At 39.4% G+C, this 144,179-nt stretch overlaps 2 protein-coding genes across 4 annotated transcripts; both read right to left on the bottom strand.

Annotated features, from left to right (window-relative positions):
- Positions 1–68,105: 68,105 nt before the first annotated feature.
- KBTBD7 (kelch repeat and BTB domain containing 7) lies at positions 68,106–71,763 on the bottom strand. Its single transcript, XM_044249827.1, has one exon. It carries the CDS (start codon positions 71,429–71,431, stop codon positions 69,392–69,394), a length of 2,040 nt encoding a protein of 679 aa, XP_044105762.1. The 5' UTR covers positions 71,432–71,763; the 3' UTR covers positions 68,106–69,391.
- Positions 71,764–83,113: 11,350 nt separating this feature from the next.
- Positions 83,114–133,096, bottom strand: MTRF1 (mitochondrial translation release factor 1). 3 transcript variants are annotated; one of them, XM_044249823.1, is made up of 10 exons: positions 132,732–133,094; positions 130,238–130,660; positions 125,355–125,446; positions 123,850–123,931; positions 123,541–123,648; positions 113,612–113,784; positions 107,070–107,187; positions 92,067–92,203; positions 88,693–88,791; positions 83,114–83,650 (listed from the first exon to the last, which is right to left on the bottom strand). In XM_044249823.1, exons 2-10 carry the CDS (start codon positions 130,650–130,652, stop codon positions 83,540–83,542), a joined length of 1,335 nt encoding a protein of 444 aa, XP_044105758.1. In that variant the 5' UTR covers positions 130,653–130,660; positions 132,732–133,094; the 3' UTR covers positions 83,114–83,539. The 3 variants fall into 3 exon arrangements, with proteins under 3 accessions (XP_044105758.1, XP_044105760.1, XP_044105761.1); XM_044249825.1 differs by lacking the exon at positions 132,732–133,094 and adding an exon at positions 131,156–131,199; XM_044249826.1 differs by lacking the exon at positions 88,693–88,791 and having other exon boundaries at positions 132,732–133,096.
- Between the last annotated feature and the right edge of the window lie 11,083 nt (positions 133,097–144,179).

The following is a 144,179-nucleotide window of genomic DNA, read 5'->3' as shown; positions in this document are numbered from 1 at the left end:
AATGATAGAAGTTCCAGCTCAAGATGGTGATATTAGAAGATTCTGAACTCACCTTCTCCCCTGGACAGACTGAATATAGAGCTATATATGGAACAATTTCTTCTGGGAAAAAAATAAAAAATGATGGACTGACCCCTCTATACTGGGCAAATGAGAGGGAAACCACATGGAACTGGTAAGAAAGGCTGAGAACAATCTTGCCATAAATCCCTAAAGGGAGAACTTCACACACAATCTCAAAGGAACTCAGGAACCCAGACCTTCTCCATAGGGAGTGAAGGGTTCATACCCTATAGTGGGCACCCCACTTTTTAAGACTACCAACTGTGGGGCGCCTGGGTGGTTCAGTGGGTTAAAGCCTCTGCCTTCAACTCAGGTCATGATCCCAGAGTCCTGGGATTGAGCCCCACATGGGGCTTTCTGCTCAGCGGGGAGTCTGCTCCCCTCTCCCCACTGCCTGTCTCTTTGCCTACTTGTGACCTCTGTCTGTCAAATAAATAAAATCTTAAAAGAAAGAAAAAAAAAAGACTACCAACTGAGAGATGGGCCCCCAAACATCTGGCTTTGAAGACCATCACGGCTGCCATCCACAAGACCCAAAGGGTTACAGGAACTGAGGAATACTATTTTATTTTTAGATGTATTTATTTATTTATTTATTTGAGAAAGAGCACAAGTACAAGCGGAGGAGAGGGAGGGGGAGAAGCAGACTCCCCGCTGAGCAGGAAGCCCTATCTGGAGTTCCATCCTAGGACCCTGAGATCACGACCTGAGCCAAAGGCAGACAATTAACCGACTGAGCCACCCAGGCACGCCCTGAGGAATGGTTCTTAAAGGGCTCACATGCCATTCACCCTTCCGGGGGCCCAGGGCAGAAGCAGCCCTTTGGAAAACACCGAGACTTTATTGGAAAGAGATTTAGTTGCTGATTTTAAAGCATTGGTCAGAGGGGCAGGAGCCTGATGGGGTACTCTCCAGGGAGGGAGGTTAGTGGGTGCCATCTTCCTGCTCTCCTTCTGCCTTGCTGGAGCCAGCACACACCATTTTTCCCCCTTTCCAGCAGGTGCCATCATTATGGTCCACTAGGTGGAACCTATGGAAATTAATAAAAGGAAAACTCGTTTAGAATGGTGTTAGGAGGCCTGAGGGAGAGGGCTCAGCCCTACCACTCCTAGTCAGTCCCAGGGGATACACTATTTTATTTACTCTCCCAGCAGGAGGAAGGAAGGTTTGGGGGGGCTGGGGGAGCGGGGAGGGTTTCAACAGTCCCGGCAATAAGAGACAATCACAACTTATCCAATGAAAATCCACTATACTTCCAGCTCTTGGTTTATGCCAATGGACTTTTTGTTTATAACAGCCCCTCCCTACTCCTCCCTTTCCTCTAAAGAAGAGTTTCCTCTCCCTTTGTTCTCCTGATTTGCTTATAGTTTTAACCTAGAGGGCTTGTCCTCGATTGCAGTTCTGTGCCATTCCTGGAAAAAACAAAACAAAACAAAAAACCCTGCTATCTTTTGCAGTTAACTTAACTGGCAGTTTTATTGTCAAGGTTAATAGCACCATCTTCTGCGTGCTCACTCCACCTTGCTAAAGCCAGCAGACGCCATCTCTTTTTCCCCTTTTCATTTTTTCCCTCTTCCTCTTTGTTGGTTTGCTTGCCTGATCACCTGGCTGTGGGGGCCAGAGGGGCTTGCATTCCTGGGTCCCAAGGGACTGTAACAACCAAAGAGATGGTTGTCGGCCGACTCCCTCTCCCAGGGCACTGCACAGAGAGCAGACTAAAACACACGCCCAGGCTTTCTGAGAAAGAGGCCTCTTTGCTTGGTCTGGGAGCTGTGACCTAAGGACGCAGCCGGCCGCTGGTCTGGCACACTTAGAGGGACCTATGGAGCTACCCCCAGGGAGCAGAGGCCCAGGGACGCAGTGTTTGTGCTCTCCTTCTGCCCCCGCCCTCTAGCTCACTGGTCTCTTTCAGAAAGATCCTTAAACACTTGTCTGGTGCCCTCATTTTTGCAGCTACAGCCAGGGAGTATCCCCACCCCCCACCCCGCCATTGCCTGGCTCCAGGGGCCAACAGGCCTTACCACTGTGGATCCCACAGGACTGTAACCAACCGAGAAAGAGTTCTTAAACAGCTATGATCCCCACCAAGAGGCAGCAGACTCAGGAGCTCAGTCTTTCAGTGACAGAGGCCTTGCCATAGTTGCAGCCTGAGGGCCAGGCCTCTAATTAAATGTACATCTGAGAGCTGACTGTAAACCTTTCCTGAGCCTACAGACAGCAGGCACTGTCTTTCCGCTCCCTCACCCGCCACCCCCCTTCCCACTCCAGAATGCCAGCACCTCAGAGGGGAGCTCTTACACGTTTCTGGTATCCAGCATTTACTTCAGGTACCTGGCTTTGGAGGCCAGTAGGGTTTGTGGTCCTGGTTTCCAAGGGACTGTAAAAATTGGACAGATGGCTTTTAGCAGCCTACTACCCTCAGGGCACTGCACAGACAGCAGTCTGAAACACTGAAAAAAAAATTAACTAGAAGTAAAATTGATGGGGCACCTGGCTGGCTCAGTTGGTAGAGCCTGTGACTCTTGATCTCAGGGTCATGATGAGTTCAAGCCCCATGTTGGGTGTAGCACTTACTTAAAAAAGAAGAAGAGGAAGAAGAAGAAGAAGAAGAAATAAAGTTGATATGCCAAGAGAAAAGAGTATATAAAATCATATGAAATTCATTTGAGTACCTATTAGTAATTGATAGGTCCAGCGGGCAGAAAATCAGTAAGGACATATAGTAGTACTCTCTTATGCATGGTTTTGTTTTTGATGGTTTCATTTTTTTTTTAAAGATTTTATTTATTTATTTGACAGAGAGAGAGAGATCACAAATAGGCAGAGAGGCAGGCAGAGGTGGAGGGGAAAGCAGACTCCCTGCTGGGCGGAGAGCCTGATGCGGGGCTCGATCCCAGGACCCTGAGATCATGACCTGAGCTGACGGCAGAAGCTCAACCCACTGAGCCACCCAGGCATCCCGATGGTTTAATTTTTTTAAAAAAAAGATTATTTATTTGCCAGAGAGAGAGAGTGCACAAGTAGGCAGAGCAACAGGCAGAGGCAGAGAGAAAACAGGCTCCCTGCTGAGTGGAGAGCAGGATTCGGGGCTCAGTTCTGGGACCCTGGGATCATGACCTGATCTGAAGGCAGAGGCTTAACTGGCGGAGCCACCCAGGCTCCCCTTTCCATGGGTTCAGTTACCTGAAGTTAACTGTGGTCTGGAAGCAGATGAGCTTCCTTCTGACTTACCGTCAGAGGCTCAGTAGGAGCCTTGCATGATACCACAATGCCTATGTTATTCATCTCACATGGTCTCCTCACGTACACATTTTATCATCTCACATCCTGGGAGGAAGGACCAGCACAGTACAGTAAGATCTTTTGAGAGAAAGATCACATTCATATAGCTGTCATTACAGTATATTGTTATAACATTCTAGCTTATTGTTATGAGTCTCTTACTGTGCCAAATATATGAGTTCAGCTTTATCATAGGCAGGGATGTATAGGAAAAACATAGTCTCCATAGGATCGGGAGTATCTACTTGTTCAGGCATCCACCAGGCAGCTCCGAACATACCCACCGTGAATAAGGGAGGACGATTTTAGTTGAACTGAACGGCACCATCCATAGGCTGGATCTAAACTGACATTTGACATTTGAAGAACGCTACATCGGCAACCGCAGAATATACATTCCTCTCAAATTCACAAGGAACATTCACCAAGATAGACCACATTCCGGGCTGTAAAACACACCTTAACACACAGCAAAAAGAATAGAAATCATGTAAAGCATGCTCTCAGACCACATGAAATTAAACTAGACATCAGTAACAAAAAAATAACTGGAGAACACCAAGATGTGTCAGTAAGGATTAAACAACTCACGTCTTTCCTACCACCCCTCAATTTTACTGGAGTATGATTCACAAATAAAAATGACATATATTAAGATTATACAACATGATTTTTTAAGGTGTATAACATGATGATTTCAGATCTTTTGTATAATGATTACCACAATTAAGTTAATTAATCCATTCATCACTTTACATTCTTACCTTTAAAAAAAAATCTTTTTTTGTCATGAGGACATTTAAGACCTACTCTTAGAAGATTTCAAGTACGCAATACAGTGTTATTAACTATAGTCACCATGCTGTATGTTAGACACCTGGGACTGACTCATTTTATAACTGAAATTTCATACCCTTTGACCAACCTCTCCCTGTTTCTTCATCCCTTGTCTCTGACAACCTCCATATATTCTCTGGTTTTATGAGTTTGAGATTTTTACATTCCACATGCAAGTGATCAGCATTTGGCTCTCTGTGCCTGGCTTATTTCACTTAGCCTAATATCCTCCAGGTCCATTCACGTTGTTGCAAAAGGTAGGATTTCCTTCTTTCAATGGCTGAAAAATATTCCATTATACACGTATACCACATTTCCTTTATTCACCCACCAATGGATACCTAGGCTGTAGCCATATCTTGGCTCTTGTGAATAATGCTGTAATGAACATGGGAGTGTGGTTATCTCTTCAAGATATTTATTTCATTTTCATTGGATATATATACCAGAAGTGGGATTATTGGACTATACAGTAGTTCTATTTTTAATTTCTTAAGGAATCTCCATATAGTTTTACATATGGCTATACCAACTTTAATTCCCACCAATAGTGCTGAAAGTTTCTCTTTTCTTCACATTCTTGTTATTTCCAACATTGCTATCTTGCAGAAACCCAGAGTCAGATGCTTAACTGACTGAGCCACCCAGGTTCCCCATCTCTTGTCTTTTTGATACTATCATCCTAATAGGTATGAGGTGATACCTCATTGTGGTTTTGATTCTTTTTTCCTGATGATTAAGTTAATTATGATGACTAGAAGTGGTAATGTAATATAATGTAATGTTAGCTGTGGACTTGTCATATATGGCTTTTATTATATGAGGAGCATTTCTTCTAAGCCAAATCTGTGGAAAGCTTTTATCATGAAATGATCTTCAGTTTTGTTAAATGTTTTTTAGCATCGAGATGATCATGTGATTTTAATCCTTCATTTTGTTAATGTGATGAATCACATTTATTGATTTGCTTATGTTAAGCCAAACTTGAATCACAGGGATAAATCCCTCCTGATTATGGGGTGTTTTTCTAGTCTCTTTTATTTATTTCTTCTACAATCTTCCTTCTTTTCTTCTCCTGTTACTGGATTTTGTTTCCTCTTTTTTTAGTTCCTCGACATGTAAAGTTTGGTTGTTTATTTGAGACTTTCTTTTTTCTTAATGTAGACATTTATTGCTCTAAACTTCCTTGTTAGAATGGCTTTTGCCATATCTCACAAGTTTTGACATGTTATTTCTCTTCTCATTTGTTTCAAAATATTTTGGCTTTTCCTTTGTTCTTCTTTGACCCACTAGTAGTTCAGAAGTATGCTGTTTAATTTTCACATATTTGTGAATTTTCCAGATTAACCTCCTGTTATTGATATCTAGTTTCATAATATTGTGGTAAGGATAGATACTTGATAGCATTTCAATATTTTTTATTTTATTTTATTTTTTAAAGATTTTATTTATTTATTTGACAGAGAGAGAGAGATCACAAATAGGCAGAGAGACAGATGGGATGGGGGGGTGTGGAGAAGCAGGCTCCCCGCTGAGCAGAGAGCCTGATGCAGGACTCAATCCTAGGATCCTGGGATCATGACCTGAGCCAAAGGCAGAGGCTTAAACCACTGAGCCACGCAAGCACCCAATATTTTTTATTTTTAAGAGTTACTTTGTGGCATAGCGTATGATCTGTCCTAGAGAATGTTCTATGTGCACATGAGAAGAATGTGTATTTTGCTGGTAATAGATGGAACATTTTTGTCTATTTAATCCATTTGGTATAATATTGTTTACACTTGCTATTTTACTTATTTTCTGTCTGGGTGGTCTATCCATTGTTGACAGTGGAGTATTAAAATCCTGTACAATTATTTCATTGCTGTTCTTTTCTTCTTTTATCTGTGTTAGTATTTGCTTTATATATTTAGGTGCTCCTATGTTGAGTGTATAAATATTGATAATTATCATATCCTCTTGATGAACTGATCCTTTTATCCATATAATGACCTTATTTGTCTCTTGTTACCTTCTTTCACAGCGAATCTATTTTGTCTGATGTAAGTGTAGGTATCCCTGCTCACTTTTGGTTGACATTTTCTTGGGATATCTTTCTCCATACCTTCAGTTTTCCCCTATGTGTGTCCTTTTTTTTTTTTAGGTTTTATTTATTTATTTGGTAGACAGGGATCACAAGTAGGCAGGGAAGCAGGCAGAGAGAGAGGAGGAAGCAGGGTCCCCGCTGAGCAGAGAGCCCGACTCAGTGCTCTATCCCAGGATTCTGGGATCATGACCTGAGCGGAAGGCAGAGGCTTTAACCCACTGAGCCACCCAGGCTCCCCTCCCCTATATGTGTCCTTGAAGCTAAAGTGAGTATCCTGCAGGTAGCATATCATTGGAATTTGTTTTATACTGATTCAATCTTTCTATAGTATTTGTTTGGAGCATTTATTTATGTTTAAGTAATTTTTAAAGAAGATTTATTTATATATTTGAGAGAGAGTCAGTGTGTATGAGCAGGGGGAGGGGCAGAGGAAGAGGGAGAAAGAGAATCTCAAGCAGGCTACCTGCTGAACGCAGAGTCCTTTGTGGGTTCAGTCGTGACCTGAACCAAATCAAGAGTCTGACACTTAACCAACTGAGCGCCCCCGGGCACCCCTGGTTAAGTAGTTTTTGGTATGTAAGGACTTAACTACTGCAGTCTTATTGTTTTCTGACTTTTGTATTTCCTTAATTCTTTACATCCACTCTTGCCGTTTTTCTTTGTGATGAATGACTTTTTTCTTAATCGTTTGTGCTATCTACTACATGTTTTTCCTTTGTGGCTACCTATGAGCTTACATAAAATATTTTATAGTTATGACATCCAATTTTAAGCTGATAAAAACTTCAGATGCTTACAAAACTCTGTGCTTTTCCCCATACACCCTCATTTTAGGTTATTGGTATTACAATATACATTTTTAAAATATTGTGTATCCATTATCAAATTATTATGTAGTTATTTTTAATACATTAATTTTTAAAGCTTTTAAACTAGAATTGAAAGTAATTTATGTACCACTACTACAACATTAGAAAATTCTGATTTGGACTACTTATCTTTATCATTGAGTTTTATATATTTAGGTGCTTTTCACTGTTTTTCATTGTTGATTTCATTTCCATTTCACTATAAAGAACTCTACCATTTCTTGTAAGGCAGGTCAGATGGTGACCTGCTTTTGCAGGTCAAGCTTTTGCTTGTTTGGGAGTTCTCTGTTTCTCAGGACAGTTTTCTGGGAATAGTATTCTTATTTAACAAGTTTTTTGCTTCAACATTTTGAATATGTCATCAGACACTCTCATGGGCTGCAAGATTTTTACTGAGAAATCTGCTCATATTTATGGGACTTCTTGTATATAATTAATCAGTTGTTGCTTTCAAAATTCTCTATTTTTGACTTTTAATAATTTAATTATAATGTGTCTTGGTGATCTTTTCAGGGTCATACGATTTGAAGGCATTTGGGACTCATAAGCCCAGATGTCCATTACTCACCCTGAATCTGGGAAGTTTTCAGCCAGTATTTTTCTTAAACTTTTTTTACTAATATATTTTTGTTAAATTTGTCATTTTTTTTTCCTGCAAAACTGGGTGTTGATACCACTGTTGTAGTTTAACTTCAGTCCCAAATTCCATGAAAAAGAAATCAGTAGTAAAGTTTTAGAGGGGAGGGAGGGAGGCAGGCCAAGGAGTAAACAGAGTTTAACTAGAAAAAAAGAAGAGGGTATGTATAGTGGGAATTCCCAGGCAAGGCCATTCCTTGGAAGATGGGGTTGGCAGACAGCTTGCCTCATGAAGGGGTGGGAAGAAAGATCCCCTGTTGGGTCCCCCTCTTCCTAGAGTTTCCTGTCCTTAGAGGAAAGTTATTAACAGGAATCAACCACAACCTCAAACAGGGTTCTCTACCCATCTCTCACCCTGGTTTGACTCTCACCTCTACTCTGCCTGGGAAGTGTGTGAGAGATTGGCTTCCTTTGATGCTTCTTTCTGTCGAAGATGCTGAAGTGATGGGGGAAGGGAGATAACCCACTTAGAGACAACTAAACTTGTCACAGTTTCTGCTCCTCTGTGAGTTCCTGTTATCTAGGTTGGTTGCATTTCCCAGAAATGCCTCCCCCCATCCCCATAACCCAACTACCAGAGTTTTGGAGAGTGGGGTCCTAGCTCAAGTGCCTCTAACCCTGTGCAGTAGGAAGGGCTTCCTTAGGCCCCTTAAATATCTAATCAAAGGCTATAAGTGAGTCCAAACCAACCAAATAAACTTTAGGGGGAGAGAGGAGGATGGGAGAGGTCAGTGGGTAGACATGACTGCATTGGACTTCTTCTTTCCTTCACACATTGCTGTTGAGACAGGCCATTGTTTTTTTTTTAAATAGACTTTCTGTCCTCTGTCTCTCTCTCCACTCTTTCCAGGACCCTTGTGATGAGGAATGCTGTGCTACAGCATGATCATTGCACTGGTTGCTGTGAGCTCTTCCCTTCGTCTTTGTTTCTAGTTGACCCCATTTTGTGTAACTCTGCCAATTCCCCCCAGTGTTCCTTGTGAGGTGGGATAGACGTAAGCATTCCTGATGGAATGCTGGACAAGCTGGGTATCAACCTCAGGCTCTCTTTTCTCCACTGGAGAAACCTTGGACCCAGGGGAACCCTGTCAGTGTGGCAGTGTGCCAGCCTGAAGGAAGGGCAAATTGGTCAGAGTGAATCCACCCCTCTTAGTCTTCTAATCTGGCTTCTCCCAGTTTTTGTTATTCAAGGGGTGCTTCATCCACACCCCTGGATTCTGATTTTTCACACTGATGTTATTTTCTGTGAATAGTTGCTTGTTAGTCTCTTAGTAATGAGGACCAAAATCCAGGACTTCCTTTTCTGCTGTCTTGTTTTCACAGTGGAAGTACTGGCATTGACTCAAATGTGATTTAATAATCTTTCAACTGAGGAAAAAAAAATGAGTAAAAGTAAGTGAATACTTTCTTTACAGAAGAATATCAACTAATAAGCATAGGAAGAAAGATGGAGTTAGAAAGTCACCATTTATCATGTCATTACAAGAGTTGAGTCAGGCAATGATTGTTCGCAGATGCTAAAATCATGAGATAAAAGTTTTGGAGTAATTCTTGATGGAGAATGAGTTACACTCAAATTCATCATCTTTAAGATAAGCAATGTTTATCATCCTGCAGTTGCTGCAGATCAGAAATCCAGGAGGGATTTAGCTGGTGGTTCTGGCTCAACTTCACTCATGACCTATTGACCAGGACTGCATTCATCTCAAAACTCCACTTGTGGTTTAAGATCTGCTTCATTATCAGTCTTCAGGTCCTTAAGAATTGTTGGAATGAGGGCCTCAGATGCTCCCCATGCCATACTACCCCAGCATGAGTGATGAGACCGAGAGATAAGGAGAGAGGTGGAAAATACTTAAGTTTTATTTCATAACCCAAGTTTGGAGGAGACATCCCACCTCCACTGCTTTATCTTGTTGTTAGCAGAGAGGCTGTAAGTTCAGTCCACACTCAAGGGGAGGAGCTTACACAAGTACATAGCATGAGCAGAGAGCATGCTCTGGGGTAACCTCAGAAGCTGCCTATCACATCAAGGAACCAAATATTTATATGATGCCACAGGTTGCATACTAATTATTAATGGAAAATGAATAATTACAATAAAGAGATAGGACTGTTATCTTAGTCTTCCATCCAAGTACTAACCAGGCCTGACCCTGCTTAGCTTCCGAGATCAGATGAGATCAGGCGCGTTCAGGGTGGTATGGCCATAGACATGACTGTTATCTTAGTGATGAAACTTAGCATCACTAATAGTGAGACTTCTTGGATGATGTCCTTACAGATGTGACACAATAGGACCTTCTCAACATTACCTGTGAAAATCTTGTCCAATGCTTTTAACTTGAATCTAATCATTAGACCTAATTTAATTTATAATACATCAAGGGGATGGATGAAATTTACTGGATTATTCAGGATATGGCATAGAAATAAAACCAATAGGATATACATATATATTAAGAGATTTATTAATAAGGAACTGGCTCATGCAAATTTGGGGGCTAGTAAGTCTCAGGATCTTCTCTGTACAAGTCTGAAACCCAGGGTAGCTGGTGGTGTATGTAGTTCCAGTTGGACTCAAGGTATTAGAGAAAAACAGGAGCAACCATTGGTGCAAGTCCTATTATGGGCGCAGAAGACCAATGTCCCAGTTCAGTCAGGGCAGAGTGAATTATTCCTTCCTCTGCCTTTTTACTCTATTCAGGTCCTTGATGGATTGGATAATTCCCACCAGCATGGGAACGGCCATCTGCTTTACTCAGCTACCAACTCAAATGCTAATCTCCTCTGGAAACACCCTCACAGACACACCCAGAAATAATGTTTAATCAAATATCCAGGCACCTTGTGATCCCCTCAAATTGACACGTAAAATTAAACATCACAATTACCAATACCTAAGAAAGGAGCCAGACAAATCCAGAATGTAGACCTACATAAACCATTTTTCTGGATTGTTAAAAAATCAATGCCACGTGGAAAGAAAGTTAGAGGAATTAATCTAGAAAATAAAACCATACAACCAAGTGCAATGCATGAGTCCTAATTAGATTCCAGACTGGACAAAATGAATATATATGTATATATATACAGTAGACCCTTGAACAATGCAGAGCTCAGGGGTGCTGACTTCCCATACAGTTGAAAATCCACATATAACTTTTGACTTCCCCCCAAAACATAAGTACTAATAGCCTACACTGTCCTGAAGCCTTATCAATAACATGGACAGTCAATTAACAAATATTTTGTATGTCATATGTATTATATGCTGTATTATTACAATAAAGTAATCTAGAGAAAATAAGATGTTATTTTTAAAAAGATTTTATCTATTTCTTTGACAGAGAGAGAGATCACAAGTAGGCAGAGAGAGGGGCGGAAGCAGGCTTCCTGCCAAGCAGAGAGCCTGATGCGGGTCTTGATCTGAGGACCCTGAGACCATGACCTGAGCTGAAGGCAGAGGCTTTAATCCACTGAGCCACCCAGGCACCCCAAAACGAAAATGTTATTAAGAAAATCATAAGGAAAATACATGTACAGTACTGTACTTTAAAAAATCCAGGCAAAAGTGGACCCATGCAGTTCAAATCTATGTTGCTTAAAGGTCAACTGTGTTTACACACACACATATGAAAAGGGAAGGAGAAGAGGAGGGAGTATAGGGAAAGAAGAAAAGCAAATGTGGAAAAAAATATTAATAGTAAATCTATGTGTGGCATATGTAATGTTCACTGAAGGATTCTTTAAACTTTTCTGTATGCTTGAAATTGTTCAAAATAAAAATTTGGTAAAAATATCTCTCATCCAAATAATTCCACTAGGCTTAAAATAGTTTCAGCTAGTCTTTTCTGGCATATATTTCCTCTCTGGGAAATGCCTAAAATAATGGTTTCTCTTACTTGCTCAAAATCATTCCTCAGGACAATTACTACATACATAATGCCACATTGTTGTGCAGTTATTTTTATAAGAACTGACTTGGAAGCTCCTGAAGGAAAGAACTGGGTTTTATTTTCACTGCCATTTCTATAAACCAACATAGTAGACTACTCTTATTAGACCATCTGCTGCTGCTCATTCAATTAAGGCAAAGAAAAACAAGAATTAGAAGCTAAGCACAGAAGTAGAGATAACCCAACACTGTAAATATGGTTTATTCATTGCAGAACTCATTCAACTCTCAAAGAATTTTATAGTTTGTTTCCTCCCTATTATTGAGTGGCTCAGATTCTTCATAATTTGTAAATATTCTTTTGAAATAAAAGCGGCCCTCTTCTTCCCAACTTGATCTACAGATTCAAGCAATTCCATCCAACTTAGCCAGCAAGTTGTTTCGTGAATGATTACAAACTGATTTTCCCGGGAGTGACATTCGCATCATGCCAGTGCGGACATCCCCCTTTCAAACAACTAAAAAGACATCCATCCATAAGCAAAAATGCCTCTGTAGGAGGCCCTGTGGGACCCAGCACTGCCTGCTGGGGGATCTTGGGGTACTCTCTCCCTCTGTGCATGCAATAATATCCAGACAGCCCTCAGAAGGAGCTGCAGAAAGAGGAAACACCAGCAAATCTGCCTCAGAGCCTCCAGGCTGCAACTGGGGAAAAACCTGGAGAGTGCTGACTTGGGCAGAAACCCATGGATAACAGAGACCTTGTAGAAGTCCTGCCTTCCGAGGGGAGATTTGAACACTCTGTTGCAGTAGGAATAAATAAATAAATAAAATTATCAGCTTGGACACACTGGAGAGAATAAGAACATTTCCAGTGCCACCAGTCCCCCAAGGTAACACTGCATGGGTGGCAATGACTATCCCCATGGGAAAAGAGAGAGCAGTGAATAAATGCCAGGCTTCTCTTGCTGTGAGGTACACTGCCAGAGAAACCCATTTCTCGCTAGGAGCACCCAGAGTACTAAGGCAGGGCCTCCGTGACTCCAGGGAGGAAGATTGGGAAAGATGCAGATAAGAATATCTAAGGGCATTAAAGGAATACATTTCTTGTTGACTGTACTCGGGATTTCAGCAGGAATTCCACCCTTAAGACTCTGGGAAAAAACCTCACCCTAGGATCCCCTACTGGGTCCACAGGAACCACCAGTGTCTTATGTGCTAAACCTACACTTGCCCCAGATCTGCAGCTGGCTCTTTAGATGTGCTCCTGAGTGTGAGGGTGAGAGTGCTTTCCAGTAAACGGAGTATCTCAGACAAAATAGATAAGTTCTGTGACCAAGGGGAAAAGCACAGTCTTGAGCTGTATGTCCACCCTCTGGAAAAAAAAAAAAAAGAAAGTTTCTAGAAACTAGCCTGGTGAGTTTTAAGAACCAGAGAAGACATAACAGCTTAAGAAATATATCATAAGAGGGAGTAAGAAGTGTGGAGTTGTTGTATCCATACAAGGTCAGAGAAAAACCCAGATAGAACAGGACCAACAAATAACATATCCATCCTAAAGGTAAGTTGCAAAGACTTGAGAATTTCCTGCTGCTTTGAATATGAAAGCAGCAATGCAAAACTACAAGGAATATAAAGAATCAAGGAAACACATCATCAAAATCAATCAAATGAACAAACAAAAAAACAGGCCTCCAATAACCGAACTCAAAGGCACAGAACTTCGTGATCTGATAAAGAATTAAATATAGATATTTTGAGGGATTGTGAATGAGCTACAAGAAAACACAGAAACACAATTCAATAAAAGGAGTAAAATGAAACATGAAAAAAATGAGATATTTAAAAGAGGTAAAAATACTTTTAGAAAGAACGAAACAGACATTTTGGAGCTGAAAAAAAAATCAGTGAATAAAATTTAAAAATGTGATAGAGAATATCTACAGCATAGTAGACCAAATGGAAGAGAAAATAAATGATGTAGAAGATAAGAACTTTGAAGTAAGCTCATCAATGGAAAACAAAGAATAAACAACAAAAGAAATGTAGAAAGCCTATGTGGTAAGCAGGACTCTATCAAATGTAGAAATATTAGAATAATCAAGAGTTCCAGAAGGAGAATAGTGGGGGAAGGTAGGGAAAGAGGACTTCAACTGCCTCCAGTTGTTCTCAGTCTGTACTTTCTAATCGATTAAGTTCTTCTTTCCAGCTTATCTTTTAACTCAGGCAAAAGACCTGGCAGCCACAGCATCCCGTGACAAGTAACAAAATTGCCCCCTCAAGGAATAAACACCCCACATGATTGATCCCAAGACAATGATCAACCTGACCTTTACTAACCAGATGCAAGTCCCCACCAAACTTTATCCCACATTTTTCTTATATAAACCCGGAGGTATTTCCAGCATTCTGGAGACAGCCTTTGAGTTGCTAGTCTGCTTTTTTCCCAGGGTTGGCCTCATCAAAATACATTCCTTTCTTGTTTCACCACCACTGGTCTCTCTGCCTTTGGATGTGTCAGGGGTAAATGGCTAAATGTCGTCTGTTGGGACCCCCAGAGCCAGGTGCTCATACACCCTTTGGCCCTGGTTACAGGGACAGAAAGTTGATTTAAGGAAATAACAGCTGAGTACTTTCCAATTATGGAAAGAGAAGTAGATGTCCAAATACATGATGATAATAGATCATCCCATTACCTCAATACAAAACAAACTGTCCAAGACACACTATACTAAAACTGTCAAAAGTGAAAGATTGGAGGAGCCTGGAAAGACAGAAGAATAGGAGAATCCTAAGCTCACCTTGTCCCACAGATGCACCTAGGTAATAGTCACTTCAGTGCAACACCCCAATGACTGGTAGAACAGACTCCCCATAGTCAATTGTGGAGAAGAGGCTGCATCTAAAAGAGTAGGAGAGGTGGCAGTAGAGATGAACCAAATTCTCCTGTGAGACTAACCACAAATAGGAGGGACACCAGAGGCACAGAGAAGGGAGAGAGATAGACCTTACATCTGCCCCCCCCAATAACAGGGGACCTGCATTGGGAAGTTGAGTCCCCATAATATTTGGCTTTGAAATCCAGTAGGGGTTAACTTTAAGAATTTGTATAATCAGTGAGGCTTAAGTTGGGGTACTTAAGAGATGAACAGGCTCAGCTTGGGTAGAGCCAGAAGATGATAAGAAACTGAGTCCCTGCCCTTAAAGAGGGAACATAAGAAACAACCCCTCCTAGATACAACATAGAAACAGCAGTTTGAAAGGATCTTGGGGTATACAGAAGGAAATTTATTTACTAATCTCAGAACATGTGCAGGATAGTCAGGGATCTTTAGGAGACTTCTCCAAGAACAAAAGAGCTGATGAGTGTCATTTCTTCCCCACTCCCACCACCTAGCCTAAATAGCCAGACACAGCAGGAATCATCTTGAACACTCTCCACCTAGCTTGCTAATACCACGTGCCCCCACTCCCTTATTCTTCTGTAGATCTTCCCACTCCAATGTGCCCACCCAGCAGGAGCTCCTCCAAAGTGCTCCTGATGTGTCTCATTATGCAAGCAGCACTGATAGCCAAGAGCAGGGCTCCAAAGTGACTCCTGCCCTGGGAAGAGGCAACCGCACACACCAGTTCTACCGCAGCTCCAGCAGCTGGCTGGAGCAGACTTCTGGGTAGACCCAACTGCAAACATGAGTTGGCCCCAGCCTGACCTCTGAACAGCACAGGGAATGGATCTTGCTCCCAACAGGCAAAATGGGCCACTGCAGCTTGCTGTACTGAAGACAACTGTAACTCAGCCACAATAGTAGGACACACCAAACACCCATAGGAGAAACCCCTGAAGTGCCTGGTTCTGCTGAGCAGGAGACATTGCACCGCAGGGCTCTACAGGACCTCTTCTTCATAAGGCTACTTCTTTCAAGAGCAGGAAAGGTAGCTAACATGCTGATACATAGAAATAAACACAGAGAATTAAATAAAATGAGACAGAGAAATATGCCCTAAATGAAAGAACAGGAGAAAATCACAGCAAAAGAGCTAAACAAACAGAGATAAACAATATGCCTGATAGATAATTTAAAGTAATGGTCATAAAGGCATTCATTGGACTTGAGAAAAGAGTGGAGGACCTTGGCAAGCCCTTTAATAGAGAAAATGTAAAAGAGAACCAATCAGAGACGAAGAACTCAATAGCTGAAATTAAAAATACACTGGAGGGAATCAGTAGTAAATTACCAGAAGAAGAAGATCAAATCGGCAAGATGGAAAACAGAGTAATAGAAAAGAAAAAAGAAAAAAAAAGAAGAGCAAAAATTAATTAATTAATTAATTAAGAGTAATAAAAATGAGAACAGGTTAAGGGAACTCAATAACATCATCAAGTGTAATAATATTCACATTGTAAGGATCCCAGAAGAAGAGTGAACAAAGGGAGCATACAGTTTTTCTGACAAAGTCATAGCTGGGATTTCCCTAATCTGGAGAAAGAAAGAGATGTCCAGAGGTACAGAGAGCCCCCAACAAAATCAACCCAAGGATGTCCACACCAAGACATATGATAACTAAAATAGCAAAAATTAGTGATAAAAAGAGAATTTTATTTATTTACCTTAAGGATTTTATTTATTTATTTGAGAGAAAGCAAGTGTAAGAGAGCATAGCTGGGGGTGGGGCAGTGAGAGAGGGAGAAGCAGGCTCCCCACTGAGCAAGGAGCCCAATGCGGGACTTGATCCCAGGACTCTGCGATCATGGCCTGAGTTGAAGGCAGACACTTAACCGTCTGAGCCACCCAGGTACCCCTAAAAAGAGAATTTTTTTTAAAGATTTTATTTATTTATTTGACAGAGAGAGATCACAAGTAGGCGGAGAGGCAAGCAGAGAGAGAGAGAGAGAGAGAGGAGGAAGCAGGCTCTCGACCCGATCCCAGGACCCTGAGATCATGACCTGAGCCGAAGGCAGCGGCTTAACCCACTGAGCCACCCAGGCGCCCTAAAAAGAGAATTTTAAAAGCAAGAGAAAAGAAAACAGTTACATACAAAGGAAATCCCATAAGGCTAGCAGCTGATTTTACAGCAGAAAATTTGTGGGCCAGAAGGAAGTGACATGATATATTCAAAGTGCTAAAAGGAAAAAACCTAAAACCAAGAATACTCTATCCATCAAGGCTATCATTCAAAATAGAGGAGAGATGAACAGTTTCCCAGACAAAGTTTAAAAGAGTTCATCACCATTAAACCAGTCTCAAAAGAAATGTTAAAGGGTATTCTTTGAGTGAAAAGAAAAGGCCATAATCAGGAGTAAGGGAATTAGGAAAGAAAAAAACGTCACAGGCAAATACAAACATAACAAAAGTAGTAGATTACTCACTTATAAAACCAGTGTGGAGGTTAAAGCACACAACAGTAAAATCTATTACATCAATAAAAAGCTCTCAAGGTGGAGGTGCCTGGGTAACTCAGTCAGTTAAGTGTGTGACTCTTTTTTTTTTTTTTTTTAAGATTTTATTTATTTATTTGAGATAGAGAGAGAAAGTATGACAGGGGAGAGGGCCAGAGGGAGAAGTAGACTCCCCACAGAGCAGGGAGCCCAATGCAGGACTCAATCCTGGGACTCCAGGATCATGACCTGAGCTGAAGGCAGTTACTTAACCAACTGAGCCACCCAGGCACCCTGCACCTGACTTTTGATTTCAGCTCAGGTCTTGATCTCTGTGTCATGATTTCAAGCCCCATATTGGGCTCCATACTGTCATGGAGCCCACTTAAGAAAAAAGTCTGTCAAGGTATTTACAGAGTAAAACAATGTAATATATGACATCACGTATATAAAATATAGGTGGAGGAATAGCAGTTTAGTGCTTTTAGAATGGATTCAAATTTACACAACCATTGGGGCGCCTGGGTGGCTCAGTGGGTTAAAGCCCCTGCCTTCGGCTCAGGTCATGATCCCAGAGTCCTGGAATCAAGCCCTGCATTGGGCTCTTGCTCAGTGGGGAACCTACTTCCCCCCGTCTCTCTGCCTACCTCTCTGCCTACTTGTGATCTCTGTCTGTCAAATAAACAAATAAAAAAAAAAAAACAAAAAACTTACACAACCATTAACTTAATATAGACTGTTATATACATAAGATGTATATATAGAAACCTAATGGTAATGACAAGTGCAAAACCTGTGATATATATGCAAAAAATAAAGAAAGAGGAATCTAAGCATATTACTAAAGAGAGCCCTCAAACAATAAGGGGGGAGAGCAAGAGATGAAAGGAACAGAAAAGACTTACCAAAAAACCCATAAAACAAGTAAAATGTAAGTACATAGTTATCAATAATTATTTTGAATGCAAATGGACTATATGCTCCAATCAAAAGACAAAGGGTGACTAAATGGATAAAAAGGCAAGACCCAGGACACATGGGTGGTTAAGCAGCTGCCTTCAGCTCAGGTCATGATCCCAGGTCCTGGGATCAAGGGTTCCAGGCTTGGTGGGAGCCGGCTTCTCCTTCTCCCTTTGCCCTTCCCGCCCCCATCCTGCCCCTGTTTGTGCTTGCTCTCTCTCATGCATCCTCTGTTCTCTTTCTTAAATAAACAAATAAAATCTTAAAAAAAAAAAAGCAAGACCCATCTATATGCTGCCTTCAAGAGACACATTTCAGGCCTAATGACACATCCAGTTGGAAAGTAAAAGGATGGAAAAATATTTATCATGCAAATGGAAGTGAAAAGAAAGCTGGGGTAGCACTTCTCTTAACTACAGGAAACAAACTGAGAGTTGCTGGAGAAGAGGTTGGGGGAGGGTTGGGATAACTGGGTGATGGGCATTAAGGAAGGCACTCGGTGTAATGAACACTGGGTGCTATATGAAACCGATGAATCACTAAATTCTATCTCTAAAACTAATAATATATGTTAATTAAATTGAATTTAAATAACATTTTTTAAAGTAATGGAAACAGAAAAAAAATAGGCTTTCATACAAAGACTGTAACAAGAGATAAAGAATGGACACGACCTAATGATAAAGGGAATGACTGAACCAGAAGATGTAACAACTATAAATATTTACCACCCAAAATGGGAGCACCCAAATACATAAAGCAACTAATAACAAACATAAACGTAGTAATTGATAGCAATACAATAATAGTAGAGGACTTCAACATCACACTTACATCAATGAATAGATGATCCAAACAGGAAATCAACCAAGAAGTAGTGGCTTTGAATGACACATTGGACTAGATAGTTCTAACAGATATATTCGGAACACTCCATCCTAAAACAGCAGAACACATATTCTTTTCAAGAGCATATGGAATATTCTCCAGAATAGATCACATGTTAGGCCACAAAACAAGTCTCAACAAATTTAAAAAGGTTGAAATCATATCATGCATTTTTCCAACCAAAATAGTATGAAACTTGAAATCAATCACAAGAAAAAGTCTGGAAAGAGCACAAGTAAATGCAGGTTAAATCACATGATACTGAACAATGAATGGATCAACCATGAAATCAGAAATAAAAAATACACATGGAGATGAATGAAAATGAAAACACAACAGTCCAAAGTCAATGGGATACAGCAAAAAACCTATAGCAATACAGGTTGACCTCAAGATGCAAGAAAAAAATAAATAAATAACCTAATCTTACACCTAAAAGAATGGAAAAGAAGAAGAAACAAAGTCCAAAGTCAGTAGAAAAAAGGAAATAATAAAGATTAGAGTAAAAATAAGTGAAATAGAGACTAGAAAGACAATAGAATAGATCAATGAAATCAGAACTGGTTCTTTGAAAAGATCAACAAAATAGTTAAATCTTTAGCTAGTTCATCAAAATATATAGGAGGTGGAGAAGAAGGGATAGAGAGAGACAGAGAGAGAGAAAGAATTTAAGTAAAATCAGAAATGCAGGAGGTCAGGGGCAACTGAGTGGCACAGTCTGTTAAGCATCTGACTCTCCGCTTCAGATCGTGATCTCAGGGTTGTGATCTCAGGGTCATGAGATCCAGCCCAGCATGGGGCTCTGCACTTGGGGTAGAGTTTGCTTCAGATTCTCTCTCCCTCTGCCCCTTTCTATTCATGCTCTTTCTCTTTCTCTCTTAAATAAATAAATAAGTCTTTAAAAAAAATGAAGGAGTAGAAGTAACAACCAAGACTACAGAACAAATACTACAGAAATACAGAGGATTTTAAGAGAATATTATGAAAAATTTTATGCCAACAAATTGGACAGCCTAGAAGAAATGGATAAATTCCTGGAAATATATAACCATCCAAAACCGAGTCAGGAAAAAGCAGAAAATTTTAACAGACTACTTACCAGCAATGAAATTGAACCACTATTCATAAAATTCCCAATAAACAAAAGTCCGGGATCAGATGACATCACAGGTGAATTCTACAAAACACTTAAAGAAGAGTTAGTATCTATTCCTATTCTTCTCAAACTATTCCCAAAAATAGAAGAGAAAGGAAAGATTCTAAATTCATTCCATGAGGCAAACATCCTGATACCAAAACCAGATAAAGACACAAAAGAAACAGGGGTGGTTGGGGGGTGCTCAGTTGTTTAAGCATCTGACTCCTGATTTTGGCTCAGGTCATGATTTGAGAGTCTGGGATCCAGTCTGGCATCAGGCTCTGTACTCAGCAGGGAGTCTGCTTGAGGCTCTTTCGCCATCTCTCCCTCTGCTCTTCATTGCACTTGTGCACTCTCTCTCTTTCTCTCAAATAAATAAATCTAAAAAAAAATCCCTACAAAAACAGAAAAAAAGAAAGCTACAGGTTAATATCTGTGATGAACATAGATGCACAACTCTTCATCAAAATATTAACAAAAAGAATCCAACAATCTGTTAAAAAATCATTCACCATGATCAAGTGAGATTTATTCCAGTGATACAGGTGTTTCAATATTCACAAATAATTGATGTGATACATCACATTAATAAGAGAAAGGATAAAAACAAGTGATCATTTCAGCAGTTGCAGAGTTGCAGAAAAGCATTTGACAAAGTCGAACATCTTCATGATGAAAACTCAACAAAGTAGATTTAGAGGGAACATACCTCAACATAATAAAGGACATATATGAAAAACCACAGCTAAAATTACAGTGAATAGTAAAAAACTGATAGCTGCTCTTCTAAGGTCAGAAATATGACAAGGATGTTCACTCCTATTACTTTAATTCAACATAGAACTGGAAGTCCTAGCCTCAGCAATCAGACAACAAAAAGTAATAAAAGGCATCCAAATTTATCAGGAAGAAGTAAAACTGCCACTATTTGCAGATGACATGATACTATATATAGAAATCCCTGAAGACTCCACCAAAACAACTTAGAACTGGTAAATAAACTCAGTAAAGTTTCAGGATACAAAATTAATATGCAGAAATGTGTTGCATTTCTATACCCTAAAAATAAAGTAGCAGAAAAAGAAATTAAGAGAATAATACCTTTACAATTATACCCAAAACAATAAAATACATAGAAAATTAACCAAGGATGTGAAAGACCTGTACTCCAAAAACTATAAAACACTGGTGAAAGAAATTGAAGATGACACAAACAATATGAAGATATTCCAATGCTCACGGATTGGGAGAACCAATATTGTTAAAATGTCCATACTACCCAAAGCAATCTACAGATTTGATGCAACCCCTATCAAAATACCAACAGCACTTTTTAAAGAACTAGAATAAATAACCTTTATATTTGTATGAAACCACAAAAGATCCTGCATAGCAAAGAAATTTGAAAAACGAAGAAGAAAACTGAAGGTATCACAGTCCCAGATTTTAAGATATACTACAAAGCTGTAGTAATCAAAACAGTATGGTACTTTCACAAAAATAGACACAGAGATCAATGGAAAACTGAGTAAAGGGTCCAGAAATAAACCCATACTTTTATGATCAATTATTCTGTGACAAAGGAAGCAAGAATACATAATGGGAAAAATATAGTCTCTTCAACAAATGTTGAGAATACTAAACAGCTACATTCAAAAAGATGAAATTGGACACCATACAGCATAATCTATTCTTAGATCATACAAAAAGAAAATTCAAAATAGATCAAAGACCTAAATGTGAGACCTGAAACGATGAAATTCCTATAAGAATTCATAGACAGTAATTTCTTTGACATTAGCTATAGAAACATTTTTCTAGTTGTGTCTCTACTGCCATGGAAACAGAAAGGAAAAATCAAACTATTGGGACTACATCAAAAAGGAAAAAAAGCAACTTTTGCACAGCAAAGGAAACCATCAACAAAACAAAAAGGCAAACTACCAAATGGGAGAAGATAATTGCAAATGATATATCTGTTAAGGGGTTAATATCCAAAATACACAAAGAACTTACACAGCTCAACACCAAGAAATCCAAATGATCCTATAAAAATTGGGGAAAAGACATGAACAGATATTTTCTCAAAGAAGACAAATGGATGACCGACAGACACATGAAAAGATGCTCTTTATCATTAATATCAGGAAAATGCAAATCAAAACAATAATGAGATATTACCTTACACCTGTCAGAATGGCTAAAACAAAAACACAAGAAACAAATGTTGCTGAGGATGTGGACAAAAAGGATCCCTCATGCATGGTTGGTGGGAACGTAAACTGGTTCAGCCATTCTGGAAAACAGTATGGAGGTTCCTCAAAAGTTAAAAATAGAAAACAAATGCACTAATTTAATCTCTATGTTTATTGCAGCATTATTTACAGTAGTCAAGATAGGGGAGCAACTCAAGTGTCCATCAACAGATGAATGTATGAAAAAGACGTACTGTGTATACAATGGAAGATTATTCACCCATCAAAAGAATGCAGTCTTGCCACATGCAACAACAAGAATGGATCTAGATGGCATAATGCTAAGTGAAATGAAAAATTGCTAATTAGTGACATGAGAACATATAAAAGTATCCAACACAGAGGTAAATGGAAATACACAATCAGCTTTAGAGAACTCTAATTTTGTAATAGGATGGTGTGCTAACCACTTAACTCAAGTACAAAGGTTGAAAGAATAAAGTAAAATAAAATAACTGTAGCTACTAGAATTTGTTAATAAGTACACATCTTAAAGAGAGGTAAATTATAATATTAAAAATATAAAGGAGGGGCGCCTGGGTGGCTCAGTGGGTTAAAGCCTCTGCCTTCGGCTCAGTTCATGATCTCAGGGTCCTGGGATCGAGCCCCGCATCAGGCTCTCTGCTCAGCAGGGAGCCTGCTTCCTCCTCTCTCTGTCTCTCTCTCTGCTTGCCTCTCTACCTACTTGTGATCTCTTTCTCTGTCAAATAAATAAATAAAATCTTTTTTAAAAATTAAAAATAAAAATATAAAGGAAAGACATGTGGGTAGAGTTTTTTATGTGATCAAAGTTAAGTTGCAATCAGCTTAAAATGGATTTATTTTACCTTTAAGAGGTTTTATGTAAGACTTGTGGTAACCAGAAAGCAAAACCTTAGAGCAGATGCACAGAAGATAAAGAGGAAACAAAGCATCCAACTATGGAAAACTATGAATTTACAAAGCTAGGCAAAACAGAGAGAGGGAAACAATGGAACAATAAAACCACCAGAAAGCAATTAATAAGATCATATTAGCAAGTCCCTTCTATACCAATAATTAAATATAAATGGACTGTTCACCAATCAAAAGACACAGAATGACTGGGTGGATTAAAAAACCCAAGGACATACCTGCCACCTATAAAAGACTCACTTCAGATTTAAGAATATCCATAAGCTCAAAGCACAGAGATGGAAAAAGATACTCCATACAAGAGAAATCCAAAAGAGATCAGGGATACTTACCTCTGACAAAATAGGCTTTAAGCCAAAAATGGTAACAAGAGATAGAGGAGATATTTATATAATAACGAAGGAGTCAATTCATCAAGAACATATAATAACTGTAAATATGCACACCCCAAATTGGAACATCGAAATATATTAAGCAAATACTAAAAGATCTAAGGGAAAAACTAAATACAATAAGAGTAGGGGACTTCAATCCTATGCTTTCAGCAATCAACAGATCATCCAGACAGAAAATCAACAAGGGAACATAAGATTTTAACCACTTTAGACCAAATGGATCTAACACATACTTATAGAACATTCCATCCAGGTAACAGAATACACATTCTTCTCAAGCTCACATGGAACATCCTCTGGGACAAATCACATTGATAGACCACAAAATAATATTAGCAAATTTAAGAAGATTGAAATCATGCCAAAAATCTTTTTTGACAACAATGGTATGAAACTATAAATTTGGTATTTTATTTCATAAAATGGTATGAAACTATAAAAAAACTATAAATAAATGAAACAGAAGGAAAGCTAGATTTTTCAAGCAATTTAGAAACTAAATAACTAAATAACACATTCCTGAACAACTAAGGGGTTAAAAAAAAAAAGGAAAAACAAATAAAAACATATCTCAAAACAAATGAAGATGGAAACACAACACACTATATGGGCTCTGCAAGAACAGTTCTGACAGGGATGTTTACAGCATTAAATACATATTTTAAGAAAATAGCAAGATCTCAAATACTACCTAACTTCTCAACTCTAGGAACTAGAGAAAGAGGAACAAGCTAAGCCTAAAATTAGCAGAAGGAAGGAAATAACAATGATCTTAGTGGAAATAAAGGAAATAGAGACCAGAAAAACAATAGAAAAAAAGATCAATGAAACTAAGGGCTGCTTTTTCGAAATGATAAATGGGATTCAAAATGATAAATAAATGATAAACATAACCTTAACTAGTTTAAGAAAAAAACAGAAGATTCAAATAAACTTAGAAATGGAAGAGGAGACATTACAAATGATACTAAGAAATTCATACGATTGTTAAGAGACCATTATATGCCAATAAATGGGATCATCTAGAAGAACTGGATAAATCCTAAAAACACAACCCACCAGACTGTATCAGGAAGAAGTACAAAATCTGAACAGATCAATATTGAGCAACAAGATCAAATTAGTAATCAAAAACATTCCGGGACAGAAAAGCCCAGGACCAGATGGCTTCACTGGTGAATTCTAGCAAACATTTAAAGAACAATGAATGCTAATCCATCTTAAAGTTCCAAAAAATTGAAGAGAAAGGAACACTTTCAAACTCATTTTATGAGACCAGTATTACCCTAATATGAAAGCCAGATAAGTACACTACAAAAAAAGAGAACTACAGACCAGTATTTCCAATGAGTAAAGATGCAAAAATGCTCAACGAAATATTAGCAAACTGAATTCAACAGCACATAAAAAGAATCGTACACCATGATCAAGTGGGATTCATCCCCAAATGCAAGGGATGGTTCAACATATGCAAGTCAGTAAATGTGATACACTACATTAATAGAATGAAGGACACAAATTGTATGATCATATCAATAGGTGCAGAAAATGTGTTTGACAAAATACGACACCCTTTCTTGATAAAAATGCTTAACAGATTGGGTATAGAAGGAACATTACCTGGCATGCCTGGGTGGCTCAGTATGTTAAGCCTCTGCTTTCAGCTCAGGTTTTGATCCCAGCGTCCTGGAATTGAGTCCTGCAACCTGCTCCTTACTTAGTGGTGAGCCTGCTTCTCCCTCTGCCTACTGTTTCCCCTGCTTGTGGTCTCTCTCTCTCTGATAAATAAATAAATAAAATCTTAAAAAAAAAAAAAAAGAAGAAGAAGGAACATACCTCAACATAATAAATGCCACATATGACAAACCCATAGTCAATATCAGACTCAGTAGTTGAAGATTAAAAGCTCTACCTCCAAGATCAGGAACAACACAAGAATGCCCACTCTGACACTCTTACCCCACACAGTAGATACTGGAAGTCACAGAGCGGTTAAAAAGACAAAGAAATAAAAGCACTCAATAATAAAAAGTGATAAAGGAATTGCATAGGTCTTTCATACCCCGCTGTCAACAATGGATAGATCGTCCAGACAGAAAGTAAAAAAGAAATCAGCAAATTTGAACAATACCATAAACCAAATAGATGTAACAGACATGTATGAGCATGCTATCCAACAGCAGCAGAATATACATTCTTCTCAAGTGCACAGGAAACATTTTCCAGGATAAGCAGAATGTTAGTGACCACAATAATTTAAAACAAGAAATCAGTAATAGAAGGATAATTTGAAAACTCACCAATATGTGTACATAAAACAGCACACTTCTGAAAAACTAATAGGTCAAAGAATACATCAAAAGGGAAATCCAAAAATATTTAGAAACAAACAAAAATGAAAACACACCAAAATTTGTGGGATGCAGCACAAGAACTTCTCACAGGAAATTTATACAAATAAATGCCTACATTAAAAAAATGAAAGGGGTGCCTGGGTGGCTCAGTGGGTTAAAGCCTCTGCCTTCGGCTCAGGTCATAATCCCGGGGTCCTGGGATCGAGCCCTGCATTAGGCTCTCTGCTTAGCGGGGAGCCTGCTTCCTCCTCTCTCTCTGCCTGCCTCTCTGCCTACTTGTGATCTTTTTTTTTTTTTTTTTTTTAAAGATTTTATTTATTTATTTGACAGAGAGAGATTACAAGTAGGCAGAGAGGCAGGTAGAGAGAGAAGCAGGAGGAAGCAGGCTCCCCGCTGAGCAGAGAGCCCGATGCGGGACTCGATCCCAGGACCCCGAGATCATGACCTGAGCCGAAGGCAGCGGCTTAACCCACTGAGCCACCCAGGCGCCCCCCTACTTGTGATCTTTGTCTGTCAAATAAATAAATAACATCTTCAAAAAAAAAGGAAATATCGCAAATAAACAACGTGACTTTACATCTCCGGAACTAGAAAAAACCAAACTCACCCCCAGGGTAACAAAGTAAGGAACAACAATTATCAGAGAAGAAATAAATGAAATGAAGATGAGAAAAACAATAGAAAAGATCAGTAAAAATAATACTTCAGCTTTAAAAAAGTCTTCAGTAAAAATAAGACTTCAGAATTGATGAACTTTCAGCTAGACTAAGTAGGGAAAAAAAGAAAGATTCAGGTAAATAAAATCAGAAATTAGGGGCACCTGGGTGGCTCAATCAGTTAAGCATCTGCCTTCAGCTCAGGTCATGATCCCAGGGTCCTAAGATTGAGTCCCATATCAGCTCCTTGTCTGCTTTTCCCTCTGCCTGCTGCTCCCCCTGCTTGTGCTCTCTCTCTCCCTCTGTCAAATAAATAAATAAAATCTTAAAAAAAATAAAATCAGGAATTAAAAAGGAGACGATACAGTTAATAATATAGAAAAAAAGGATCATCAGAAACTACGATGAACAATTACAAGTCAGCAAATTAGAGAACCTAGAAGAAATGTACAGATTCCTAGAACATAGGACCTGTGACTGAACCTATGACATAGAACCCATGACTAATCAGGAAGAAAAAGAAAAATTAAACAGAATCAAAACAGGTAAGGAGGCTGAAGCAGTAATCAAAAACCTCCCAACAATAACAAAACAGCCGACATCCAGATGGCTTCACTGGTAAATTCTACAAAACATTTAAAGAATTGATGCTAATCCCTCTTAAACCCTTCCAAGAATTGAAGAGGACAGAACATTTCCAAACTCATTTTATGAGATCAGCTTTACTCTCACACCAAAGCCAGATAAGGATACTATAAGAAAGGAAAATTACAGACCAATATCCCTGATAAACATAGATTCAAAAATCCTCAACGAAATGCTAGCACAGTATAGCATAACATACTGAATTGTGAAATCACTGTGCTGTATGCCTGAAATGAATGTAACATTATGTCAACTATACTTTAAAAAATACTAGCACATTGTATTCAAAGCACATTAAATCGTTGATACAATGTAGTTAGCTGGGAAATATGCTTTGTATATATGCCAATTAAGGTTAGCTTATATACAAATTGATAAATGTGATAGAGCACATTAACAACATGAAGGATTAGAATGATATAATCATTTCAATTGACACAAAAAAATTTGACAAAATCCAATATCCTTTCATGATAAAAATTTTCAACAAATTTGGATAGAGGGAATGCTCCTGAACATAATAAAAGCCATATATTGCAAGCACACAGCTAATATCATATTCAATTGTGAAAAGCTGAATGCTTTTTATTTAAGATCTGGAACAAGACAAGAGTGCCTACATTTATCACTTTTGTTCAACAGTACTGGAAGTCCTAGCCAGAGCAATTAGGCATCCACATCGGATAAGTAAAAGGCATCCATGTCAGAAAGAAAGATATAAAACTGTCTTTGTCTTCAGATGACATGATCTTACATATAGAAAACCCTACAGATTCCACCAAAAACTGTTAAAACTAACCAACAAATTCAATAAAGTTTCAAGACACAAAATCAACATAAAAAATCAGTTGTGAAAAAAATGGTTGTATTTCCATATACTAACAGCAAGCCATTTTAAAATGCAATTAAGAACACAATCTCATTTAAACTAGCATCAAATAGGACACCTGGGTGGCTCAGTTGGTTAAGCATTTGCTTTTGGTTCAGGTCATGACCTTAGCATCCTGGAATGGAGTCCCACATTGGACGCCCTGCTCAGGGGGAGACTCCTTCTCCCTCCCCCTCAGTCTATCTCCCCTTCTTTGTATACTCTCTCTCTGAAATAAATAAAATCTTTAAAAATAAAATAAAATGAAATAAAGTAGTGTCAAAAACAATGAAATACCTAGGAATAGACTTAAACAAGGCGGCAAAAGATTTGTACACTGAAAGTGTGAAAGGTGAAAGGGATAATACACAGATGAAAGAAGTTCAAGTAGGCATAAATAGATGGAAAGATATTCTAATTTCAGGGATTAGAAGCATTAATATTGTTAAAATGTCTACACCACCCAAAGCAATCTATACATTCAAAGCAATCTATATAAAAATTCCAATGGCATTTTTCACAGAAATAGAAAAACAATCATAAAACTTGTATGGGACTACAAAAGATCCCAAATAGCCAAAGCAATCTTGAAAAAGAAAAACAAAGTCACAGGTGTCAAATTTCCAGACTTAAACTACAGTTGGCTCTTGTACAACACTGAGGTTAGGAGTACCCATGCCCTGTGCAGTCAAAATCCAAGTATAAATTTTGGCTCCCCAAAAACTTGACTACTAATAGTCTACTGTTCACTGGAAGCCTTACCAATAACATATAGTCAATTAACACATATTTTATATGTTATGTATATTATATATTGTATTCTTACCATAAGGTAAGCTAGAGTAAGGAAAATGTTATTAAAAATTATAAGGATGAGAAAATATATTTACAGTACTATATTTAAAAATTCTGTGTATAAGTGGAACTGTGAAGCTCAGACCTATGTTGTCCAAGCGTCAACTGTATATTACAAATGGTATGGTACTGGCATAAAGACAGATAAATCAAGGGAACAGAACAGAGATCCCAGAAATGAACCCTTGTATATATGGCCAACTAATCTTTGACAAGTGCAGAATACATAATGGGTAAAGAATAGTTTCCTCAATAATTTGTGTTGTAAAATGGATAACAACAGTCCACAATAGCCAGACTATGGAAAGAGCCCAGATGCCCATCAACAGATGAATGGATGAAGAAGATGTGAGATAGATATATATATATAATGCAGCCATCAAAAAACCCCCAAATCTTGCCATTTGCAACAACATGGATGGAGCTAGAGGGCATAATGCTAAGCAAAATAAATCAATCAAAGACAGACAATTATCCTATGATCTCACTGATATGAGGAATTTGGGAAACAAGACAGAAGCTCATAGGGGAATGGAGGGAAAAATGAAACAAGACAAAACCAGAGAGGGAGACAAACCATAAGAGACTCTTAATCTCAGGAAACAAACTGAGGGTTGCTGGAGGGGAGAGCAGTGGGAGGGATGGGGTGGCTGGATGATGGACATTGGGGAGGGTATGTGCCTTCAAATACCATCAAATCACCATAGCTACATAGTAAGCCTTAAAATCAGAGTAATTTCTCCCATTTTCTTCTTTGTCACAGCTTTTTCTAAGGCCATGTGACTTTCCAAATAAAATTTATTTTATTTTTCCATATAAATTTTAGAATAAGATTGTCTGCATCTACAAAAAACCCTTGCCAAGACTTTGATAGGAATTACATTAAAATGATAGACTGATTAGAGAGAACTGACACCTGTACTACTTTGAATCTTCCAGTCCATGAATACAGTGTGGCTTTCTATTCATATCAGCCTCAATTCTCTTCATCACCACTTTGTAATTTTCAACATACTTTACAGGCTTTGTGTAGTTTATACCTAAGCATTTCACTTTCTTTGGGGTAAAGGTAAATGGCATTATTCTCTCCCTCAGCTTTATAAATGTATAAGTGATAAACTTGTAAATATTTAAGGTGTACAATGTGATGATTGAATATATGTATATATTGTGAGATGTCACCACAATCAAGTTAATTAACACATCCATCACCTCACATATTGACCATGTAAAAAAACAATACTGTGTTTTTAAATTTTGGATCTGCATGTTCATTTTGGTAGGCAGAAATGTCATTGACTTTTGTGTGCAACATTGTTGAACTCATTTGTTCTAGAAAATATTTTTAGATTCCTTGGGATTTTCAATCATTGTTTACAAATATACAGTTTTATTTTTTCCAATCCAAATTGTATACCTTTTCTTTCTTTTTCTAGAATTATTGCAGTGGCTAGAAATTACATTACTATATTGTATAGATGGTGAAGAAAATATTCCTGAATATTTCTTGATATTAGGGGAAGAGCATTTGATCTTTCATCATTATGATGTTAGCTGTAGGGTTTTTTGGATGAGCCTTTTTATCAAGTTTAAGTTGAGTGAATTCCCTTCTATTCCTAGTTTGCTGCGTGTTTTCATTTTTCTTAAACTGAGGCAAATGTCACATAACATAAAATTGAACAATTTTGTGGCATTAAAAATTCATCCATGGTCCCTGCTCCACAAGAAGCCATCTTCCCTCTGCCTGTTGCTCCTCCTGCTTCAGTGTGCTCTCTCTGAGAAATAAATAAAATCTTTAAGGAAAAAAACAAATAGACAAACTTTTTTTGGTTTGTAAAATGGTATTGTAATAAAGTTGTTTATGTATTAAAAAAAATTCATCCATGTTGTGATATATATCAGTGCTTCATTCTCTTTTTTAGCTGCATAATACTCTGTGGTATGTGTATGTGACATTTTGTTTATCTGTTTTTTGTCCATTGATGGACATTCTGGTTATTTCCAATTTTTGGCTATTGCAAATTAGGGTGCTATAAACATTTGTGTACAAATATTTCTTGGAACTTCTGTTGTCAGTTCTTTGGGTTATATACTTAGGGGTGAAGTTGCTGGGTCATGTGGAAATTCTACATGTAACTTACTGAGGAACTTCCAAATTCTTTTCCTCAAGGGCTGAACCATTTTACATTCCTACTAGTAATGCATTAGGATCTCAAGTACTGTACATCTTAACCAACAATTGCTAATTTCCTTTTCTTAAAAAATGTCACTTATGAGTGTAAAGTAGTATCTCATTATAGTTTTGATTTTTCATTTTCCCACTGCCTGTTGATGTGTATCTTTTCATATCCTTTTGGTCCATTTGTTTATCTTTTTTGGAGAAATTTGTATTCAAGTCCCTTTGCCTTTTTTTTAAAAAAAGAGATTTTATTTGTTTATTTGACAGAGAGAGGTAGCAGAAGAGGGAACACAAGCATGGGGGAGCTGGAGAGGGAGAAGCAGGTTTCCCAATGAGCAGGGAGCCTGGTGCCAATGCAGGGCTCAATCCCAGGACACTGGGATCATGACCTGAGTCGAAGGCAGATGCCCAACAACTGAGCCACCCAGGCGCCCCTCCTTTGCCTATTTTCAAAGTGGTTGTCTTTTTGTTATGAAGTTTAGTTATTTATATATTCTAAATACTAGACTTTTATGGTATGAATAATTACAAATATTTTCTCCCATTCTGTAGGTTGTCTTTTCACATTCTTGGTAATGTCCTTTGATGCACAAATGTTCTCCATCATTTTTTTTTAAATATTGCCTTGCCTATTCAGGCTGCTTGTAATTTCATATGAATTAAAAGACTTAACTTTTCATTTCTGTGAAAATGGCAACTGAACTTTTTTTTTTTGCAACTGAACTTTTGATAGGCATTACACTGAATGTGTAGGTCATATTGAGATAATTACCACCTTAACACTATCTTCTAATGCATGAACATAAAATTTATCCATTTATTTAGGTCTTTTTATATTCCTTCAGTAATATCTTACAGGTTTTCAGTGTATAGGTGTTTTATTTCATTGATTAAATTTCATTTTTTATGCTATTGTAAATGAAATTGTTTTCTTAATTTCCTTTTTGGATTTTTATTCCTGGTATATAGAAGTACAACTGATTTTTGTATGTTGATTTCCTATCCTGCAACTTTACTAAGTTTATTTATTTGTGCTAGTAGTTTTTAGATTCTTTGGTTTTTTTTTTTAATATTTTATTTATTTATTTGACAGAGATCACAAGTAGGCAGAGAGGCAGGCAGAGAGGGGGTGGGGGAAGCAGGCTCCCTGCTGAGCAGAGAGCCTGATGTGGGGCTCTATCCCAGGACCCTGGAATCATGACCTGAGAGGAAACAGAGGCTTTTTTTTTTTTTTAAAGATTTTATTTATTTATTTGACAGAGAGAGATCACAAGTAGGCAGAGAGGCAAGCAGAGAGAGAGAGGAGGAAGCAGGCTCCCTGCTGAGCAGAGAGCCCGATGCGGGACTCGATCCCAGGACCCTGAGATCATGACCTGAGCCGAAGGCAGCGGCTTAACCCACTGAGCCACCCAGGCACCCCTGGGGTTTTTAAATATACAATCATTTAATATGCAAAGAGTTAATTTACTTATCCTTTCTAATTTGGATTCTTTCCCCCTCTGCCTAACAGTTCTAACTACAACTTCTAGTAGGGTGTTGAAGTATAGTGATAAAAGACAACATCTTTGTCTTGTTCCTGATTTTTAAAGGGGAAGCTTTTGGGTTTTCACCAAAGACTATGATAATAGCTGTATTAGTCTATTTGACTGCTGTAACAAAACACCATAGACTGGGTGATTTGAAGGGCAGACATTTATTTCTCACAATTTTAGAGGCTTGTAAGTCCAAAATCAAGGAGTCAGCTCATTCAGAGAGCCCTCTTGCTTGTGAGGGCCATAGCTGTGTCCAAACAACGCTCACTCAGTCTCTCTCTTTTCCTCTTATAAAGCTACTAATTCTATTAAGAGAACCACACTCAAGACCTCACTTAGCCTCAGTTACTTCTCCAAAGCCCCATATCCAAATACCATCACATTAAGAGTTAGTTCTTGATCTTACAAACTTTGGGTGACACAATTCTGTCCATAGTACAAACTGCAGAATATTCATAAATGCTTTTTATCACATTGAGAAAATTCTTCTTCTGTGACTAATGTGCTGAGTGTTTATAACATAAAAGGGTGTTGAATTTTCTCAAGTTTTTTTTTTTCTTCTGTTTCTATTAGTATGATAGTGTGGGTTTTTCTCTCTCCTTTGTTCTAGTAATGTGATGCATTGCACTGACTTTCCTAAAATGCATCACCTTGCATTCCTGAGATAAATCCCAGCTGGTCGTGGTGTATAATCCTTTTAACATGCTGTTTGATTTGATTTATTAGTATGTTTTCTGAGGCTTTTCCTACCTATATTCATAAGGTAATTGATCTACAGTTTTCTCTTGTGGTGTCTTTGGCTATAGTATTGGGTAATGCCTGCCTTACAGAATGAGTTAGGAAGTGTTTCTATCTCTTCTGTTATTTGGAAGAATTTGAAAAGGATTGGTGATGATTCTTTAAACATTTGATAGAATTCATCAGTGAAGCCATCTAGTTCTAGATTTTTCTTTTTGGAGATTTTTAAAAATTACATTCAACCCCTTTAGTTGTTACAAGTCTGTTCAGGTTTTCAGTTTCTTCTTGGATCAGTTTGTCCATTTCACCCAGATTATCTAATATGTTGCTGTGCAATTGTTCATAGTATTCCCTTATAATCCTTTTAAATTCTGTAAGGTCAGAAGTGATGTTCTTATTTTTATTGCTTGTTTTAGTTATTTGTGTCTTCTCCCTTTTTTCTTAGTCAGTCTACCTAAAAGATTGTCAATTTTCCTGATCTTTTAAAGAACCAATGTTTGTTTTCTTTAATACTCTCTATTGTTTGCCTATTTCATTTATCTTCACTCTAATCTTTTTTATTTTCTTCATTACTTAATATTTTCTTTTTTTCTTCCTAGTTCCCTAAATTGTAGAGTTGGGTTATTGCTTTGTGATCTTTCCTATTTCTTTTTTCTTTTTAATTTTTAAGATTTTTATTTATTTGACAGAGAGAAAGAACACAAGCAGGGGGAGTGGGAGAGGGAGAAGTAGACTCCCTGCTTAGCAGGGAGGCCAACACTGGGCTCGATTCCAGGACCCTGGGATTGGGACCTGAGTCAAAGTCAGATGTTTAATGACTGAGCCCCCGTGGTGTCCCTGATCTTTCTTATTTCTTAAAGTAGGCAATTGTGACTATAAATGTCACTCTGAGCACTGCTTTTGCTGTATCCCGTGTATTTTAGTTTTAACTCATATCCAAGTATCTTCATATTAACCTTGTTGACTTCTTCTCTGACCCACATTGATTATTTATAAGAGTGTTATTTAATTTCCACAAATTTACAGGGCGCATGGGTGGCTCAGTGGGTTAAGCTGCTGCCTTCGGCTCAGGTCATGATCTCAGGGTCCTGGGATCGAGCCCCAACATCGGGCTCTCTGCTCAGCAGGAAGCCTGCTTCCTCCTCTCTCTCTGCCTGCCTCTCTGCCTACTTGTGATCTCTTTCTCTGTCAAATAAATAAATAAAATCTTAAAAAAAATTTCCACAAATTTACACATTTTCCAGTTTTCCTTCTGTATTTGATTTCTAGCTTTATACCATGGTGTTTAGAGACAATGCTTTGTATAATTTTGGCCTAAAATATCTATTCTGGAGAATGTTCCATGTATATTTGATAACAATGTATATTCTGCTATAGTGAGTAGAGTTTTTTATATGTATGTTAGGTTTAATTGATTTTAGTGTTGTTCAAGACCTCTATTAATTTACTTATTCATTTATTTAAGATTTATTTATTTATTTTAGAGAGGGCGAGAGCATGAGCAGGGAGGGGGATAAAGGAAAAAGAGAGAGAGAGAATCCCAAGCAGACTCCCTCTGAGTGTTGAGTCCAACTTGGGCTTGATCCCACCACCATGAGATCATAACTTGAGCCAAAAATCGAGTCCCTCACTGAAACTGACCCACCCGGGTGCTCCGAGACCTATATTTATTTCTAGACCTTTTATCTAGATGCTTTATCCATTATTAAAAAATGAGTCAATGATTCTGTAGAATTGACTATTTCTCCCCTTAAGTTTCCCTTTTAATGTTTGCTTCATATATTATGGGGCTCTCCTAGTGGTGTGTATATTTTTTAAATTGTTGTATCTTCCTAATGAATTAACCCTTTCCTCAATTTATAATATTCTTCTTTTCCTCCTGCATTAATTTTGGACTTAAAATGTATTTTGTCTGACATTAGTATTGCCACTTCTGCTTGACTTTGGTTACTATTTGCATGGAATATTTTTTCCCTCTCTCTCACTTTCAATGTATTTGTGTCTTTGTATCCAAAATGAGTCTCTTATAGGCATTATATAAATGAATTATTAATTTTTAAAATCTGTTTTCAAATCTGTCTTTTAATGTTGAGTTCAGTCTCTACATTTAAAGTACTGGTAAGGATGTACTTCCTTCTGCCGTTTTGCTATTTTCTGTGAGCTTTTTTGTTCTTCATTTAAATACAGCCTTCTTTTGTGTTTAAGTTTTTTAGCATAGCATAACATTTTTTTCTTCCTCAACGTCTTTTTTCTTTATTTTGTAGTTATTTTCCATATGTTTATCCTAGTGATTACAATTAATGTGCTAAATTTATAACAATCAAGTTTGAATCAATACCAATTTGGTTTCTTTTTTTTTTTTTTAAGATTTTATTTATTTATTTGCCAGAGAGAGAGCGAGCATACTAGAGAGCAAGTGAACACAAGCAGGGGGAGTGGCAGGCAAAGGAGAAGCAGACTACCTGATAAGCAGGGTGCTCAGTGCAGGACTCTGTCCCAGTTTGCCAGAATCATGACCCCAGCCAAAGGCAGGTGCTTAACCAACTGAGCCACCCAAGTGTCCCAACAAATTTGGTTTCAGTAGTATACAGAAATTGTTCCCATATTGCTTTCTCCTCTGTGTTGGTATGGTCTCAAATTACATTTTTACATATTGCATGCCTATTAGCATTGGTTTATAATTATTGTTTTTTTCATGTGCTTTAAATAATATAGGAGTAGGGGTGCCCTGGGTGGCTCAGTTGTTAAGCATCTGCTTTTAGCTCAGGTCATGATCCCAGGGTCCGGAGATCAAGCCCTGCTTGGGCCTCCCTGCTCAGCAGGAAGCCTGCTTCTCTCTCTCTCTCTCTCACTCCTCCTACTTGTGTTCCCTCTCTCACTGTGTGTCTCTTTCAAATAAATAAACAAAATCTTTTTTTAAATAATAAATAAATACATACATACATACATAAATAAATAATACAGGAGGGAAGAAAATGTTATAAACCACTAACAGAATACAATAATACTGGCTTTGTAGTTTCCTCTGTAACTATCTTTACCAGAGTTCTTTATTTTGGGGTATGACTTCAAGTTACCATCTACTGCTCCCTCGGTTCAGCCTGAAGGATTCCCGTTAGCATCTCTTGGAGGGCAGGCATACGAGCAATGAACTCCTTCAGTTGTTGTTGATCTGTGATTGTCTTAATTTATCTCTCATTTTTTTAAAAGATTTTATTTATTTATTTATTTGACAGACAGAGATCACAAGCAGGCAGAGAGAGAGGAGGAAGCAGGCTCGCCACCGAGCAGAGAGCCCGATGCGGAGCTCAATCCCGGGACCCTGGGATCATGACCTGAGCCGAAGGCAGAGGCTTTAACCCACTGAGCCACCCAGGCGCCCCTATCTCTCATTTTTACAAAGATTTATTTATTGTAGAGAGAAAGAGTAGGGGAGGGAGGGGCAGAGGGAGAGAGAAACTGTAAGCAAACTCCACATTGAGCAAGGAGCTGGACACAGCTCAATCCCACCATTCGAGATCACCACCCCAGCAAAACCAAGAGTCAGTTGCTTAACTGAATGCTCCCCCCAGGTGACCCTCTCTCTCATTTTTGAAATTAAGTTTTGCCAGGTAAAGTATTATCAGGTGACAATTATTTTCCCTTTCAGTACTTAAAAAATGTGATATCCTACTGTCTTCCAACCTCCATTGTTTCTGATAATAAATTGCATATTAATTATATTGAGGATCTCTTGTAAGTGACAATTTGCTTCTCTATTGCTACTTTCAAATTTCTCTTTGTCTTTGTCTTTCAAAATTTTGGCTGTGTCTCGGTGTCAGTCTCTTTGAGTGTATCCTATGTGAGGTCTGTTAATCTTCTTGGATGTGTAGATTCAATCTTTAATCAAAGTTGGAAACTTTTAGGCCATTATTTCCTCAAGTATTCTTTCTGTCCTCTTTTCTTTCTCTTTCTTATCTCTGTCTGGGACTCGCAAAGAATGTTGGTATTCTTTATGGTGTTACAGAGATCGTTTAGGTTATATTAATTTTTCTTCTTTTTTCATTTCTTCAGAATATATCATTTCTATAGTCCTATCTTCAAGTTTGCTAATTTTTTTTCTTCTGCCTTCTCAAATCTCCTGTTAAAAACCCCTGGTGAATTAATCATTTCAATTATTTTACTTGTCAGCTCCAGAATTTCTTTTTGGTTTCGTCTTATACTCTCTACATCTTTATTGATATTTTCACTTTATTCATATATTGTTTTCGAGGCTTCCTTTATATCTTTGTCTATGGTTTCCTTTAACTCCCTGAACATACTTAAGATAGTTCCTTCATGTTTTTGTCTATGATATCCAGTGTTTGGATTTCATCAGGGATTGTTTATGTCAGTCATTTTTCATGAAAATAGACCATATTTCCTTTCTCTTTTAATGTCTTATAACTTTTTGTTGAACAGCAAACATTTTGAATATTACAATGTGGTAACTCTGAAAATCAGAATCTCCTCTTCTCTGTGGTTCTCTGTTGTTGACTCTTGAGGTGAGCAGTTGTCTTTCTTGTTTACTGATTTTTCTAAACTGTGTTTGCAAAGACTGTTTGATGTCATGTGTGGTCGCTGAAGTCTCTTTTATTTCAGCAGTCAGCTGAGAAGGCTGACAGATTTCCTTAAACACCTGATGCCAAAGGAAAAAGAAAAACAATATTCACCTCACCTTTGTAGTTTGAATCTAAGCTAGAGCACTCCTTCAACAAGATACCAACTTGCCTTAGCTTTTACTTTTTGTTCACATGGAGCTCAAAAATCAGCCAGAGGTACAAGCCAATGGTCATCTCAAATCTTTTCTGACCAAACAGCTGGCCTTGGGCATGTGTGTTGGTCTTTGTATTCCATGGTGCATACACAGTAGCCCTTCAAAATGCTTATTTCCCCAGATCTTCCTCCACAGCATCTTCCTTTTCAAGCTCTGTATCTTCCCAGGCCTTCTATCTCTGCTTTCTTTTGACTCAGGTGACTATGAGTGGTATATACTTTTAATTTTTTTTTTATGATAAGTCTCCTGGACAGTTGTTCCAGCTCAGTGGGGGTAAAACAAAGGTCAGTCTCTACGCTGATCATCAGGCAGACCAAAATGCATTACTGTAATTTTTTGAGAACAAGGTTCCCATAGCAACCACAAAGCAACCCTTTGGATTTCAAGCTGCCATTCCCATAGCCACCACTTAGCTGGGGAACGGGGATGATAGGTAGGTAAACAAGAATATAATGTTTTTTTACTGAAGTTTATCAGTCTCTCGCTTTTTAAGCATTTTCCTGGTTGCTGTAAGACTTTGCTTATATTCTACAGTTCCAACGAAGTTGATTCAGCCAGTTTTTGTCAGCTTATTCGTTACTTCAGTGGAAGGATGGATTCTTAGATCTTCCCTCTCTGCCATGTCCATGATATCTTTCCTGAGATTGTTTTTTTTTTAAATCATGAATGGGTGTTGGAATTTGTCATCAATTGATATGATCATACATTTTTTTCTTTTTAGCCTGTTGATCTGGTGTATTACATTGATTTTTCAAATTTTGAATCAGACTTGCAAACCTGGAATAAATCCTTCTTGGTCATAGTTCATTCTATACATTGTTTTTCTCTCTTGAGGAGCTATTTAAATAAATTCAATTTTTAACGTTGGTATAAGGCTATTGATATAATATTTCATCTCAGTTGAATTTGATCACCTGTGGTTTTTGAAAAGGAGTCCATTACTTCTAAGCTGTCACATTTATGAATGTAATGTTTTCTGTAATATTCCTTTATTTCTTAGTGGCTGAAGCATATGTAGTGACATCCTTTATTTCAATACTTATATTGGTAATATGTGTTTTCTTCTTTTAGTTTTTGTCAGTCTTACTGAAGTTTATCAATTCTATTGATTTTATTTTATTTTTTTAAAGATTTTATTTATTTATCTGACAGACAGAGATCACAAGTAGGCAGAGAAGCAGGCAGAGAGAGAGGAGGAAGCAGGCTCCCTGCGGAGCAGACAGCCCGACGCACCACCCTGGTATCATGACCTGAGCCGAAGGCAGAGGCTTTAACCCACTGAGCCACACAGGCGCCCCAATTCTATTGATTTTCAAATAAGCCAGTCTCTTATTTCATTGATATGTGCTATTTTTTTTATTTTCAATGTAATTAAATACTGCTCTGATCTCTGCATTAGTTCTTTCTTTATACTTATTCAGATTTCTTTTCTTCTTCTATTGCTAGTGCCTTAAGTAAAAAACTTACTTTATGTATTTAAGTAGTCTCTATACCCAGTGTCAGGCTTGGACTAACAACCCCAAGATCAAGAGTCACAAGCTCTAACTACTGAGCAAGGCAGGCATCCCACCGTTAGTAAAAATTTACATTATTGAGTTGAGTCCCTTTGTCATGTCTAATGTAAGCATTTAGTGCAACTGACTTCATTCTCAACAATGCTTTAGCTGCTTCCAACAAATTTTGGTGTGCTGTGTTTTTATTTTCAGTCAATTCTATTTTTAAATATTCTTTGAGATTTCCTCTGATGCATGGTTATTTTAAATTGTGTTGTTTAATTTCTGGGTGATTAGAGATTGTCTTATTATCATTCTATTATTGATTTTTAGTGTGATTTCAATATGGCCAGAAAATGTTCCCGTGTGATTTCAATTTTACATTTGTCTAGGTTTGTTTCATGGTACAAGATATATATCTTGATAAGTGTTCCTTGGGCAAACAACAAGGCGTGTTTTGTTATTATCCAATGTGTTTAGTCCATAGGTCACTCCATGACTGGTTGTGTTGTTCAAATTTTCTCTACCCTTTTCGGTTTTCTACCTAGTAATTCTATCAGTTGTTGAAAGCTCATGTTGAATTCCCTACTAATAACTGTAGAGTTGCCTACTTTTCCACTCACTTCTATCATTTTTTGCTTCAGGTATTTTAAAGTTCTGGTTTTGGTGAATACACATTTAAAATTATTATTTCTTCCTAGTCTGTAGATATCTTTATTATGTAATATTTCCCTTTATCATCTCCATTCTACTTTAGTAATGTTCTTTGCTCTACCACCTATTTCAGGTGTTAATGTAGCCACTTATGCTTTTTAAAAATTAATATTTGTGTAGTATAAATTTTTACATGCCTTTATTTTAACCTAGCTATGTCCCTGAATTTGAAATGAGTTTCTTATCATGACATATCATGGCAAAACTTACAAAATACACAGATAAAGAGGGAATTCTGAAAGTAGTTAGTGACAAAAGGTCCTTCGCCTAAAAGGGTAGATACATAAGGTTAGCAGCAGACCTGTCCATTGGCAGGCCAGAAAGGAGTGGAAGGAAATATTCAACATGCTAAATGGGAAAAATATACAAACAAGAATACTTTATCCAGCAAGGCTGTCATATGGAATAGAAAGAGAGGTAAAGATTTTCTCAGGTGTGCCTGGGTGGCTCAGATGGTGAAGCATCTGCCTTCAGCTGGGGTCATGATCCCAGGGTCCTGAGATCAAGCCCCCACATTGGGCTCCCTGCTCAGAGGGGAACCTGCTTCTCCCTCTCCCTCTACTGCTCCCTCTGTTTGTATTCTCTCACTCTTTCTGTGGAGTAAATAAATAAATAAATAAAATCTTTTTAAAAAAAGTGTTCCTCAGACAAACAAAAACTAAATGAGTTAATGAACACTAAATCAGCTCTGAAAAAATAGGTAGGGGGACAATTTGAGTGGGAAAGAGAGAGTAAAAGTAACAAAGACTACAAAAGAACAGAGATAATCTACAGGAATATCAACTTTACAGATAATACAATGGCACTAAATTAATTTCTTTCAATAAATAATCTGAATGTAAGTGAACTAAATGTTCCAATTAAAAGACGTAAGGTATAGGAATGCATTAAAAAAAAAAAGACCCACTGAAATGCTGCCTATAAGAGACTCATTTTAGACCCAAACAAACATCCAGAATGAAAGTGAGAAGGTGGAAAACCATTTACTATGCTAATGAACATCAAAAAAAGAAAGCTGGAGTACTTTATCATACATAAATCATATCAAACACACCAGATTTTTAAACCAAAGACTATAATAAGAGCTGAAGGAGGGCACTATATCAATAAAGGGGTCTATCTAACAAGAAGATCTAACAACTATAAATATTTATGCCTCCAACTTGGGAGCACCCAAATATATAAATCAGTAAATATCAAACATAAACTCACTGATAATAATATAGTAGTAGTAGAGACTTTAATACCCCGCTAAAAGCAATGGGAAGATCATCTAAGCAGAAGATAAACAAGGAAAACAAGGGCTTTGAATAACACACTGGACAAGTTGGCCTTAACTGATATATTCAGAACATTCTATCCTAAAGCAACAAAATACACATTCTTTTTGAGTGCACATGGAACATTCTCCAGGATAGATCACATACTGGGTCACAAATCAGGCCTCAACCAGTACAAAAAACTGAGATCATACCATGCATTGTTTCTGACCACGATGCTATGAAACTTGAAGTCAACCACAAGGAAAACTTTAGACAGACCGCAAATACATGTAGGTTAAAGAACATCCTACTAAAGAATGAATGGGTTAACCAGGAAATTTAACAAGAAATTAAAAACAATACATGGAAGCAAATGAAAATGAAAACATGACAGTCCAAAACCTTTGGGATACAACAAAAGTGGTCCTAAGAGGGAAGTATATAGCAATACAGACCTACCCAGAAGCAAGAAAAGTCTCAAATATACAACCTAACCTTACACCTAAAGGAGCTGGAAAAAGAATAGCAAATAAAGCCTAAAGTCAGTAGAAGAAGGGAAATAATAAAGACTAGAACAGAAATTAAAAAACCAATAGAACTGATCAACAAAACTAAGAGTTGGTTCATTGACTCTATTAACGAAATTGATAAACTCCTAGCCAGACTTATTAAAAAGAAAAGAGAAAGAACCTAAATAAATTCAATAATGAAAGAGGAGAAATCACAACCAACACTGTAGAAATACAAGCAGTTATAAGAGAATATTATGAGCTATTATATGTCAACAAATAAGGCAATCTGGAAGAAATGAACAAATTCTTAGAAAAATATAAACTACCAAAACTGAAGAAGCAAGAAATAGAAAATGTGAACAGACTGATAATCAGCAAATATATTAAATGAGAAACCAAAAATCTCCCAATAGAGTCCAGATCCGGATGACTTCCCAGGGGAAGTTTACCAAATATTTAAAGAAGAATTAATACCTATTCTTCTGAAAGTGTTCCAAAAAATAGAAATGGGAGAAAAACTTCCAAACTCATTCTATGAGGCCAGCATTACCTTCATCTCTAAACCAAAGACCCCACTAAAAAGGAGAATTGCAGACCAATATCCCTGATCCCTGAGAATTGCAGACCAACATGGATATAACAATTCTCAACAAGATAGTAGCTAATCCAATCCAACAGTATATTAAAAGGATTATTCACCATGACCAAGTGGGATTTATTCCTGAGCTGCATGGGTGGTTCAATATTGGCAAATCAACCAACATGATACCCCATATTAATAAAAGAAAAGATATGAACTATATGATTCTCTCAATAGATGCAGAAAAAGCAATAGACAAACTCAGCATCCTTTCTTGATAACAACCCTCAACAAAGTAGGGATAGAAGGAACATACCTCAACATCATAAAGGCCACATATGAAAGACCCATAGCTAATATCATCCTCAGTGGGGAAAAACTGAGGGCTTTTTCCCTAAGGTCAGAAACACAACAGGGTTTTCCATTCTCACCACTATTGTTCAACATAGTACTGTTAAGTCCTAGCAATCAGACAACAAAAAGAAATAAAAGGCATCTGAATCGGCAAGGAAGAAGTCAAATTTTCACTCTTCACAGACAACATGATAGTCTATGTAGAAAACTTGAAAGACCTCACCCCCCACCAAAATTGCTAGAACAGATACAGGAATCCAGAAAAGTCACAGGATATAAAATCAATGCACAGAAGTCTGTTGCATTTCTATACACCACTAATGAAGCAGCAGAAAGAGGAATTGATACCATTTACAATTGCGTGAAAAACTGTAAGATACCTAGGAATAAACCTAACCACATAGGTAAAAAATCTGTACTCTGAAAACTATAGAACATTCATGAAAGAAATTAAGGAAGACACAAGGAAGTAGAAAAACATTCCATGCTCATGGATTGGAAGGAAAAATATTGTTAAAATGTCTATACTACCCAAAGCATTCTACACATTCAATGCAATCCTTATCAAAATAATACCAACAGTTTTTACAGAGCTGGAATAAACAATTCTAAAATTTGTGTGGTACCAGAAAACACCCCAGTAGACAAAGTAATGTTGAAGAAAACCAAAGCTGGAGGCATCACAATTCCAGACTTCAAGCTGTATTACAAAGCTGTAATCATCAAGATAATATGGTATTGGCACAAAAACATACACATAGATCAATGAACAGAATAGAGAACCCAGAAATGGACCTTCAACTCTATGGCAACTAATCTCCAACAAAGCAGGAAAATAATATCCAATGGAAAAAAACCTATCTATTCAATAAATGGTGTTGGGAAAATTGGACAGCACATGCAGAATGAAATTGGACCACTCTCTGACACCATACACAAAAATGAATTCAAAATGGATGAACGACCTAAAAGTGAGACAGGAATCCAGAAAAATCCTAGAGAAGAACACAAGCAGCAACCTTTTTGACCTCAGCTGAAGCAAGTTCTTACTAGATATGTCTCTGGAGGCAAGGGAAACAAAAGCAAAAATGAACTATTTGGAATCCATCAAGACAAAAAGCCTATAGCAAAGGAAACAATAAACAAAACTAAAAGGCAACCTAGAGATATTTGCAAATGACATATTAGATAAAGGGCTAGAATCTGAAATCTATAAAGAACTTACCAAAGTCAACAGCACCCCCCCCGCCACCAAACTTTAGTCACAAAATGGGCAGAAGATGTGAACAGATATTCTTCCAAAGAAGACAGAAAAATGGCTAACATCACTTGGCATCAGGGAAATACAAATCAAAACTGCAATGAGATACCACCTCACACCTGTCAGAATGGCTAAAATTAACAACTCGGGAAACAATAGATGTTGGTGAGGATGTGGAGGAAGGGGAACTCTCTTACACTCTTGGTGGGAATGCAAAACTGGGCAGTCACTCTGCGAAACAGACACACACGACAGCATATTGCTCAGCCATCAAAAAGAATGAAGTCTTGCCATTTGCAGTGATGTGGTTGGAACTAGAATGTATTATGCTAAGCTAAATAAGTCAGAGAAAGACAAATTCTATATGGTTTCAATAATAATCGGAATTTAAGAAACAAAGAAGATGAACAATGAAAAAGAAAAGATAAAAGCAGAGGGCTAGGCAAACCATAATAGACTCAACTATAGGGAACAAACAGGTTTGCTGGAGGAAAGTGGGTGGGGGGAAGGGGTAAATGGGTGATGGGCATTAGGGAGGACACTTGTGATGAGCACTGGGTGTTACATGTAACTGATGAATCACTAAATTCTACCCCTGAAACTATTAATACACTATATGTTAATTTACTTGAATTTAAATAAAATCTTTAAAAAAAGGAAAAAATGAAATGAATTTCTTATAAACAATATATTATGATTATGTCATGTTTTCTATTCACTCTGCTTATCTGTCTCTTTTGGTTGGTATATTTAGAACATTTACATTTAAGGTACTATGTTAGCATTTAAGCCTCCCATTTTATTATTTATTTTCTCTGGTTCTTGTTCTTCTTTTTCTCTTTTCTTGCCTTCCTTTGAGTTACTTGAACATTATTGACGACTCATCTGTATTTATTTGTAGAATTTTTGAACGCATATATTTGTATGGTTTTTAGTATTTGCTCTGGTATTAAAATATACATATGTGTTGGGAAGCCTGGGTGGCACAGTCAGTTAAGTGTCTTCCTTGGGCTTGGGTCATGATCCTGGGGTCCTGGGATTGAGTTCCCCATCGGGTTCCTTGCTCAACGGGAAGCCTGCTTCTCCCTTTCTTGCCCCCCAACCCCGCTCATAAATAAATAAATAAATAAATAAATCTAAAAAAAAAAAAGGCTGGGAAAGAAATGATAAAGGAGAGTATCTTTTAGTATTAGGAAGGAAAAAGAAATAGCAGAAAGACCAGAAATATGAATACACACAAAAGTATGTTATTAATTATACAATGGTATATTTTATAAATCATAATGTTTATACAGTGTATTCGATGACTGAAGCGAGAGCAAGCAGAAGCAAGGGGAATGGCAGGCAGAGGGAGAAGCAGGCTCCCCACTGAGCAAGCAGCCCTATGTGGGGCTCCGCCCCAGGATCTGGGGTCATGCCATGAGCTGAAGGCAGACGTTTAACCAACTGAGGCACCCAGGCACCCCCCCCATTATTTCATTTAATGAGACTAAGATATCTGAAGATAAATTTTGCTGAAACTTCAACAATGTGGATAAAAAACACAACCAAATTTGCAGATGCTTGTGGAAAGGTGGAGAACTTGGGAGAAATATGAAAAGGTTAGGAATGGAGATGAAGGTCATACTGTTATTTGTTTCTTTCCTGCATATATTGGATTGAACAGATTTTTTTCCCCTTTCTAGTTCTCTGCCATCTCATAAAAGATAAAGAGAAAAACCTCTCGATGCCTTTTTATAGTATGACAAATGTGATTTATAATAACGTCATTATTTCAAAACTGAAAATGCTGTTTGGTCTTCTGGGAAAATAAATATATCAGAATTAACTTGTAGCTCCGGAGGTCAGTGGGTTGCTATAACAACCAGAAAAAAAAAATGGTGCAGTAATAGCTCTCTCCCTCAAAGACAGGTAATTTACTAAGGATGAGATCTGTAAATGCAGATATTTGTTATATAAATGCAAACAAGCACCAAACACATTCGTTTGTTTCTTCCATAATGAGCACAACTCCATGCATAATGTGATGCCAGGAACAGGTGGGAAAAAACAGACATGGCCTTGCTTATAATGGGGTGCCTATTCTAGTGGAGGAGACAGAAAACAAAGAATATATCTATATCTATATCTATATCTATATCTATATCTATCTATCTATCTATATGTATATCTCAATACACTAAATATTTCCTACATGTGAGAAAAGCCCTATAGGAAATAAAACAATGGAATATGATACTGGACAAAGCAGAGAACTGCTTGCTGTTTTCTCTATATTCTTGTATAGAATATGAATATCATAAATAGTGACTTTATAGATTTAGTAAAGTGAAGAAACAGAGGATGGAGTCTTACAGGCTCTTTATACAAATTATTTAAGAAGCAAAACTGCTGGGGTACCTGGGTAGCTCAGTGGGTTAAGTGCCAGCCTTCATCACAGGGTCCTGGGATCGAGCCCTGCTCCCTCAGCTGCTTCCCCTACTTGTGCTCTCTCCCTGTCCAATAAATTTAAAAATCTTTAAAAAAAGAAAAAAAGAAACAAAACAGCTAACTAAAACATTATTATTATTTTGGCTCAAATTCCCATCAAACTGGGTGGATTCAACATGAGAATAAGAGTTGTTTGTGTATTTCAAAAATGGGCATTTTTTCATATCAAGGATCATTCCATTTTTAGTAATGGGCAAAAATTGGCAACAAATCTAAATGTCTCTGCTGAGCTGGGAGCCCAGTGTCGGCACTGGGCTCAATCCCAGGAACCTGGGATCATGACCTGAGCTGAACGCAGACGCTTAAACAACTGAGCCACCCAAGCACCCATCTTCTGCCCATTTTTAAATTGGATATCTTTTGCTTCTGTGTCATTTGTTTCTGCTCTAATATTTATTATTTACCTTCTTCTGCTAGCTTTAGGCTTTATTTACTCTTCCTTTTCTATGTCCTTTACAGGTAAGGTTAGGTTGTATATTTGAGACTTTTCTTGCTTCTTGGGGTAGGCCTGTATTGCAGTATATTTCCCTCTTAGGACCACTTCTGTTGTATCCCAAAGGTTTTGGACTGTCATGTTTTCATTTTCATTTGCTTTCGTGTATTGTTTTTTAATTTCTTTTTAAAATTTCCTGGTTAACCCATTCATTCTCTAATAGGATGTTCTTTAACCTATATGTATTTGTCGTCTGTCCAAATTTTTCCTTGTGGTTGACTTCAAGTTTCATAGCATTGTGGTCAGAAACGATACATGATATGGTCTCAATCTTTTTGTACTGGTTGAGGCCTGATTTGTGACCCAGTATGTGATCTGTCCTGGAGAATGTTCCATGTGCACTCGAAAAGAATGTGTATTCTGTTGCTTTAGGATAGAATGTTCTGAATATATCTGTTAAGCCCATCTGGTCCACTTAGCATAATCTCCTCCAGTCTGGTGATGGGTATTAAGGAGGGCACGTATTGCATGGAGAACTGAGTGTTATACACAAACAATGAATCATGGAACACTACATCAAAAACTAATGATCTACTGTATGGTAACTAACATAACATAAAAAAGAAAAAAAGTCCCTCTGGTCCAGTGTCATTCAAAGCCCTTGTTTCCTTGTTGATCTTCTGCTTGGATGATCTGCCCATTGTTGTGAGTGGAGTGTTAAAGTCTCCTACTATTATTGTATTATTTTCAATGAGTTTCTTTATGTTTGATGTTTATTGATTTATATATTTGGGTGCTCCCAAGTTGGGGGCATAAATATTTATAGTTGCTAGATCTTCTTGTTGGATAAACCCCTTTATAGATATAGTGCCCTCCTTCAACCCTAGTTACAGTCTTTGGTTTAAACTTTAATTGGTACTCTGGCTTTCTTTTGATGTTCATTAGCATGATAGATGGTTCTCCATCCCCCTCACTTTCAATCTGCAGGTGTCTTTAGGTCTAAAATGAGTCTATTGTGGGGAGCACCTAGGCCAGTTTTGTTTTTTAAACACATTCGTATACTCTCTGTCTTTTGATTGGAATGTTTAGTCCATTTACACTCAGAGTAATTATTGATAGATATGAATTTAGTGCCATTGTAGTACCTGTAAAGTCAGTATTCCTGTAGATTGTCTCTGCTCCTTTCTAGTCTTTGTTGCTTTTCATCTTTCTTTCCCACTCAGAGTCCCCTTAAATATTTTTTTGCAGGTCCGTTTTAGTATTCATGAATTTGTTTCGTTTTTGTACAGAAACTCTTTATCTCTCCTTCTGTTCTGAATGATAGCTTTGTTGGATAAAGTATTCTTGGCTATATATTTTTCCCATTCAGCAGGTTGACTTTATCATGCCACTCTCATCTGGCCTGCGAAATTTCTGTAGATTGATCTAAACTTACTTGTCTTCCCTTCTTTTCCTTTGCAGCTTTCAGGATCTTTTCCTTATCTCTGTATTTTGCAGATTTTACTACAGATTTTTGCAGACTTTGGTGTTGGCTGTCCTTTTGTTGAATTTAATGGGAGTTCTCTGGACCTCCTGGATTTGCATGTCTGTTTCTTTTTCCAGAAAAGGGAAGTTTTCAGTTATTTGCTCAAATAAGCCTTTTGTCCCTTTTTCTCTCTCTTCTTCTTCTGGGACTCCTATAATATGAATGTTATTATACTTTATGAAGTCGATGAGTTCTCCAACTCTATCTTCATGATGAGTGCTTTTCTTTCTTTCTTCTTTTCAGCTTCATTTCCACCCATAATTTTGTGTTCTCTATCACTTATTCATTCCTCTGCTTCTTCCATCCTTGTCGTCATTACATCCAGTTGGTTTCGCATCTTGGCTATAGCATTTTTTACTTCAGCCTGGCAAGTTTTTAGGTCTTTTATCTCTGCAGTAAGGGACTCCCTGGTGTCTTCTATGCTTTTCTCAAACCTTTATGATTGTTGTTTTAAGTTTTTGCTCAGGAATATTATATCTGTTTTAATTAGATTCCTGGGCATGACCTTTTCTTGTTCTTTCTTTTGGGATGAATCCTTCTGTCTTGGCATTTTGTCTAGGTCTCTGTCTTCTGTGCATAAGAAAAGCCTGTTATGTTTCCTGCTTCTGAGAGCGATGGCTATATTCAAAAGAAGTCATATACTGTCCAGGGCCTGGCACTTTGGGAAGTGTTTCTGGTATATCCTGTGTGTACTCTGTTGTATTTTGGCTGCTCTTTCCCTCAGGTCAGTACCCTGCAGAGTTTCTCCTTGCCTGTAGTGGGGAATGTTTGGACCTTGTCCAGTCTGGTGAGTTTTAAATAGGTGTGCTCTGGTCTGCTTGTTAAAAGAGGCTAGATCCTATTTCCACTAGAGCTGAAACTTTGCAGCACTCTCTAGTTAGTAGACTTGGTGCATGTAGGGGGTTTGTGTTGGTCTCTTGGAGGAGGGGGCCCACTGCTGCTCTGGCTGTCAGGCACACATGTCATAGAAAAAAAAGCACCTGCAGAGCGCAGGGGTGGGGCTTGGTGTAAGCAGCTCAAGCCTCCTCCACTGTGGGTCCTCTTCTGCTCACTGAAGTCCCTCTGGGCTGCTGGGCAAGGGGAAAGTGACATCAGCCTGGTTTCTCCCCCTGGAGAGAGGAGTTTGCGCTTGCCATTTTTTCAGGAAGCCCCCACAGAAGAATGAATAATCTCTATTGGAGTGTCCCAGGCATCCCTCAGATCCCTGTCTGGGTCCGAGCTGTCTGCCCACCTGGGGGCGCAGTGCTCCTTTGTTTTACCTCTGGTGCAAAGGTTGAGTTTCAAAACTCCAAACTCCAGACACACAGCTTGGCCTGGACCCACACTTATCCTCTGGGGGAGGGTCTCCCTGCACTGTGGCTGGTGATGGTTTGTCCCAGAAAGGCAATTCCATGAACTTGTGGGGGCTTTGAGTTTATGGGGAAGTGCAGCAAAAAGCTGGCATCTGGGCCTTCGCCTTTCTAGTACCCCTAACAGGTCGACCAGATGGTCCAGCCACAGATGGAGGGAGTTTAGGACAGACTGAGAAATGTGAACCGGTGTTCTTCTCTAAGCTCCTTCTCCACCATCACTTCAACAAACCTGAACCTTTGAGAAGGTTGACTTGGGGAATACCATGAGATGCCTAAATTATAACCATTACCGCTATTTCTGCTTCTGTACCTTCGCTTGCTAAACCATGAAGAGATGGAAAAATACCAGCAGACTTTCTATGGACACTCTGTAACCACACATCCCACACCCAGAATTGAACCTGACAGAATGGCTGCTCCCGGACCCCTCCCCGGGCTCTGGGCCAAGAGGAAACCCCCACCCGGAATTGGACATGACAGAATGACTGCTCCTGGGACACACCCCCCCCCCCAATCCGGCTCTGGGCCGAGAGATAACAACCATCTGGCGCCCCGCGGCTTGACAGGAAGAGCCCGGTCAATCCTGAGGTGACACAAACCCTAGGCGCCAACTCAGCAGTTTGAAGAATGACAGCCCTTTGACCTAGCCAATAATCTGTTCCCAGCCTTTTCCCGCTCTGTAGAGCGCCAGTCATATTACAGAGTTCTTTTTTGATTTTCCCGCGGTATGTGGCAATTTGTTACAAGATACTATGATGTATGCTAAGTCCCTGCCTCCCCAAAAATAGTGTATAAAAGGTGTTGTGATCCCGAGCTCAGAACCTCTTAGCGTCACCGGCAACGAGTGCGCGGAGGTCCGGGTTCGAACTTGTAATAAATGACCCTTGCTGTCTGGCTTTGAAAAGAAAAAAAAAAAAAGCTGGCATCTGGGTTAGCTGCCCTCAGTAGGTGTCTCTGCTTGTATGCTAATGAATGGGGCAGTGCAGTGGCACCCGCTGGCTCTTTTGTCCCTTGAGAAGAGGGCCACCTCTCCTAAATGCACGCTAAGAAGGCAAACTATCTCTCCGCATGTGACCCAGGGCATCCTCAAACCACCCTGTCTACTCCCAGGCCTCTGCTCTCCTTCTACACTGAAGGACTGCTATACCCTCTAGGCTCTGCCCAGCATTGACTTCTATAACTTCAGTCTTTAACTCACTGATTGCAAAACTTGCCATAATCAGCCCTCCTCATTTTCTCCATCAGTGGATTTTGGGGACATGTTTCTTGTGTAATCCCCTGCATACTGCTCTCTCTCTTTCTCTCTCTCATCTCTCTGTGATCATGGCTCCCTCCCCTCTGCAGCATGTGTGATTCTTTTGTCCCCTAAATCATGTCTCTGCCTCTCCTATCTTGCACAATGTGGCCTCTTTTCTTCCTCTAGTTGTGCAGTTTGTTCTCCCTGTCCCCAGATCAAATTTCTTGGCTGTTCAGAATGATTTGGCATTTATCTAGCTGTTTGAGGGGAAAGGTAGGCATAGGGTCCTCCTACTATTCTGCCATCTTAATGCCTCCTCCCCAGGTGGATATTTGTTTGATGTTGAGTGGTATAAGTTCTTTCTTATTTGGATATTAACCATTTATTGGCTATGCCATTGAAAATTCATTAGGCTGTCTTTTAATTTTGTTGGTTGTTTCCTTTGCTGTGTAGAAGCTTTTTATTTTGATATAGCCCCAATGGTTTATTTTTGCTTTTGTTTCCCTTGCCTCAGTGGGCATATCTAGAAAAATGTTGCTAAGGTCGCATCAGAGAAATTACTGCCTGTGCTCTCTTCTAAGATTTTTACAGTTTCAGGTCTCACATTTAGGTCTTTAACTGATTTTGAGTTTATTTTTGTGTGTTCTAAGAAAATAGTCCAGTTTCATTCTTTTGCATGTAGCTGTTCAGTTTTCCTCACTGTTTATTAAAGAGATTTTTTCCCTTTGCATATTCTTGCCTCTTCGGTGAAAGATTAATTGACCATAAAAGTGTGGGTTTATTTCTGAGCTCTGTATTCTGTTCCATTGATCTATGTTGATTTTTATGACAGTACCATACTGTTTTGATTCCTACAGCTTTGTAGTGTATCTTGAAATATGGGATTCTGATGTCTTCATTTTTCTTCTCTTTTTTTCATTTTGCTTTGGTTATTCAGGGTCTTTGTGGTTATACAAATTTTAAGATTATTTGTTCTAGTTCTGTGAAAAATGTTGTTGGTATTTTGATAGTGAGTGCATTAAGTATGTAGATTGATTTGTGTAAAATGGATATTTTAATGATATTTTTTCTCCTGATCTATGCTGGTGGAATATCTTTCCATTTGTTTGTGTCATCTTCAATTTTCTTCATCAGTGTTTTATAGTTTTCAGAACACAAGTTTTTCATGTCCTTGGTTAAGTTTACTCCTATGCATTTTATTATTTTAGGTGCAATTGTAAGTAGGATTGTTATCTTGATATCTCTTTCTGCCACTTCATTATTAGTGTATACAAATGCAATGATTTCTATATATTGGTTATGTATCCTGAGACCTTCCTGAATTCATTTATCAGTTCTAGTGGTATTTTGGTGGAGTCGTCAGTGTTTTCTCTATCTAATCTCATGTCATTGGTAACTTCTTTCTTACCAATTTGTTGTCTGATTGCTGTGCCTAGGACTTCCAATGCTATGGTGAATAAAAGTGGTGATAGTGGGAATCTTTGTCATATTCCTAATCAAAGGGGACAAGCTCTCAGTTTTTCACCATTGAATATGATGTTTGCTTTAGGTTTTTCATATATGGTCTTTATTAGTTTGCAGTATGTTCCCTCTAAATCTACTTTGTTGAGGGTTTTCTTTTTTTATCATGAATGGATGTTGTACTTTGTCAAATGCTACTCTATATCTATTGGAACGGTCATATGCTTTTTATCCTTACCCTTGTTGATGCAAAGTCTTGTGTTGACTGATTTGCAAATATTGAACCATATTTGCAGATCAGAAATAAATCCCACATGATCATGGTGAATTATTTTAAAGGTACTGTTGGATTCATTTTGCTATTTTCTAAAAAATATTTTAGTTATTTATTTGAGAGAGAGAGAGAGAGCATGAGACAGAGAGCATGTTTCATTTAGCTCTCTTGTTATGATTATATCCTGTTCTTTAATTTGGGACACATTCCTCTGGCTCCTCATTTTGTCAAATTATCTGTATCTTCTTCAGTGTTAGGAAAGTCAGCTATGTCTCCTCTTGCAAGTAGTGGCTTTATGAAAAAGAGATCCTGTAGTCCCCTGCACTGCAATGTCCTCTGTTCACCAGAACCTGATGCTTCAGGGGTTTCTCTTGTGTGTGTTACATGCATCATACTGTTGTGGTAGAGCAGCATTTGTCTTAAGTCCAGTCATTTGTAATGGTTTTCTTTGCCTTTTGTGGGCAAGATTTCATCTCTGTGTTGTTAGTGGGCCAGTCTGGGCCTGCCTTGGCCTTGTGTTGAGTCAGATAAGACATTTTCCAGAGCTGGAGTAGCACTGAACTGCAGGGTGCTCTCTCTGTGTTGTCCCCAAGAAGCTTTTGTTGGTGGGTGTGACCTGCAGTCAGACCAGTTGGTGGAGCCTCAGTTAGACTTGTACGTATGATTATCTTCCCCTCTCCTTGAGGCAGGAGTCTCTTTGGAATGGTGCTTGGCCCTAAACACATAGAAGCTGTTGGCACAGTGCCAACAACCTTGGATTGACTCCTGCCAATGGGATGTTAGAAGGGGCAAGTCTGCAAGAGCACACAGGGTCAAGCCACACGTTAACAAGGTCGGTGCTGGTACTTAGAGGGAGGGACCTTGCAGCTACCTGGGATAACTCTTGCCAAAGCTGAGATGGAGTGTGCCTATCTGTAGGAGAACATGGGTGGTGGGGGGGTACACTTTTACAAAGCTAGGTGAAGAGTGTTGGTGATGTGCTGATTCCCACAGGTGTCCATGTAACTAGGCTGGGGCAGGGGGAGGAGCAGAAATGGCACCTGTCCCCCAGTCAGATGTTTTTGGAGATGTCTTCCACAGATCCCTGCCCCTCCAGCACACACTCCGAGATGGGTAAATAAATCTCCCTCATACAGTCCAGACATTTTTCAAATTGCTGCTTCTATGTTGTATGTCAGTAGGGTTGTTTGTTTTGCTTTCTCTTTAAAGATAGGGACTCAAGTTCCTATCACCCTCTGGCTCTCTAGAGCTGAGCTCACTGATATTTAAAGTTCCAGGTGCTAAGCCACACTGATCATAAGAATTTCTGATATTAGGTCCATTTGGTTTTCAGAGCCAAAGGTTTTAGGAATGTCTTTCGAACATGAGTTCCCATGCCTGAGGTTGGGGGTCTAGTGGGGGTCTGCTCCTCTCCCCTCTTTTCACCCAGTGTCATCCCTCCTTCTCAGAGACTGTGGCTCCTGATGACAGAGTCATGATGATGATGTCTCTCTTCCCTTCCTACCTCTTCAATGTGCCCCTTTCTCTCAATTTATCTATGGAGAGACTGTTCTGCCAGCTTGACCCAGTCTTTGGGTCATTTTCTGGGTTATTTACACTGATGGGGGTGTTATTTAGGTATATTCATGGGACAAGGTAAGTCTAGGATCCTCCATTCCATCCTCCTGCTCAGAAGTCTCCATAGAGTTCATCCTTCTAAAGTTTACAATTCACTCATTTTTACTATCGTCATAATAGAAAAACTAGATATCTAAGGGTACCTGTGTGGCTCAGTTGGCTAATTGTTTGACTCTTGATTTCAGCTGAGGTCTTAATCGAAGGGTCATGAGTTTAGTCCCTGCGTAGGGCTTTGTGCTGGCCATGGAGTCTACTTAAAACAAAAACAAAATCAACTAGATATCTAAACTATTTAGATATTGTACAACAATCATCACAAATTTCAAAATATTTTAATTGCTCCCCCAAAACTCCATACCTATTAGCAATGAATATCCATTTCTTCCTGACCTTCCATATGCCCAGCCCCCAAGTCCTCAAAACCACTAATCTCCTTTCTGTCTCTGTGGTTTTGCCTATTCTGGATATTTCATTTAAATGGAATCACATCGGGACACCTGGGTGACTCAGTTGGTTAAACATCTATCTTTGGCTTAGGTCGTGATCCTGGGGTCCTGGGATTGAGCCCCATGTCAGACTCCCTGCTGAGCTTGTCTGTCTTCCTCTGCCCCTCCCCACTGCTTGTGATCTCTTTCTCTCTCTCTCAAATAAATAAGTAAAATTAAAAAAAAATAAATGGACTCATACAATATGTGTCCTCTGTGTTTGGTTTCTTTCACTGAACATATTGCTTTCAGTTCATCCATCTCATAACATGTATCAGAACTCTATTTCTACTTATGGTCAAATAATATTCCATGGTGTTGATTTTGGCATTTTTTTTTAAGATTTTATTTATTTATTTGACAGAGAGATCACAAGCAGATGGAGAGGCAGGCAGAGAGGGAGATAGAGGGAAGCAGGCTCCCTGCTGAGCAGAGAGCCCGATGCGGGACTCGATCCCAGGATCCCGAGATCATGACCTGAGCCGAAGGCAGCGGCTTAACCCACTGAGCCACCCAGGCGCCCATTTATCACCTAATGGGCGTTTGTTTTTTCCTACTTTTTGTTAGTTATGAATAATGCTTCTATGAACATTTGTGTACCAGTTTTTTCTAGATGTATGTTCCCAATTTTCTTGAGTATATACCCAAAAGTGATATTGCTGGGTCATATGGTAACTCTATGTTTAACTTTTTGAGGAACTTCAAATGGTTTTCCAAAGCAACTGTACCTTTTTATTTTTTATTTTTTAAAAATTTGGGGGCTCTTGGGTGGTTCAGTGGGTTACAGCTTCTGTCTTTGGCTCAGGTCATGATCCCAGGGTCCAAGGATCAAACCCCACATTGGGTTCTCTGCTCAGCAGGGAGCCTGCTTCCCTTCCTCTCTCTCTCTGCCAGCCTCTCTGCTAATTGTGATCTCTGTCTGTCAAATTAAAAAAAAATCTTAAACAATTTTTTAATATTTAATTTAAAAATTTTCTTTGTTTTAGAGAGGGAAAGAGAGAACACAAACAGGGGGAGGGGCAGAGGGAGAAGGAGAGAATCTCAAGCAGACTCCACACTGAGCCTGGACATAGGGCTTGGTCTCACAACCCTGAGATTATGACCTGAGCCAGAATCAGGATTTGGATGCTTAACTGAGTCACCCAGGCACCCCCTCAAATGCACCATTTTAGATTCCCACCAGCAGTTATGAGGACTTCTTCATTTTTCCCATGTCCTTCTCAGCTCTTGTATTCAAGGTTTTTTGTTGTTGCTATTTATTTCATTTTGTTCTTTTTTTTTAAAGATCTTATTTTTAAGTAATCTTCACACCCAAAGTGGGGCTTGAACCCACAATCCTGAGATCAAAAGTCAGTCTGAGGGGTTTGAAGTGGCGGGGGGGTGGGAGGTTGGGGTACCAGGTGGTGGGTATTATAGAGGGCATGGCTTGCATGGAGCACTGGGTGTGGTGAAAAAATAATGAATACTGTTTTTCTGAAAATAAATAAATTGGAAAAAAAAAAAAAAGTCCCACATCCCACAGACTGAGCCAGCCAGCTGCCCTTCATTTTGTTTTTGATTCTAGCAATCCATGTGGGTGTGAAATGTTTTTAATTTGCATTTCCTTTAATGACTACTGATGTTGAGCATCTTTTCTTGTGCTTGTTGGCACTTGTATAGCTTCTTTGGAGAGATGTCTATACACATCCTTTCTCTATTTTCAATTGGGTTGTTTGTATTTTTATTATTAAATTGTACAAGTTCTTTACATATAGTAGACGCAAGAATCATATCAGGTATATAATTTGCCAATATTTTCTCCCTTTACATTGTCTTTTCATTTTATTGATGGCATCAGATGAGGCACAAAAGTTTAATTTTTATGGAAACCAATTTATCTATTTTTTCCTATTGTTTTGTCACTGATTTTTTTTTTTTTTTTACAAAAGCCCTGGATGTCAAGCTTTTCTCACAGAATGTGCTCTGAAAAATGTCAAATAAAGACAAGTCCTGATAATGGAGCTTTTAGGTGAGCCACGAGAGAAGCAAATCTCTGGAAATAGGGCTATTAGGGATCTCCAAATCTATTATGTCTCATCCAGTGGCTGTTAAACTGCTATTTTTTACAGACCCTGTAGTTGTGAAGCTGTTGAATTTTAAGGCTCCCATAAAGCTAGATGAGAAGGATGGGATTAGGGCATGTCAAAATGTCACAGGGCTTATTGCTCTTACCAAGATTCATCTATTTCCCTTGAATGACCACTTCTTGGCCTTTAGTTAATTTCCATAGTTCTGATACATTTATTTTAAGAGTTTTTGCTAGAGCTTTCATTGCTTTTATGAAGGGGAAGATTGTGGGGGGAGATTGTTACTACACCATTTGGAATATCTATCTACATCCAGAACTGAATTACCTAATACACAGTAAACTTGGACAAATCTCAAGAGAATTATATTGAATAAAAAAAATTTCAAAAGGTTACATACCATATGATTCCATTTATATGATATTTTTTAAATAAAACAAAACAAGAGATATGGATTACAGACTAGGGTTGGCAAGGGTTAGGGCAGTAAGAAAGGAAAAGGCTGTGGTTATAAAAGAAGAGCAGTTACGAAAGTCCTAGATGACATCTTCTTCCAATAGAAGACTTTAGTCTACACTTAAAATCTGTTGTTCAGTGTAGCCACCTTCATGAATGATCTTAGCCAGATCTGGAAAACTTGCGGCAGCTTCTCTATGAGCACTTGCTGCCTCACCTTGCACTCTCATGTTATGGAGAAGGCTTCTTTCCTTACTTCATGACCCAGCTTCTGCTAGCTTCCAACTTATCTGCAGCTTCTCCACCTCTCTCAGCCTTCCTAGGATTGAAGAGAGTTAGGGCCTTGCTCTGGATTAGCCTTTGCCTTAAGGGAATGTTGTGGCTGGCTTGATCCTCTATCCAGACCACTGGAACTTTCTTCATCTCAGCAATAAGGCTGTTTCAGTTTCTTACCATTCGTGTATTACCTGGAGTAGCACTTTTAATTTTCTTCAGGAAGTTTTCCTTTGCATTCAAAACTTGGTGCAAAATGCCTAGTTTTTGGTCTGTTTTGGGTCTTGACTTGCCTTCCCCACTGCACTTAATGATAATGAGCTTCAGCTTTTCATTTAAAGGGAGAGACATGCAACTCTTCCTTTCACTTTAATACCTAGGGGACACCATAGGATTATTCAATGGCCAAATTTCAATATTGCTGTTATCTCAGGGAATAGGGAAACCCAAAGAGAGGAAGAGAGACAGGGAAACAGCAGATCAGTGGAACAGTCAGAACACATAAAACATTTATTCATTAAGCTTGCCAACTTTTTTTTTTTTTTTGAGAGAGAGAGAGAGCACATGGTAGGAGGGGCAGAAGGTGAGGGAGAGAGAGAATCTTATGCTGGCTCTGTACCCAGCACAGAGTCTGACATGGGGCTTGATTCCATGACCCTGAGATCATGACCTGAGCAGAAATCAAGAGTTGGTGTTTCACTGATTGAGTGAAGTCATCTTATATGGGTATGGTTTGAGGTACCCCAGAATAATTACTATCATAATACAAAAGACCACTGATTAGAGACCACCATAACAAATACAATCATAAAAATTGGGAATTATTGTGAGAACTACCAAAATGTGACACGGAAACACAAAGTGAGCAAATGCTGTTGGAAAAATGATGCCAATAGACTGTCTCGATGCAGGAGGGCTAAGAGCTTTCAGTTTGTTAGAAAAGAAAAAGAAAAGAAAACTAATAATATCTATGAAGTGCAATAAAAGAAAGCACAATAAATAAAGGTGTGTCTATATTACAAAACTATAATAATTATAACAGTATGTCACTGGCATAAATAGAGATGCACAGATCAACAGAACATAATAGAGAGCCCAGAAATAAACTCCTGCATATAAGGTCAGTCAATATTTGACAAGGGACTCAAGAACAGCCAATGAGGGAAGAACAGTCCCCAACAAATGGTGCTGAGAAAACTCGACAACACGTAGAGAAAAATGAACAGGACCCTTAGCTTACAGAGACCTTATTTGAAACACTTGGCTGCACCTCATCTTTCCCCAAATGTTCTGAGTCTCCTAACAAGCAATTCAGTTGGCTGATTCCAGCTCTCCATCCTGTCTCTTCTCTCAAACATTCACAGAGCCAGCAGACAGTCAACATGGGAAAAGAAAGGATCTGAGTTCCTAGAAAATCAGAAATTGACCATATTAAAAGTTCTTGACATTTCAGAGACCTCAAGCATTAAATCACATGGTTATTTTAATTTTGACTCTGGCTGTTTCAGAGACCTCAAGCATTAAATCACATGGTTATTTTAATTTTGACTCTGGCTGTAATTCCAAACTTCGTGATGAGAAATGTGTAGACTTTTTGATATAAATTTATTGCGTTTTAAAATAAAAAGTGACATAATCATATCTTTAAGTCTGAACCTTGATACTGTGCAAATTGATTCAAATTTGGATGGTTTTATTGCTTCTCACAGTTATATTCAAATGGTATTCAGTGAGTACACAGAGGTACTATTTGAGAAAGTATACTTTATCATTACCTTGACATATTTAATATCATAACTGTGAATTTTAATAGAAGAAAATTTTGAAATTTATTAAGTTAGCTCAATGCTCTGATTTGAGATTACTGAGGTATATCTGAACTGAAATGGTCAAAATATAATACTAAAAATATAAATAGTATAAACACCAAATATAAATATAAATATAAAAGCATAATATAACACTAAAAAACAATACTGTGCATTTTATTTTTTAAAGATTATTTATTTATTTATTTATTCATTCATGAGAGAGAGAGAGAGATTGAGAATTAGCAGTGGGACTGGGGGAGCAACAGAGGGAGAAGCAGATTCCCCACTGAGCACGGAACCTGAGCCGAAGGCAGACATTGAACTGACTGGGCCACCCAGGCACCCCTAAAGTTCTTTAGGTTTAAATAAGAAAAGTGGGTTTTAGTATTCTGTGAGTCTCATTGACAAAAAAATCAAGAATCATTTAGTGGTCAAGAATAATATACAGAAATTCAAACTATTTAAGGATTATTCTTAAAATAATTTTAGTAATATATTGTTAAGATCTAGGATAGTCAAAGTCCTATTTTACAGTAACACCTCCAGTCTTGATTTTTCTTTAAACCCTGTTCAAAGCACTTTGATTGCTATTATGAGAGATATAAAGGTGAAATAGGCCCTATCCCTGCAAGAAGGAACCTGTAAAGTTTAACTCACAAAGCTTACCAGTCAATAGGTAAACTCTCAGCTCCAAGCCACTCCCTTTCTTTTAGCAGAAAACCTGGCATCCTAATTCAATGAAAGAATTAAGAAATTCATCTCTATCTCTGTGAGCCTCTCTCCCTCCAACTTTGAAAGGAGGGTCGTGGCTCCCGTTCCAGTATGACCCCGACCCTTGGGCTTTGGTCCATCTCCTCCCTTTCCTTGAGCTTCTGGGCCCAGGGTCCTCATTATTCTCTTAATGGATTTTTGCCTGAGCCTCATAAAGTGTTAAAGACTCAAAGCAACCAAAAACACAACCTGAGGTATTCTCTCTTCCACAGGTACTGTCTCTTCCTTTCCATAGAGTAGGCCACAACTGCCCTTCCACTTCTTCACGTCTTACCATGTAAGGGAAGAGAGAGTCCTGTTGACATCGTGTTAGTTGTCCTGCTGGATAACTCACGTTCTGGATTTGGCTGATTGCTTCTTCATACTGGTTTTACTTCGTCCTTCTGGCCAGGCTCTCCTGTAAACTAGAAGTTTGTTCTGATGCCTTAACTAGATTTAGGCTGAATATTGTTGGTAGAGGCACCTGGGTGGCTCAGTCATTAAGGGTCTGCCTTTGGTTCAGGTCATGATCCCAGGCTCCTGGGATCGAGCCTCGAGCCCCACATCCTGCTCCCTGCTCCACGGAAAGCCTGCTTCTCCCTCTCCCACTGCCCCTGCTATGTCCCCTCTCTCACTGTGTCTCTCTCTGTCAAACAAATAAATAAAATCTTAGGGAAAAGGGCAAGGGGAAATGGAGAGGAGAAGGGAGTTGAGGGAAATTGGAAGGGGAGGTGAACCATGAGAGACTATGGACTCTGGAAAATAATCTGAGGGTTTTGAACGGGCAGGGGGTGGGAAGTTGGGGGAACCAGGTGGTAGGTATTATAGAGGGCATGGATTGCATGGAGCACTGGGTATGGCGCAAAAACAATGAATACTGTTACGCTGAAAAGAAATAAAAAATTAAAAAAAAAATCTTAGGGGGAAAAATTGTTGGCAACACAATTGTTATAAAAACATTAAGTTTTTTGTTCTCATTTTATAAGAAGGGCTGTGAGACTTTAACTCACCTGCGCCCTTTCATGGCTGGGTGAACCCGTATTTGGCAGATGGCTAATTAAAGCTTCATCTCACTTATTCTGATTCATTCTTTCTAGGCTTCTGCCCCCAAGCAAATCTTCAGATTGAAACTTCTTTGCCAAATACCACCCACGGACCTTCTAAGGGCCAAGTCCTTTCTGTGATGTGATCTGGTTGGCCATACCCTGAAAATGACACAGGGAAGAGGTGTTACTGAATTGATTACTGTGGTGGGAGACTGGGGTACAGTCCAGCAAGGGACCCTCTGAGGATCCATACCAAATGCATTTCAGAGATGTCTCTTTCTTAAAGCTGGGATCCTGCAACATACACCTACCAATTCCCAACCTCTGTTGTTTAAGGACTGCCCTGGGGGCATTAACTTCCCCTTGAACTCCTCCTGTGCTGTTGCAAGAGCATTGCCCAAGAGCATGATCTTTCAGAGAAACCTCTAGCCAGAAAAGCAAAGTAAAGTGGACTGTTACCACGGTCTGGGAGTGTGTGCCATCGCTGCAGCTGAAATCGGAGGTTGTTGTGACGTGGGACACCACGTGCGTCTACTCGTGTCTCCAGATGTGATCTGACACCTAAGACTCTTAAACACATTGACAGCGCTAACCACTTGGTCAACCCTGACAGCCTCCGCTAATTGGCCTCTTCATTCTCCTCTTTTTCCTCTTTGTGAGAGCTATTGGGGTGTGGGAAGAATGAGGGGGCTCAGCAGTGGGTTCCCAGAAAAAAAGGGAGTGGAAAAGAGCTCTGACACTATGAAGGTTTAATTTCTGCCTTGAGAAAAATCTTTATTTGGGATTACATGGAATTTAACTTTTGGGTGTGAATTATTGTGGAAGGAGGATTAGGGAGATTTGAAATGACCATCAAAGCAATAAAGCCTGCATGGTGTTGTGAACTGTCTTCATCTGAATACAGGAAGCCTGGACATGTCTCTCTTAAAATATTTTAGTTTATTAGTCTATTTAGTAATAGAACACTGAGTTTTAGCTGGGCACAGAGCTACCCCTCTAATGACTATTTCCCAGTCCACCTTGCAGCTGGATATTGTGGTATGATTAAATTCTCCCCAATGGAAAAATGACACAATTATGTAAAAGTCCATTAAAAAAGGAATTTTTTGCACTTCTTCTCTTTCCCCTTTCTTGCAGGCTGGCAACATAGATATAATTCTGGTGAGTGTGTTTTTGTGTATGGGGATGAGGATGACTCACTTGGATTTGGGGGGAAAATGATGCAGGGACCTGGGCTCATGAAGAATCTTACTGGGCAGACCCTCCCTGCCAGCCTGTGACTGCCCACTTCTGGACTCAGTGGAGAGAAACAAGTTTCCACCTTTTATCTTAGGGCCTCTTTGGTACAGAAGTTTGGCTTGGACGTGAACAAAATATTCAAGCAAGAATCTTGGGAAATAGCCTATAGTCCTTCCTTTCTCATATATCTACAGCTCTCTCATCACCAAACATACAATTATAGGTCCAGCCCAATCCCTTCAACCTCTCATGTCTGCTCCTACCTCACTCACTAAGTCCACAACTACTGTCCCTGCCGAGGACTGCATCCTCTCACTGGACTACAACAATGTCCCTTTAACCATTCTTGCCCCTCAATCTTGGGCGTCAATACATTCAGAAGCTGAATCTTGAGAAGACAAATTCAATTGCGTCAGGTCCCTACTTAAATATTCTCAGTGAATTCACACTATATGCAAAAATAGTCAATTCCCTGGCACGGAATATAAAGTTTCCAAGATCTGATGTTAACCAACATTGCCAGCTTGTTCCCATTCCAAACCTCCCCTCCTATCCTAAGATCTGGTCAAAACAAAATACATTCCATAACTTGAACATTCCCATCATTGGAACTCTGTCTCTGTGGGAACTATAACTCTTTATTGAAGTTATTTCCTTAACGGTCTTCCTCAACATTCCCATCCTCCAACTTCATAGATTACAAGTGACTATCTACAAGTGGCTACCCAGAGTCCCAGGTCCTCCAGGAATTATTAGCCAGAGATATCAGAAAATATTGCCTTTTTCCACTGGGGCTTCCAACCTGGTAGGATGTCGGTCTTGGATGTCCTGGTAATCATTTTGTCTGCCATGTCATAAAATCTAGCCCAACTGATGGTATAGTAGAGATTGCTATTTATACAATATTTTCCCATAGCGTTCTACAAGAAGGAATCTGTAAAGTTAAAGTTTATACTTGTTGACCCAGAGTAAAGACTACCTCTCCCAGGCACTCTTGCAGTAGGTGTGGCTACGTGGTTAAGACCTGGCTAGTGTCATGTGACTGGACAAGATGTACACACTTTCCCTTATAGGGAAGGGTCTTGTCCTCTTCTTACCCTCTTCCTTATAGCTTCTTTCCCTTCCTTCTTTATATAGTCTTAAACATAAGTGTGAACCAGCTTGGACTGTGTGGACCAGAACCCTCTAGGGTTAGCAGAATGGGAAACCAGAAAGCCTGTTCTCAGGTGACTTTCTAGATGAGGGGAGACATAGCAGATTGTGGATTTATATGATAATCTTCTATCTTATTAAAACAACTATAGGGTCTCCACATACATACAAGCACACAGAGATCATAATGTATGAGAGGAAAACATCAATCCCTGATATCTTCTCTACACAAAGAAAGCCATAAGGACTTGGAGACTCTGACCAGACCGTGCCTGGAAGTGAGAGCCATCGCTATTTGTTAGTTACCCAAGAATTAAGGAATAGTTTTCTCCCCCCACTCCAAATATTCCTAATATATGGTGGTTTCAAGCAGCTGTAATTGCTTTGGAGGTGAGACTCTAAAGTTTGATTCTATTGGAGAGGTGACTGTCCAGAGTAGGAATGGTTACTAAGAAAATACACCTCAAATGGGGGAAATGGTATGCAACAATGTCTGTCCCTTACTCTCCCTGTGTCTTAGACCATGGTTAGTCTGTAAGATTAAAGAAGCAAGGAACTGTAGCTGATTGGCTAGATATGAGTGACATAGTGGCCCCAAGTCAGGGAAAGGGCACAAAAACTATTGCCTATCTGGTTTTCTAAGACTTGGCAGCTTCTATGAACACTGTTTTTATTCCTTCATGAAATTAAAAACAAAACAACAAAAACTGGTTTGCACATATTTAACCATCTTGATGGTTCTAAAAATAGCTTATCAATTCTCTTAGGATTTCTAGTCACATTTTCTAAGAATAATTTTCCTTACTACTTTCTTGCTTTATCATATTTGTTATAATGAATATTCTCTTAAAGTTAATTGTAATGATACGGTGTTTAAGTTAAGATGCAGGCGAGATCTGAAGAGAGGACAGAGGCAAAGTAAAACACCTAAGAAGCACGTGACATAAAATGATCCCAATAGTTCAAATGTAAGCAGACTAGGGATGTCTACATTCTGGTTACACGGTTTAGGATTTCAAGGACAAACTTTCTTTAAAAAAAAAGAAAGTGGACTTTCTTAGTGGATTGATACAGAGCTGCAAACTTTTTATACTTCCAACTTACGAATATTCAAACAAATTCAATTAAATGATTTTAGTTTACAACTCATTTGTCATGTTTTATATATTTGCCTTATGTCAGCACGAATTGACAAAAATGATATCAGGCAAAGCACTGGTTCCTAGTTTAATGAGCAGTGAGTAGCAAGTTGATTATATTATATTTTTATTTTTTTAAAAAGATTTTATTTATTTATTTGACAGAGAGAGAGATGACAAGCAGGCAGAGAGAGAGAGGGGGAAGCAGGCTCCCTGCTGAGCAGAGAGCCCGATGCGGGGCTCGATCCCAGGACCCTGAGATCGTGACCTGAGCTGAAGGCAGCGGCTTAATCCACTGAGCCACCCAGGCGCCCTGCAAATTGATTATATTTTAAATAGACTCCTTATGGTTAAATGTCCTTTTCCAACCACCTGTTAACCTGGTCATTATGAGATAAAGAACTCTGGTTACTTAAGTGTATGGCTAATAAGCAGCTGATATGTTGCCAGTTTGAAACATCTGGAACCTATATTTTGCTTTGAATTCTCATTATACAGTCTTCCTAGACAGTAGTCATATACATAACATATATGCATAACTCTTCAAGTCAAAGCTTTCAAATAGATTAACTCATTTGATTAATTTCTTTTGATTCAGAAATCAAATTTAGTTACTTAACTACTCATGTTAACTATTAAATGGAGAAATTTAAACAGCAGAAATGTCAACTCTGTCTCAGTTCTGAGGTACCCCTTCATAGTCACATCCCTTTCAGATGGTAAATGTATATTATTTTGTTAGCTCTATTTTAGGAAAGATGTAATAATGCTCTTCTCCCTCTAACAAATATTTGAGCAATATGCCTTGCGAAAAAAGGTGAATTTCTTTTTGTAGAAGTGTTCTTGGGACTCTGTCACAAGTGTTCTTTTCCTGGGTGTGTGGAATATCTTGTAATTATAAAAACATGAATATATACATTTTTCTGGGGAATGAGTCAATAGCTTCCCTCAGATTCTCAATAAGATCCAGGTACAAAACAGAAGAAAACATTGTAACTACAGAAGAAGGCAACTATAATTTAAATTTAATCCTAAACCCAAATTAAACAAGGTATTTGCTAACTTAGTCTTTTATCCTTCCAAAAATGCCAACAACGCTTACCATTTGAATTGTGTAAGTATTTAAAATAATTTGGGTTTGCTGAGCTTTTCAGACTACTGGCATAAAGATACAAAAAAAAAAATTAAGATCCTTCTAAATCCTACACAGAATAGCCTTACAAACAATATTATACTGAGCATTTGGTAAAAGGTGTGTCAATTAATTGTAAAACTGAGACAAAGTTGCTTTCCTGTCAAGAAGGGATTTCAACACTGCTGGTTGTGTCACTCACTGCACAAGCAAAGGTTTTATACACTTAGCAGAAATGCTAATTAAAAGGTCAGAAGGCCTGGGTTCCAGTGCCATTTTTATTTGTAACTAACCATATACAAATCACTTATCTATAAAATAATGGTTAACATCTATCCCCTAATTCACAAATATATCACGAAACCAGTCTTCCCCCAGAACTTCTTTTTAAACCATGACATTACTGTTCATTAGCTTATACCTAACTAAAGGATAAAAATGACAAATTGTAGGGGCACCTGGGTGGCTCAGTGGGTTAAAGCCTCTGCCTTCAGCTCAGGTCATGATCCCAGGGTCCTGGGATCGAGCTCCACATCGGGCTCTCTGCTCAGTGGTGAGCCTGCTTCCTCCTCTCTCTCTGCCTGCCTCTCTGCCTACTTGTGATCTGTATGTCAAAAAAAAAAAAAAGAAAGAAAAAAAAAAGAAAAACAAATTGTAGAATTTGTCTTTTATCAATCAGTTGCAGACTTCAATTCTGCAAATGGATAATCTGGTTGAGATCAGCACTGTCCTATTTCGACCTTACAAAACAAAAAGCTATCAACAAGAAGTTACTAGTGAAGAAGAGGTGGCCAAAAATAACACTACTAAGAAATCACTAAGTTAAGACCATTTTAACATCCCTGATAGCAAATGGAACGAAAGTTAGGCTTAGGCCACTAAAGAATGTTTGCTGCTTTGAGGGCACACATTCTTTTTTTTTTTTTAAAGATTTTATTTATTTATTTGACAGAGAGAGATCACAAGTAGGCAGAGAGGCAGGCAGAGAGAGAGAGGGAAGCAGGCTCCCTGCTGAGCAGAGAGCCCGATGCGGGACTCGATCCCAGGACTCTGAGATCATGACCTGAGCCGAAGGCAGCGGCTTAACCCACTGAGCCACCCAGGCGGAGGGCACACATTCTTAAGAACACATTACTAGAGCAAGAGTCTTATTTCACTAGAAATAACGTCAAACAGGAATGTCCTATGGACTCTTCGGATGCCCAATCAAAATGGCCAAATAAACATTTGTGTGCTTGGTTTTTGTTGTTGTTGTTGTTGTTTTTGTTTTTTTAATCCTTTTCTCTCTCCCTCTTTTTTATTCAGAATTCGGGTCCCTACCCCAGGCATACTCCTCAGTACTCTGGTGCGGTGTAAGAAATGTTAGCATTCGGTCACTACAGAATAAACACATAAGAGGAATTAACATATTGAAAAAAGAGGCAAAAGGAGGATTCTAAGTCGGTATAGAAAAATTTATAGACTATAGGCGTCTGTATATGTACACCATCTATCATGGATATGTGTTGTGACAGTCATATGTATTCACAGACCCTCAAAAGGTAAGCACCTCTATCTCTCTGTATTTAAAAGTATCAATTTGTGTGATTTAGTTTATAGTTCTGGACTTACCCTTACTTTATGGTGACACAAAAACAAACAAAAAGACAAAAAACAAAGGCTGGAGCATGGTTCACAGAGAAATACAGAACAAATACAAATACCCTAATAAAATAACCATGTACACCATTGCTAGGGAAACATTTTAGACGAAATATCCTTTCACTATCGGCCCCAAATGCCATCACCCACTTACGTTCTTTAACTGTCAACTTTTAATAGAAAAATAACTTTGTGATGATAATCATATACAGTGACTTACAAAACTTGACAGAACATTTCGATGCTACACAAAACAGTTCCATACACAGCTTTGTTTTAAAGTTCTCTGCGGGCACTTGATTTCATGGTTGATAGATGCAGTAGCTACTGATCTCAATAAAACACCCTTTTAGCTTAAATGTATTTTCAAAACCAGTATTACTTCACAAAAAAAGTAAAGAATAAATCACTTCCTGCTGAAGAATCCTCTAAGATGAACACCAAAACTATACAGCCAAGATATTTTAGGAAAGCATATAAACTTTTTAAAACTACGCATGACGAACAGATGAAAATTTACATTACTCAATCATATGTCCAGTGAAAAAAAGGATTGTTTATTTGATTGAATGAAGCACGTATCAGATATAGATGAAATATATGATCTTACAAAGTTACCTTTTTCTTACAAGTTACCTTTTTTTTTGGTTTAGAAGGGTGTTTAAATAATTGGTGATTCTACTAGATTGGATGTTTTTTAAAATAGAAAAATGGTCATTTAGCAACTGTACATTATATTCCAAATTTAAAAGTGAAATTTCTTGAAAGCAGTGGAATCCTGATTTTTTTTTCTTTCTTTTTTTTTTTTAACTTTCTGTGAGCTCTTAAGACCATTCTGCACATTATCAAAATGAAATCCCATTTTATAACATATATCCAAATTTTTTTCTTTGCAGAAGGGTAGAAAACCAAACCAAATTTAACTATACTAACTTATAATACTAAAAACTGGCTAGTTCAAAATTTGGGAAATCTACTATTTTCATTATTCTGAAGGAAAATATAAACCTTCAAAGCCCTACCAACAACTTCTAGTCCAATGTTCTACTTTTCAAAATTAAAAAGTTAAATTCTTCGTGGCACTAAATAGAATTAAAAAGTTAACAGAAGGCTAAAGTAGAAAATCAAAATATAAAGGGCACAACTAACCAAAACAATCCACTGGTGCAACAAATATTTGAACAATGAAAAAACCACCAAGCATTCTAATCAATTAGAATAGTTCATCTTTGCATATTTTAATCTCAACTTTTAGCACAGTAAATTATCATATAGGTTGATTTCATGGACTGTTTAAATTCTGTAACATTACATTAGTAATTCAAACATGACCCTTTCTAAACCAAATCTGCAGTCCTAATCAACATTTTTCTTTTCAAGAAATCTTTTTAAGATACATTCCTTAGTAGTAGAAACATTTTAGTGCTTCAAAATATTTACAAAGAACCCTGCTGATCCTGTGCATTTCGCTGAGGTGCTACCTGCACCCAGACTTCATCATCAGAAAAAGAACTTGAACTTCCTGACTCTGAGTCCAGTTCACTGAATCCATCTAAGTCCCATTCAGTGCTAGACTCACTTCGAGCATCATCTTCCTCAGTGATGAAACTCTGTCCAGGTTCGAGGCAGGAAGGATAAACACGTGCACAGAGGCAAATAAAGCCAGAGTCAAACTGCAAAAGGCCTAACATGGTACCTATATTAATCCATTGGTCTTCCCTAGTATCATATTCATAAACAGTCACCCGGTTTTTTTTCCACTGAGGGGTGGTGGAAGTGATGAGAAGCAACTTTTGGCCATGATTGACAATCTGATAGTTGTGGGTCTCTGAGTCCAAGGGAATATTACTAATCCGCCTCCATTCTCCCCTGGCTGGGTTATAGACCTTCATGACTGGGATGTCACAGATGCAGTAGATCTCATCATTGAAGACACAGGCTTCCTGAAAGTCACTACGTTTAAGTGAAGCACAGTTCAGCCACGTATTGTGGCTAGGATCGTAGTAGAGCATGCGCTTACTGTTCACAGCATAAAGATAGTTCTGAACCACTATTAGTTCAAAGGAATAGAAGGAATGGGGTACAGGAGCCACCAGCGCCCACTGGTTTCTCTGGACACTGTAGCATTCCACTTCCTTCAGTTTGACTCCAGTAATTGGGTCTCGCCCACCCAAGATGTAGATGTAGCCATTGAGGTAGGCCACATCCATGCCCTCCCGGCACAGCAGACGGTCAGCAAGCTGCTGCCAGCTATTCTGGGCTGGCTTATACACCCAGAGGTCCTTCCTGGGCTGAGCGGCCAGGTAGATGTCATGATCTGGAGAGACACAGACAGCTGAGGAGGTGATAGTCTTAGTGTGAGCCAAGCTAGTTAAAGGAGATGGCATTGTGTAAATGTCCCCTGAGTATGGGTCATAGCAGAGAAAGGGATCTCTAGGATGTCCAAAGAAGACCACCATCTCCTTGGCACACATACCCAGTCTCTGGGGGGGATTTTCTGCTGTGGGTACAACAGAGCTGTTGCTGTTATCTGGCTTCGGGACCAGAGACTTGCACAACTTGTCACCATAACGCATCTGCAGGGCCCCTTCAATAAGGTCTAGACAGTACTTTTTCACTATGGGCTTGGTCAGCAGCCCTTCCAAGTAATCCTGATCTTCATCTCTGAAGTGCGTCCAGCGGACACACTTGAAGACCTCCGCAGCGCTGGGGCCTCGCTCCTTGGGAGCCGCCTCCAACCACTGCACGGCCACATGACACACAGTCCGCTCACTCTCGATGTCCAGACTATCCAGACGCAGGACAGCCAGCAGCTGGGCCAAGCTCAGATCTGCCAGACTCTCCTCCCTTACTGAACCCATCCGGCTGAGTTGTTTAAAATTGTGGGCTATAAAGGACTGGGCCTGGGATCGCAGCTTGTGATGGTCGAAGGCGTCGGCAAACTTGAGGATAGCAGTGCAGTTGGCCAGGTCAAGGCGGCGGGCTAGGAAGGAGGCACAGGCTTCCCGCACATATTCGAGCTGCAACATGTCAGAGGCAGCGTAAAGACGTTGCACGTTGGCCTCACTCAGCGACACGCGACCCGTGTAGCAGTAGTCGACCAGCACCTCGAAGGACTCGGCATCCACATCATGCATGGTCACGTTTGCCTGGTGGCTCTCGTACATGCCACCGGTGAACATGCTCTTGAAGTAGGGACACGCGGCAGCCAGCACGTTACGGTTGCAGGAAAAAAGGCGGCCGGTGCCAGGCCCGCTGCCAGGCGTCACCACCTCGATGGTCACATCGCATAACAGCCGCGCGTCGTAGAAGGACTTCAGCTGTGCCAGGAGGGCTGCAGAATGAGCCGTGTCCTTCAGCTCCTCCGGGCCCGTGAAAAAAGCCGAAACAGAAGGCTTGGAAATTCTCTTGGGTCGCCTCCCGCCGCGGGGACTGGCCAGGCGGCGAGAGCGCGGAGCTTCTTCCCGGGACTGCATGGTGGAGATGGCGGCGGGGTATGAGGGCGAGAATGGGTGCAAGGACCGGGCTCTGGCTCCTCCTCGCCCTCTTCTCGAAGGCGCTAGATCGCGGCGTCCCTGAATAGACTGCAGGGGCCGCACTTACTCAACTCAGCCCTGAGCCGCGGTGCCGCCTCCCTTTATCGCGTAGACAGTGCCTGACTCACCCTCTTCCAGTTCCGCGCCCTTTCTCCGCCTCAGTTCGTTTACAGGACCCGCTGGACGGAACCAAGAAAGCCGCCACTGCCGCGCTGGCAATACCGGTAGGCGTCCAAGAGAACTACAGCTCCCAGGCTGCCTTTCGCGCCTCGAGGCATGCCGGGGTCCTCCAGACTCAAGGGGATAAGCGGACGGACAGAAGCCGCTGTGCATCTTGGGAGTAGTAGTTTGAGTAATATCGCGAGGTTTCTTGGGGCGAACTGCTTGGCTAACAGAATTTGAAAGCGTTAATTCTCCTGGATTTGTTGGTTTGTAGGATTGGCTTTGAAGTTCCAGGGTAAAATCTCTGTTTTAGTATTCGTTAATTGTGTGGCATCCCTCTGAGAACTTTTCCCTCTGTGAAGTGGGGATAATAATTTTCATGGGATTGTGTGAGAGTGGAATGAGATAAATTGGAGAGGACATAGGACGCTTCAATAAATACTTGTTGATTAGAATAATTACATGCTTACACCATGCCTAGAATAGGAAGATTCGATCTTTGTTAGCATATTTGGGGGGGGGTGTTAAAAAAAAAATGAGATACCCAGAACATGTGAAACCATGAGCAAATTCTGCAAGAAAACTTTGTTTATAATGTTGATTCTTTTGAAGGGTTCTGAAGGTTATTACAATATTTTCAATACTAAACGATATCCGTAGGTTCATTAGGATGTCTTAGACAAAGATGAGGTCCCAGAGAACACCATTTATAGGTGGCCTCAAAAAGCAGATAAGGCATATTAAACAGGTGGGTCTCAACATCTCACCAAATCAACACTTCCTCTGGGGAGCAAGATTATTTTCATAAGCTCTTAATATGAGTATTTTTTTGAGTCGTCTAATACTTCTCATTTGACTTCCTTTCCGCAAATCAGTCAAAGATTATAGTTGTCTTTATCAAGGAGTTTAAACGGGAGTTTTAAAATATTTAAACACAAGGCCTTGTACAAAAGCACAAGATCCTGAAAGCTCTATATTCATGCATGCCGTAATAGTTTGAATTGATATAGTTCAATCTGTGCTTTACAAACGTGTTTATGTATGTACTGATCAATATTCTTAAATGGTCAAAATCAGGTGCTTAGAGACTGGGTTTTGGGTCATCTTTTTTTAAAAGGAAACTTTTTTTTAAAGATTTATTTATTTTTTTGACAGAGATTACAAGTAGGCAGAGAGGCTGGCTGGGGGTGGGGGGTGGAGCAGGCTCCCCGCTGAGCAGAGAGCCGAATGTGGGGCTCCATCCCAGGACCCTGAGATCATGACTTGAGCTGAAGTCAGAGGCTTAACTCACTGAGCCACCCAGGCACCCTGGGGAGCTTTTACCTTAAAAAGCAGTTTCTCTTGCCACTAGTTTGTCACTCGTTACCATAACTTAACAAAATCTTGGTATTACATTGATAGGTGGATAACACATGGCAGGAGAATAACTCAAATTGTTTTGCTCTTTTGTCCTATTAGCTGGAGATCTTCTACTGGAAATAGATCGTGGGCTCCAGTACCTCCTCTGTAGGGCTGTTGGGTATATCCCTTAGATACACTTGAGAGAATTAGGTCATTAGTAACATTGATTGCTTTCTCACCTGCACTAGAAGAGCTGGGGGAAAAGCAATTCCAATTTTTTCATACTGGTAAAATATACAGTAGTTACCATTTTAATTCTTTAAGAGTACATTTCTCTGGCATTAACTACATTCACATTGTTTTGCAAACATCACCACCGCCCATCTCCAGAGCTCTTTTCATCTTGCAGAACTGAAGCTTTGTACCCATTTACAGTGACTCTCCTCTCCCCCTTCCCCCAACCCCCTAGTAATAATCACCATTCTATGTTGTCTCCGAATTTGACTACCTTAAGTACTGCATATCAATTCAGCAACTGATTTTTAACTTCCTTATATCTGCCCTTTGTTAGTTGGTTTAGATTATCTTTTTACACAATCCAAAGTATTTAGCAGGACAGGAAACAACGTGTGTTGGAGAGGATGTGGAGAAAGGGGAACCCTCTTACACTGTTGGTGGGAATGCAAGTTGGTGCAGGCACTTTGGAGAACAGTGTGGAGATTCCTCAAGAAATTAAAAATAGAGCTTCCCTATGACCCTGCAATTACACTACTGGGTATTTACCCTGAAGATACAGATGTAGTGAAAAGAAGGGCCATCTGTACCCCAATGTTCATAGCAGCAATGGCCACAGTTGCCAAACTGTTGAAAGAACCAAGATGCCTTTCAACAGCTGAATGGATAAGGAAGATGTGGTTCATATACACTATGGAGTATTATGCCTCCATCAGAAAGGATGAATACTCAACTTTTCTATCAATATGGACGGGACTGGAAGAGATTATGCTGAGTGAAATAAGTCACGCAGAGTCAATTATCATATGGTTTCACTTATTTGTGGAACATAAGAAATAACACAGAGGACATGGGGAGAGGGAGAGGAGAAGGGAGTTGATGGGAAATTGGAGGGGAAGATGAACCATAAGAGGGGTCTGGGAGGGGCGGGGGTAGGAGGTTGGCTGAGTATGGAGGGCACGTATTGCATGGAGCACTGGGTGTGGTGCATAAACAATGAATTCTGGTACACTGAAAAGAAATTTAAAAAATTAAAAATTAGGGGTGCCTGGGTGGCTCAGTGGGTTCGGCTCGGGTCATGATCCCAGGGTTCTGGGATCGAACCCCGCATTGGGCTCTTTGCTCAGTGGGAAGTCTGCTTCTTCCTCTCTCTCTGCCTGCCTCTCTGCCTACTTGTGATCTCTGTCTGTCAAATAAATAAAATCTTTAAAAAAAAGAAAAAAGAAAAAACAAAGTATTTAGCAGGCACAGTGCCCTAAGGTCCGAAGGAGTGCTGCCACCGAACTTTGTAACGCTGTAAACGTTTAATACCTTCACTGACTGACAAGGTAGCTGGACGCCACAGGCAGCTTTCGAGTACTTCAGATGGGGCTAGTGCAACTGAGGAATTGAATTTAACATTTTAGAAACCCAGCATTGGTATCACTGCAATTCAATGGGCAGAGGAAAGTCTGTTCAACAAATAATGTTGAATAATCAGTTCACAATGTAAAAAAAAAAAAAAAAAAGAACTTTGGCCCTTAGCTTATACCACACACATAAAATTTTAAATGGATCTTAATATTAAACAGAGACATGAAAACTCTGACACCTCTAAAAGAAAATATAGAAGGCTGTCTCTGACTCTGAAGTAGGCAGACATTTTAGGACACATACACAAAAACACTAATCATAAAAAAAATGATAAGATGAACTTCAACAAAATTACAAGCTTTTGCCTATCAGAAGGCAGTGAAAAAATTAAAAAGACAAGCCATAGTCTGATATATATATATATACACACACACACACACATATACACACATATATACATATCCATATATATACAATTTTTATTTGTAGGGGCGCCTTGCTGGCTTAGTCAGCAGGGCATGTGATTCTTAATCTTGGGAGTTGTGAGTTCAAGTGTCACAGTGTGGAGATTACTTAAATAAAACTTTAAAAAGTTTGTGATACAAAAACCCCAGAGTCAATAAAAACAGAGGAAGCTGCTCTATGTCATTCATCCTCAAATGAATGCAAATTAAATTCATGAGAAAACCCTGCATACCCACGAGAATGGCTAAATTTAAAAAGTTCAAAAGTGCCAGGGTGCCTGGGTGGCTCAGCGGGTTAAAGCCTCTGCCTTCGGCCCAGGTCATGATCCCAGGACCCTGAGATCGAGTCCCGCATTGGGCTCTCTGCTCAGTGCAGAGCCTGCTTCTCTCTCTCTCTCTATCTGCCTGCCTCTCTGCTACTTGTGTTCTCTGTCAAATAAATTAAAAAAATCTTAAAAAAAAAAGTTCAAAAGTGCTAAATGTTGGTGATGATAGGTAGCCTTTGGAACCTTCACATACTAATAATAGGAATATAATTTGGTATACTCATTTTAAAGAACTGGTAGTTCTTTGGATGTTAAGCAGTAATTTCTCCTAAGCATTTATTTGCCTAAGGGAAATTTTTTTTTCTTAAGATTTTATCCATTTTTTTTGACAGAGAGAGAGACAAAACGAGAGGGGTAACATAAGCATGGGGAGTGAGAGAGGGAGAAGCAGGCTTCCCGCAGAGCAGGGAGCCGGTGCAGGGCTTGAGCCCAGGACTCCCGGGGATCATGACCTGAGCCAAAGGCAGATGCTTAATGACTGAGCCACCCAGGCACCCCTGCCCAAGGGAAATTAAAACATATGTCTACAAAAGACTTATGTAAGAATGTTCATAGTACCTTTATCTGTAACAGTCAAAAACTGGAAATAATCCCCGTGGGCATCAATAGGAGAATGAAAAAAATTGTGGTATATTCATACAGTGTAATACTACTTGGAAATAAAAAGATACCACCTTTGATATATGCCATAATGTGAGGTTTCAAAACTTTTATACTGATCTAAAGAAGCCAGATATACAGGAGTACACAGTGTATGTGAAGTTCCCAAATAGTGAAAATAAGTTATGGTGAATATAAATCATGTCGGAAGAAAAACAATCTTATTAGAGGCTGCCACTGTTGGAGGAAGGATTTTGGCAGATTGCTGGGTCAACTGGAAAGGAACGCAAGGGAAATTTCAGGGGTGAAGCAAACGTCCTCTTTTTGCTTGGGCTGGTGGTTACACAGTGTATGCAGTTGCATTTAATTTACCATAAATTATACCCTCTCTGAGGAGAAGCCACTTCATAATTGGTGGCACTAAATAAAGTTGCAGAATTCTTTGCCAGGAAATTGTGAAGATCCTTCCATCATTCAGTAAGAATCTTTTTATCTTGATGCGAATAAGTCAACACTGCTCCAGTTCAGTCAATGTGGCACTCCATGTACGTGGGATAAAGGTGAGGTGACTCAGGGCCATCTTTAAGGAACTGACATACTGGGGTCTTTCAAATTTGTAGCCGAGTAGCTGAGCCCCCAACATTATATTCTGTTTTTTAAAACTCCTGCCAGAACTTCATTAACAGCATAATCCTTATTTTCTGTGTTTCCTCAAGATTTCTTAGAATTTGCATAATCCTTTACAATGGAATCCATATTCTTCTTCACAGTAATATAGAACTGTTTTTGCCTGGAAATTACACCTCAGTCATTAATAATCCATGGATTAATTTTTTTAATTAAATTTTTTTATTTTTAAGATTTTTATTTATTTATTTGAGAGAGAACAAGAGAGATCAGAGGAGAGGGAGAAATAGACTTGCTGTTGAGCATGGAGCCTGATGCGGGGCTTGGTCCCAGGGCCCAGAGATCATGACTTGAGCAGGAGGCAGATGTTTTACCTACAGTGCCACCCAGGTGCCCCAACAATCCATGGTTTTAGTTCTTCAGAAATCTTTTAACTTCAACTCTGTTCATCAGTGTTTCCAACAGCAGGATCTACTCTGGCCCTTTTCTTCTGAGGAGGCTGAGGCATCTCACTGGTACTGACACCAATTCCATTTTGGGGTGACTTCAACATTCTTACAGATCAGACATCCTTCCTGGGGCAACCCCTCTAATCTTCCCCTCTGAATGTCACTCCTGATTGACCTTGTGTGTGTGTGTGTGTGTGTGTGTGTGTGTGTGTGACTGATTCCTGAAGTTCTGTTTCTGCAGACTGGTTTCCATGCATCTTGAGTACTCGGCTTTCAGGAACCCCTTCGTCCCAACCACTGTAATGTATATAATATTTCATTTGTTTGTTCTTTATGGCTTGGTTTCAAAAAAAGAAGCCCATGCAAACACAGCACTCAGCTCCCCAGAATTTAGGCTTCGTGCTATTTATAAGTTAAGTCCCAACTCTGCCACCTCCCACCTCGTGAGCGTTCGGTCCCTTTCTATCCACAACCTCTAATTCAGGTTCTGTGTGCACTCAGGGGTCACTAGTTTGTCATCCTGGGCCCCATCTGTATTGTTTTTCACTCTCATTTTTAAATAGAGTCTACAAACTGTTCACTCTTATTTCCATACCCAAAATAACTTGCACTGCGATTAATCATTGGCTACTGGAAGAGCTTTTGATGGGTCCACTCTTGTTCAATTAGAGAGGGCTTAGTGAGTGAGCAGCCTTGGACATGACTTGGACATGACTTGTGTTCCACATTATTTAGTAGCAAACAACTTGAAGTACAGCACACATCCAGAAAAGAGGAACAAATAAAAATTGTAAATACAATGAATTTTTTAAAAAAGATTTACTTATTTGAGCTGAGCAGGGAGCCCGATATGGGGCTTGATCCCAGGACCCCAGGATCAAAACATGAGCTGAAAGCAGACAACCAGCTGAGTTGCCCAGGCACCCCATAAATGTAATGAATGATCACAAAATGAATACACCTGTGTAATACCACTCAGGTTAAGAAATAAGACACTACCAGAATCTGAGAAGCAGCCCCCTCAACAGCCTCCTAATGACTATTGACCGCTGACACGAAAGTCAGATAATTTTAAAGATAGTTTCTTTTAGGTTTTTTTTTTTTTAAAGATTTTATTTATTTATTTGACAGAGAGAGATCACAAGTAGGCAGAGAGGCAGGTAGAGAGAGAGAGAGGAGGAAGCAGGCTCCCTGCTGAGCAGAGAGCCCGATGCGGGACTCGATCCCAGGACCCTGAGATCATGACTTGAGCCGAAGGCAGCGGCTTAACCCACTGAGCCACCCAGGCGCCCCTCTTTTAGTTTTTTGACTGTAGTAGTTTGTTGATCTTAATCCCTTGACTAAATCTTAATTAGAAATATCTCTAAGTTTGTTTTCTTTTCTTTCTTTTTAAAAAATATTTTATTTATTTATCAGAGAGAGTGAGCACAGGCAGACAGAGTGGCAGGCAGAGGCAGAGGGAGAAGCAGGCTCCCTGCCAAGCAAGGAGCCCGATGTGGGACTCGATCCCAGGACTCCAGGATCACGACCTGAGCCAAAGGCAGCTGCTTAACCAACTGAGCCACCCAGGCGTCCCTCTAAGTTTGTTTTCTAAATAAAGTTTGTTATTCTTTGATATTCTAAAGGTGCTGTGCATATGAGGCAATGAACTTTGGCTTTTCAAATTTTTTACAAGAACCCTGATTTATCACTGGCTTATAAGTTGATTTGTAATATTTTTCTACTAACAGTTAAAAGATGTCAACTTTAGGGGCGCCTGGGTGGCTCAGTGGGTTAAAGCCTCTGCCTTCAGCTCAGGTCATGACCCCAGGATCCTGGGATTGAGCCCAGCATCCGGCTCTCTGCTTGGCAGGGAGCCTGCTCTGCACCGCCCTCCCCTGTCGCCCTGCCCCCGCCCTCTGCCTACTTGTGATCTCTGTCAAATAAATAAATAAAATCTTTAAAAAATTATAAAAATATTTTAAAATGTCAACTTTATCTTCCTAGTTTGGAAGATAAACTGGTCTACCTGAATCAAGTAGGATTACAAGTTTAACTGAAACTCATTGCACAAAAATAATATGTGTAACAATTGAAAGTACACATAAAATATGTGTAACAATTGAATAATAGGTATCCTAGATCTTTGCTACTCTAAGTGTTGTTTGTGAGTCAGAAGTAACCACCATCACCTGGGAGCTTGTGGAAATGAAATGAATTGTGGAAATACAGAACAACAGGCCCCAGATCTTCTGAATTAAAATCTGCATTATGGTAAGATCCCCCAAGTGACCTGTACATATACAGAGGTTTGAGAAAAAAACACCACCCAAGATTTTTCTGGGTTCATAAGTTCCAACTTCTGTTTTGAATTTTTTTTTCCCCTCCATAAAAGTGTGTACTTTAAGGAAAAGCCAGAGCTGGAGAATGAGGGAAGGGCAAAGACCTTGGTGGTGATACGAAGGTCTGAACTTCCTTCTGGAAAGGCGGAGCCTCCCTTTGGCTGAGGAAGCACTTTTCCTTTTGTCCTCATGCCTTCTTAGAGTCTGCTCTTCCTTGCCATGTATAGAATATTAATACTGATTATCGAATGAATAGAACAAATTAATGCCTCTTTCTCTTGCTTCCCTCTTAGAATTTTTCCCACTTTCTTAAATTAATTTTTTTTTTGCAGACATCATGCTTTGAGGCTTATAGTATTTAGTGATTTTTTTCTGAAAATTTTAAAAAATGACATGTGATTTCACATTTGACATCATATAGCAAATTAGACTATCTTCATTTTGCCTTGATTCATGCAATGTTTTAATTTACATTTCCTTGGATAAATGTTTCTTTTATAATTTTTTAAAGTTATTTTTTTTTAAAGTCATCTCTATGCCCAATGTGAGGCTGAAACTCATGACCCCTAGATCAAGAGTCTCATGTTCTTCTGACTAAGCCAGCCAGGTGCCCCAGGATGTTTCTGTGACGTAAACCACCTGACAATAAAAATCAGTTTCTAATGTTTACCCTAAAACTCCCTATTTAATTGAATGTTCTTTCAAATTAAATCAGATTCTCCAGAGACATCGATTACTTTAGAGGGCAATGCTTACCCCTGGGGAAATAATAATGATATTGATCCAAACAGGATTAAATTATCTCTCCACTTAGAGAAAGTGAGAGGAAAAACAAGGAAAGCTTTCTTTAAATAATGTCACCTATTAACGTAGAAAGAACAAGAACATCGCCATTTTTTAAACTCAAGCTGATTTGGGCAAAGCAAGAATCATTAATTGATGTTAAATCAATGAGATGAAAGGGCACTGGGTACATTCATTACAATTTGGTGTAACAAATTACCCTCAAATTTGCAGCAAAAATAATTAATTTACTCAATTTCTTAGAGTCAGGTATCCAGAGCAGCTAGTGATGCGCCTCTGGCTCAAGGGTTCTCTCGTGCAATTACAGTGAAGCTGTTGACCAGAACCGCCAGCGTGTCAAGCCACCACTAGGGTTCAATGATCTGCTTCTAAGCTCACACCTGTGCTAGTTGACTGATCTTAGTTCCTTAAGAACCGTCAGAACAAGGGTTCCAGTTTAGTCACACAATGTGGGCTGTTCCACAGAGCTGCTCACACCATCTAGCTTCCACCAGTGTTGTTAGAGTAGGAAGTTAAGTTTTAACAAGATGCCTGCAGGACAGCAAAGTGGGAGGCAAGGCTAGCCTTGGTCGGCGGGGAGGGGATATGGGGGAAAAATTAGAAACCTGGTAGCATTCCAAAACAAAGCCACAAGAAGCTGGATCAAACCAGACAGGCCCAAGACAAAGGCCAGAAACCCTGACCAAGTAAGGGAGAAAGGCATGAAACCCCCCCCCCCAAATCCCCTCCCCAAGTAACAAATATTCCACCAGCTTCCTCTGAGCTCACCTGCTCTCACATCTTGATGTACTCTTCAATAAACTTTCTTACTTGCACTGCTCAACTGTTGTGTCTGGTCTGTCTTTGAATTCTCTCTTGGGATGAGACCAAGAGCCTCCTCTGACAATTCGGAGACAGGCTGGATGGACGTCTCAGGGCCTGGGGGTCTCCCCAGTCCACCCAGCAATAGTGTGAGTGGCCAGAAAGAGAGGAAGAGCCAGAGGCAAGTCTTTTTATAACCTAATATTGGAAGTGAGAGTCCTACCCCTCCTATCACATTCTATTAGAAGATAGTCAACTAATCCAGCTCCTGTTCAAGGGGAGCAGATTACACAGGTGCATGAATGCCAAGAATGAGATCACTGGGGTCATCTGAGAAGCTGCCCAGCTTCTCAGCTAGGAATCAAATGTTGATATAATGCCAAAGTATTACCCCACAGATTACCTACTAATTATTATAAAGAACATGTGCCATTTTAATGGCGTGATTTGACGGCTTCCAAACTCAGCATTACTGATAGTGGAACATCCTGATCCATACACTGTGAGTTTCACATTATCCAGGAAGTAGTCTTGACAAATGTGTTAACTGAAATTAATTAATTTTTGGGTTTAATATTACTTTACAATACATTGAATGGATGAATAAAAGTTACCAATACCTTGAGGAAGCAGTCAGACAAATTGAATGTGGGTCATTCTATAAAACAACTTTGTGGGACTCTTCAAAATGTCAACATCATGTGGAAAAAAGGTTGAGGGATTAATTCAAACACTGAAGACATACAACCAGATACAATCTGTAAATCTTGGCTGGATCCTGGATTGTACAAAACTAACAAGCAAAAATGCTAAAAAGACATTTGGGGGATAACTGAAGAAATTTTAATATGTGATAGATCACATTATATAATTATTATTTATTATTATACAATTAAGTATAATAATGAGAGTTATGATTTTGTAGGGGAATGTCCTTATTCTTAGGACATGCTGAAATATTTTGGTGTGGTGTTACAAGGTCTGCAACTAACTTTTACATGGTTCAATAACCACCACAGGTATGTGTGTGTGTACACAGAGAGCAAAAAACAACTATACCAAAATGGTTATGGTAGAACTCTGAGTGTATACTGTTCATTGAACAATTTCCTTCCTTCTTTTTTTTGGGGGGGGGTGCTCTATTTCCTTTTTTTTGCTTTTGCCTTTTCAAATTTTTATTTAAATTCTAGTTAGTTAACACACCATGTGATACTGGTTTCAGGGAAAAGAATTCAGTGATTCATCACTTACATTCAGCACCCAGTGCACATCAGAAGTGCCCTCCTTAATGCGCATCCTTCATCCACCTCCCTCCATCAACCCTCAGAAGGTTTTCTTTTGTTAGGAGACTCTTACGGTTTGTTTCCCTCTCTCTTCTCACTCCTTATCCCCTGCTCCCCTATGTTCATCTGTTTTGTTTCTTAAATCCCACATGTGAGTGAGATCACATGGTATTTGTCTTTCTCTGATTTACTTCGCTTAGCATAACACACTCTAGCTCCATCCACATCCCTGCAAATGGCAGGATTTCATCCTTTCTGATGGCTGAGTGATAGTCCATCGTAAGTATTACCGCATCTTCTTTATCAATTCTTTGAACTCTTTCCATAGTTTGGCTATTGTTGATAATGTTACTATAAACACTGGAGGGCATGTACCCTTTTGAATCTGTATTTTTGTATCCTCTGGGTAAATACCCAGCAGTTCATTGCACTGTTTCTTAAAAATTATTTTAAAAACTTCTTCCAGGTGCTTGAAAACTCTCAAAGTAAAGAATTGGGGGGAAAATATGACTTCAATGTTTATCTCCTAATTCCACTGGCCTTAGAACTCTATTTTAGCTAATCTTTCCGGGGCACATAATTTTCTTCTGAAGAATGTCCAAAATAATAACCCCTTTCTTTTTGACTCAAGAAACTTCCAGAGAACAAGTACTAAATACATCACATCACTTGGTATTAAAGTTGGTGGCTTCTATTTTGGCTCTGTCACTCAACTGGAAGCTCTGTGAGGTCAGGACTGGGCTCTATGGACATCACTGCACAGAACGAGGCATAGGGAATTACCCACGTTATACTCCATCTATAGATGCTCTGAAGTTAAGCCAAAGAAAAATGAGAAAGAAAAGCCAAGCAGAGAGTTCACTTTAAATATTGGCTTGTAGTTTACACAGTACAGCATTAGTTCCACTCTCCAAGAGCTCTACAGTCTAGATCCTGGAGATGCTGCTAGTGACTCCCATTCTTCACAATTTTTGTATTTGTTTGTTTAAAAGTAGTAGTTAAAAGCCTAATTTTAATGTGATTTACAATACTTTTCTTGAAATACGGGTTTACAATCAATTTATAATCAATTTTCAAAATTTCCTTTCTCTTTTAAACAGTGCATCCTTGTTTTCTGCTTGAGGAGTTGGACGGTACTTCATAAGCTCTTCAGTCAAGAAACGTGACTTACTCATTAAAAAATATATTTGTACGTCCTGTGTAATTTTAGCTGTGCTTTATAAACAGCTGCTTCTTGATATAGGTCCATTTCCTTTATATAATAATAAATAATAAATCTGCACTTATTCTGATTTAAGGTTTTTGTCCAAAAATTCAATAATGGCTTCTTCATCTGCTGAATGAAGGAGTCTCTGAATTAGCTGATCCAGACACTTCTCCCCACATAAAAATTCCTGGTAAAAGAGTTATTATAAAAACCTGGTTACTAGAAAATAAAGGAAAAACAAAACAAAGAATTAAATGTGTATTTATTTGTTTCTTTGCAGTCACTTTTTTTTTTTTTTTTAGGATTTTATTTATCTGACAGAGAGATCGCAAGTAGGCAGAGGCAGGCAGGGAGAGAAAGGGGGAAAAAGGCTCCCCGCTGAGCAGAGACCCTCCCCTCCATGTGGGGCTCAATCCTAGGACCATGAGATCATGACCTGAGCCGAAGGCAGAGGCTTAACCCACTGAGCCACCCAGGCACCCCTACAGTCACTATTTAATAGCAACAACGGATTACTAAAATGGCTCTGTAACATAATAGGCAACTTTGCTAACTTGGGAGGATCCCCAGTTATATTGGCTTCTCATAAAAAGTGAATCCAAAAGAGTAAATAGAATTCTACTCTTTCTTTGTTTATATTATCATTTTGTTTAAAAATCAATCTTTTGGGAGTTGGATTTTTTCAACAACTCTGGAGACAACAAAACAAAGGAGATCTGAATCTCTCTTTAAAATTCCTTTGCTTGATGTTCCTGACAACAGGGTTCTAGGATCTCAAACCATCTTTGGGATGATATGTTTGCTGAATCCCTTCTCCTTTTGTTCCCTAGAAAAGATAAGGCTTTTTCACTTTTGTCCTGAAAATTCCACCCTTGTCATTCAAACATTATTTCCCAAGGGCAAAAAAACCTGAAATGCCTCACTCAAAGCCCCAGGCACCTTGCTGCCACTTGAACCCGCGCGCCTGAGCCCTGCTAATCTCTGCTCGCCATTCCTGGGACCACTCCTGTTACACTTCTCATCCCAACCTTCACATTTAGATTTTATTTAATCTCTAAGTGGGTTATACTAGTTGTGTTTCTTCTTAAATTGGAAATATGGCAATTTTAAAATCTAGAAGCCCTGTGTGACCAAAAGAAGATACATGCCAAAATATTTAGGGGACAAGCATTTTGAGTGTATACCTTGCTCCCAAATGGTTCACCAACAGCCCAGGAGATAGAAGAAGAAGAGAAGGCAAATGTTAACAACGGCTGCATCTACCTATATAGGGTGTATACTGAACCAGTCTTTGGACATATATATATACTTGAAATTTTCTAAATAAAAAGTTCAGAAAAATAAAAGCTCTTATGTTTACCCCAAATAAGTCCACTGGGTGAAAAGTGTTGTTAGACTTCCCCTTAGTCTTCCCTACAGTTCTTCTCTGCAAGTCACTAAAATAACTTTGAGTACCTTTCCTCTGTCACGGAAGTTCTGAGTAACAGTTGTTGGGAACAGTGAATTAGCACAGTCTCATATTTTAGAAATGTTCAAAATCTAGACATTGGCTTAATGGAAATATTTCCATGTCAGCATCTGGAACACAGAACATTTAAAATTTTAATATAGGCATGAACTTTTTTTTTTTTTTTTTTAAGATTTTATTTTAGAGAGAAAGCAAGGAGGAGGGGCAGAGTGAGAGGGAGAAAGAGTCTTGAGCAGACTCTGTACTCAGTGTGGAGCCTGATGCAAGGCTCCATTCCCAGGACCCTAGGATCCTGATCCAAACGGAAACCAAGAGCCAGGAGCACAACCGACTGCAACACCCAGGTGCCCTCGTGTGAACTAAACATATATATGGTCTTTCTTGAACGGTCTTAAGGTTGAATTTTATTTTATTTTTTTGAAAGATTTTATTTATTCATTTGCCAGAGAGAGAGAGAAACAGAGCACAGAAGCAGGGGGAGCGGCAGAGGGAGAAGGAGAAGCACACTCCCGCTGAGCAAAAAGCTTGACTCGGGGCTCAATCCCAAAACCCTGGGATCATGACCTGAGCAGAAGGTAGACACTTAATGGGCTGAGCCACTGAGGCGCCCTCTTACAGTTGAATTTTAGGTTAAGTATATACATTCATCTTTCAAGTTCAACTGTAGGGGAAAAGATGCCTTACTATCTTTGTATCCTACAAAACACCAGCATATATTAAAACCTCAACTAAACTTTAAAAGTAAGGCAAAAGCCCTATGATGAAGTTTTAAAATTAAAATTTATACCATTTTGAGCATAATATGGGGAATTGCTTATAAAATCAGCATGCCCAGAGCTCAAATTATCATGGTGTTGCCAAGGTGATTTCATCATTTGGAAATTATGTTAAAAGGATTATCACTCTTAACTGACAATCAAACCACATTTAGAGTTTGATTGGAATAATCAGAGTGCCAGAGATACAAAGACCAAAGATGAAGGACTTGGGGAAGCTCATAATCTAGTGACAGAGCTAGGCACCAAAACCAGCACAAGAAATTTAAAAAGAAGCAAGTGGAAGCCTGGGTGGCTCAGTGGGTTAAGCCTCTGCCTTCCGCTCGGGTCATGATCGCAGGGTCCGGGATGGAGGCCCGCATCGGACTCTGCTCAGCGGGGAGCCTGTTTCCCCCTCTCTCTCTGCTTGCCTCTCTGCCTACTTGTGACCTCTCTGTCAAATAAATTACAAAATCTTTAAAAAAAAAAAAAAAAAAAGCAAGTGAGGGCTGCAAGGTTAATTTTAAGAAGGTAGCATCAGGAAAGAGTTTAGGAAGGAAGAACAAGTTTGCATTAGATCTTAAAAACAGAATAGGTTTTTTTTCCCTCCAAATAGAGACAAGCAGAGTATTTCAGTCAAAAGAATGAGGATGAAGCAAGGCACAGAGACAATGTGCAAGCATAAAGGGCAAGGGGAGATTTTCAGTTCAGGGAGGGATAGAGGGCAGGAGATAGGCTGATGTTATGGAATCTGCACAAAGACTTTAAAAAAACAGACTAAAAACATAAAACAATAGATTACAAGGTAGTCTGCACTTACGATCTAGATGAGTAAAAATAAAAATAAAATTACCTACAAGAGAACCCACACTAAGAATATGAGGTGATCTCACAGAACCCAAGGATAGAAATGGAAAGGCTACTGCTACCGCCCTGGGAATGAAGCTGGCCACAGGAATAAATGAATGTGAGGACTGATATCAACAAGATTCTTTCCATTCAGTTCTATTTTTGATCCTTTCAATATCAGCTTCATCTCCCCCTGAACACTGCCTTCTCCTCATGGCTTGGAAATGTGGCTTCTAACCTCTTATCCATTTTACATATTTCAGTTTCAGCCGAGAATGGCTCTCTTTGTCTCCGGTTTAAAAATGCTCGGAAGGAACTAACTCATTGGTGGGGGCTCTTTCAGATTTCCTCCCCAAACAAACCAATTATTGTCTTGAGTCAGGATCATGATCCTGTAAGAGCAGAGCAGCTTCATCGCGAAATATGTAAATGGAGTAGGGAGACCTCAAGCTCTAAGACCTCAGCTGAGCTGAGCGGAGTCCCACAGACCTCCACTTTCTTCCCTGTTTGCTCCTTCCACTCTGACCTGTGGCTGTTGCCTCTGGGGTTAAGGCCCTTATCCCTTTTCCTGCCTCATCTATAACTATTCTGTTCCAAAGTTATTCACTCCAACGAGTCTCTTTATTGTCCTTCATACAGATTTTAATGTTTTACTACATTTTTTTTTTATGACATTACCAAACTTTTCCATTTCACTAATAGGGGATTTTTTTTCCCCTTTCAATGGGCTGCTTAGTCATTATGAGAGCACATGAATATAATTTCCCTAATTATTTCTAAATCTGGCATGTTAGTTTAGTTAGTAATAATATGTTAGCATGCACGCCAAAGTCAGATATTTTATAACTATAAAAGCCACTTAACCTGCCACTGTTTCAAGACTAAATATTAACTCAGGACCTAAGGGCTAGTCTAAAAAATATTACCGGTCATAAGAATGCAGTCGTCTCAGGGAAAACCATCACCACTACCAGAAAAAACAACTGAAAGAATATGGTGTAATCTGAACAATATGGCCAAACATGTTTGGTTATTACTGTGTGTTTCCTGAGGAAAGGGAAGTTAACAAATATTTTCTCCTTTTTGACAAGGCTATTATTTTCCTATTTGAGACAGTCTTAAATTGCTAAAAAGACAGAGGAAGTGGCGTAAGATACACAGAAATTTCTAAACATTTTAAAAACACAACATTGCTCTTATAAATTAGGACTTTACTTTTGAGTACAGAATGGGACAGAATCAACTGAAAGAAGCCCTAGGTATCACATGACATCAAGGTAAAAAAAAAAATCAGAACCTTCTACCTCTTGCCTTTTGTACATAGTCCTTTATGAGAACCAGTTCATTTTCCCCTTCAGGGGAAACAAAAGGGGAATTTTCCTGTACTTCATCATTAATGTATTAATGCCAATGGTCTGGCTAAATGGGATTTAGTTAGGTTAATGTTCAAACCATGTTAACAGGGTCTTTCCCCAACAGCATAATTATAACTCCTGAAACTCATGAACAATTCATCGTGCTAGGCAGAACTCTAAGATGCCCCCTGGTGTACACACCTTGCAGAATTCCCTCCCTTACATGGAAGCAGAAGCTGTGAATATGATGGAATATCACTCCAGGGATATTAATCAGTTGATGTTGAGTCATTCAACATATTACCAGGGTGGGCCTGACCTAAACAGGTGAGCCCTTAAAAAGGCTTATGCCATTCCTGCAAGAGGTTCAAAGTGAGAAAGCATATGGAGGGGCCACTTAGCAAGCAACCTGCTAGTGGTCTTTAGGGCCCGAGGACAGAGAACTCTCCTCTGCCTGCTAACCATAAGATAAGAAATATTACTTTAAGCCAAAAAGTTTGTGGTAATTTGTAACACAGCAATAGGAATCTGATACAGTATATATATGTATACTGAATATACCTTAATACACTGTGATTGCACAGCAAAGAATTTGGAGTTCAAAAAGACCTGTTTCAAACTGACACTAAGACCCCATTTCTGACCAACAAACTAATATGAATGTTTGCCTATTTGGGGATACAACCTTAAACTGGCTTCATGATTTTAAGTTACTTGATAATATTTTAGATAGAACTCTCTAGAATATGAGTACACATTCTTTGAAAAGCAAAGGTACATAAAACACAGTAAGTTGTATTACCTTAATATCACGAACTTCGTATGCTATTCTGTGGTCAGTTACTCTATCCTGGGTGAAATTATATGTCCGAATTCTCTCTGACTGGGCTCTTGTTCCCACCTGTGCCACAACAAAAAAGTAATTCATGTTTTAACTTTATAATTGCCTTTATTACAATGGGAAACATACTTATAAATGCCTTTTCTATTATAACAGCTTCAGTTTTTTAAAAAGATTTTATTTTTTATTAGAGACAGCGAGAGTGCCCTGGGTTGGGAGAGAGACAGAAGGAGAAACAGATATCTTGCTAAGCAGGGAGCCGATGCGGGGCTCGATCCCAGGACCCAGGGACCATGACCTGAGTCGAAGGCAGACCCTTAACTGACTGAACCACCCAGTTTGTTTTTTTTAGGTCATATATACAAAGTGACAAGGCACAAGAATGGGCAGAACTTAAAGACTATAGCTTTGTAAGGTTATGGAATAAGAATGAATTTTTCTTCAGTACTTTAAACTCCAGATATTTAAAACGAAATTATCTTTGCACCCCAATCAGTTCTTCCTCCTGGCTTCTATAAATGGCACCACCACATGTCCTTGGTTCCCAGTGGAAACTCTGACATCCCTCAACTTACGTAACATTTCACAGGCACTTACTACATGCCAAGCTTTGACACAGACACTTGGGGAAGAAACCATTTTCAATTCATCATATTCTCTACCTGCCCATTCCCGCTGATTTTAAGGGTCTCCTGTTATAATCTGCCCTTTTCATTTCTATCATTAAGGGCTCATGATTGTTCACCTTCCTTCCTGTAAAAATCACCTGATGAATCTTCTAAGTCTCTGCCTACAAGTACTGCCCTGCTTAGTCTGCCTAAAACAGCTTTCTGATTAGTTTTCTTCTTTCATTTCTTCCTGTCTACTAAGCAGAGACAATTCAACTCAGCATTCAAGGCACTTCACAATGTAGCCAACTTTTCCCAACATTATTTCTGAAAATTATGTGAACCACTATCATGCCACTTACTATACCATATCAAAATTATGGGCATGCCTGTTTACTCAGCTAAAATATCATCTCAAGGGATGTCCTTCCCACACACTCTATCATCCCCCTTTCCAGCTAGCAACACCTGAGATAGATTAATGTGCTCCTTTGAAACCCCTTACACTTGGAATCTTCTTCAGAGCACACTACAGTCTGCCTTATGCTATGGTTATTTGTATTCCAATCTCCTCATCTCTACTATATTCCCAGCACACCTTCTCTCACTCACTTTCACATAAAAGAAAAAAAAAAGATTTATTTGTTAATTTGTCCGAGAGAGAGAGCATGCACACAAGCAGGGAGAGCAGGAGAGGGAGAAAAGCAGGCTCCCCGCTGAGCAAGGAGCCTGATGTGGGACTCTATCCTGGTACCCTAGGATCCTGACCTGAGCCAAAGGCAGATGCTTAACCAACACACCCACTGAGGCATCCCTCACTTTCACTTCTTAAGACTAAAAAAAGACATTTCTGTAACTTACTTTCTTTGCTCCTCAGGCAAATGACATGACACTAAATTAAATATGGCTGACCATCAGGAGAATTTTTTAAAACTAAAGACTTTAAAGTCTAATCTCAGATATAACAAAGCAGGGATTTATGGATTTTTAGAACATTCTTCAGGCCATCCATTCTGCAACCAGCCAGGTATGGAAACTACTATCCCAAAGTACCATATTAATGCCCAGGCTCCCACCCAAATCAATTATGTCAGACTCTTGGGCACTGGGGCCTGAGGGATATACAAAGCTCTTCAGGAGATAAATGGAACCAGGGTTGAGAACCTGACATAATGCCTTCCTTATAAAAGCTACTATATATATTAGTTGAAGCAAAAACTTCTCTAAGCATTAGGAATACCTACTAAAAAGTTTCACACAGATGGATAAGTTAATTGGGAGGCATGGAGGTCTTTTCTGGTGCTTGAAACCAGAAATTTCTGAAGAGGACATACACACACACACACACAACTTACACCAGGCCAATCCTGAATTACTTATTTTTAAAATTACTGTGTGAAAATCTGGTACTAAAATGCCAAATAGCAAGTGAATTCCAATGTCTTTTATTAATTCAAATGTCACTGACGGGGAATTCTTAGTGTTTATGTTACCACTTATGTGCTAAGAAGCAATGGTTTGTTAATGGGCATTCCTCTCTGCAAATGTATATACTGATGTAGGACAACAATCTAGGATTACCAGAGGATTAATATTCCATTAATCCCATCACTTTTGCTACTTGGAAGTTAGAATGTGGGTAAGGAGAGCCTGAAGGGCAAAAGTGTGCGGGGCGCCTGGGTGGCTCAGTGGGTTAAAGCCTCTGCCTTCGGCTCAGGTCATGATCCCAGCGTCCTGGGATCGAGCCCCGCATCGGGCTCTCTGCTCTGCAGAGAGTCTGCTTCCTCCTCTCTCTGCCTGCCTCCCTGTCTGCTTGTGACCTCTCTCTCTCTGTCCAAAAAAAAAAAAAAAAAAAAAAGTATGAGAGCAGGACATCTTGCCTAAAAGAATAATTAATGGTTAAGTTTATATAATTCATTGTCCTGAAAGGCCACAAAGTCTTCCAAATTTTGTGTAGCATACCCACCAGCGAACAACACAAAAGCAGTTATTCCACTTTCTCTTCCCACCTTTCTCAAAGACCAACTTTACATTTTTTAGGATTTAAAATCCTATAATCTGTTTACTTAAAACAGTGACATTTTTTCATTTTGCTTAGCATGTACCTCCATATTTGAATAAATAATACCACACATTTATGAAGTACAAAATTCAGAAAGTATAAAAGTATATAGCAGACATAAATCTCTCTTCTACCCCTGTCCCCACATCCTATCAGTAACAATCATCATTACCAGCATGGGACTTTTGATCCCATAGGGTTTTAATAAAAGACTATAGGTTTTTAAATAAAAAAATCTCAAAGTCCCTTAATTTCCAGGGAATTATTTTATCTTTTAACCTAACCTCCTCTCAAAACAGGCATGATACAAACATTGGAGGGAAAAGCTGGGAGATAATCCTGAGTTTATGTATATCTCATTGATTCATTTGCAAACTGGCACGTCCAAATTTAGCTATAATCAGTCTACCTGCATGAAATTACTGCTTATTTACAAATAAGTGTGTTTCCCTATGCTATTAGATAGTCCCATTTGATCAAGAACAAATGCTACATTTTCTACAGAAAATGATGACTTTTGTGCAGAGGTATTATTATTTTTATTTTAAGAAATCTCTACACCCAACATGGGACTCGAATTCCCAATCCCGGAACCAAGAGTCACACGGTCTTCTCACTGAACCAGCCAGGTGCCCCACAGAGGTACCACACTGTGTAAGCCTTACCTGCAGTTTTCTAGTACTTTGTTGCTGACACTTGTCTTTCTCAATAATCTGCTGGTAGAGTCTAGCTCTCAACACACGCAAAGCTATTTCTTTATTTTTAATCTGTGATCGTTCTTGTTGGCATTCTACTACAAGCCCTGAAAAAGAACAAGGATCAGAGGTAAACTGAAGCTTCCAGAAGCCAGATTAAGACAGAACTGAGATGTCAATGATATCTCAATAAAACTGGGGAAAAAAAGATAGGCCTCAGGAAAATTTTAAAGGGGGAAAGGCTAATCAGGAAAAGATCACAAAGGATTAAAAACAACTCAGACTTAGCATACTTTAGAAACTATACCTGAACCATGCTGATAAAAGCAGTAGATGGCTATTTCGATTCTGAGATCTGAAGGAGATATTTCAGATGAGAAGAGGGGAAGCAGCTGCATCTACAGATGGTTACACATACTTTCATTTCCACAGCTCTGCCTCTCCCTCTCAGCTCATTCGGACAGACAGCCCAACACAGAGTCTCACCCCCACACAGAGCTGCTCCATTCTCTGTTTTAGTCAAGGAGAATTCAGCTTTGTTCCTTAACCACAAATTCGCACAGAGCTGATGTTTTAAAGATGACTTTCTAAAACCCAAGCGTCCGTCAACAGATGAATGGACAGGGGCGCGTGGGTGGCTCAGTCGGTGAAATGGCTCAGGTCATGATTCCAGGTGCACAGGGTGCCCCGCTCAGAGGGGAGCCTGCCTCACTTTCTCTCACTCTCTCTGCTCTATCTCAAATAAATAAAATCTTTTAAAAACTAGATGAATGGATAAAGAAGATATAGGGTGTGTGTGTGTATAGATATTTATAAATGCATATATTTAGGAGTTAAAATGGTGGAGGAGTAGGGGGGACCCTGAGCTTGCATCATCCCTTGAACACAGCTAGAAAAATATCCGATCATTCTGAGTGCCCAAGAAACTGATCTGAGGACTGAGAGCACAAAATGCACATTTACAGGTAGAAAAACAGCCACTTGACAGAAGGTAAGGGCTGTGGAGAGTTGATTTGGGAGAGAGAAAAGCTGGGGGTGCTGCAGAGGGGAGGAGGGAGCCCTGATCATGGGGAGAGGAGTGAGAGGAAAGAGCAAGAGAAGCAGCAGGCAGGGGACTGCACAAAAAAAACTATTGCCCAAAATCAGTGATTGGGAAAAGGAGAGGGGATGACTATTGCTAGTTTTTACAATCAGCAGAGCGTCAAGTCTGAAGTTTTAGAAGACTGTGCCATGGATGGGGCTGTGCCTGGGGGGGTTAGTGCTGCTCTGGTAGGAAGGGGCTGTGCCTGGGGTGGGGGGTTAGTGCTGCTCTGGTAAGGAAAGGAGGGTGGAGACCTGGGAGTGGGCAGAGTGGTCTGAGCGTCCCCTGGGTCACGTGGGTAGAAAGAACTCCTCTTTTTGGAGTGCATGTGGGAATGGTGGCAGAGCCTTTCTGGAGACAGAAGAAGTACTGTCAGCGATGTGTGTCCCTGTTCCCTAACAGGAACAGAGACACCGGCTGAGGGCAACAAGCCTTGGTGCTGGCTTTTAGCTGCACTTTACCATAAACCACCGTGCGGTGTGTGACTGCTTTTCTGGGACAAACCAGCACCAGCCAGCGAGGTGAGACCTTCCCCAAGAGGATCAGCATGGGTCTGTGCCATGTGGATCCCTAAAATCTGGAGTTCTGAAACAGAGCCGTGTGCCTGAGATAAAACACAGGAGTACTGTGCTGCCCAGTATGCAGACAGCTCAGACACAAATAGGGTGAAGGCAGGGATCTGACAGAAGCGGGGGACACAAGAGGGGTGATGGTTTGCTCATCAAGTGCTCATGAGCACTTCCTCAAGAGTGCTGGTGCGAACTCCCTGCTCCAGGAGAGAGAGCCTGGCACAGTGATTTTCTCTCCTGCCCGTTAGCGCTGACTCACTTCAGTGAGCAACACAGTGCCACCCAGTGGCGACTAAAGCAGCTTACACCATGCTCCCCCACCGCCTCACCCCCCTGCCAGTGCATCTCCACTAGGGCGAGTTGGACTGAGAATCAGCACAATAGGTCCCACTCCAGAAGACCAACATGGACCCCTTACAGGCACCAAGTCTATTCATCACATAGTGCTGCAAAGCTTCAGCTTTAGGGAAAACAGGATCTACCTTTTTTTAAAAAAGATTTATTTATTTAACAGAGTAATAGATATGAATAAAAAAATAAGACCCATCCATATGCTACCTATAAGAGAATCGTTTAATTTATTTATATATTTTTAAAAGATTTTATTTATTTATATAAAAAAGAGAGACAGTTAGTGAGTGAGAGACCACAAGCAGGGAGGAGGGGCAGAGGGAGAAGCAGACTCCCCTGCTGAGCAGGGAGCCTGGTGTGGGATGTGATCCTAAGACCCTGGGATAATGACCTGAACTGAAGGCAGATGCTTAACCAACTGAGCCACCCAGGTGCCCCCCCCTTTTTTAATGATTTTATTTACTTATTTGAGAGAGAGAATGAGTGAGAGAGAGAAGAAACTCATTTTAGACCTAAAGACACTTGCACATTGAAAGTGAGGGGATAGAGAACTATCTACCATGTTAATGGACATCAAAAGAAAGCCAGAGTACAAACTAAAGTTTAAACCAAAGACTGTAACAAAAGTTGAAGGAAGGCACTGTATCAACAAAGATGTCTATCCAACAAGAAGATCTAACAACTATAAATATTTATGCCCCCCACTTGGGAGTACCCAAATATAAATCAGTGAATAACAAACATAAAGAAACTCATTGATAATAATAAGTAATAGTAAGAGACATTTTAACACTCCACTCACGGCAATGGATATATCATCTAAGCAGAAGATCAACAAGGAAACAAGGGCTTTGAATGATTCAAATGACACACTGGACCAGATGGACTTAACAGATACATTCAGAACATTCCATCCTAAAGCAGCAGAATACACATTCTTTTTGAGTGCATATGGAACATTCTCCAAGACAGATCACACACTGGGTCATAAATCAGGCCTCAATCAGTACAAGAAGATTGAGATCATACCATGCATCGTTTCTGACCACAATGTTATGAAACTTGAAGTCAACGACAAGAAAAAATTTGGACCGACCACAAATACATGTAGGTTAAAGAACATCCTACCAAAGAATGAATGGATTAACCAGGAAATTAAAGAAGATATTTTAAAAAATACATGGAAGCAGGGGTGCCTTGGTGGCTTGGTCATCGAGCATCTGCCTTCGGCCCGGGTCATGATCCCAGGGTCCTGGGGTCGAGCGCTGCATTGGGCTCCCTGCTCAGTGGGAAGCCTGCTTCTCCCTCTCCCACTCCCCCTGACTATGTTCCCTCTCTCGCTGTGTCTCTCTCTGTCAAATAAGTAAATGAAATCTTTAAAAAAAAAAAATACATGGAAGCAAATGAAAATGAAAACATGACAGTCCCAAACCTTTGGAATACAGCAAAGAAGGTCCTAAGAGGGAAATATACTGCAATACAGGCCTGTCTCAAAAAGCAAGAAAAGTCTCAAATACACAACCTAACCTTACACCTGAAAGAGCTACAAAAGGAACAGCAAATAAAACCTAAAGCCGGCAGAAGAAAGGAAATAATAAAATTAGAGAATAATCAATATTGAAGCAAACAAACAAATAAACAAAAAAACAGCAGAACAGATGAAGGAAACTGGTTCTTTGAAGAGTTAATAAAATTGATAAGCCCCCACTTAGACTTAACAAAAAGAATAGAGAAAGATCCCAAATAAAATCTTGAATGAAAGAGGAGAGATCACAAACAGTATCACAGAAATACAAACAATAATAGGAGAATATTATGAAAAATTATATGCCAATGAACTGGGCAATCTGGAAGAAATGGACAAATTCCTAGAAACATATAAACTACCAAAACTGAAATAAGAGGAAATAGGATATTTGAACAGATCTATAACCAGTAACTAAACTGAATCAGTAATCAGAACAAGGGGTGCCTGGGTGGCTCAGTCAAGCGTCTGCCTTCAGCTCAGCTGTGATCCCAGCATCCTGGGATCGAGCCCGAAGGGGGCTCCCTGCTCAGTGGGGAGCCTGCCTCTCCCTCTCCTTCTGCCCTTCTCCTCACTCATGCTCTCTCTCTTTCTCTCTCACTCACTCTCAAACAAATAAAAATCTTAAAAAAAAAAAAAAAATCTCCCAAAAAACAAAGAGTCCAGGGACAGATGGCTTCCCAGGGGCTTTCTACGAGGCATTTAAAGAAGAATTAATACCTATTCTTCTGAAAGTGTTCCAAAAAATAGAAATGGAAGGAAAACTTTCAAACTCATTTTATGAGACCAGCACTAGCTTAATCCCAAAACTAGACAGAGTACCACAAAAAATGACAACTATAGGTCAATATCCCTGATGAACAAGGATGAAAATTCTCAACAAGATACTAGCAAATTGAATCCAACAGGACATTAAAAGGCTTATTCACCATGACCAAATGGGATTTATTCCTGGGCTGCAGGGGTGGGTAAATATCCACAAATCATCAATGTGATACACATTAATAAAAGAAAGGATAAGAACCATATGATCCCTTCAACAGATGCAGAAAAGAGGTACGTGACAAATACAGCATCCATTCTTGATAAAAAAACCCTCAACAAAGTAGGTATAGAAGGAACATATACCTCAAAATCGTAAAACCATATATGAAAGACCCACAGCTAGTATCATCCTCAATGGGGAAAAACTGAGAGGTTTTCATCTACGGTCAGAAACAAGACAAGGATGTCCACTCTCACCATTACTATTTAACATAGTACTGGAAATCTTAGCCACCACAATCAGACAACAAAAGGAAATAAAAGGTATCCAAACAGCAAGAAAGAAGTTAAACTTTTACTATTTGCAGACAATGTTATACTTTTATGTAGAAAACCTGAAAGACTATAAAAAATTTAGAACTGATACAGGAAAATTCAGCAAAGTCACAGGAATAAAAATCAATGCAGAGTTCGCTTCATTTCTATACACCAATAATGAAGCATCAGAAAAAGAAACCAAGGAAGATTTCAAAAGAAATCAAAAAGAAATTCACAACTGCACCCAAAACCATAAGATACTAGGAAGAAACCTAACCAAAGAGGTAAAAGATCTGTACTCAGAAAACTACAGAACACTTATGAAAGTAACTGAAAAGGACACAAAGAAATGGGAAAACATTCCATGCTCATGAATTGGAAGAACAAATATCGTTAAATGTCTGTGCTACCCAAAGCAACCCACATATTCAATGCAATCCCTATCAAAATAACACCAACATTTTTTACAGAACCAGAACAATCCTAAAATTTGTATGGAACCAGAAAAACCCTAAATAGCCAAAGCAGTCCTAAAAAGAATAGCAAAGCTGGAGGCATTATGATTCCAGACTTCAAGCTATATTACAAAGCTGTCATCATGAAGACAGTATGGTACTGGCACAAAATCCGACACACAGATCAGTGGAACAGTATATGTAACCCAGAAATGGACCCTCAACTCTGTGGTCAACTAATCTTCGACAAAGCAGGAAAGAACGTCCAATGGAAAAAAGACAGTCTCTTCAAATATGGTGCTGTGAATACTAACATGCAGAAGAATGAAACTGGACCACTTTATTACACCACACACAAAAACAACTTCAAAATGGATGAAAGACCTCAATGTGAGACAGAAAACCATCAACATCCTAGAGAAGAACATAGGCAGCATTCTCTTTGACCTCAGCCACAGCAACCTTTTTTTTTTTAAGATTATTTATTTATTTGTCAGAGAGAGAGAGAGAGAGAAAGAGAGCACATAAGCAGGCAGAGTGGCAGGCGGAAGCGGAGAGAAGCAGGCTCTCTACTGAGGAAGGAGCCCAATGCAGGACTCAATCCCAGGCCCCTTGGATCATGACCAGAGCCAAAGGCAGTGGCTCAAATGACTGAGCCACCCAGGAATCCTGTGCCACAGCAACTTCTTACAGACACATCTCCAAAGGCAAGGGAAACAAAAGCTTAAATGAACTACTGGGACTTCATCAAGATAAAAAGCTTCTGTATGGCAAAAGAAACAGTCAGCAGAACTAAAAGGCAGCCTATGGAATGGGAGAGGATATTTGCAAATGACATATCTGATAAAAGGTTAGTACCCCAAATCTATAAAGAACTTATCAAACTCAACACCCAAAAAACAAATAATCCAGTTAAGAAATGGGCAAAGGACGTGAACAGACATTTCTCCAAAGACATCCAGATGGCCAACAGACACATGAGAAGATGCTCCACATCACTCAGCATCAGGAAAATACTAATAAAAACCATTAGATACCACCTCACACCTGTGAGAATGGCTAAAATTAAACACAGGAAACAACAACGGCTAAAACTAATAACAGGATGTGAAGAAAGGGGAACCCTCTGACACTACTGGGAATGCAAGCTGGTGCAGCCACTCTGGAAAACAGTACCAAGGTTCTTCAAAAAATTAAAAAATGGAACTACCCTAACACCCAGCAATTACACTACTAGATACTTACCCACAGGATACAAAAATACAGTGTGGCAAGGGTTACATGCATCCAATGCTTACAGCAGCAATGTCCACAATAGGCAAACTATGGAAAGAACCCAGATGTCCATCGACCGATGAATGGATAAAGATGTGGCCTTGTGGCATATATGTATCTATCTATATCTACATCTTTATATATCTATATCCATAGATCTATGTAATGGAATATTATTATTCAGCCATCAAAAAGAATGAAATCTTGCCATTTGCAACAATATGGATGGATCTAGAGTATTATGCTAAGCAAAATAAGTCAGAGAAAAACAAACACCAGATGATTTCACTCGTGTGGAGTTTAAGACACAAAAGAGATGAACATACAGGAAGGGAAAAAAAAGAGAGGGATACAAAGCACAAGAAACTCTTAATGACAGAGAACAAACTGAGAGTTGATGAAGGGAAGGTGGGTCGGGGATGGCCCAAATGGGTGATGGGCATTTAGGAAGGCAATTGTGATGAGTGCTGAGTGTTGTATGTAAGTGATGAATCACTGAATTCTACACCTGAAACCAATATTATACAATATGTTAACTAGAATTTAAATACAAATTCGAAAAAGAAAAAAAGATATTTATATATATAATATATCCATAATGGCATATTACTCAGACATAAAAAAGAATTTTAAAAAAGAACAAAATCTTGCCATTTGCAACAACATGGATATAGAGGGCATAATGGTAGTGAAATGTCAGCTAAAGAAAGACAAATACCAATGATTTCATTCATATGTGGAATTTAAAAAACAAAACACACAAAGAAAAATGGAGACAACAAAACAGATCTTAAATATATAGAACAAAATGGGCCGTTACCAGAGGGAGGTAGATGATGGAAATTAAGAGTACATGGGGTGCCTGGGTGGCTCAGTGGGTTAAAGCCTCTGCCTTCGGCTCGGGTCATGGTCCCAGAGTCCTGGGATCGAGCCCGCATCGGGCTCTCTGCTCAGCGGGGAGCCTGCTTCCTCCTCTCTCTCTCTGCCTGCCTCTCTGCCTACTTGTAATCTCTGTCTGTCAAATAAATAAATAAAATCTTAAAAAAAAAAAAAGAGTACAGTTATTGTGACGAGCACTGAATAATGTATAAAATTGTTAAATTATTGCATACATATTATATATATGCTATATATTTGAAACTAACATAACACTGTAAGTTAACTGTAAGAATTAAAAAATTAATAAAGGGAAAAAAATAAAAATGACTTTATATAGTTGATCCTTGAACAACATAGGTTTGAACCACACAAATTCACTTATGCATTCTTTCTTTTTAAATTTTTTTTTTTTAAGATTGATTTTTATTTATTTGACAGAGAGAGATCACAAGTAGGCAGAGAGGCAGGCAGAGAGAGAGAGAGAGGAGGAAGCAGGCTCCCTGCTGAGCAGAGAGCCCGATGCGGGACTTGATCCCAGGACCCTGAGATCATGACCTGAGCCGAAGGCAGTGGCTTAACCCACTGAGCCACCCAGGCGCCCCATGCATTCTTTCTTTTTAAATATAGTATTATAAATGTATTTTTCCTTCCTTTTTATTTTCTTAATAACATTTTCTTTTCTCTGGCCTAATTTATTGTAAGAATGCAGTATATAGGGGCGCCTGGGTGGCTCAGTTGGTTAAGTGCCTGCCTTTGGCTCAGTTCATGATCCCAGTGTCCTGGGATCAAGTCCTGCATTGGGCTCCTTGCTCAGCGGGGAGCCTGCTTCTCTCTCTGCCTGTGTCTCTCTCTTTCTAACAAATAAAAAAAATACTAATGAATACTGTTTTTCTGAAAATAAATAAATTGGGAAAAAAATACTAAAAAAAAATCTTTAAAAAAAAAGAATGTAGTATATGATACATACAGCACAAAACCCGTGTTAATCACTATTTGTGATACTGGTAAGTCTTCCTTCTGGTCAACAGAAGGCTACTAGTAGTTAAGTTTTGAGGTAATCAAAAGTTGTGTGTGTATTTTGGACTGCAAGGGGTTGAGTGGGTTAGTATCCCTAATTTCCATGTTGTTCAAGGGTCAATATATAGATGTTATATATAGAAACCAAAGAAGAAACTAAACTCTTTACAAGGAAGAGTTTAGAGCAAATATTTCTTAGTTGTCCTGGCTCTAAATTCAGCTAATCCCACATCTAATCATACATGTTTTCATTAGCCAACTTCTGGATTTGGGTGGATTTTGCCAATGGAGCCCAGTTACTAGCCCAAATCTCGACCTGAACAGTGACCCTTAAGACTTCAGGCTGTGCTGTGCTTAACTTTGCAGCTACCAGTCTGAAGGCCTGTGTCCAATCCCATTCTCAGGTACATTAGAAGTGAAAGTATTTTTCTTTCTGAACCACAGAACCCAAAAACCATATTAGCTAGGCCAGCTGAACTGAACTGAAAGACTGGCAATTCTTTGGGTGGAGATTTTTAAAATTCCTATAAAATTCTACTGTCCCTAAACAAGACAAAATTCTCCTCTCCCAATTGCGTTTTCCCCTATTTAAATAAGCTACAACATACACCTGCTAACACTTTCAGTAGGAACACCCAGGTTTCACCTCTATTTGTTTATTCTTTGTTTTTAAAATTTTGGTATCTTTTTATTTTAACCCTCCAGGATATAATTAGTGATGTTTTACACAGATCATTATTATTAACATATAACATATTATTAGTTTCAGGGGTACAGTTCTGTGATTCGTGAGTCTGTTACTTTGTTTGTTTTTTTAAGATTTTATTTATTTATCTGACAGAGAGAGAGATCAAAAGTAGGCGGAGTGGCAGGCAGAAAGAGAGGGGAAGCAGGGTCCCCACTGAGCAGAGAGCCCGATGTGGGTCCCGATCCCAGGACCCTGGGATCATGACCTGAGCCAAAGGCAGAGGCTTTAACCCACTGAGGCACCCAAGTGCCCCTGTTAGTTTGTTCTTGACTGCTTTACTGCAGTCACGAGTTTGGGCTGGGGCACCGACTTGCTTTCGTCTTCAGGCATTCGCCTGGAGCTGTCTGGGATCTGCTCTTCTTTTTTCACCACCCAAAAGGATAGGAAAATAGTCATTTCAAGATATTCATAAGCTTTCCTTCAAATTCCTCCTCATCTCAGCTGACCGGCAGTAAGCTTTGCTTACACATCAGCACTATTCCTATCCAGAGGCTCAGGTCAGAATTTTTAGCCTACAACTCTTACTTACCAGCTCAGTAATTCCCAAGGGAATCACCTGATCATGTATTTTACTACACTTTCTGTAGAGGAGTAGTTAATCATAAGTACTCCCTCAGGAATAGAGGATTAGGGTAGAGGGAGGTAAGTTGAATAACAGAAGAGCTGTTAAAGATGCTGGAGTTGTTAAAAAAAACTGTAAAAGGCCTTTGAAAAAAACAAAAAACCATCAAAAAACTCTTGTGTTGTTTCAATACTCTACAGGAGATTCCAAAACTCCAGGCAGCAGTAGTACTAAGTGGGTATCTAATATATATTTGTTAAATAACTACATTTATTATTTAAAATATTTTCAATTATAAGTGAGAACAAATACACCATATTTTATTCTAAACAGCCCACTTAAAAAAATGAACATCTCTGAACTTGAGATGCATCACACTCATTGGCATATGATAGTTTAATTGGCAGTGTTATTTATATTTCTTCATAGTAACAAAATAGTGATATATCTTTCAGTTGATGAGTTCTTAGGTTAGATGAAATAAATTATACATAACCAAAGGTTAAATAAAAATCCTATAATCTTAAAAATACAAAATGAAGTAAAAAATTAAATCTGATTTGGAAGAACTAAGTATTATCCATAATCTATGATGATGAAGGGATACATCATAACATACATCTTACACTAAGAATTACAGAGGCCCACTTTCACTAACTGGTAAGAAACTAAAAAGCTTGCTTTAAAGCACAAAATATTAATGTCTTCATCTTGATTTGATAAATTCTACCAAAAAAAAATTAACTTTTCCCTGAACAATCATTTAACCATACCCCTATGGTACCATTCTTCCAACGGCTGAAAAATGAAATTCTGTAAAAGCAGTAGGTTAGAAAACAATACGAGTCTTCAAAAGTCCATGTGCAAGAGGGAAACAGAAGAATGACCTACAGCTCTCACTTTCAAGTCTAGCATGGACATAGTTCCCATTCTAAGGGTTGTGGAGTGGCCAGAATAGAAGACAGACTGAGTTTTCTTTGCAACAGATGCTGAAATCATAGTAAGCTTCCAAGCATACCATTGACTCAAGAAATCACTTGATCATAACAACATGAACTCAGAAAAGTCAGCAGGCCTTGTGATACACTGCTAAAGGGGAGGCTCAAGGGTAAGCCATAAGGCCTCTTTTAAATCAAAGAACTAGATCTAAGTGGCTAAAATCTAATTTGGCCCAAGGTAAACTTGGAAACAAAAACATCGGTCACTTTTTGTCAAGTCAGTAATTTTTGGCTGCACAAGGATATATGTTTTAAAATATTCTGATTCATTTTTGTCAGAATTTTTATTACATTTACCTGACTTTTTCTCATTTTAATTTTTATTTCAGCTTCAGCTCATTATTATTATTCTGGACAGTTTATAATATAGAACACTATCACACTATCCCGCAATACAAGGTTGAAGTAAACACAATGAGTATCTAAAAGTTTGTGGATTTCTTAGGTAAATTATGGTAAGTTACAAAAATTATCACCTCATTTTGGTAAAAAAAGGATATGGTTTTTTTTGTTTTTTTTTTAAAGATTTTATTTATTTATTTGACAGAGAGAGACCACAAGTAGACAGAGAGGCAGGTAGAGAGAGAGAGAGAGAGAGAGAGGGAAGCAGGCTCCCCGCTGAGCAGACAGCCCAACGCGGGACTCGATCCCAGGACCCCGAGATCATGACCTGAGCCAAAGGCAGCGGCTTAACCCACTGAGCCACCCAGGCGCCCCAAAAAGGATATGTTTCTATATGCATAAAAAAGAATTCAAAAGGATATACACCAAAGAAATATACCAAACAGTGGTTATTGGGAATGGTTATAGATGTTTTCTGTTTTTTTGCTTATGTATATATTCTCAGTTTTTACAGTTTCTTATGGAATAAAAATCAACTTGAGAGAGATTATAAAATTATGCTCTTGCTGGATATTTAGGTTACATTAACTTCTGCTATTATAAAAGTACAAGCAAAAACAATAGGCTGAAAATGAATTTAAAATTTAAAGGTGACATCTGATCTCAAGATGGCCTCCTCTTTCTTTTAAAAAATCCCACTAAAACAACAAGAACAAGAAATGGAAATACAAAATAGAAACAGGTGATGCACATAGCCATAAGCACAATATATAAAGGCAGAAAGGATATGGAAGAATGCTAAGTGACTCAGCAGTGGGGAGAAAGGTGAAACATAACTCCCTCTAGTGGGAGAGCTGGCAAGAAACAAGCCTCTTTGCCGTGCGGAGTACCAGAAGGGCTCAGGAATTGAGGTATCAGGTACTTCAAAAGCTAGGGACTAAAAACAGAAAGTCTTAAAGTAGATCTTTAAGTCCCCTCCCTTGCTCTGTAGGAGGTGGAAGGTACAGTCTTTAGAGAATTAAATAAGGGAAGTCTGCTTTGGGACTTGGTACAAAGGAGAATAAATATGAGACATGGTACTGAAAGTAAGAGGATTTAGTTTGCTTATTGAATGGTGAGACCTTGACCTTACTCTTAAATGTATCTTGGAGGATCCTACTAAGGAGAAAACAAACTTCCCAAGTGAAAAGTTGTATAAACACTGACATTTGGGAATCCCTAATAAAAAAGCTAATTAATAATCTAACTGTCCCACAGTGAAACTTACTAGTGGGGAAGTGACACCCAAACACTCAAGAGTTTTTATGTATAAACGAAGACAACAAAGAATTCCCAGACCTTTCTAAGCAGAAAGTAAGAGCGAAACAGAAAAATTAAACTTGAAGGAAAGAGAGATATTGCAGGTAGCAGAAAAAATTTTCAGGGAAATTAAAATTAATATATATTTGAATAAAAAAGGAAAAATGCATCAATAATAATAAAAGGATGCTATAAAAATGGGACAATTCTGAGAATAAAAGAGCTTGTGAAAATTTTAAAAAAGAACAAAAAATTTTTAAAATTCAGTAAAAGTGTTGGGGAAAAAACCTAAAACACAAAGTGGTAGACAATGTGAAAGGAAAAAAAAAAAAAGAATACAAACAATAAATCCAAGATGTCTAACTTCTGACTCAAAGAAATTCCAGGAAGAAAAAGAAAACAGTAAATAAGAAATTATTGAAGAAAATACTTCAGATACAAATACAATGAATGACAGGGACACGTGGGTGGCTCAGTCAGTTCAATGTCCAACTCTTGATCTCAGTTCAGGGTCATGAGTTTAAGCCCTGTGTTGGGCTCCACGAGCCTACTCACATGAAACAAACAAACAAACAACAACAAAAAAAGGAAGAAATAATGAATGATGAAAGTCTTAAATGTTCTACGTGGAAACGATTTCCAATCAAGTATTCATGGTCAGCGGAGTATGAGCTTAGAATAAAGCTGTTTTCAGAATATGTACATGCATCTTTTCTCAGGAAACCACCTGAAAAAGGACTTCACTAAAATGAAGGGGTACACTAAGAGAGATGAGACAGGATCCAAGATCCAGGAGGATCCAACACACAGTAGGGTTGAAGAGAATTCCCTGTTGGTGTTCAGAACCACCTCTGTGGGGGAGAGGAGTCAAGATGGCAGAGAAGTAGCAGGCTGAGACTACTTCAGCTAGCAGGAGATCAGCTAGAGAGCTTATCTAAAGATTGCAAACACCTGCAGAACCACCTCTGTGTTGTAGCCGTGGCGAGCAACCGTTCTAGAGAGCTCTGCCAGAGGTGTTTCTACCATGCGTTAGCCCTCTAGAAAATCTGGTTAATTTCATTCTACAGAGTTTTTAGAAGATCAAAGAAGACTCAGAGTCAAAGAGAAGCAACTAGAAAAGCAATGAAGTAATCATTAACTCTATGAAATGAAATCACAGTATGTCTCCCCTGCTATCAGAAAGTAGAACAATCCTAGGATATCTTTCATAGGCCGACATGTTGTCAAGTGAAGAGCACTTACCATTAAGTTATATAGAGAATTTTTTGTGCATTCCAACACCCCCCCCCGCAAAATCTGTTATTAAAACACATCTTGCTAATGGACGTGCAAAATAAATTGAGAAAATAAACTGAGATACACAGATGCTCACAGAGTTCATAGCTGTGGTAGCCTGATGCTGAGATGCTGAATATAGTTCTGGGCAAGGAGCTGGCGGGGGCTGCTCTCGCCGCCCAGAGTGTGCAAATCTTCTACAACTGTTAGCTGCAAAAAAATACTGAACACTATTTCTGCTTTTCACCTTGTTTTGTAAAAATGAAAATCTTTTTTAGATTTCTTTTGGTTGGTGAGAACAGGTAGAACGTAGGTCTTTCATAAAAGTAAAGCAGCTTCATGTGAATTTTTGAAAAGCAGGGAGATACCTGTATGCTTCTTGGCTCGGCACTGAACACTATATACTTGTTCTTTACATGAAAGTAGTGAACATTAATTTTGCCAAAATATAAATATTTTAGGAAGAGGAAAATAGGCTATTATGAGAGCCTAATCTTTATCTACTACATTAAGAAGTCAATATGTACGTAATCTTACATCTAATCTATCAGAAGAGCACCATCTGCCTACTATTTAGAATGACGTAATTACCAGGAAAAAGTAACTAAGAGTTTTAAACTGGTTGCCTGCGGTTAATGGGACGTTAGGGTCAAGGCAGGAGGGAGGGGGAGAAAAAAGACATGTTAGGAGCTGCTGGTTTTTGTTAAAGGATTTTCCCACTGGCCTTTAAAACCATTTAACATATAACATAAAAATTAATTTTAAAAAGGAAATTTTAAAAGCTTGAAATTGAAAGAAGTAAAGTGATAGAAGTGGAGAGAAGTAAAAAATCACAGAAATATTTAAAATCACAGTAAGGGCTGCAAAACTACTTCACAGTATACCAAAATTACCAATATTCAAAATAACAGCATTAAGGCAACACAGACTAGCGGAGGTAGTGGTCAGTCTAGAACAAGAGGATGACAAAAGCTCCATTGCAGGGGCATGTCCAGGACCGCTTTTGTGGGTTTTTTCAGGCTGGGACACTTCTGGTTGCTCATCGCCATCTGGTACACCTGGGCAGCTTCTTGGAATAGGAACACTCAGTGTCTGCATCCTTTACAAGAGGTGCCTTTTCCAAACAAAAGTGGGATATGAACACTGGGGACCTAAAACCCATGACCCAGTGTCACCTTTAAAGGGTTTGTGCAAGAAACAAGACACTAACACAAAACTATTTTCTTCTCAATGATGAGTAGTTTTGTAAGACATAAAAACAGTTCAAAAGTACAAAAGCAAACAGACTTGATTACCTGTGGGGATATGGACAAGTCTGACAGCACTATCTGTTGTATTAACATGCTGTCCTCCTGCTCCTTTGGCTCGAAATGTATCTATCCGCAAATCCTTCGGGTCCACCTTCACATCTACCTAGAACAAAAGGGAATACGGAAGTCAATTCTACACTCAACAAACACTTAGCTTTTTTTAAAAATATTTTTAAAATTTATTTGTCAGAGAGAGAGAGAGATGGCACACAAGCAGGGGTGCAGCAGGTAGAGGGAGAAGCAGACCCCCTGCCAAGCAGGGGACCCAACGTGGGGTTCGATCCCAGGACCCTAAGATCATGACCTGAGCCAAAGGCAGACACTTAACTGACTGAACCACCCAGGCGTCCCAACAAATACTTTAATACTAAATTTATCTCAAGATTCTTCAAATAAACTGTGCTGTTGTTCGAAATCACAGCCATTAGACTAAAAAATTGCGTATAACAATGAAAGAACCATAAACTCCCTATATTTGACACTGACTTTTGATGCCATGAGATCACTGAGTTTATGCAAACTTTCAAGTTTCAGCATCCATCATCACACAAAGCCACAGGATAGAAAACATACTCTCTCTCCCTATATACATACATATATGTACGTACATATGTGTGTATGTAAGTGTGATCTTCATTATTCCCTGATTCTGTATTTGCAAATTCTCCTACTTCATTTGTTCCCCCAAATCAATTACTACAGCATTTTCAAAGTCGCGAGAGAACTTCTGCAGGGCAACAAAAAATCCAAGCTGTCCTATACAGGCACATTCCCAACTGATGCCCAACAAAGTGACAGTTTGCTTTCTTTTTTCAGTCTGACCAGAGAATGAAGACAGGAGGGGGCAGAGAAGATAATACAAGAAGCTCTGGGTCTCAGGTCAGTTGGACAGGGTGTGAACCCCAATTCTGGCATCTATCTGGTAGTGAAGTGGCCTCAGGCAAGTCACCTAACACTTCTGAACCTCATTTTCTCTTTGTAAAATAAAGAAAATAGAATCTATTCTAAGTAACCAGGTGGGTTACTTTCCTCGGTTTTAAAATTTCATTTATGTATTGGGGCACCTGGGTGGCTCAGTGGGTTAAGCCACTGCCTTCGGCTCAGGTCACGATCCCAGGGTCCTGGGATCGAGCCCCGCATCGGGCTCTCTGCTCAGCGGGGAGCCTGCTTCCCCCTCTCTCTCTGCCTGCCTCTCTGCCCACTTGTGATCTCTCTCTCTCTCTGTTCAATAAATAAATGAAATCTTTAAAAAAAAAAAATTTCATTTATGTATTTATTTTATTATAATCTTTTAAGATTATAATCAACGTAGACACATAGATATAGAAATCTATATATATGTATATAAACATATGTACACCTGCATGTGCACACATGTGCGCGCACACACGCGCGCACACACACACACACACACACACACACAATTTTCCCCAGGGGAAATGATGGTTCAGTATTTGCTAAATCAGCATTTGCTGAGACTTTACAGAACATAACCACCGTGAACAATGAGAACCAACTGTGTGTGTGCAGTGATTAGTGGACTGAATGGAGGCATCCAAAAAGATATGTTCACATTCTAACACTAGACCCTTACTTGGAAAAAGAGTTTTTGCAGCTGTAATTGAGTTCAAATGAGATCATCCTGGGTTATTCAGACAGGTCCTAAATCCAATGAGAAGTGCCCTCAGACAGGTAAGGAGAAAGGATGAGAGGAACATGTGCATTCAGAGTTATATAGCTTCAAGCCAATGGACACCTGGAGATACCAGAAACTGGGGAAGGCAAGGGAGCATCCCTCCCCCACCCAGAAGCTTTGGAGGGAGCACAGTCCTGGAGATACCTTGAGTTTACACTCCTGGCCTCTAGAACTGTTAAACAATAGATTTTTATTGTTTTAAGCCCCTATTTGTTACACACACACACACACAGAAAAACAGTACAAAATATGCTGTTTTTCATGAGAGAACTAACATCTTATTTCACATTTACCATTTATTTGTATGAATGACAGCAAGTGTGACAATTTGTAAAGCACAGTAGTAACGGGGTCAATTTTACAATCTACTATACAGCGTGGTTATTCTTTTGTTTCCTCTAAAATGAATACTCTACTGTGGGGAAAAAAAAGTATTCAGCTTTTTAAAAATATGCCAGTATTTAAGGCTACCTTAAAATGTCAATAAACACTAAAGAGATGAACAGCAATTTTCCATTTTTTGTGGTTATAGTATATTAAGTAGTTATATGGCAAATATACATATATTATATGTCATATTCTCCCAAGTGTTACAGAAACTACCTAATGACTGTTGGGAAATTCTGAACAAAGAACCAGTGACTTAATAATATACAAAGAATTTTAAATGTCAATTAAGAGAATAAGACTTTGCTCTTTTATGAAAAGCAAACTCCACCACATGGGTTTAATTTCCAAGAATGTGAAAAGAATAAGGGGATGGGTGAGAACAGTGGAAGGAATAAGGAGTTAAGAAAGACAAGTTAAGGGGCACCTGGGTGGCTCAGTGGGTTAAAGCCTCTGCCTTCAGCTCAGGTCATGATCCCAGGGTTCTGGGATCGAGCCCCGCATCGGGCTCTCTGCTCAACGGGGAGCCTGCTTCCTCCTCTGTCTCTCTGCCTGCCTCTCCGCCTACTTGTGACTTCTGTCTGTCAAATAAATAAATAAAATTAAAAAAAAAAAAAAGAATTTAAAAATAAATTAAAAAAAGAAAGATAACTTAAGGGGCACCTGGGTGGCTCAGTGGGTTAAAGCCTCTGCCTTTGGCTCAGGTGATGATCTCAGGGTCCTGGGATTGAGCCCCGCATCAGGTGCTCTGCTCAGCGGGGAGCCTGCTTCCCCCGCACTGCCCCCATCTGCCTGCCTCTCTGCCTACTTGTGATCTCTGTCAAATAAATTTAAAAAAAAAAAATCTTTAAAAAAAAAGAAAGACAACTTAATAGTTTTGATTTCTGAGAGACATAAACGCTTCCATACAACAAAAATTAAACGCCTGGGTGGCTCAGTTGGTTAAGCAGCTGCCTTCGGCTCAGGTCATGATCCCAGAGTCCTGGGATCGAGTCCCACCCACATCGGGCTCCTTGCTCGGCAGGGAGCCTGCTTCTCCCTCTGTCTCTGCCTGCCTCTCTGTCTGCCTGTGCTCGCTCTCTCTCCCTCTCTCTCTGACAAATAAATAAATAAAATCTTTTAAAAAAATTAAATTAGATAAAAGAGGAAGGAAAAATCAAATCCTAATATTCAAAATATTTACCATATTTACCATAATAATATCATACCCAAACAGAAACACATTATTTCTGATGGTCTTTGAACACTGCGTTCTGACTATGCTTTCTTGGTGGACTATATTCTAAGGACAGAAATCTTAAACATTGCTCAGTAGTTTACGAAGTAATTTTTTAGGTTTTTATATATGCTATATAATAAGAAAAAAAGTAAACATATTAAGTGATTAAGAAATAAGTGGGAAGAGATATAAATACAAGATGGCAAGGGGGAAAAACTCCCTGTAATGTTAAATTTGAGTTGGTAATAATAACTTGAACTGGTGTTAAACTCCTATGTATCTCCTAGCTCTGTCCACTGTGAAATCTAAACATAAGCAGACTTTAGTAATAATGAGCATACCTAGTACCTAGACCTTGATTTCTGGGTACATTTCTCACCAAAAAAATGAGATCTGACTCCCAAGTCTGAGGGCAGAAAGGCAGAAGGTGGGCTTAGGATATCTAATGATACCAGAAAGCAAGGGTATGCTTAAAAATTGATGGGGTCATTGCAAAAGGGACTCCCCTAAAAAGGTTACTACTGGCCAAATCAGGGACAAGTTTGAACATCAAAAACCATAGTAATTATAACTCACACAATTTAAAAAACAAATATTTAAGTCTATAATGAAGTCAACAGATGAAATAATATTGAGTTTATGATGAGGTAAAATAAGAGAAAGCAAGCAAGAAGGAAGGAGAGAAGGTAGTAGGGAGGAAAGTTGTTGACAGAAAAGAATGCAAGGTAACAAATACAGAAGAAATGACAGAGTTACAAAATTGCCATCTTCCACTCCAAATGAAATAACTGATTCAGGCAAAAAAGATCACTAATGGATGTTACGATTGTGGAAGAAAAGTTATTGGAAATAGGCTATTATGTATCGCAGGCATTACTCAGTAACTGTGAAGAGAAAAAAATACACTTTTACAATGGAGCTGGTTTTGTGATCATCTTCACTGAAAATCAGACAATTTCAGATTATGTGCCTTCTGATAAGACGCAACATGAATACACACCTGTAAAGTATTCCCGCTCAAAACCTGTGACCTGAATGCAATGGGATAAAAGGACAAGTTGAAGAGTACCAAGAGGAATTAAACAGATCCAGACACCCTACAAGATGAAGGTGGGACACCCTACAAGATGAAGGCTCCAGACTCTTTAAAAAAATAACGGCATTTAAAAAAAAAAGTTGAGGGCGTTGGATGGCTCTGTCGGTTGACTGTCCGACTCTTGATTTTGGCTCAGGTCATGATCTCAGGGTCATGGGAGTGAGCCCCGCACAGAGCTCCATGCTCAGTGGGGAGTCTGAGTTCTAAAAGCTACTCTAGTAAATTACTGAACCCAAAGAAGGGGTTGTGGGAACCTCTCAATTCACAGTGACTTGGTGGAAAGCACAGGTGACAAGGTGGACTTGTGACCGGCCTCTGAAGTAGGAGGGAATAAAGTGTTGTGAGCTCTTAGCTATTCCCCAGTAGACGCTGTCAGAACTGAATTGGCTTGTAGGATACCTAACTTGGTGTCCACACAGAATTGAAGAAATTGCCTGGTGAGAGAAAAAACTTGACACACTTATATTGGAGAAGTATTCTGTGAGGAGACATGCATAGGAGTTTTTCATAGAAATATTATAGACTTGTGTTTGATTTTCATAGCTAATGGTATTTTTTCTAATAACTTAACCAATTTTATTATTGATGTTATACAAAGATCTCCAATCTATTGGTTCCTGGGGACAAGTGGATAACCCTTAGTGTCTCATTTAATCCTACAGAAGAATTATGGGGTTGGGGCGCCTGGGTGGCTTAGCTGGTTAAGTGTCCAATTCCTCATTTCAGCTCAGGTCATGATCTCAGCAACGTGAGATCGAGCCTCGAGTTGGGTTCTGCGCTGGGCATAGAGCCAACTTAAGATTCTCTCTCCCTCTCCGTCTTTCCCCCACCCCAAAAAAGAAAAATTATGGGGTTGAGCTATTATACCTAATTCACTTATTTATTTATTTCTTAAATTTTTAAGTTCCAGTTAAGATACAGTGTAATATTAGTTTCAGAATTTTGGGACTCATCACTTACACATGTTACCCAGTGCTCATCACATAAGTGCCCTCCCTAGTGCTCATCACCCACTTAGCCCACGCTAAGTAGCCCACCTACTTCCCCTCCAACAACCCTCAGTTTGGTTCTCTATAGTTAATAGCCTCTTTTACAGTTTGCCCTCTCTTTCTTCCTATGTTTATGTTTTGTTTCTTAAATTCCACATATAAGTGAAATCACATGGTATTTGTCTTTCTCTGACTGACATATTTCGCTTAGCATAATTCACTCTAGCTCCATTCACGTTGCTGCAAATGGCAAGATTTCATTCTTTTTGATGGCTGAATAATATTCCATTGAGTATATGCACCACAACTTCATCCGTACATCTTCTCCTAAGAACATGTCCTATTCTTAGGAGATGTTAAGTTGAAGATTTGAGGGATGAAGTCTCACAGTGACTGCTATATTCTTCATAGTTATTTTTTAAAAAGTATACATACACACACGTATAGGAATCTAGCAAATGTGGCAAAATATAAATAGGTGTTGACTCCAGGTGAAGGTTATATAAGTTTTTAGAATGGCATTCTTCCAATTTTCTCTATGTTTAAAATTAAATTTTAAAAAGTTAGGAAAAAAGATAGAGGCAATATGGCTGGCTTCAATAAGACACTGACCCCATACAGATATTCTATCACTGATCTCAACATATTACCTGTGGAAATCATATTTTTCTTAAGATAAAACTAGCAAGAAGATCTGAAAAGGTTTGTGAATTCTATTTTATGAAGAGAAACAGCTTCTAATTAAAGAAAACAAAATATCTTGGTCAGGCGTAAGAAGGGCAACTTTACCTGGGGAAGAGTTAAGGATTTCCCAGTAGAGACTGCAAAGTTCAATGTGAAACCCCGAAAATCAGTTTGCTAGAAGCTAAGCTTCCTCAGCACAATACCCACTACATGAGAGTAAGTTTTCTTTTTTTTTTTTTTTAAAGATTTTATTTATTTATTTGAGAGAGACAGTGAGAGAGAGCATGAGCGAGGAGAAGGTCAGAGAGCGAAGCAGACTCCCCATGGAGCTGGGAGCCTGATGTGGGACTCGATCCCGGGACTCCAGGATCACGCCCTGAGCCGAAGGCAGTCGTCCAACCAACTGCGCCACCCAGGCGTCCCGAGAGTAAGTTTTCAACGTGTGCGTGAAGTTACCTCATCTGGCTGAGGGAGGACAATAACAGACATGGTTCCCGTGTGAATGCGCTGCATCCTTGATGACAGGCCCACCTCAGGGATTCGCTGAACTCGGTGGATCCCACCTTCATACTTCAGATGCTTGTAGACACTGTCACCAGAAATTCGGGCAGCTGCGTGATGTAGCCCACCTAGGAACATAAAATCCAAAAATGCCAATGTGTTCTCTTTTGAAAGGGATCTGGATCTTAAATACCTTTAAACTCAGGCCTGAATCCAAGTACAGAGCCAAAGACGAGAACATAAAATAGGTACAAGACGATATTTTCCCAATGTCAATGTAGTCATATAGAAAAGGAAATATACCAAAACATTATTTATGCTTACCTCTGGGTAACAGAATAACAATATATTTTTTTGTTTTACTTTTTATGCTTTGTTTCTAAATTTTCTATAATCAGCCAAGTTTTTTTTAATAAAAGTATTACTAGAAAAAAATACTGGGACATTTTCTGCATTGAATTGCCCTCTGCAACCTTAGGCTGATATGGTATCTATATATAAGAACGCTCAAAAACGTAACAATTTAATAATGATGGAAAATTCTATAGGTCCTCCCAAGTTCTCAAGAGTCTATTGAAATTTAGCTCTTGCTCATCTGTGGTGTGACAATAAGCTCCTCCCCCCACCAAATCTTAATGCCTAAGCTAGTTTCTTATTGGACATTTTTTTTTAAAACTCCTTTATTATAAAATAACTCTTTTATTATAAATATTATATTATAAATTATATTATATATTATATATTATATAGATATTATATATATTTATAATATAAATTATATTATAAATATTATAAAATAACTCTTTTATTATAAAATACAGACATAAAAATATCACATGAATCAAATGGTTTAGTGACCACAAGATCAAGAAAAAGAACTTTGTCAGTCACCCAAAAGCTCTCTCATGTGCCCCTTCCCAGTTACAATCCCCTCCTTTCTCACAAGCAACTATGATCCTGACTTATTCCTGCTACAATTTTATTACCTAAATGTGCTACAGTCTAGTCTTGTCCATTTAAAAAAGTTTCACGTCCTCTTTAAGTTTATTTATTTATTTTTGTGTAGTAATCTCTACATCCAATGTGGGGCTCGAACCCATGACCTCAATATCAAGAGTCAACCAGGTGCCCCCTAGTCTGATGCCTTTTAAAGCTCTTCATCTATACACGCTCATCACCTACTTCTTTTGTTCTTTCCAACTTATCTCCTGAGGAACCTGGACGTTGACCTGTAAAATTTCCCACAGAATGCATTTGCCAACTGCATACTCTTGGTACAATTAATTCACTATCTTCCGCCCTCTGTTCTGGCTACAATTTGGCAGATGGATCCAGAGACCGGATCAGACACCAGCTTGAGCTCCTTGGCAGGACTACAGGAGGCACATAATGACTGTTTTCTTTCTTTTTATGGTCTTGGCAGCATTTGATGTTTAATGTATCATGGGTTATAAAATAGTGATAGTCTAATTCTGTAATTTCTTTGTCAGGTTTTAGTAGCTAAAATACATTGATAAAGGACATTTCCCCTTGTCCACTAGTTGATTACCCTGTGCTAGAGTTATACAGGAAAGGCAGGATAAATGCTTGATTTTGTTCCTTTACCCATTTTACCAGTATCTGTGTTTTGCAATATGAGTTAGGATTAATCATCTGCAGATGACTATTTTTAAAATATCATTATGAATTCAAGGATCTGAATACATCTAGCATGCTTGAACCAATTGCAATTATTATGATTAAAGTTCAACATATCCATCTTTGGCCTGCAGGAGCCTCTTCAAGTTAATTTCTGAGTTCTTTTTGACATACCTCTTATTACGGTATTACTCCAGGATTATCCTGAACTATTCTTGCCCCAGACCTGAAATCAGTGATCTCCCCAAGAAGTCTTGGTTCCTTTCAGAGAGAAATAATACTTATTTCTTTTTCTTTTCTTTTTTCTTTTTTTTCTTCTTTTTTTTTTTTTTTTTGCCTCTTCCCCTGCTCATGTGCTCTCTTTCTTTAAAATAAAAATCTTGAAGAAAAAAAATTTGAGATCACTTAGCTCGGAATTCCTCTTGTATAATGAAACCTACTGCACAGGCAGGTATCATCTGGCCTTCAAGTCACCTTGTAGGACCTGGGGCTCATGGAATCAGCACAAAAATGTTGATATTCTGGTTACTGTTTTGTGAGTAATAAACCATCCTCCACCTCTGACCCATGAAAGTGTGGCATGCTAACTTGTTAGCTTGCAAGTGGGGTAAAATCTCAGACCATTTGGAGTTCTTGACTACTGATATTTCCAGAGTAAATTCAAGATGACAGCCTCTTCTCTATCACTCTTGTCTTCTATTATCAAGAATCTGGTTCTCAACGACAGAGAAGATACTACAATTAGAGTATCTCCTAACTACTCATCTACTTTATTCCACAGTACACATACAACAGTCTCAGAGTAACAATGGGAGTTCTGCCACAACATGATTACTAAAATTATTAAGACTTTTTTGCATATGCTCTTCCTGTTCTTCCCCCATTTTTCAAATGGGTGTACTCGATACTGTCAGATCTTACAGTGGTTATATAGTGTATTCTTCCCTCCTTCTCCTCAAATAGACCTAGGTCTTTTTTTTTTTTTTTTAAAGATTTTGTTTGTACATTAGAGAGAGAGAGCACCTAAGCATGGGTGGAAGGGTGAGGCAGAAGGAGAAGAAACTCTCTGCTGAGCAAGGAGCCCAATGTGGGATTTAATCCCAGGACCCCGGGATCATGACCTGAGCCAAAGTTAGACACTTAACTGCCTAAGCCACCCATGCACCCATACAGACTTAGTTCTACAGGTAGCCACATATTTGATGCTCACCCGATCCCTACGCCAAAACTTCATATTTTAGCTGTCTAAAGTCCTGTTTTCTAACAGATTCCTCAGAAAGGGACCATGGGGAAAGTGTTTCTTGAGTTCTTGCATATTGTTAAGTTTGTACCCTTATACTTGTAAGTTAGTTTCATTGCCTATAAAATCCTTAACTCAAATTTCCTTTCCTTAACTATGCTGCTACTGCTGCTGCCACGTTCCTAATATGCTTCTAATGAAGACTCAGTGCTACAACATCAGATATAACCAACTCAGTTTCTAAAGTCAGCATGGTGGGGCACCAGGATGGCTCAGTCAGTTGGGTGTCTGACTCTTGGTTTCTACTCAGGTTATGATCTCATGGATCATGAGCTCTGGCCCTGAGCTCAGAGGGGAGTCTGCTTCTCTCTCTCTCTCCCTGCCCCACCTCTCACTCACATACACTTGTTCTCTCTCCCTCTCAATAAATCAACCTTTGAGGAAAAAAAAATAAAGTCAGCATGATGGATAAAAATTAGGCATAGTTTTAAATTACTGTACAAAATGCCAAAGGAAGGTACCTTATCAGAGACTGACCTGTCTCTTAGTAAGCACACAGCGGTGCCTGGGTGGCTCAATTGGTTAAGCGTCTGCCTTCAGCTCAGGTCAAGTTCCCAGCGTCCTGGGATCAAGCCCCATGCCAGGCTCCCTGCTCAGTAGAGCTTTATTCTCCCTCTATCTCTACACCTCCCCCCACCCCCACTTGTGCTTTCTCCTCTCTGTCAAATAATAAAATCTTAAAAAAAAGATTAAAGATTAAAGATGGTTTATTAAAAAAAAAAAAAAAAAAAGTAAGTCCAAAATAGCCAGTCTTCCTCCAGTGGTAAAACAGGTTAATGTTTATCTTCTTGAACACCAGATAAAGAAGATGACAAGCATTTAGGGGTCAGGTGATAGGAAAAATGTAATGTTTACCATTCACACTCAGTATGTCAAGATGGTCAATTCTGAAAAATACAACACTGAGAGAGAGCGAGGCCACAACAATTAAAATTTTCCACCTCGAAATCATTCTGTATTTTTCTCTTTTTTTAAGACTTTATTTAGGGGCACCTGAATGGCTCAGTGGGCAAAAACCCTTGCCGTCAGCTCAGGTCATGATCCCAGGGTCCCGGGATTGAGACCCGCATCAGGCTCTCTGCTCAGCAGGAAGCTTGCTTCCCCCTCTCTTTCTCTGCCTGCCTCTCTGCCTACTTGTGATCTATCTCTCTGTGTCAAATAAATAAATAAAGTCTTAAAAAAAAAAAATTCTTTTTAATTTATTTATTTGACACAGAGAGATAGATCACAAGTAGGCAGAGAGGCAGGCAGACAGAGAGGGGGAAGCAGGCTCCCCACTGAGCAGAGAGCCCGATACAGGGCTCGATCCCAGGACCCTGGGACCATGAGACCATGACCTGAGCCAAAAGCAGAGGCCCAACCCACTGAGCCACCCAGGCACCCCTTATTCTGTACTTTTAAAATTATTCCCCTCACCCTCTTTACCTACTTCATGTCCAGGGCACATATTTAAATTTATATGACCTGAAAGGAGAGGGCTGCTTTACTGTACAGATCACCAGAGCTAATCTTGGGTCGCCTAGGTTCAAATTTAAGCTCTTCCTCCTAGTTGTGTGTCCTCAGGCAAGTTACTTCATCTGTTCATGCCTCAGTTTCCTTTTCTGTAAATGGTAATTACAGCTCGCATAACAGTACCACACACCTGAATGAGAGGCCATTCATTCTGCAGATCACGTGAGTCGTGCTTCTAGTCCTGTGTAAGCATATGACACAGCGTGAACTCAACCTCCTTCCCTCGAAGGGGCTGTTGTGAGGAATAACTGAGATAAACACTCACAGCGTACTTAGCAGTGTTGATATTTACCATCAGTAAGTATCAGTAGTGACTGGAACTGTATCACTGGCTCTCCTGGACCAGTTCAAGACAATGTGGGAGAGAATGACAATCAAGATCCCTGTAAATGGAAATTATGATGTAGGGCAGGAGAGTTGATAGACCTCTGAGGTAGAGGACAGCGAGGTGCACTGCTGGCCTTGCCACCTCAGAGAAAACCGCCTTTGGTGGTCCTCATGGATAGGTATGGAGGGAAAAAGCATTTGTCAGATCAACAGCTGCACACCAGGTGCCAGGAGGTATGAATAGCTCAAGCAATGAAATCACATCTGGTACAGCAGCTGTAATGAGAATCACCGGTTGGCTGAGCTAATAGTAACCCACTGTCATTCACTGAGCTCCATCTATTGTCTTTCTAGGCCAAAGAAACAAGCTGAATGGGGATGTGGCAGGAATCACTAACTTTGCATTTTCCAAGTCCTTGATGGTGGCATTTATCTCTGCAACCTCTCTGGAAAGGCAATGTTGCTTCTGATTTACTATTTTCCCAGGTAGAGGCAGTTCTAGTGGCTTCTACTTGGCCTTTACCACCATTAAGTTCTCCTTCTACAGGTCAGGAAAGAAGATGGGAATTCTGCCAGCTGCTCAGTGTATCTGCCAATTATGTACCCAGAACAGGGGAAAACACCACAGGATGGGTTTGCGAGCCTGCTGGGCCCATTGAGAGCGGGACCTGAGCTAAAAGTCTATTCATCACGTGACTCTACAAGCTCCTTCTCTAATGGATGGCCACAGGGATGCTCTGGGTTTCCCGGAATCAGCATCAGTTCAGAGCCAGTGTCCAGTAGTCCCTGCAAAGTCTGGTTATTTCCATTTCTTTAAGGCATAGTTACCCTGGGAAAAGGTGACAGACCCCTTTTGGGAGGAGGCTGGGAGAAGGGTCAACAGCATAAATACTTAGCAATATATGGGGGTCCTTCCTCAAGGGGACCCCGCCCTCTCTTTATTCAAGGGGTTTGGGCCTATCCACTGGCTCAAGTCTGAGAACTGATTGAGGGGCCATGGCTTATTTTTATGATTAAAGTTACATTTTTGGGGCGCCTGGGTGGCTCAGTGGGTTAAAGCCTCTGCCTTCGGCTCAGGTCATGATCCCAGGGTCCTGGGATCGAGGCCTGCATCGGGCTCTCTGCTCAGCAGGGAGCCTGCTTCCTCCTCTCTCTCTGCCTGCCTCTCTGCCTACTTGTGATCTCTGTCTGTCAAATAAATAAATAAAAATCTTTATTAAAAAAAAAGTTACATTTTTGTTCACTTGATCTAAAACTTTTCTGCTCATACAGGTAAGTGAGAATTTACTAGTCTTCCTACCTCTTTTACTTCTAGGGGCACCACGATCAACTAGCAAATGCCACAGGGCTGCACAAGTCAGACAACTCCGATTGCTGCCTTGGCTCTGCCATCCGTGACAGTAACACTCATCTGGCCTTTGGCTGTGGACTGCTACCCTTGACCCCTGCCACCCTAAAATCCAATGACTTCCAGTACACTTAGGTTTCCCAGTTTAGTTATCAGAGCTCCTACTGTCAAGTCTGGTCCACAGAGAAGAGCCATCACAGAGCCCTTCAAGGATGCCAGGGTTTCCCTTACAAATTTATTTCTCACACTCATGGTAAGAAGTACGTCTTCTGGACACGTAGAACTAACCATCATGTTACCTGAAGTACCCTTTCCTGAATTTAACTAGCAAGCAGAGGATAACAAAATGCAATTATAAACATCAATCTGTTGGGAGGGAAGAGATACCAGAGCATTTCATAAAATCCCTTTAACTTGGAAGAGATTTCAATTTGTCAGATGCCAGGTACATAGAATAACAAAGCGTCAGACCTATGCTACATACCCAGAGCTCTCGCCCTCCCCTGCTGCCACAAAAACCATCCTGTAATCATTTAGCTTGGACTATTCATGGAATACTTGAATACTGTCCCTATCTGTACCTCCAACCGCAAAACTACAAGGCTCTAAGTCACCTGATGCATGAATTTTTGCCTGAAAGTATGTTTCTTTTCAACTTTAGCTTTTAGTGCTATATGAATCTGAGTTCTTTTCCATTTCAATTAAACATTAAAATATATACACCTATTAATTAGTAAGCATATTTTATAAGATAGGTGTTTTTCACCTCTTCTCTATGTTAGACCTCTTATTCACATATTTTTCTTCTGATTTCAAACAGATCAATTTTAATATATTACTTTCTAATTTTAATGAGTAGAAGTTTACTCCTAATCTTTCTTTCTTTATTTATCAGAGAGAGAGAGAGAAAGCATGATCACAAATACAAGGAGCAGCAGGTAGAAGGAGAAGCAGGCTCCCCGAAGAGCAGGGACCAGATATGGGACTCAATCCTAGGACCCAGGGATCATTCCTGAGCTCAGGGCCTGAGCCAAAGGCAGATGCTAAACTGACCCAGCCATCCAGGTGTCCCTCCTAGTCTTTAGAGTAAAATATTTAAAGTTTCCCTTCTTTAAAAAAAATAGTCCTTTAGATTTTTTTTTTAATTAAAAAAGGGTTTTTTTATTTTTTTAAGTAGGTTCCATGCCCAGTTTGTATAGCCCAATGCAGGGCTTGAACTCCCAACCCTGAGACCAAGACCTGAGCTGAGACTGAGAGTCGGATGCTCAACCAACCCAGCCATCGGGTGGGTCTCCTGCTCTTTTTACTTCTTAAAGTGCCTTTATTTTATTTTGCCACTAGGCCAGTCTATCTAAAAGAAAGGTTTCCCAACCACTGTCTAGGGATTGTTCAGGCTGCTCTGCATCCCTGGAACCAGAAGCTCTTCCTGTTATTACTGAACCCATCCTTCATTCTTAAAAGCTGGATTCAAAATCCGAGAGAGGTCACTGCTGACATTTGCCACCATTCTCTCTTTCATAATGCTGTATTTCTAAAGACTTTTTTTTTTTTTAAAGTAAGCTCCACACCCAAAGTGGGGCTCAAACCTACAACCCCAAGATGAAAAGTCACATTCTCCATCAGCTGGGCCAGCCAGATGTCCCCAAATGCTGCTGTTCCTGAAAGCTTCCTGAAAGTTGAAACTCTCTCATCTCTAGCTTCCATAATATTCTACTGTACTCATCCTTTTCCTGCTTATCTCACTCCTCTCTTTCCTTTGCCAGGAGTCAATCTTTCTCAATGTGGCCATTACATACAGGTAATTACATGTAGGTAACCTACAATGTAGATTTTGGCGCCCTGAATATTCCTTCTCCCTAGCCTCTCCCTCACATAATCTCTCAGTGTCAGATACCATCTTTGGCTAAGGGCTACTGAATCTCTCTCCTTCATTCTGTTCTCTCACCAAAGCTCTGCTGACACAACTTCAGCCTTTACTGGATATTTCTAAATGGGTGTTCACAATAACCACAGAGTTAGTCATTCAAAAACAACTTATCATTTTTTTCTTCCCGTATGGGCTTTCTCTCCAACTTGAAAGAATATCACAGTCCTTCTGGCTAGGAAGATCAGGATCCCCATGGCTCATCTTGTTTGCGTTAGAACAGACTACTAGGATATAGTGTGGTACTGGATCTAACAAACCTAAGTTCAATCTCAGGACTGCCATTACATACTGTGTGGTCTTAGATCAGTCACTTATTCTCTAAACCCAGCTCCTCATTTGTAAAATGGGACTGATACTACCTATCTCACAGGGCCGTGAGGATCAGATCACCTACACTGTATGCAGGACACAGGAGCAAGCGCTGGCCCGTCTTTTGTCTGCTCTTCCTGTGAAGGTCTGCCAAGGTCTATGCCAGGTCTAAGTCTTAGTCACACCTGGATTGCTCTAGCGACCGCTCTGCACTTTGCCTTAAATCGAACCTCTTGGTCCATCCCGCACAATGCTATCTAATAATCTCCCTAAGATATGTATTTACCAAATCATGCACCTTTTTTTAAAATTAATTAATTAATTAATTTGAGAGAGAGCAAGGGAGCAGGGCGTGGGAAAGCAGAGGGCGAGTCTGAAGCGAACTCCACACTGAGCACAGAGCTGGACATGGAGCTCCAGCTCACAACCTGGAGGTCATGACCTGAGCTGAAACCAAGAGCTGGAGGCTTAATCGACGGCAGCAACCAGGTGCCCCAAGATCATATGCTTACTGATAAAATCTTCAATAGGTCGTTACTCTCTAACAATCAAGGCCTGTTCTAACAGCTTTTAAGGCTGTTCAAACTATACCCCCTGGAACTCATTTCCTAGGTCTTCTCATCACATACTCCGGTTTCTCTTCTGATCATATGTATCTTTCACCTTTTACTATGTCTTCCTGTCACAGATATGCTCTGGGTAGACTGGCTTCCTAACATTGCCCTATACACACCAAGATCTCTCCCATCACCATGTGGTTGCTCTGGTTTTTTCTTCCCTCTTCTCTCAATTCCCTCTTCTTGACCAGTGGCCGTATTTAAAACCTGTACCAAGGGATGCCTGGGTGGCTCTATTGGTTAAGCATCTGCCTTTGGCTCAGGTTGTAATCTCAGGGTCCTGGGATCAAGTCCTACATCAGGCTCTCTGCTCAGTGAGGAGGCTGCTTCTTCCTCTCCCTCTGCCTGCTGCTCCCCCTGCTTGTACTCTGTCAAATAATACATAAAATCTTTAAAAAGATAAAAAATAAAAAAATAAAACCTGTACCAAGCACAAATTACTTATTCTAGATAGTAGCTTTCATTTTTCTCTATTGTTTAACTTACTTTAATCCCCTTTCCCTACTTTATTATTGGGTATCGATGTATAAGCAAGAAGAAACAAACTTTCATATGGCTTAAAAGAATAAGGAACAAAGATACTATCAGATGTTCTGATTTAATATAACTGAGTATTTAAAAGTTTAAGGACTTCAGGTGCGTAGGTGACTCACTTTAGTGTCCTACTCTTGGTTTCAGCTCAGATCATGATACCAAGTTCCTGGGATTGAGTCCCACAATGGGCTGCCTGCTCAGCGGGGAGTTTGCTTCTCCCTCTGCCCGTCCCCAACTCATCTGTGCTCTCTCTCTTGCAAAAATAGATAAATAGAATATTTTTTTAAAAATAGGACAACATAGTTCTAATCAAGATCAGAGATAAAATAATTCTCAGCATCATCTATGGGCTAAACCCTCAAATATTCCTACCATAATCCGCTGGTGTATAATTCAGGAGTTCAAATTTCCAGTTTTTATAGCTTGAATAATTCTGGTACATATCAAATATTTCCCGAGTAAACTGTTGGCAGATATCACCTAAAAAAAATACAAAAAATATTCAGTCAGCACAGATTGTTTTAAAGAGAGCCATTCTTAGGTACAGGCCCCCTGGGAAATAAGGAGTAACTGCTTCCATAGTGAAACATATCTACTGGACTGTTAAAGTTATACAGTATCAAACCAAGGTAAAATTTAAGTGTTTTTTTAGATCATTTAAAATAAAATTATTTAACTGACCTCCAGTAGTTCTTCCAGATGTCACCTCTAAAATAACATCATTTTTGTCATATTTCTCCTTTGGCACTAGACTCTGGAAAAGCTGAAAAAGGAAAAAAAGATCAGCATTTGTATGTATATTTTCTATGATTATACTATTGCTTGATTTTAGACAAAAGACCTCCAAACATTAAACAAACGTCAGTGATTAAAAAAATAATATAGTATCCCAATGAGATCTAGTCATTAAATGCTACAATAAGTAGACTGTATTAGACCTAAAATAAGTGATCAATTCATGCTAACAGTGGAGTTACTTGTCAGGGCATTCTCCACAATGCTATCAGATTATCTTAATTTTCTAAAATGCCCAAGTTTAGATCAAAGTCCGGAGCATTCCATTCAATTTTTTTCAGATTTTGCCTCTTATTAGCTCTAAACAGCAGCTTCTTTCATCTAATGACGATGTGAAGCTTTGAAGAAAGTCTTCACTTGGAGAAAATGAGGCCTCTTTACATATGACTGTGTATTTTCTCCTGCCACAGATGACAGTTGGCCCCAGGTCGTGCCCTCTGTTCTCAGTAGAGCTGTTCTGCTTAAAGAATATATTGAGGACTCCCAGGATAAGGCTGAAATGGTTTCTGAGTTGTGACAAAAAAAACAAGGGGCTTCCTAATAAAGTAACTAGCTTCCTTCTAAAGAAGAAAAGGGATGCAATTTTATTTTTTATTTATTAGTGAAAAGTTTTTCAAATCAAACTACCTACCGGCCATGACTCTCCCTACTGACAATTTTTGAAATACTCCATCTCTGTTAGAAATGGTAATCTGTGAGAGGGAATATCAGACCAAGAAAGACAGTCTTTCTGCCTTTGACTTGCTGGTTATATCAGTGATAACAGTAACTGATACCTCTACCTCATTCCTCTCAACGAGCCCCTGTATGGAGTCCCAGAGTAGGGGGACCGAAGGCAGGACAAGGGCAAACAGGACAGAAGGGAAGAAACTACAGATGCTATACAGCCCTGTGGTTTTCACTGCCTTTTAGACAAATCATCCATTGAACTACAAGGAGCTAAAGACTTGGTATGAACCAACTGTGTCTGTACCTTTGGATTCACTCCACTCTATACATAAAGCAAATTTTCGATCCTTAATTAACACAATCACTATGTACCACTCCCCTTTTCTAAGGCTTAAAAACTCAATTCTTCCTCTTATTAGGTGATTCTTTAGGTGAACTAAATTTCTTTACCAGCATCTGCCGCCTTGGCTGGCAAGTTAACAGCTTTGGAACATAATTGCTCGTGGAGGTGAGGGGGGAGATGATGTTTTATTTTCTGGCATCCCAATCGGTTCAACCTCATTCTGTAGCAAATTACAGTCCTAAACCCAGCTTACTCATTCACCATAAAAAAGGTTTAATAAACTGGTGTTTGGAAAGGACTTTGAACACCAAAGTTTAGCCTCATAAAACAGTATTCTTTTATAGTAACACGATTGAGCAGTTTACCTCCTAAAACATACCTCACTGTATAACATATGGATTTTTTGAGCGATAGTTTCCCTCTCTTCCAATGCAAGTTCTTGTAACTGCTTTTCATCTTGTTTATTAAGACCTACAAACCACCAACAAAAATTGTGTTTTTAAATACAGGAAAACTCTTAAATAGCTAGCTAATTTCTGTTTATAAATTTTATTTCAGTTGTGAAGGAGGGATTATACAAAAAGTCAGAATAGTTGGAGAATATTAATTAATTAATAAGTACTTGTGAAGCACATTTAAAAAAACTCAGTGTGTAAGGAAGTATGATCATTGCCCAAAAGTTTATGATTTGAATATCTAAAACTAATTACAGAAATCAATGATTAATAAAACAAGTCTGAAAAAGGACTGGTTAATTAAATATAGACCCAAATAAGGTAAGTTTTGGAGTAAACTAGAGTGACCACATCTTGTCTTAAAGGTAGCAGCCATTACTCAGCACACCGCGGTGTAATCCAGGAGGGCTGAAGCCTCCATTTTCTTCCCCTCAAAGTCAGAAATAAGAACTCTTAGAATTTTGAAATCTCTTGAAATATTTATACCTAGTGAACCCTTTATAAAAGCACCATGTAAGTCAAATGAAACATCTTTGTAACCTCTGTTTTATGGAAACAATTGTCCTTTTCACATCATTTCAACAGAGAAACTTAAATCCTGGAACTCCCAACAAAAAAGCAAACAATGAGAGATAGTAGATCTTACGAGATTTGACTCCATTGCTCTGGATACCTAGACTTCATTTGTTAGTGGTGATGCTTGCCAGCTGATGTAGAAATGTTTGATTCTTAATAGCAAAGAAGAAAACAGAAATAAAAAGTCCTAATTATAAAACAGGGAAGGCTCTTGAAACTTCTTCCCTGGTCATGGAAGTCATTAACACCTGGTGGGACTCTATTCCTCATTCATACCTTCAACATCTAACACTTATTATGCACCAGATACTCTGCTAGTTGTTGGAGACACAGGGATGAATAAAATGTGGTTCCAGGCCTTAAGTCGCTCAGTCTGGTGGGAAATAGGACATGTACACATGAGAACAGTATGGGATAGGACAGTGCCATGGAGGCACAAAGGAGGGGGGTCTAACCCAGACCTTAGCACTTGAGGAAGGCTTCCTGGATAGATGTCCTCTGAACTAAATTCTAATTACAGATCATCTGTTGCAGAATTGTAATATCACTCGTGGCCCCGTATCATGTACTTATGCCACAAATGGACACTAGGCGGACATTACTCCATATAGGTACCTACTGTGTCAAAGATATCAAAAAAACCTGATATGCAGTCACATAAAATAATTTTTGTGGCCTCTTATTATTTTCTGATGTCTGAAATCTAACCTAATTCAGTTTCATTATATCAAGAAAGATTTGAGAGTCTATTACATCCTATGTTCAGTGTTGCAGGAAATATAAAAATGAGTAAGACACAGGCTCTGTCTTTGAGAAACAGATAATGAGGGAAGTGGCAGAAATTAAGACAATTACATAAAGGGTCAAAATTCAAAACAGAAAAAGATAACATTTTTGTTTTACAGAGGGGACTGAAGCCAAAGTATGACATCCAAGCCATACTTTATAAGTGAAATGAATTTTAACAAGGTAAAATTGGTGGGTAACAATTTGTGCAAAGACATAAATGGGATGATGTGTATATTCAGGGAACAGCAAGTTATTTATTTTTCTTGAAAGGTTTGCATATGCAAAGGGAATTAATACACTATACAGAGAGGCTGGTGTCAGTTTTCAGAAGCTCCTTTTTTTTAAAATATTTTTTTTTTTTTTTTTTTTTTTTATGAGAGAGAAAGAGAGACAGCACAAGTGGGGTTTGGAGAGGAGCACCAGGGAGAGAGCGAACCAGACTCCATCCCAGGACCCTGGGATCATGACCTGATCTGAAGGCAGATGCTTAACTGACTGAGCCACCCAGGGGCCCTTCTGCAAAGGCTCTTAAATACCAAATCGAGAAATTTATATTTATAGGCAACAGGAGCTACTGAAAATTTTGAGCAGGGGAGTAATCTGATTAAGGTTGTCCTTGGACTGGGAAGGCCTGGAAGTGGCACAAAAAGTTAGGAATGTATTGTAATTATCCAGGATGAGCTATAATAAAGATATAAATTAGCAGAAAGAATAGAAGGGGACTCATGAAGGGTACACTACAGAGGCAGAGGCAGACTCTATTGGAACTAGACTCATGCAGTGCATAAGACAGGCTGTGGAATCTCACTAAGTCCAAATCCTTGCTCCTTGCCTGATTGGCTGAGTGACCTCTGACATTTTAAGCTCTCAGTTTCTTCATCTATTCAATAGAGACATTAATAATAATTCCTATCTCATAAATTATTGTAAATACTCAAATGAGATAATATTTTAAATACTTAGCTTAGTGTCTGGCACTAAGGACAGTAGGACAGTAAATGTCACTTTTATCACTGTTATTACAGAATAGCAGGACTTTAGACCTAGGAGAGACTTCGGAAACAATCCAATCCAATCTCAATAATACTGGTGATACAATGTATACACCACTGTATAATGGTGATACAATCAAGGCTGAAAGAGATTATGTCAATTTAATTTATTTTTTTTTAAAGATTTTATTTATTTATTTGACAGAGACAGATCACAAGTAGGCAGAGAGGCAGGCAGAGAGAGAGAGGAGGAAGCAGGCTCCCTGCTGAGCAGAGAGCCTGATGCGGGACTCGATCCCAGGTCCCTGAGATCATGACCTGAGCCGGAGGCAGCGGCTTAACCCACTGAGCCACCCAGGCGCCCTATGTCAATTTAATTTAAAAGCATTTAGTAAACTCCTATTAAATACAAAAAACCTTCCCCAAACTAATGGATTACAAATTTGAGTGGCATAATGCAGAGTAAAAAAAAAATCCTCATAAACATAGTGAGAGACTCATGGTACCACCAAGAGACGGCAGAAAATCCAGGACTTCACAGTTATAACTGTGACTGGCCTTGACATCGTTTAACATCTCTAACACTTAATGGAACAGGATGGAGCACTGAAGTTTAGAAACTAAGTGCCTGTAGTACTATCTGGATAAATGCTGAATCCCAGGTTAGTCCACTGTGCCTTTCTCTCAACTTCAGTACATTTTGATAATTTTTGTATGAGAAAAAAATGTTAAGGCAATACGCAATATTAAGAATACCAAAGGGGCACCTGGGTGGCTCAGTGGGTTAACGCCTCTGCCTTTGGCTCAGCTCAGGGTCCTGGGATCGAGTCCTGCATCAGGCTCTCTGCTCCGCGGGGAGCCTGCTTCCTCCTCTCTCTCTGCCTGCCTCTCTGCCTATTTGTGATCTCTGTCTGTCAAATAAATAAATAAAAAATCTTTAAAAAAAAATACCAAAACTAAAAATAAACATCTCTCACATAGATCAAAAAATTAAAGGTAAAGTTAAAAAATTGAACTCTCAGAAGAAAACACAGATGTACTCTTTATAACCTTGGGTTACACAACAATTTCTTAGCTATGACACCAAAACCACAAGCAACAAGAGAAAAAAAGATAAATTTGACATCATCAAAATTTAAAAATTGTGCCACTTAGGGGTGCCTGGGCGGCTCAGTCAGTTAAGTGTCTGCCTTCGGCTCGGGTCATGATCCCAGGGGTCCTATGATAGAGCCCCGCATCGGGTTCCCTGTTTGGCAGGAAGTCTTGCCTCTCCCCCTCCCACTCCCTCTGCTTGTATTCCCTCTCTCACTGTCTCTCTGTATCAAATAAATGGATAGGATTAAAAAAAAAAAATTATGCTGCTTCAAAAGATAACCCAGAGAATTGAAGAAAAGTTTTGCATATCATATATCTGATAAGGAATTTGTGGCTATAATATAAAGAAGTCTCACAATTCAATAACAGGACAAATAACTCATTTTTAAAATGACAAAGGATCTGAACAGTCATTTATCCAAAGATGAGATACAAAAGGCCAACAGGCATATGAGAAGATGTTCAACATCATTAATCAGGGAAATGCAAATCAAAGCCACAATCAGGTATCATTATACCACTAGGATGGCTAGAATCAAAAAAGTGTGGGGTAAAAATAGTGCAGCCACTTTGGAAAACAGTCTGATAACTTCTCAAAAGGTTGAATGCAGAGTTATGATAGGCAATTGTAGCGCCACTGTTCATTACAACCCACAAGTGGAAACAACTCAATATCCAGTAAGTGATGAATGGATAAATAAAAATAAAAATAAAATAAAATAAAAATAAAAATAAAAATAAAATGTGGTAGATCCATACAATGGAATGCAGTTCCACAATAAAAAGACATTAAGTACAAATACATGCTACAACATAGATGAAACTTGAAAATATTATGCTAAATGAAAGAAGCCAGTCACAAATGACATATTATATGACTCCACTTACAGACAATGCCCGAAATAAGGAAATCTAGAAAATAGATGAGCTCTTGCCACGGGTTGGCAGGGAAGGGGGAATGGGGCAAGTGGCCATAAGGTGCAGGGTTCTTTCTGGGATGATGAAATAATACCTGGACCTTACAAGCCCTTTGCTGGGGTAGGAACTGCATTTTTGTGTCTCTGCTACATTCGCAGGACCGTGCTCAGGGAAGTCCTGCTCGATAAATTAAAGCTTCTGTAAAGGTTAATATTCAGTCGTCTAGACCCTAAAAACTTCTTGGCAAGCACCATGAGGAGCTCAGTCTCCTAATAGTTGATTTTCAGTAGCCAAAACACATCAAACACACAGAGTAGAATTCTGTCTTCTCCAAGGACAGAGTGCAGCTATTCTAGCCTTTTTAAAAGACTGGGTTCAACAAAGGTTTAACCTATAAAATCAATCACATTGTTTACACACACATATTTTTTACCTACTTTTACACATTGAATCTAATTCTTCAATTGCTTGCTCAGCCTCCTGAATTCCTCGGTAAATGGCTGCAAGTGGCGCCAACTCAGCATGCCTTCGATTCAGGGACTTCCGGTCCCCTGCATTCACAGACACACGCTGCAGACAGTCGTCAAGCGTCCTGTACTCCTCATTCAGGTCCTCCATATATTTCTGTAGTGCTTTATGCTTCCACAGCATCTTGGACTGATGACAGTATCTACTGGGACAATTCTTATTTAACAGACGGTGGAGAATGGGGTTCCTGCGTTGTCTAAAAATCCACAGCCTTGTATCAAGATGGATCTGCGTAAACTGATGAGATTGGGAATGGACGTGGTACTGGCGGGGACCAGTAAGAGATGAATGTCTAAAAAGCCAAGCACACAGGTGACGATTCATCTCAGCATCTGAAATATAATAAACACAATCTGAAAAAAAAAATCAGCTCTACAAATACAAAAGCTGGAAGGAGACTCATGAAATCTTGTTCAGTTTATGGGCACAGCCAGCTCTAAACACAATCTGAAAATTCAAGTAACCAATAAAAGCAAAATAATTCTTCATACCTCTGAGTATAACATGTTAAAATAAATGAAGATAACACAGTTTTCTATTCACTCAATGTATATAATTAACGACGGCAAATGAGTAGGAGCATAACTAATAAATACATCAACAGGCTGGGTTAAATCAGCTACTTTCTAGGAGGTATCCAGGATCTGGAATTAAGGATGTGAACAAGCACTTGAAAGGTATGAAATAATCGTGCAAGTTTTAGGTGGTTCACATATACATAGATTTCTAAAGCTCGAAGGAAATATTAACTGTTTTCTTGTCTAATTCTTTAATTTTAGGTATCCAGATGTCCAAGGAAATCAAGTGACTTAATCATGATTATTTACTTAGCCAGACAGAGGCAGAGTTTATACTAGAATGCGGTCTGCCTGTTCAGAGCTCAGTGTTTTCCATTTTCAATTCTGCAGTCGGGTGCTTCCCTTTCAGCTAAGATCCTCAAGGAGGAAAACTTCAGATATTAACCTATAAAGAAAGTAGGTCTGGTTAAGAGGGGACAGTGGAAATATTTGTATTAAGTGAAAAAAGCAGAATGGAAAACAATATAACCTAATCTTATTTAGGTTTTCAAAATTTTCTATGATATATGATATACAAGGAAAGTAAGTGAACAGAATATTTTTTTGGGGGGGGGGAACCTAAAAAAGAAACATATCAAAATGTTAAAAAGATGATCTCTAGTTGTGGATAACTTTTGCTTGCTTTGTTTTTTCTACGTTTCAGCGTTTTTAATTTTTCTATTCACACAGCATGCATTACTGTCACAATCAGGAAAAAATAGTTACTTTAAAAAATGACAACTTAGGGACGGCTGGGTGGCTCAGCTGGTTAAGAGGCTGCCTTCGGCTCAGGTCATGATCCCAGCGTCCTGGGATCGAGTCCCACATTGGGCTCCTTGCTCCGCAGGGAGCCTGCTTCTCCCTCTTCCATTCTGTCTGCCTGTGCGCTCGCTCGCTCTCTCTGTCTCTGACAAATAAATAAATAAAATCTTAAAAAAAAACTACAATTTAGGTGAAACCGGCTGTGTACACTAATTTCCTGATCTTCACCTCTCTAACAGACATAATCAAAAGCTAACAAAAGCAGCTTTATTAAGAAAGGGGGATGATAAAGTATTTTAGTAAAAACACTTGACTCCAAAAATTCTGAGGTTCCAAGTTGAAATGAGGGTCAAAATTTTATGGTAATCAACCTTTATTGTCTCCAGTGTTCCTACTATGCTAGGAGGTGCATTCATGTATCAACTCATTTGATCATTATAAATCAGCTAACTTGAATATTATAATGTCCTAGAAACTAAAATATTCAGTGTGGTCTCCCAAACATTCAGATTTTGCAGGATTCTGCTAATGAACTTCAATATCTGCAGCACATTTGGAAAAAGACTGTGGAAGAATGCGCCAATGCCCAGCAGCCACACGTTACTGTCCTTCAGAAGTTCCCGTGTCTTTACATCAAGTCTCAAGCAGATCAGAGAAGTGTGTCCATTTGAAAAAATGGACAAAAGGATGACAAATTTATGTTACAATATTTTTAGCTAAAATGTCCACCCTCGAAACAGCAGAATGAGTTAACTCTTAAGGTCTTGAACCTCAATGTTATGAGAGAACACACTCCCCTCCCCTTAAACCAAGACGTTTACTCGCTAGGGTTACCTAAGCCTGAGCACGGCCCGTCCCTCCACCACCCACCCCAGAAGCAGCATTACTCGAGTACTCTAGTAACAATTCTCAGGGTCGGCAGGTCAGAAGGGACACTGTTCTTACACGCCAGAACAACACGTGTAAGCCACACTTTGTCACTCAGTATAAGGAGTGATCCTATCGAGACAACATGGGGGGGAAAGGAGGTGGAAAAAATACTTTTGGGGATCAAAAAAGGAGAAAAAAAAATAATTGTGAGTACCTAAGAAAAAGAAGGAAGGACGACAGCTTTCCTTTCTGAAGCCGGAACCTTCTGAGACCTGCTACATTTCAGCCCGACAAACACTGACGCACTTTCACATCCGGGTCACTCCTTCCGGGTTAACGCTTGCTCTCAGCTTCTCTTGAACGGGCGTCCTTGGGCGTGCGTAACAGCGAACAGGGGAATCCCGAGAGAAAAATGACAAATCGAGAAAGAAAAATAAATAAAAAGACAAGGCAATAAAGAAAATCCCAAGAGATGACTACGGGCGGTACTCATCCGGAGCCGGAGCCCAGGGCGTGGGTTCCCACTAGATAGGTAGGGTGGGCGGTAGCGGAAAGTAGAATGAACTACAACTTCCGGGAGCTCCTCCCGGGGAATCCTGGGAGTTGTATTTTGTGCACAGGCTGGCCGCCAAGCTCTGGGACAAAAGCGGACTTCTGGTTTCACAGAGGCAAACACAGGAGAGAGATCTCTACAATTCTGATTAGGAGAATCAAGATTTACAATATAGTAATAGGAAATTACAAGAATTTTTTATATGTAGAAATTATATAACGGAGCCACTAAAGCAGTGGAGTTTGGGTTTTTTTTTTAAATTTTTGTTTTGTTTTTAAAGCAGTGGTTCTTTGATTTTTATTTATTTATTTTTTGAGGACTCCCTTTTCATCATCCCCAGATTTAGGGATTCTACATGGTTTTTTTGTTTGTTTGTTTGTTTCTTTTTCTTTTTCTATTTTTACCCTTTATGGGATTCTGCACGTTAGTAGTTGTACTTTCAGCTTCCACGGTTCGAGAAAATACCTAATAACTAAAGGAGGATATAAACTTATATTTCTAAAAATCATAACAGGATCCAAAAGATAGGAGACTATATATATTCACAAATTAATGGCTTTATAGGTGTTGCATGCATATATTGAATGTAGGGGCTCAAACTAGGTTCATCGGTTGTAAACTACTGATTAAATAATTATAAAAATCCAACTAATAAACAATTCCAGGAAAATGCAAACATACTGCCTTACTTTGAATACCACAAGTCACATCACTGCCGTGTCTCAATATTTCTTCATCAAAAGCCAAGGCAAACATCATCCCATATAACTGACTTCACAGGATATTTTCTTAGGTTGGGACTGCATATAAAAAGAACAATTTACTCTCAATGTAAATACCTAACATTACCCTACTTCAGGGTATTTACTTTTACCTAGGATATATTAAATCCTATATCAAATGGTTTAAACCTATTAATTACTTTACTCCTTACTACAACGACCCTAAAATACCCATTTTGCAGAAGAGAAAACTGAGGCACAGAGAGCTTCAGTAACTTGTCCAGGTAAAAGAACTGGTAAGTAATAGAACTGAGATTCAATCAAGGCAGTCTGTGCTAATGTTCTGTGGCTCCTAAGCTCTGTACTCCCTCTCTCCTGCTCCTCCCACAAAAAAAAAAAAAAAAAGAAGAAGAAGAAGAAGAAAGAAAGAAAGAAAAAGAAAAGAAATAAAGAAAACATTCCATTGTTCATTCAACAATGAGCGCCAGTTATATGCTACTCACTGTGCTCTGGACATAAGAATTTAGCAATGAAAAGAAAAGACACAAATCTTTGCTCACATGGAGTTTATGTTCCAGTAAGGAACAAATTCCAAAGGATCCATAAAAATCATTCTCCTGAATTATCCAATGAAATCATTTAATTCTTTATTTTGGTTTGTGTATGCAGATATATAACTTAAGTAATATAGTATATAAAGCTTTATTCTCCTTTAAAAATAACCTTACTGCTATGGACTGAATTGTGTGCCCCCCCCAACAATTTAAGATGTTGAAGGTAACCCCCAGTGTGACTGCACGGGGGACAGGGCCTTTAAAGTTAAATGAGTCATAAAGGTGAAGGCCTGATCTGGTGATACTTGTGCCCTTATAAGATATCAGAGAGCTTGTGAGTGCAAGCTCTCTCTTCTCTCTTTTTCTCCAAGATAGGCCCCAGGGTGAAACCTACCTTGCTGACACCTTGATCTTGGACTTCCCAGTCCCCCAGCCTCCCAAAGTGTTATTTTATTATGGCAGCCCAAGCACCTAACATTTATGTATGTAAAAATTTATGGGGATATACATGAAACTTTATGATATACATGAAACTTCACATATTTTATGTATTTTATTTCTCAATTAAAAAAAAAAAAGTCCCTAAAGGGATGTCTGCCTGGGTGGCTCAGTTGGTTAAGGGTCTGCCTTTGGCTTGGGTGGTGATCCCGGTGTCCTGGGATTGAGTCCTGTGCTGGGCTCCTTGCTCAGGAGGCAGCCTGCTTCTTCCTCTGCCTGCTGGTTTCCCTGTTTGTGCTCTCTCTGACAAATAAATAAAATCTTTAAAAAAAAATCCCTAAAGACATTTATGCTTGGTACTATAAATACTCCTTCATCCTCCATGCTTTTTAAAAAAGAATATAATATGGTATACCTATATTTATGAATATGCAATGATGTCCACAATTCATCATTAAATGAAAGACATTGTTTAAAAAACAACAACACAGCAAACAAACAAAAAAATAAGAAGGGAGGCAGTGGGGGTGGGGGTACAAAACGAAAACAAAAACAAAACCAACAACACCTCAGCAAACTGAGTTCCATTTAGATGCATGGGACACCTGGGTGGCTGAGTTGGCAAAGCATCTGATTCTTGTTCTCAGTCTAGGTCTTGACCTCAGGGTCATGAGCTGAAGCCTCATACTGGGCTCCATGCTGGGTGTGGAGACTATATAAAGACAAAAACAAAAACAAATATATGCGAAGCATATATATTTAAAAGTCCAGTGGAATTACAGGTAATCCTTATTTTCTTCTTTGTAGTAGTCCGGATTTCCTAAAGTTTCATGATGAGTATTATTGTAAATAAGACAGTTATAAAAGGAAAAATATATATTTTATTTATTTATTTGAGAGAGAGAGCGAGAGAGCACAAGGGGAGTGGAGGGAGGGGAGAAGGAGAAAGACAAGCAGACTCCCCACTGGGCATGAGGCCAACACAGGGCTTCATCTCACTGACCCTGAGATCATGACCTGAGCCAAAATCAAGAGTCAGATGCTCAATGGACTGAGCCACCCAGGCACCCCCAGAAGGACATTCTTTAATGTTTGTTTGAAAAAGCCTTATGTGGGGTGCCTGGGTGGGTCAGTGGGTTAAAGCCTCTGCCTTCAGCTCAGGTCATGATCCCAGGGTCCTGGGATCGAGCCCTGCATTGGGCTCTCTGCTCAGCAGGGACCCTACTTCCTCCTCTCTCTCTGCCTGCCTGTCTGCCTACTTGTGATCTCTGTCTGTAAAATAAATAAAATCTTAAAAAAAAAAAAAAAGCCTTATGTGAGTTTTTACCATTGAATCATTTTATGAAGCTAACTTCTACTTCCAAAGAGTCTGATACATTACAGGAAACATTCTTCTAGAGGTGGTAATAAAAAGGTTGATTCCGTGAAAGTTACAGCGTTCGATCAAATTAGCGCCAAGAGCTCCTCTGTCTGAGATACTTCTCACAATAAAGTTGATCTCATAAACCTTTCTATTATGAAAGTATGCGTAATGGGCACCGACAGTTGGGTATTCCTTGAGAAACGAAATGACCTGGGTCCCTTTCCTCTGCCTTGGAACTAACAACAAAATACTTGCAGCTGTTTTTCAGATTCATTTACAGCAAACTTAGCCCAAAGTCCAAAGTGGGGGGAGAATGGGGACTTTGACTTCGCTGCTTCTCAGCGACTTCCAGATCGTTTCAAAGAGGCTGAGGGTACCCTTGTGTCCTTGTGCTCATGACCTGAAGGTTGACTTGCGTCCTGCTGCGGGGATTCCCCATCAGAAAGCGCCCACTTAGGGCTTACCCTGAGAGAAGCAGAGCACCACGCTTCCTCAGCCCTGGACGCTCTTCAGGGAGCTGCACCCGGTTGGCTGGAGAGATTGTTCCAGGCTGAGTTGAAACCTTCGGTCCCACCAGGGAAACTTTCGGAGGCACCGAAACCAGCATGAACCCCCAGGATGCAAGCCATACAACAGGATGGGGCAGAGCGCCCCGTGCAATGCACCTTGGCTTTCGGTTCACCGGAGTTTAGGGTCTTGGTCACATCCTGAGGCATCCCGCAGTGTGAAAGTTGGCGGCCACTTGGGATTCCAATCAGCTGTATTTTATCACAGGAAAACGTGGAAGTGGGAATTTGACAATTTAATACAAAATTCAAGCCCTTGCTAAGGTGGAAAAGAAACAGCAAAACAAAGATGATTCTACTTGTAATTTTTTTTTAATTTTATTTATTCATTTGACAGAGATCACAAGAAGGCAGAGAGGCAGGCAGAGAGAGGGGGGAAGCACATTCTCCTTGTATTCTTGTAAAGTAGTTCCCCTGAGAGAAGCAGAGTACGAAGTATGAAAAGGCAGCGTTTGTTCTTTTCATATATTCATACCGGTTCTCAAATTTCTCAAATTTTTCTTAGCTGGCGGGGCGGGGTGGGGGTGGGGGAAATGCAAAAAATGCGCCACCTGCTGGCGTTACGGAAACTAGAGCACTCATTATTTTCAGAGTGTGAGAGAAGTCAACTTACTTTTTTTTATCAAAAAAAAAAGAAAAGAAAAGAAAGAAAGAGAAAAAGAAAAAAAGCAAAGGCAGGTCAAAGACAAACTGATCCTGAAAACTCCTTTTATTCGACCCCAACTGGTCGTAGCCTCGGCCGAAGTCAGCTTTGACAAGCTCTCCTAAGTCTCTTCCGTGATTTCATCTCTTCCATAGATCATCCTAAATTTCAGGCTAGATATTTTTCTTTAATCATTTACTTTGGTTTCAAACTGCATATTTTCAAATCTTTGTTTCAGTAAATTTTATCTTCCCATCTTTTGCTCCTGACAGTAGTATGTGAATACCCTTTATAAGCATCAAAGTATTTTCTTTTCTTTTTTTTTAATTTTTATTTGTTTGAGAAAGAGAGCAGGTAGGGAGAAGGAATAAGAGTTGCGGTGGGGGGGTGGAGAGACTCCCTGCTAAGCAGGGAGCCTGAGGTGGGGCTCAATCCCCAAACTCCAGGATCATGACATGAGCAGAAGGCAGACACTTCACCGACTCAGCCACCCAGGTGCCCCAAAAATCTTTTCCAACTTAGATCCAAAGTGGTGTGCATGGAGGAAATCTATATATGGTGTGTGTATAGGTAGATATATATCTTTCCATTTCTTCCCTTCTTATTACAATTTTCAAACGTGTTAAAAAATAGAGAGAACCATATAGTGAACCCCCTTACACCAGTCACAAAGCCTTAAAGTTATCGATGCCGGGTTTCACCAGCCCTCCTCCCTCTGCCATCTCCCCATCCTCACCAGATTACCTTGAAGCAAATACAAAACATCGTATCTTTTCATCTGTAAATATTTTAGCTGGTAGCTCCAGAAGATAAAGACTTCTGAGAAATATAATCACCTCCCAAAACTAAAAATAGCTTCCTAATAATATCAAATACCTACTTCATTTTCAAATTTCTCTCACTGTAGCAGATTTTTTTCTTTTTTCCTTGGCAGTTTGTACATATTGATATTCAAATAAGGTCTATATATATCAATTCTTTTTTTTCTTTTAAGATTTTACTTATTTATTTGAGAGAGAGTGAGAGCTAGAGAAAGAGCACACAGAGAAGGAGAAGGAGAGAGAGAGAGAGAGAGAGCAGACCTCCTGCTCAGCAGGGAGCCTGGGAACATGACCTGAGCTGAAGGCAGATACCTAACTGAGCCACCCAGGCGCCCCTATATATTGTAATTTCTTCCTATATTTTTGGTTTGTTTTAATCTAGGTCTCCCCCTGCCCCTTTTAATCCTCCTTGCAACATATTTGTTGAAGAAATCAGATCTTTTGCCTTGAGGAGTGTCACACAGTCTGGATTTTCCTAGTATTGTGTTGAGACGTTTATTCCTTGGTGACCTGTATTTCCTATAACCTGGCTTGATCAGATTCAGATTCAAATTTTGGAGGCAAAAGTGCTTTATAGGTGGGTTAGAAACTTCCAAAGGGAGGTGCAAAATACTTAGTTGTGAGTATTTAAAATGATACTAGAAGCTCTTCATTGCCTAGATCCATTATTTCCCTAGAGGTTGCAAAATGGTGATATTTTATCATCCCTTCTTCATTCATTATAAAGAGAAAATGTTGGCTAGGAGGCAGTGGGCTGTTACTAAAAGCTGAAGGCTGAAAGCCACAAGCAGAAGGGAGGAGGAGGATGGGACAAAAGCAGGGACGGAATGTGTTTCATTTTGCAGAACCAACAGTTTCAGCCAAGGAGATACCCAGTTATTTGTTTCAGCTGACAGCCCCTTACCTGAGCTTGCTAGAGCTGGACCAGGGTTGAGGACCTATGCAGATGACCTTGAGTTGTCCTGAAGGTACATTCAGCTCATTATAATACTAAGATCTCTCATGGGGGTTTGTTGCCATTTTTTGAGCAAAAAAGTATATGCCTTGTGTGTTGACATGCTAGGCATGCGCGACTAAACTAGAGTAGCCCTGCAAGTCCCCTGCCTCCGCCCCCCATATACTGAATCAAAGCTGCCTGTACTAACCCCGTGGGGACACAGGGCTTTGGGAACTATCTCCCTGCCTCCTGACTTGTAACAAGTAATAAAAAGTTCTTTGCTTTTGACCCTTGTTTGGGTGGTGTTCAATTTAATGCTCCTCAAGGGTGAACTCCTTTGAGTTTGGTTACAAAACTTGCCCTTCTCAACTATTGGTCTCCCTTGCTTTGAAAATTTTAAAAGGGAAAATGAAAACTGCCAAAGTGGAGAGGTGATCAAATCAGGTCGTGATTCCAGGGTTCTGGGATCCAGCCCTGCATCAGGCTCCCTGCTCAGCGGGGGAGCCCGCTTCTCCCTCTTCCTCTGCCTGCTGATCGCCTTGCTTGTGCATGCCCGCACTCTCTCTCTGTCTAATAAATAAAATCTTTAAAAATAATTTTTTTTAAAAAGCTTGCATTTTGAATAATTTTCAGGATTTCCAAATCCTATTTCAATTTGGTCTTTTCTTACTTCATGGATGTAACAGTTGTCTGCAATTCCCAAATCCCAAAAGCTCTGAAAACCCTTATTTTCAATTCAAAAATTCCTGAAAACTGCAGTTTTGGTAAATCACTTGATGGGCAAATCTCCTGTAACCTGAACCAATTTGGCAAGCAATCCTGACTTGGACTGCTATGAGGCTATTTATATCTGTGTTTATCTCACTTGGAATAAACATTCATATATTTTACTGAAGAAATATTTATGTACTGGATTACAGGTTGCTACTCCAGATCCCACTGACAGTCTTATGCCACGTACGGTGTACACATTTTCCTTTCTAAATCCAAAATATTCCCAAGTTTGAAAACATGTGCACCCAACTACTTCAGCCAGAGAACTGTAACAATAGTACAGTGGTTAATACTCTCTGAGTACTTATTCTTTACTGGGTAATGCTCTAAATGTTTTTCCTTGAACTAACTCACTCAATCTTCATAACACCCCTAGATAGTAGACTGAGGTGCAAAGCCCAGTTTAGGAAACAGGCACAGCATATGGTTAGATGACTTGCTCTAAGTCGTGCCCAAGGGACAGTATCTTGGCCAAAGGGAGCTGAAGCACATCGGATGGGCTGCACTGTGACCTTGCTTCTGCTCTCGGTTTTCCGTCTCACTTAATCATGCATCATCCTCCCCAGCTCTGCACCATCTGGCCCCCATCTAGCCTTTCTTTCATCGTGATCTCCTCCAAGAACCTCATGTTTTTTTAAAGGTAAGACTATGATCCTTGTAGAGATATGAGATGTACACTTGTTAAGAATTTTAATTAGGTATGAATGAGTGAAGGATGTTATAACTAAAGAAAAATCCCAAGAGAAGACATAAATATGCCATGAGGAGTGCTAACATGAATTTGTTTAAACGATGAAGAGCCAGGGGCCCCTGGCTGGCTTAGTCGGTAGAGCCTATGACTCTTGATCTTGGGGTTGTAAGGTCGAGCTCCACATTAACTGTAGAGATTACTTCAAAATAAAATTTTTTTAATATTTTATTTATTTATTTGATAGAGAGCAAGAAATAGTGAGAGAAAGTGAGGCAGACTTCCCACTAAGCAGGGAGCCCCATGCAGGGCTCCATCCCAGGACCCTAATTTTGTGACCTGAGACAAAGACAGGCGTTTAACCGAATGAGCCGCCCAGGCTCTAAATATAAAATCTAAATCTAAAAAAAAAAAAGAAAAGCTGGTCAATATATATGAGGCAATAATAATTCACATTGCCATTATACAGAATTTGCATCTCTAGGGATAAGAATCATTTGTATTAGCAGTTTTCTACAACTTAAAAGAGTTATAAAATAGCTCAAAGACAAGGGAAAACAGTTCACTCAGCAGGATATTCCCATAAACTTTCTGCCCATTTCAAAGCCTCATGCTTTTTCTTCACCACATATATTTCTGTCTGGTGTGCAATTCAGACTATGTGCTAAGTGCTACGTGTTCAGTGATGAGAATAGATGTCCTTCCTGCTATCACTGTCTTTTATAGATCGGCTCACCAATCTAATCAGCTAGTTCTGCCTCCCTTTGAGCTCCCATGTAATCTCAATTACATCTCTTGCAATGTTGCTAAATCTTTCCTTGTATTATACTTAGCAATGTATTGTTCGCAGTGGCTGTCATAGTTCTAGGGGAACAGGACACAGGTCCCAAATTCTGAATATCTTTTCTGTAGGATAATAAATTATCTCTCTATTCTCGAGGAGGTAAAAGTAACCGCAGTTTATTTTAACTGATATGGTTTTGACTCTCTGCTGTCTGTAAGACGTGATGCTATGTGCTAGAGGAAGATGATTAATTCAACAAAGAAGCTTTTGAGGACCAACTCTGAAACACAGTCAAATAAGACATTGTGTCCAATCCAGAGGCACTTTAGCCTAAAGGAGGAAATGGACAAGTAAGTTAATAAATCAACATGGTGTGAAGAATGCTATATGGGAGGTGAGTAATGAGTATTCTGAGAATGTGGAGGAGGCCCGACAACACTGGAGTTGGGGGGGCAGGGATGGCTTCTGGAGATGATGTTTAATCTGAGTTTTGGTGGACAGGTTGGAGTTAGCTAGGCACGGAGAAGGAGGACAACATAGATATATATTGAGGACTTGAGAAATGGCCAGTGCAGTCTGGCTGAGTGAGACATGAGGTTATAAAATCAGGCAGGTACCAAATCATAAATGGCTTCACATACCTAGAGAAAGAGGTTCCGCTTTCTCCTAAAATCTATGGAAGGATTTTAAGCCATAAGTGTGAGACATCACCTGGTAGGCTGAATGAAGCCCCCCACTTCCTGGCAAAATGTTCATATCCTAATTCCTGGAATCTGGGAATGTGTCACTTTACCTGGCCAAAAGGGACTCTGCCTCTGTGATTAAGTTAAGGATCTCGAGATGGGGAGACTTCCCTGCCTTATCTTGGCGGGTATGATCGCAAGGGTCCTTATGACAGAGGCGGTGGAGTTAGAGTCAGAGGAAAGATGTGCAGAGGAAGCAGAGGACAGAGGAGAGAGAATCTACAGTGCTGGCTCTGAAAACAGAAAAACAGGCCACAGGCCCAGGAGTATAGGTGGCCTTGAGAAGCTGCGAAGGTAAGGAAAGGAATTCTCTGCTAGAGCCTCCAGAAGGAACATAGTCCTGCAGAGACACATTTCAGACATCTGACCTCCAGCCCTTTAAGAGAATAAATCTGTGTTGCTTTAAGCCACTAAATGTGTAGTGATTTCTTATAGCAGCAATAAGGCCTGAATACAGACTCCCTCGGCAGCTATGCAGAAAATGAACTGAAGGAGGCTGGTCGAGGGAAGCAGTTTAGCATAGTAGCTGAGTGCAAGAGCTTCGGCAAGGTGGCCCTTGCTTTGCAGTTTTGTAATATAGTGAAAATTTACTTAAAAAACAACAACAACAACAACTTCAGTTCTCATTTATAAAAGTACAATAATAGTATTTTTGTCATAGGGTTCCCATGAGGATTAAATACAAAACAGCCCGTTACATATAATGCCTGGCACAGGGTAAGTGTTCAATAATAGTTATTATGAAATGATGACAGTAATTTATTTAAGCAATCTCTCCCCCCCATCGTGGGCCTTGAACTCACAATTTCAAACCAAGAGTCACTACCCACTGAGCCAGTCAGGTGTCCCTAAATGATTACAGTCATTAAGAAGAGAAGAGAAGAGAGAACAAGGAGGGAGCAGTAAAATCTCCAAAGAAGGTAAAAATGTATTCTTTTCTAAGCACAGATGGAGGAATTGATTCTGCATAGGCCAGAAGGCACTGTTTTTGCTGAGAAAAGAAGAGAGAAGAAAATAATGGGTGCAGGTGGGTGTTCAACCACTGTGGGCCGATTGAATGAACAGACAGGGAGATCATGGTGAAAATCCAGACACTGGCAAGCGAGATGCCACTGAAGAACAGGTGCATAGAGGACAGAAGATTGAGTGAGTGAATGAGCCTAGACCCCCCCCGCATCTTGAAGAATGGATGGCACTGACAAGGAACCAACAAATGTTTGTTCAAAGAGCAATAGGAGATTGTCCTCAGAACATGGACTGTCCCAAAAAGAATCTGCTTCGAGTCACTATCATCAGAAATTAGAGATGTATATAGAACAACAGTCTGAGGGGTATGGCTCTTGGCTTCATGCTGAAGGCAGGATGCTGGAGTTTCAGTGCAATGGCAGAAAGACTTCTCTCAAGGGGCGCCTGGGTGGCTCAGTCGGTTAAGCACCTGACTTTTGATTTCGGCTCAGTTCATGATCTCAGGGTCCTGGGATCAAGCCCTGCATTGGGCTCCCCACTCAGCACAGAGTCTGCTTGTTCCTCTCTCTCCCAAATAAATAAATAAGTAAATGAAGACTTTTTTCAGTGTCACACTGACAGACTACTAATCCCACAAGCTGGGATCTCATCTCCATTAATAGGAATGTCACGCCTACTGTAGGAAGTCTCCTTAGAGTTAAGCGAACATTGGCAAATCTCTTGTAATTTAAAAATAATTAGAAAAGTAAGAGTTGGTTCCTGTAATTTCTGATTTGAGACGTAGGGCAAGTGCTGCTGATTCAAATTTGGTCAAAACCCTCTAGGTTTTGAAAAATGTATAATGACATGTGTCTATCATTATAGTATCACACAGAATATTTTCACTGCCCTGAAAATTCTCCACATAGGATTTTTTCTATTTATCCCTCCCTCCCCCAACCCTTGGCAATCACAGATCTTTTTACTGTTTCAATAGTTTTGTCTTTTCTGGAATGTCACGTAGTTGGAATAATGTAGTAGATGGCCTTTACAGATTGGCTTCTTTCACTTAGTATTATGTATTTAAGATTCTTCCATGTCTTTCATGGCTTGATGGCTCATTTCTTTTTT

This window comes from Neovison vison, chromosome 5 (assembly GCF_020171115.1).
Source record: "Neovison vison isolate M4711 chromosome 5, ASM_NN_V1, whole genome shotgun sequence".
NCBI lineage: Eukaryota > Metazoa > Chordata > Mammalia > Carnivora > Mustelidae > Neogale > Neogale vison.
The sequence above is the reverse complement of the archived record's forward strand: the minus strand, read 5'-3'. Positions and strand labels throughout refer to the sequence as shown.

What these genes read in the sequence shown, in the direction of transcription:
- KBTBD7 (XM_044249827.1), bottom strand. Translation starts at nt 71,431, where the DNA reads ATGCAGTCCCGGGAAGAAGCTCCGCGCTCTCGCCGCCTGGCCAGTCCC.
- MTRF1 (XM_044249823.1), bottom strand. Translation starts at nt 130,652, where the DNA reads ATGAATCGTCACCTGTGTGCTTGGCTTTTTAGACATTCATCTCTTACT. An exon ending in TCCATATGTTATACAGTGAG is followed by an intron (nt 123,932 to 125,354) that starts GTATGTTTTAGG and finishes TTCCTTTTTCAG; the next exon opens with CTTTTCCAGAGTCTAGTGCC. An exon ending in ACGAAGTTCGTGATATTAAG is followed by an intron (nt 83,651 to 88,692) that starts GTAATACAACTT and finishes CTCTTTTACCAG; the next exon opens with GAATTTTTATGTGGGGAGAA.